General features: G+C 43.3%; 1 protein-coding gene and 1 non-coding gene across 2 annotated transcripts; one reads left to right on the top strand and one right to left on the bottom strand.

Annotated features, from left to right (window-relative positions):
- Positions 1 to 31,554: 31,554 nt before the first annotated feature.
- On the top strand, positions 31,555 to 124,359 carry CLIC4 (chloride intracellular channel 4). Its single transcript, XM_031008375.3, has 6 exons — positions 31,555 to 31,808; positions 82,711 to 82,820; positions 96,602 to 96,727; positions 109,512 to 109,618; positions 119,893 to 120,074; positions 120,806 to 124,359. Exons 1-6 carry the CDS (start codon positions 31,737 to 31,739, stop codon positions 120,968 to 120,970), a joined length of 762 nt encoding a protein of 253 aa, XP_030864235.1. The 5' UTR covers positions 31,555 to 31,736; the 3' UTR covers positions 120,971 to 124,359.
- LOC115932229 (U6 spliceosomal RNA) lies at positions 62,847 to 62,953 on the bottom strand. Its single transcript, XR_004068545.2, has one exon. It is a non-coding gene; the product is annotated as a U6 spliceosomal RNA (small nuclear RNA).
- Positions 124,360 to 144,179: the final 19,820 nt, after the last annotated feature.

Below are 144,179 nucleotides of genomic sequence, written 5' to 3'. Positions count from 1 at the left end.
CACCTGAGGTTCCGTCTGGAAGGCTCTGGAAGGCAGTCTGTGGTGAAATGGCAAGTCCCAAACTCCCCACTTTCTTACCACCAACTCCCAAACCTCATAATCTTTCCTGGATGGCCTCAGTGTCCTGCCTCTCCCTCCAGAGTTCTGTGGGGTTGGCTGGACCACCAGGAACAGAGTTCTGGCATTTTCTATCACATCACAGCTTTCAGTTTGGTAAAAGCCCCCGATATATCAGGGCCCAACTGGCAAGTCCCTCCTGCTCCAAAGTTTTGAAGGTTCCAGGGTCAAGCCCTGGCCCCCAGCCTCCTCCCTCAGACCTGAGGCCGAGCATAGTATATTCAGGGGCCTAGCTGCAGCAGGTCCTGAAACCTGCTACAGCAGTCCAAGCCCCCTCAGGCCTCCTCTTTCATTTCTGAGCAGGCCCAAGCACCCAGCACCAAGAATGGCTGGACTTAGGGACTCTGGGAGAGCCACGTGTGCCAGGCTAGTGCCTGCCAGCTCTTAGGCTGATCTTACAATGGCTCCATTCACCAGGGAGAGGAGCTGGCCTGCCTGGAGCCCACGGGGTGATGTTCCAGGCCCCAGGGGGATGGGGTGGGAGGTTAGAAACTAAGAAAACGGTTGTTAAGGCTGGGAGGGGTGAAGGTGCCCAGCCTCCACCACTACCAGCACCTTATGACAAGGTGACCACCTCACAACTGGGACCATGAGAGATCAGATTCTCTGGGGCCCAGTGGGGGTGAGTAAGTGCGGGGGCAGATGGAGGGAAAGAGTTAGTCATGGGCATTGCGGGGCAGGGAGGCTGGGCCCTTAGCCCACGCTCTTGCTGGCATCTGAAGGCCCGTAGCCAGGGGGTGACGTGGTCTTGGTCCTTGAAGCAGCCCTTCCAGTAACAACTGGGGCATCCCAGCCAGGCAGCCTTTGCCTCTCCCCCTCCTCTCCATGCCTGCTACCCCAGGTCTCCAGGATCTCTCAAAGAGACTTTCATCTACAAACATCTCTGTCTCCATCATCTCTCCCTTCTTCACTCACAAAGCCCAAGTTGAGTCCAAACTGCTCTGTCCTCAAATTAAAGCCCTCACTGACTCCTCACTACCTAAAAGACCATGACCTCAGTGTTCAGGCTGTCATCTTGCCCACTCAGTATCCATTCCTTTTCCATATGAGCTCCAAGTCTATTTCTGGGGAAGCACCTGGGCCCCTACTCTCAGTCCATAAGTTTCGAGTGGAGCTCAGGCCTAGAATTAGACATGTGACCCCAACTTGATCAATCCGATTGTTCCACCTCCACTCCCACCACCTCTATACAGTAATTGGTTTAGACATAGTCACATGACCTAAACCAGTCCAATGAAATTCAAGTTCAGAACCCGTGTATAAATATTTGGAGAAATGGGCCATACGCTGTGGCTCACGCCTGTAATCCCAGCACTTTGGAAGGCCGAGGCAGATGGATTACCTGAGGTCAGGACTTTGAGACCAGCCTGGCCAACATGGTGAAACCCCGTCTGTACTTAAAATACAAAAAATTACCTGGGCGTGGTGGTACGCACCTGTAATCCCAGATACTCCGGAGGCTGAGGCAAGAGAATTGCTTGAACCCGGGAGGCAGAGGTTGCAGTGAACCGAGATCACGCCATTGCACTCCAGACTGAGAGACAAGAGCAAGACTTCATTTCAAAATAAATAAATAAATAAATAAATAAATAAATAAATAAATAAATATCTGGAGAAATGAATCTTTCTTTCCCCTGGGCTTGGAGCCTCCATTTGGAAAGGGCCTGCTTCAGAGTGAAGCCAACGCAAGGAGAAGCAGAGAGGAGCAGAGAAGAAGAGAGAGAGGCCAAGTCTTGAAAGCATTTATTTGAGCTATACCTGAAGCAAATACACTAATATACTCTATTGTTTTTTCTTTTTAACTTTCATTCTCAAAGGAGGTGAATGTTCAGTCTTTTGAGTCAATGGATTTTCTTTTTTCCTAAGCTTCTTGGAATTGCGTTTTCTGTCTCTTGCAACCCAGGAGTTCTGACCAAGAGAAAGGCCCTCCTACTCTAACCTTGAACCACTTCTGCAGTCTCATTGGCCCTGCCTGGGGCATATGGAACTCTCCACTCCCCTGAATGCCCCATGTGCCTTGTGATTCTCTGCACTTGCTCCTGCTAGGCCCTCTGTCTGGGGTGGATTCACTTTTCCTGTTTTGAACTTGCTCAGCTTTTTTTTTTTTTTTGAGACAGAGTCTTGCTCTGTCGCCCAGGTTGGAGTGCAGTGGCGCAATCTCAGCTCACCATAACCTCCGCTTCCTGGGTTCAAGTGATTTTCCTGCCTCAGCCTCCCAAGTAGCTGGGACTACAGGCATGCACCACCATGCCCGGCTAATTTTTGTATTTTTGGTAGAGATGGGGTTTCACCATGCTGGTGAGGCTGGTCTCAAACTTGAATCACTCAGGTGATCCACTCGCCTCGGCCTCCCAAAGCGCTAGGATTACAGGCATGAGCCACCGTGCCAGGCCTTGCTCAGTTCTTAAAGGTCCAGTTCAAATGCCAGTTCCTCCATGGAGCCTTCCTCAACTGCTTCCCAGGGAGAATTTACTATTTGCACCTGTCTTCAGCACTATAGAGCCATTATTTCACTGTATCATAGTGATTCACTTGCCCATCCATCTCCCCCACTGGATTGTTGAGCTTCATGAACTGTGTGTGCTTTCTTTCTCCTTTCTCAATACCTAGTACCTGACCTGGCACAGAGTAGGCGCTCGGAATCCTGTGTCCAGTGACTTGAATGTCCATCAGACTGGATGTTAGAGCTGTGGGGATGTGGCACTCACCCTGGAACTACTACTAGTTGCTATGCAGCCCATTCCCATCTCTGTGAACAACCTGAAATGTCCACCTTCCTTCAATCTAAAAATTCTACTCATCCATCAAGGAGCTCAATGCCCTGAGTATGTGAGGAGAGGGCTGCTTTGGAGTTGGACAGACTTGAGTTCAAGTCCTGGCTCTTCCATGTGGTACTCATGTGACGTAGGCCAAGTCATATAACTTTCTTGAGCTTCAGTTTCCATAAAATGGCAAACACATGGTGCTCATTGTGTGCTGTGCCCATATCCTAATACTTCTAGTTCTTTTATCCTCCCTATGAGGTGTAGGTACCAGTCTCGTCCTCTTCCCAGTGATAAAGAGACTGAGGGCCAGAGAGGTTAAGTAAGCAAGGCCATGACTAGGACACAGCCTTGGACAGACCTAGTGGCCGGGTAGGGGATGGAACCCAGGCAGCCTCTGCTCGAAGTCAATGCTCTTACCCCTCTACTGTCCTGCCTCTTGAAAAATGAGGATAGTACTAGAACCTTCTTCTTGGGGTACTTGTGAAATTTCACCTTCACATAATGTGTGTGGAGGGTACAGTAGAGCTGAAGCCCTTGCTGTTGGCACCGCGGTGTTCTCAGCCTAGTGGAGTCTAGTCTTTCCAAAGAATCCTGGACTTTAGGGTCAAACTGGAGGGAGGGGGGAGGTGGCTAGTCTAGCACAGCGTCCACTTGGCTGTGGCTGCTTGGCAGAAGGACCCTGCTCATAATGCCCATTTGTCCAGACCGTAGTTCAATGACTTCTGCATTCTCTGCACGTACACCCTAGAAGGGATGGGATGGATGGGGGATGGCACTGGCTCAAGCCTGGCCAGGGAAAGCCAGCTGGGAATTAAGAGGTCTTGGGCAGCAGGATAACCCTGTGTCGAGAAACCTCAACTCTGCCACTGCCTAGAAGTGAGACCCTGGGTAAATCACACAACCTCCCTGGGGCTCAGTTCCTTCATCTGTGAAATGCGGACCTTAATGGTACCTCCTTCATCGGGTGGTGTGAGGAAGAAGAAGAGGTATTTTGCAAGTATGTTGTGGATATTCAGTAAAAGACAGTTAATGATCAGCCTCATGCTACTGTTTGGTTAGCCAGGCTGGCTGGGGTTCAATCTTGGCTCTACCATTTCCTAGTCATGTGATCTCAACTAAGTTACTTAACTTCTCGGCTCAGTTCCTCAACTTCTCGGCTCAGTTCCTCCCTGGTAAATTGGGAACAATCAAAAAACAATAATACAATAGCAGCTATGTGCCCCTCACAAAAAAGCGATCCCCAATTTTTAGTGATCCCAAGCAGCTCCCTGCCCCTCCCCAAGGTGTCAGTTTCCCTATTTGTTCAGGGAATTTTTTTTTTTCTTCTTGAGACGGAGTTTCACTCTGTTGCCCAGGCTGGAGTGCAGTGGCACGATCTCAGCTCACTGTAACCTCCGCTTCCCAGGTTCAAGCGATTCTCATGCCTCAGCCTCCCAAGTAGCTGAGATTACAGGTGTGCGCCACCACACCTGGCTACTTTTTGTATTTTTAGCAGAGATGGGGTTTCAGCATGTTGGCCAGGCTGGTCTTGAACTCCTCACCTCAAGTGATCTGCCTACCTCGACTTCCTAAAGTGCTGGGATTACAGGCGTGAGCCACCGTGCCCGGCCGGAACTTTTTTTAAAATAGAGACAGGGTCTGGCTCTGTCACCAGGCTGGAATGCAGTGGTGCAATCATAGCTCCTGGGCTCAAGGAATCTTTCCGCCTCAGTCTCCTGAGTGGCTGGGACTACAGGCATGTACCACCACACCCAGCTGATTTTAATTTTTCTTGGTAGAGATAGGGGTCTCACCATGTTGCCCAGACTGGTCTTGAACTCTTGGCCTCAAGGATATTCCTGCCTCAAGGATACTTCCACCTCAGCCTTCCAAAGCACGAGGATGACAGGCATGAGCCACTGCACCCAGACTTGTTCATGGAAATTTCAGCTTCACCGTAAGCGCCATGCCCTAACAGATTCCCAGGCTCTGCTTCATGTACTGAATTGGTCCCCCTGTGGGAGATGCCCAGTGCCCTTTTTTGGGGGCAACTGCTGTGTCCACCTTGTTCGCTGTGTCCACCTTGTTCACTGTGTCCCCAGCACCTGACCTGGGCCTGCACATGGTGGGCCCTTAGCAAATGTTTATTGAATTTATGTTTTTCATGTAACAAACATGAACTTAGTGCTTGTCATGTGCTAGGCACTCCTTTGCGTGCTTTACAGATATAAATGCATTTATTCTTTGGCAATCTTTTTTTTTGAGACAGAGTTTCGCTCTCGTTGCCCAGGCTGGAGTGCAATGGCACGATCTCAGCTCACTGCAACCTCCTCCTCCTGGCTTCAAGCAATTCTTCTGCCTTAGCCTCCCGAGTAGCTGGGATTACAGGCATGTGCCTCCACGCCTGGCTAATTTTGTATTTTTAGTAGAAACGGGGTTTCTCCATGTTGGTCAGGCTGGTCTCAAACTCCCGACCTCAGGTGATCCGCCCGCCTTGACCTCCCAAAGTGCTGAGATTACAGGCATGAGCCACCACCCCCGGCCTTACTCTTCAGCAATCTTGTAGAGAATGACTATTATTATCCCCATCGTTATTTTACAGATGAGGCAGTTGAGGCAGAGTTAAAGTAACGTGCCTAGGATTCTAACCCAAGACCCCTGGCTTCAGGGTTCATCCTCTGGCCTTCTCTGACCCTGTCCCCTCTATTCAGGAGCTGGGGTACCCTGAGTACCCACACATCCACTGGTATCCATGGCTCATCTCTTGGGATGGGGTTCTCCCATCCTCTGGGCGAGAGCAGGGGCTGGCTGTGGGATGTGGGGAACCGAGTAATGGGCCTGGCCTCCAGGAGACAGTCAGCCAACACCTGCCAGTCCGCCAAGTCCCAAAACAGCCTGGGCGCAGCTCACATCCGGCTGTTGTTCCGGAGCCAGAGAGGAGAACAGGAAAGGCCAAGAGGCCTGGCTCCAAGCTGACTCATTGGGAGGTGGGACCAGGACAGGAAGGGCAAGGGGTCGCCAACTCCATCTTCCCTCCCTTGGACACTCACTGGAATAAGGCCGGGCCCTGGAGCCACAGGCCAGAATCCACCCACCATGGAGCTTCAGGGTCCTCACAGACTCCCAGGGAGGAAACACATGTGAGGTTAAAAACCAAGCCAGGCCAGGTGCGGTGGCTCATGCCTGTAATCCCAGCACTTTGGGAGGCCCAAGGCAGGTGGATCATGAGGTCAGGAGATTGAGACCAGCCTGGCCAACCTGGTGAAACCCCATCTCTACTGAAAATACAAAAATTATCTGGGCGTGGTGGCGCGTGCCTGTAATCCCAGCTACTCGGGAGGCTGAGGTAGGAGAATGGCTTGAACCAGGGAGTCAGAGGTTGCGGTGAGCTGAGATCGCACCACTGTGCTCCAGCCTGGGGGACAGAGCGACACTCCGTCTCAGAAAACAAACAAACACACAAAACCAGGCCATAGCATTCGGCTGGAGAGATGAAGGTTCTGCATGGCCAAATACTTTGATGACTTTCTTGGGTGTGAAAGGCACTGCCCTCTTCCTGGCCATGGCCTGGAGGACAGGAGAGAGGGCTCTGGGTAAGGAAATGGGGTAGGAGGGCAGAAGGCTTGAGACCTGAAAGGCAGTGGGAAGGATGAATGTAGAGAAATCTCAGAGCCTGAAGAAAGAAGCCACCTGCCAAGAGTCCATGGGGAAGGCTGGCCCAAGAGAAGTCTCTGGAAAGGTTTGCTAGACTCTTTTTTTTTGAGACGGAGTTTCGCTCTTGTTGCCCAGGCTGGAGTGCAATGGCGCCATATCAGCTCACCGCAACCTCCGCCTCCCACGTTCAAGCGATTCTCCTGCCTCAGCCTCCCGAGTAGCTGGGATTATAGGCACCGGCCACCATGCCCGGCTAATTTTGTATTTTTAGTAGAGACAGGGTTTCTCCATGTTGATCAGGCTGGTCTTGAACTCCTGACCTCAGGTGATCCACCCGCCTCGGCCTCCCAAAGTGCTGGGATTGAGAGGTGACAGCGTGCTGGCAGCCCTCCCAGCCCTCACTGGCTCTCGGTGCCTCTTCGGCCTTGGCGTCCACTCTGGCCATGCTTGAGGAGCCCTTCAACCCGCCGCTGCACTGTGGGAGCCCCTTTCTGGGCTGGCCAAGGCCGGAGCCAGCTCCCTCAGCTTTCGGGGAGGTGTGGAGGGAGAGGCGCGGGTGGGAACCGGGGCTGCCTGCGGTGCTTGCGGGCGTGGGAGTTCCGGGTGGGCGTGGGCTTGGCGGGCCCCGCACTGGGAGCCTCCGGCCGGCCCCGCCGGCCCTGGGCAGTGAGGGGCTTAGCACCTGGGCCAGCAGCTGCTGTGCTCGACTTCTCGCTGGGCCTTAGCTGCCTCCCCGCGGGGCAGGGCTCGGGACCTGCAGCCCACCATGCCTGAGCCTCCCCACACCCCCGTGGGCTCCTGTGCAGCCCGAGCCTCCCTGACGAGCTCCGCCCCCTGCTCCACGGCGCCCAGTCCCATCGACCACCCGAGGGCTGAGGAGTGCGGGCACACTGCACGGGACCGGCAGGCAGCTCCACCTGTGGCCCGGGTACAGGATCCACTGGGTGAAGCCCGCTGGGTTCCCGAGTCTGGTGGGGACTTGGAGAGCATTTATGTCTAGCTAAGGGATTGTAAATACACCAATGGACACTCTATATCTAGCTCAAGGTTTGTAAACACACCAATCAGCACCCTGTGTCTAGCTCAGGGTTTGTGAATGCACCAATTGACACTCTGTATCTAGCTACTCTGGTGGGGACTTGGAGAACCTTTGTGTTGACAGTCTGTATCTAGCTAATATAGCGGGGACATGGAGAACTTTTGTGTCTAGCTCAGGGATTGTAAATGCACCAATCAGCACCCTGTCAAAACAGACCAATCAGCTCTCTGTAAAATGGACTAATAGGCTCTCTGTAAAATGGACCAATCAGCAGGATGTGGGTGGGGCCAGATAAGAGAATAAATGCAGGCTGCCTGAGGTAGCAGTAGTAACCCGCTGGAGTTCCATTCCACACTGTCGAGGCTTTGTTTTTTCACTCTTTGCAATAAATCTTGCTACTGCTCACTCTTTGGGTCCACACTGCTTTTATGAGTTGTAACACTCACCATGAAGGTCTGCGACTTCACTGCTGAAGCCAGCGAGATCACGAACCCACCGGGAGGAAAGAACAACTCCAGATGCACCACCTGAAGAGCCCTAAGAGCTGTAACACTCACCATGAGGGTCTGCAGCTTCACTCCTGAGCCAGTGAGACCGTGCACCCACCAGAAGGAAGAAACTCCGAACACATCTGAACATCAAAAGGAACAAACTCCAGACACGCTGCCTTTGAGAACTGTAACACTCACCGCGAGGGTCCGTGGTGTTATTCTTGAAGTCAGTGAGACCAAGAACCCACCAATTCCGGACACGGGATTACAGGCGTGAGCCACCGCACCCGGCCCTTTTTTTTTGTTTTTGAGATGGAGTTATGCTTTTGTTGCCCAGGCGGGAGTGCAGTGGCGTGATAGCTCACCACAATCTCCGCCTCCTAGGTTCAAGTAATTCTCCTGCATCATCCTTTCTAGTAGCTGGGATTACAGGCATGTGCCATCACGCCCCGCTGATTTTGTATTTTTAATAGAGATGGGGTTTCTCCATGTGGGTCAGTCTGGTCTTGAACTCCAGACCTCAGGTGATCCGCCCGCCTCAACCTCCCAAAATGCTGGGATTACAGGCATGAGCCACCGCGCCCAGCTATACAGCTTATTTTGAGACAGAGTCTCACTCTGTCACCCAGGCTGCAGTGCAGTGAGTGTTAATCTATGCACATAAAGCTCTCGGAACAGTGCCTGACAGACGTTAAGCACTCAATTTTTTCTTTTTCTTTTCTTTTTTTTTTTTGAGGCCGGGTCTCACTCCCAACACCCAGACTGGAGTGCAGTGGCATGATCTTGGCTCACTACAGCCTCAATCTCCCAGCACAAGCAATCTGCCTACCTCAGCCCCACAAGTAGCTGAGACTATGGATGTGCGCCACCATGCCCAGCTAATTTTTGTATTTTTTGTAGAGATGGGGTTTCACCATGTTGCCCAGGTTGGTCTCGACCTCTTTAGTTCAAGTGATTCACCTGCCTTGGCCTCCCAAAGTGCTGGGATTAGAGGCGTGAGCCACTGCACAGGGCCAAGCGCTCAATAAATTAAATGTGAGTTTGTGCAAGGTGATTACATGTGAACACTCGACTCAATTGGCTTAAACATAAAATTTATTTTTAATTAATTAATTTATTTATGATGGAGTTTCACTCTTGCCGCCCAGGCTGGAGTGCACTGGCATGATCTCAGCTCACTGCAACCTCCGCCTCCTGGGTTCAAGCAATTCTCCTGCCTCAGCCTCCCGAGTAGCTGGGATTACAGGTGTGCACCACCATGCCCGGCTAATAATTGATTTCTTTTTTTAAATGGAGTCTTGTTCCAGCCCAGGCTGGAGTGCAGTGGTGCGATCTCGGCTGACTGCAACCTCTGCCTCCTGGGTTCAAGAGATTCTCCTGCCTCAGCCTCCTGAGTAGTTGGGATTACAGGCGCACACCACCACACCCAGCTAATTTTTGTATTTTTTAGTAGAGACGGGGTTTCATCATGTTGGTCAGGCTGGTCTCGAACTCCTGACCTCGTGATCTGCCCCCTCGGCCTCCCAAAGTGCTGGGTTTACAGGCGTTAAGCCAGTGTGCCCAGCCTATTTATTATTTTTATTATTATTTTTTGAGATGGAGTCTCGCTCTGTTGCCCAGGCTGGAGTACAGAGGTGAATCTTGGCTCACTGCAACCTCCACCTCCCGGGTGCAAGCGATTTTCATGTCTCAGCCTCCCAAATAGTTGGGACTACAGACGTGTGCCACCTCACCCAGCTAATTTTTGTATTTTTGGTAGAGACAGGGTTTTGCCATGTTGGCCAGGCTGATTTCCAACTCCTGACCTCAAGTGATCCGCCCGCCTCGGCCTCTGAAGATGCTGGGATTACAGGCATGAGCCACTGTGCCCCGCGGAAAGAAATCTATTATTTTACCGACAGGAAGTCCCAGGAGATTCTTGGCCTTGGAATGGATTGATTCACTGGTTCAATGATGGCACAGGGACCCAGGAACTTTGTCTCCACTGCTGCCTCCCTTTAGGTTGGCTTCAGCTCAAGGGCAACTGCCCTCTTGGTAACAAGACGGTTGCCAGCAACACCTAACGGACGAGGTGTCCTGGTCTTCCCTAGCAAGAACGCCGGCTCCCTAAGCCAGACATTTAAATCCTTCCCTTCAGTCTGATTGGGTGAGCTGGGTCATGTGGTCACCTCAGTACCAACCACAGCACCAAGACAATGCAAGGAGCTGATTGGCTTACATTCCTCTGGATTCACCCCTGGAGCTGAGACGGGTGGCCACTGGGGGCTGGGGGGAAAGGCAGAGGTGGGTTCTGTTGAGACAGCTTGGGTGGGGGCTATGGGAGCAACTTTAAAGAACTAGTGACCCGTGTTGGCTGGGGGCCTGGGGGGAACCCCTGGGTTACACAAATAATTTCAATACAATGTGGCATCCAGTGTCCAGCAGTGCAGGATCCAGAGGAGGAAGTGGTTTATTTGGACTGAGGGTGGAGGTGTGTTTGTGGGAGATCCCTGGAGCCTTTGCCTCTGAATCCTGAAATATGAGAAATATTTCTCCAGCCGGAAAAGCCTGAGAAGAGGGTCAGAGGTCCCAGCACAAGCAAAGATCTGTGGGCTTCATGGGGCAGAGTAGCTGGGAGTGGAGGAGTGTGGAGACGGCCCCTTTGAAAGCAGAACTCGCTCCTCCCACCTCCATCTCTGGGCTGATAGCATAATCAGAATAGCTAACATTACTGAGTGCACACTTCCCCGGGGTTCAATCCTCAGGACAGGTCTATCAACGGAGGGGAGGTATTGCTATTCCCCATTTTACAGATGGGGAAAGTGAGATATAGAGAGGTTAAATAATTTGCCCAAGGTCACACAGCTGAAAGGGCAGAGCTGGGCTATGACTCCAGGCAGTCTGACCCCAAAGCCAATGCTTTCAACATGCCTCTACCGCCCTCCCCAAGCCCCATCCCTGCAGGAGGAGGGCAGCCGGAAGGAGAGAGAGAAGTCCTGTTAGTCCAGTGCCATGAATCACAGCAGCTGGTGGTGGCCTCAGCAGGGAGACCTGCATCTGACAGACAAAGGCGGGAAGCTGGGTTTTGTCTCCAGCAGGCAGGGCAGGGAGATGGCCATTGTATAAGCCTGACCCCCTCCTTAGGCCTCAGAGACAGAGAAACTGATACGCAAAAGATCAAGAGCCAGAAGATCTTGCTTCATAGGACTTGAGTTGAATCTTGAAAAAGTGAGAAAAAGAAAAATAGGCTGGGGAGAGGTGGCTCATGCCTGTAACTCCAGCACTTTGGGAGGCCGAGGTGGATGGATCACTTGAGCTCAGAAGTTCGAGACCAGCCTGGGCAACATGGCAAAACCTTGTCGTTACAAATAATACAGAAATTAGCCAAGCCTGGTGGCGCACGCCTGTATTCCCAGCTACTCGGGAGGCTGAGGCATGAGAATCACTTGAGCCTGGGAGGCAGAGGTTACAGTGAGCTGAGATGGCGCCATTGCACTCTGGCCTGGGTGACAGAGTGAGACTCTGTCTCAAACAACGACGACGACAACAAGAACAACAGACTCCAGCACTTTGGGAGGCTGAGATGGGTGGATCGCCTGAGGTCAGGAGTTCGAGACTAGCCTGGCCAACACAGTGAAACCTCGTCTGTACTAAAAATACAAAAAATTGGCCAGATGCGGTGGCTCATGCCTATAATCCCAGCACTTTGGGAGGCCAAGGTGGGCAGATCAAGAGGTCAAGAGATCGAGACCATCCTGGTCAACATGGTGGAACCCCGTCTCTACTAAAAATACAAAAATTAGCTGGGCGTGGTGGTGTGTGCCTGTAGTCCCAGCTACTCGGGAGGCTAAGACAGGAGAATTGCTTGAACCTGGGAGGCGGAGGTTGCAGTGAGCCGAGATCACACCACTGCACTCCAGCCTGGTGACAGAGTCAGACTTCGTCTCAAAAAAAAAAAAAAATAGCTGGGCTATTACAGGTGGCGGGTGCCTGTAATCCCAGCTACTAGGGAGGCTGAGGCAGGAGAATCACTTGAACCCGGGAGGCAGAGGTTGCGGTGAGCCGAGATCGCGCCATTGCACTCCAGCCTGGGCAACAAGAGCGAAACTCTGTATCAAAAGAACAAAAAAACAAAACAGACTGTCTCCTGAAATCCGCAGAGTCCCCTCTTGCTGTCCTTGGAATCCATCTGTGGCTCCCACCCCTTCCATTCACTGTTCTGGCTCTTTTAAGAGATTCCCCTTTCGGAGAGACCCTGGCTCCACCTGGAAGGAGCCAAGGCTGACTTGCCCCGGTATGCTGCCAGCCAAGTGGCTGTTTCCGCAGAAATGAGCACCTCCAAGCTCAGGGAACAAAACTTCAAAGATGCCCTCTGCCCATCCTGGTTTGCACTCCCTCCCGCCAAAGTGTCCACATGAATAAGCTCTCCTCTCCCATTCAACCTGCAGGACCCCAGGCCAGGTGAGGCAGGCAGCTGCTCTTCACTCGTTCCTCGCTGCACTTCCACACCAAGAAGAGAGGCCACACTTTTTTTTTTTTTGAAACAGGTGTGTGCCACCAAGCCCAACTAATTAAAAAAACTTTTTATTTATTTATTTGAAGAGACAGGGTCTGACCATGTTGCCCAAGCTGGTCTTGAATCCCTGGACTCAAGCAATCCTCTCACCTCAGCCTCCCAAAGTGCTGGAATTATAGACGTGAGCCACCGCACTCAGTGAGGTCACCTTCCTTCCTTCCTTCTTTCCTTCCTCTCTCTGTCTCTCTCTTTCTTTCTTTCGATGGAGTTTTGCTCTTGTCGCCCAGGCTGGAGTGCAGTGGCGCGATCTCGACCCACTGTAACCTCCGTCCCCCCAGATTCAAGTGATTGTCCTGCCTCAGCCTCCCAAGTAGCTGGGATTATAAGGCATGCACCACCACGCCCAGCTAATTTTTATATTTTTAGTAGAGACAGGGGTTTTGCCAAGTTGGCCTTGAACTCCTGACCTCAGGCGATCCGCCTGTGTTAGCCCCCCCAAAGTGCTGGGAATACAGGTGTGAGCCATGACACCCTATACGTGTAGCTTTTTAGAAAGCATAACAGCACTTTCCCCTCCACTTTCAAAAGTGGGCCCCAGCGGCTCAGACTCCCTTGCCAGTTTCACTTTGGAAAGATGCAGTATGTGAGCAGTGCTGTCTTATTTCCCAGCTGGCTGGCCCGGGAGGCCCAGCCCCAAGGACCAGACACTGTGGGTTGGCCTCGGGGACGATGATCTAAGACAGCTGGAGTGTCTTCCTGGCTGTTAGCAAAAGAGAAACCAACTAATTCACCACAAAGTCCTTAAAAAGAGAAGTAATAGGATGAGTTCTGGCACCTCACTTAAGTCCAACAGGAGTGGGGAAATTCCCCTAAATATCACTTGGGGATCCAGCTTTTCCCTCTCTTTGAACCTCTTTGATGTTTATTTAATGTAATTAATTAATTTATTTAAATTTTTGAGACAGGGTCTCACTCTGTTGCCCAGACTGGAATGCAGTGGCACAATCACGGTTCACTGCAGCCTCGACCTCCTGGACTATAGCAATCCTCCCACCTCAGCCTCCCGAGTAGCTGGCACTACAGGTATGAGCCACCATGCCCGGCTAATTTTTTGTACTTTTAGTAGAGCCAGAGTTTCACCATGTTGCCAGGCTGGTCTCCAACTCCTGGGCTCAGGTGATCCTCTTGCCTGGCCCCCATTTATTTTAATTTGAAGTAATTTCAAACTAACAGGAAACTTGCAAAAATAATGTAAAGAACTCTTAAATACCCTTTACCCAGATTCATCAATTGTTTTGCATTTTGCCACATTTATTTTCTCTTTCTACAGAGTAGATATGAATCCATATCTACATCTATATAGAGAGAAAATAAATGTGGATACATATCTATATGTATATATGGAGATAAACTGATAGACATATCCACATAGATGTGGATATACACATACATATAATTTTTTTTTTTTTAAGAGACAGAGTCTCGCTCTGTCGCCCAGGCTGGAGTGTGGAGTGCAGTGGCCTGATCTCGGCTCACTGCAACCTCTGCCTCCTGGGTTCAAGCAATTCTCCTGTCTCAGCATCCCGAGTAGGTGGGAATACAGGTACATGCTGCCACGCCTGGCTAATTTTTTGTGTTTTAGTAGAGACAGGGTTTCACCGTGTTGCCAAGGCTGGTCTTAAACTCCTGAACTCAGGTAATCCGCCCACCTCAGCCTCCTAACATGCTAGGATTACAGGCGTAAGCCACCGCACCCAACCCTTTTTATTTTCATTTATTTATTTATTTTGTTTTTTTGAGATGGAGTTTCGCTCTTGTTGCCCAGGCTGGAATGCAATGGTGTGATCTCGGCTCACCGCAGTCCCCGCCTCCCGGGTTCAAGCGATTCTCCTGCCTCAGCCTCCTGAGTAGCTGGGATTGCAGGCATGCGCCACCACACCCAGCTAATTTTGTATTTTTAGTAGAGACGGGGTTTCTCCATATTGGTCAGGCTGGTCTTGAACGCCCTGTGTCAGGTGATCTGCCCACCTCGGCCTCCCAAAGTGTTGGGATTACAGGTGTGAGCCACCGTGCCTGGCAAGTTATCTTTCTTACAGAATGTTCTTCAACTCAGGTGAATCTGATGTCTCCTCATGAACACATTCAGCTATGCATTCTCAGCTGGAACATTACGAAAGTGATATAGTGTGTTTTGCAGGGCGTGACTTCGGGAAGCACCTGAGGTCTGTTTGCCTGGAAAGGGTGATGTTAATTTTGATCACCTGGCTAAGGGGTGGTCTAGTTCTGCGTAAGTTACAATTTTCCTTCATGCAAGCTATGAGCAATCTGTGTGGACACTTTTAGGTCCTGTAAATGTACTGTTCCTGCTGATTCTTGTAGTGCTTATTTCTTATCAGCAGGAATTGGTGCTTTGGTCCCCCTCTTACATTCTTCGTCCTTGCCATCCTCACGTGCTGTGGGGACTGGGACGGAGCCTCCCTTAGCCTGATCTATCAGCACTGTGCTATGAGAAGCCATTGATGCTAACAAGAGATGGGTTCGTGGGGCTTGGACATACTCAGCCCTCTCAGGAGCCTTACTGAGTGAATCCAGGGACACTGGTCCCTATACTGTGGGGCGGATCCACCAGTTAAAGGATAAGGGCAGGCTCAGGGGAAGAAAAGACTCCTTCCCTTGGCCAGGCGCAGTGGCTCACACCTGTAATCCCAACGCTTTGGGAGGCTGAGGTGCATGGATTACTTGAAGTCAGGAGTTCGAGACCAGCCTGGCCAACATGGTGAAACCCCGTCTCTACTAAAAATACAAAAATTAGCCTGGCATGGTGGCAGGCACCTGTAATCCCAGTTACTCAGGAGGCTGAGGCAGGAGAATCACTTGAACCCAGGAGGTGGAGGTTGCAGTGAGCCAAGATCACACCACTGCACTCCAGCCTGGTGACAGAACGAGACTCCATCTCAAACAAACAAACAAAAATACTCCTTCCCTTGGCCAGGCATGGTGCCTCACGACTGTAATCCCAGCACTCTGGGAGACCAAAGTGGGCGGATCACCTGAGGTCAGGAGTTTGAGGCCAGCCTGGCCAACACGGTGAAACCCTGTCTCTACTAAAAATACAAAAATTAGCAGGGCATGGTGGCGGGTGCCTGTAATCCCAGTTACTTGGGAGGCTGAGGCAGGAGAATCACTTGAACTCAGGAGGCTGAAGCAGGAGATTGGCTTGAACCTGGTGGCAGGGGGGTGGACGTTGCAGTGAGCTGAGATAGCGCCATTGCACTCCAGCCTGGGCGACAAGAGCCAAACTCCATCTGGGGGGGTAGGGGGGGAAGCGGAGGAGGGGAGGGGGAGGGGGAGGGGGAAGGGGGGAGGAGGGGAGGGGGAAGGGGGGAGGGGGAAGGGGGGAGGAGGGGAGGGGGAAGGGGGAGGAGGGGAGGGGGAAGGGGGGAGGAGGGGAGGGGGAAGGGGGGAGGAGGGGAGGGGGAAGGGGGGAGGAGGGAAGGGGGGAGGAGGGGAGGGGGAAGGGGAGGAGGGGAGGGGGAAGGGGAGGAGGGGAGGGGGAAGGGGGGAGGAGGGGAGGGGGAAGGGGGAGGAGGGGAGGGGGAAGGGGGAGGAGGGGAGGGGGAAGGGGGAGGAGGGGAGGGGGAAGGGGGAGGAGGGGAGGAGGGGAGGGGGAAGGGGGAGGAGGGGAGGAGGGGAGGGGGAAGGGGAGGAGGGGAGGGGAGGGGGAAGGGGAGGAGGGGAGGGGGAGGGGACTCCTTCTCAAGCCTCACCTAAAAATGAAGAGGCAAACAAGGTGGGAAAAAAATAAGTGTTGAGCTGAACCCTCAGGACCCTGGCCATGTCTGCAGTCAGCTCAGGCAAGGCTGTTGTCCTTCTGTAATGGACTGCCTCTGGTGCGCTCTCAGACGCAGCAGGACACGATGCGGCAGGACCCAGTGTTCCACACAAGGACCTGCAGTCCTGGTTCAAATCCAGACACTGCCATAGGAAGCTTAGCTCTACGTGAGGAGATTAGCGACTGTTCCATGCGGGAAACAAACCAACCAAGCCAAAGCCTGCAAGTCTCTCCCAAGCTGCCAGCAAGTGAGCCAGGTGGACCTCCAGGGCGTAGGATGCAGCTGGGAAAACATCAGACCCGCTGCTTTTCCGGGTCCCTGCGCTTGCTGCGTCTCCTCTGGCTGCAGAGACTCAGCCCGGCTCAGAGCTGGGGAACTCGGTTATTCTTTTGAAGCGTCAAGGGCACTTGTCAGCTTTGAAATAATACATTTGCTGGCTTGAATTTCAAATAGCTTAACGCCCCCTGTGCTACCTAGCTGTGATCTAAAGGACTGACTGTTCAGGCCTTCAAGTACCAAATAAATGAACCATGAGCATCCAGCAATGGAGAAGAAATGTCCTTATTCAAACCAAACTTTGCAAATGGAAAGAATTGTTAAGTTTTGCTCTGTTGTGGCAGGGAAGCAGCTGGGAAGTAGACCACCCCTTGCATGCTCTGGGGGCCACAGCTGGCTGTACTTGCACCTTTAGGCAGTAGGAAATGCACCCCAGCTCTGTGGTGTGAGCCACTTCTCCGTGATGAAGGTCATCTTCATATTCTGAGGTCAAAGGGCAAATGGCAGAGTGGGCATCCGTGGGGAGACTGCTGGACACAGGGCACTGCCCACAGAGAGGTGATGGGTGATAGAAGCGGGGCAGGACAGCATAGCAAGGTGCAGCATCTGGAGTCAGAACAGACAGGTTCAAATCCCAGCTCTGCTGCTTACCTACTAAGCTGTTTGATTTGGGCAAGTGATTTAATCCTGCTAAGCCTCAATTTTCTTCTCTGCAAAATGCGAGTAATACTCAACCCAGGTTATAGGTATTAAGTGAGATTGTATATGAAATACACTCAGTCAGGCACATATTAAGTGCTCATTTAGTAATAGCGTAGGCTAGGCCAGGTGCAGTGGCTCATGCCTGTAATCCCAGCACTTTGGGAGGCTGAAGCTGGCAGATCACCTGAGGTCAGGAGTTCAAGGCCAGCCTGGCCAACATGGTGAAACGCAGTCTCTACTAAAAATACAAAAATTAGGCCAGGTGCGGTGGCTCATGCCTGTAATCCCAGCATTCTGGGAGGCCGAGGCGAGTGGATCACCTGAGGTCAGGAGTTCGAGACCAGCCTGACCAATATGGTGAAACCCCGTCTCTACCAAAATTACAAAAATTAGCCGAGTGTGGCGGTATGCGCCTGTAGTCCCAGCTACTTGGGAGGCTGAGGCAGGAGAATCGCTTGAACCCGGGAAAAGGTGGAGGTTGCAGTGAGCTGAGATTGTGCCACTGCACTCCAGCCTGGGTGACAGAGTGAGACTCTGTCTCAAAAAAAAAAAAAAAAAAAAGCAAAAATTATCTGGGCATGGTGGTGGGCACCTGTATTCCCAGCTACTCTGGAGGCTGATGCAGGAGAATTACCTGAACCCAGGAGGTGAAGGTTGCAGTGAGCCAAGATCGCACCACTGCACTCTAGCCTGGGCAACAGAATGAGACTCTGTCTCAAAAATAAATAAATAAATAAGGTAATAGTGTAGGCTATACTGGTAATTATGAGTAATACTAAATAGGCTACACTTAGTGTAGGATAATAATATAATAATGGTGGTGGTAATGATGATGATGATTTCTGACCCTCTAGGCTGCTATGTTAGGCTTAGCTAGGAAACTGAAGCTGGGCTGGGGTTGGGGTTGGGACAGAGGCTAGTGGAGCAGTGGGCAGCAATGAACTGAGGCCACGAGGCACAGAATGTCATCATCCTGGTGACGAACTCCATCAGTGCCTATTCTGTCAGCAGCTCCATTCCAGCAACCTTCAACATAATTGTGTATGTGTGTCTAGGTAGGTGCAAACATAATTTTTGATGACTATGTATAATTCTATTATATAGATGAACTATGTTTTACTTTAAGCAAACTATAATTTTTAACAGCTGCAGAATATTTTAATGACTGGATGGACTTTTTTTTTTTTTTTTTTTTTTTTGAGACAGGGTCACTCACTGTGTTGCCCAGTCTGGCATGCAGTGGCATGATCACAACACACTGCAGCCTCGACCTCCCACACTCAAGTGATCCTCCCATCTCAGTTTCCCAAGCAGCTGGGACTACAGGTGCACAGCACCACGTCTAGCTGATTTTTGTATTTTTTGTAAAGGAAGGGTTTCACCAAGTCACCCAGGCTGGCATATTTTGACAGGAAAGCAAAGTGTTGTATTAGATTTGGAACAGGCTGTGAAGCTAGAGATCTTTAATTATTTAGTCAACATTTTTGACCACCAACTTTAAGCCGGGCTCTGCGTTACATGCTGGCCATATGAAGGTGAATATAGAGATAAGCCTGACTTCACAGAGCTTATGGTCTAGAAGGAGAGACAGGCATATAACTAGACCTGAGTTTAACCCAAGCTATGTGGTCTTAAACAAGTCACTTATCGGTCAGGGTGGTGGCTCACACCTGTAATCCCAGCACTTTGGGAGGCCGAGGCTGGTGGATCACTTGAGGTCAGAAGTTCAAGACCAGCCTGGCCTACATAGTGAAAACCTGTCTCTACTAAAAATACAAAAAAATTATCCGGGCATGGTGGTGAGCGCCTGTAATCTCAGCTACTCAGGAGGCTGAGGCAGGAGAATCACTTAAACCCAGGAGGCAGAGGGTACGGTGAGCCAAGATGGCGCCACTGCACTCCAGCCTGGGCAACAGAAGCGAGACTCTGTCTTAAAAAAAAAAAAAAAAGAAAAAAGAAAGTCACTTATCTTCCCCAAGCCAGTTTCCTCATATGTAGAAGCTCAGCATAGAGTGTTACAAGCACAGTATAATATAAACCCAGCAAACATTACTTCTCCTTTTTTTTTTTTTTCTCTTAAGATGGAGTTTCACTCTTATTGCTCAGGCTGGAGTGCAATGGTGTGATCTTGGCTCACCGCAACCTCCGCCTCTTGGGTTCAAGCGATTCTCTTGCCTCAGCCTCCTGAGTAGCTGGGATTACAGGTATGTGCCACCACGCCCGGCTAATTTTGTATTTTTAGTAGAGATGGGTTTCACCATGTTGGCCAGGCTGGTCTCGAACACCTGACCTCAGGTGATCTGCCCACATTGGCCTCTCAAAGTGCTGGGATTACAGGCGTGAGCCACTGTGCCCAGCCTTCTTCTTTAAAAAAAAAAAAAAAATTTTGAGACAGAGTCTTGCTATGTTGCCTAGGCTGGTCTTGAACTCCTAGACTCAAGTGATCCTCCCACCTTGGCCTCCTCTGTAGCTGGGACTATAGGTGTGAGCCACCACACCCAGCCTGGTTCTACCTTCTAATGATTGGTAGTTTTAAATATTGCTTTTCTTTCTTTCTTTTTTTTTTTTTTTGAGATAGCGTCTCGCTCTGTCACCCAGGCTGGAGTGCAGTGATGCGATCTCGGCTCACTGCAACCTCCGCCTCCTGGGATCAAGCAATTGTCCTGCTTCAGTCTCCTGCGTAGCTGGGACTACAGGTGCGTGCCACCACACTTGGCTAATTTTTGCATTTTTAATAGAGACGAGGTTTCACCATGTTGGCCAGGCTGGTCTTGAACTCCAGACCTCAGGTGATCCATCCACCTCAGCCTCCCAAAGTAGTGGGATTACAGGCATGAGCCACTGTGTCTGGCCTGCTTTTCTTATTCTTTTGTTTTTATAGATAATATAGCCATGGATATCTTCCTAAATGCTATCTTTTTCTTTGGGGGATTGGGTTATTTATTTATCACGGGGTGATCTGGGTTATCCAGTTAAATAAGTTTTTTGTTTGGTTGTTTTATTTTGTTTATTTGTTTTTTTTTTTTGAGACAGAGTCTCGCTCTGTTGCCCAGGCTGGAGTGCAGTGGCATGATCTCGCCTCACTGCAACTTCCACCTCCCAGATTCAAGTGATTCTCCTGCCTTAGCCTCCCAAGTAGCTGGGATTACAGGCGCACGCCACCACACCTGGCTAATTTTTGTATTTTTAGTAGAGATGGGGTTTCGCCATGTTGGCTTGGCTGGTCTCAAACTCCTGGCCTCAAGTGATCTACCTGCCTTGGCCTCCCAAAGTGCTGGGATTCCAGGTATAAGCCACTATGCCAGCCTGTTTTTTGAGAGAGGTTCTCTGTCACTCAGGCTGGAGTGCAGTGACACAGCCACGGCTCACTGCAGTCTTGACTTTCTAGGCTCGAGTATCCTCCCACCACAGCCTCCCAATTATCTGGCACTACAGGTGTGCACCACCATACCCAGCTAATTTTTATTTTATTTTATTTTATTTTTTTTTTTTTTTTTTGAGGCAGGGTCTCACTCTGTCACCCAGGCGGGAGTGCAGTGGCATGATCACAGCTCACTGCAGCCTCAACCTCCTGAACTCAAGTGATTCTCCCACCTCAGCCTGCTGAGTAGCTAGGACTACAGGCATGCACCACCACACCTAATTTTTGTATTTTTTGTAGAGATGGGGTTTCGCCATGTTACCTGGACTGGTCTCAAACTCCTGGGCTCAAGTGATCCACCTGCCTTGGCCTCCCAAAGTGTTGGGATTGCAGGCGTGAGCCACTACATCCAGCCCTAATATTTTATTAGTATTTGTAGAGACGGATCCTTATGTTGCTGGGACTGGTCTTGATGTCCTGGACTCAAGCAATCCTCCTGCCTCAAACCCCCTAAATGCTGGGATTACAGGCTTAAGCCACCACATCCGGCCTCCAGCTGCATAAGTTTTTTTTAACCCTCTGCTATTCTTCAGGTTTCACTAGGCAGAGTGGTGGACAAAAGCCACTGTATTGGTGGCAGGAGGTCTGAGCAAACAAGTCACCCAAACTCTCTGGACCTTGATCTCTCATCTGCATCTTTACTGTTCCCCCAACATACCAAGGAAATTCCTGCCTCAATGCCTTCGGCCTTGCTGTTCCCTTTGCCAGCAAAGAGAACTGTGAGTCCAGATATTATCCCCACAGCCTTCTGGTCTTTACTCAAATGTCATCTAATCAGAGAGACTGTTCCTCCTCCCTGTCCCCGTGTCCTTCCCCAGCCCCTCATTCTGCTTTACTCCTCTTTATAGCTCTTATAATCTCCTGATTAGACATACTTGCCCGGGTATTTGTTTATTGTCTGCCCTCCCAAATAGAATGTAATCTTCACGAGAGCCAAGATGCTGTCTGTCCTGGGCCTGGAAGCGTGCCCAGCACACACAGTAGGTTCTCGCTGAAACCCGAAGAGATCAAATGAGACTCTGCTGACAATACTTAGCATATTTGTTAGTGTCTGCAGACAGCACAAAGCTGTCCTAATGAGAGGGAGAGTAATAGTAATTGGAAACTCTAGACAGTGTCTTATGTGGGTGGTAGAGCTCTGGAAGATCTTGGCCAGGGTGGATGTGGGTGGGGGTTGGGGTGGGGGAGGAAGTATTTCCTCTCTGCCAAGCTGCAGCAAGAGGCTAATGGCCTCCACAGGGATCCAATCCAATTAAGCGCCTGGCTTCAAGTCAACTCGGGTTCCCTTCCTAGCTGGAGCAGCTTCCAAGTGACAAAATGAAACCTGTAGTGTCCCCAGGATGAGATAGTCTCCAGGCGAGCAGGGCAGAAAGGGGCTGATAGTCAGGTTTCTGCTCCCAGGGGAACAGATCTGCGTTGGGCCCAAATAGTTTTAATACAGAGAGAGAGAGAAAGAGAGAGAGTGTGCATGTGTGCGCATGTGTGGTGGGAAGAGCCAGGAACAGCAGCTGGATTCAGTCCCTCATGGGGAAGCAACGGAAAGGGTTCAAATGCCAAATGAGGAGTCCTGGGTTCTAATCTTAGTTCTGTTTCCACCCAACTATGGGACAGGGAAGAAAACCAAGTGAGCCAGGGAACACAAGCCCTGCCTGAGGCTCCAGTTCCCTACACACAGAACTGGAAACTGAACATGCATTCAGGCTTAATTGCACTCAGAAGTCTATTTCAACTGTATTTATTTATTTATTTATTTATTTATTTATTTATTTATAAGAGGGAGTCTCACTCTGTTGTCCAGGCTGGAGTGCAGTGATGTAATCTTGGCTCACTGCAACCTCCGCCTCCCCGGGTTCAAGCAATTCTCCTGCCTCAGCCTCCCGAGTAGCTGGGATTACATGTGCCCACAAGCACGCCCACCTAATTTTTGTATTTTTAGTAGAGATGGGGTTTCACCATATTGGCCAGGTTGGTCTCAAACTCTTGACCTCAAGTGATCCGCCTGCCTCGGCCCCCCAAAGTGTTAGGATTACAGGCGTCAGCCACCATGCCCGGCCCTGTTTTCCCTTTTTTTTTTTTTTTTTTTTCGGACAGTTTCGCTCTTGTTGCCCAGGCCGGAGTACAATGGCGCAATCTCAGCTTACTGCAACCTCCGCCTCCCGGGTTCAAGTGACCCTCCTGCTTCAGCCTCACTAGTAGCTGGGATTACAGGCGCCCGCCACCACGCTTAGCTAACTTTTTGTATTTTTAGTAGAGATGGGGGTCTCACTACGTTGGCCAGGCTGGTTTCGAACTCCTGACCTCAGGCGATCCACCTGCCTCAGCCTCCCAAAGTGCTGGAATTACAGGCCCGGCTCCTGTTTTCCCTTGTTTAAACCAATTTGTTGATAGATAACACATACCCCTAGGACAAAAGTTACAAAATGGGAACCAAAACAGTATATAAGTCAGCAGTGACTCAGTTCCCCAGTTCTCCTCCCTGGAAGTAAACACTTAAAAATTTTTTGTGGGCCAGGCGCGGTGGCTCACTCCTGTAATCCCAGCACTTTGGGAGGCTGAGGCGGGCGGATCACGAGGTCAGGAGATCGAGACCATCTTGGCTAACACGGTGAAACCCCGTCTCTACTAAAAATGCAAAAAATTAGCCGGGCGCGGTGGCGGGCGCCTGTAATCCCAGCTACTTGGGAGGCTGAGGCAGGAATGACGTGAACCCGGGAGGCGGAGCTTGCAGTGAGCCGAGATAGCGCCACTGCAGTCCGGCCTGGGAGAAAGAGTGAGACTCCGTCTCTAAAAAAAAAAAAAAATTTTTTTTTGTGTATTCTTCCAGAAAGAAATGCATATAATAGTAAAATAATAACATTTATTGAACATCTACTCTATGCCAAGCACTGTTATGTGCTTTACATTTATTAACTCATTTACTTTCCATAACAACACCATGAGGTATAATTAGCATCACTTTACATGTGGAAATGAAGTGTAGAGAGCATAACTTGCTCAAACATCACACAGATAGGAAGTGAAATATTCAAGTAAAGATGTATATGGCAGGGTTCCTTGCCTCCAAGAATCTCACAGTATACCAAGGAAGAGGACATTGATATGACTAGTGATACAGGTTAAGTATCCCTTATCTATCTTTCTTTCTTAATTTTTTTTTTTAATTTAACAGAGACTGGGGTCTTGCTGTGTTCCCCAGGCTGGTCTCAAACTCCTGGGCTCGAGCAATCATCCTGCCTTGGCGTCCCAAAGTGCTAGGATTATAAGGGCGAGCCACCCTGCCTGGCCTTATTTTTATTTATTTATTTTTTTTGAGACAGGGTCTCACTCAATCACCCAGAACTGGAGTGCAGTGGTGTGATCACGGCTCACTGCAGCCTTGACCTCCTGGGCTCAAGTGATCCTCCCACCTCAGTCTCCTGAATAGCTGGAACCATAGGTGTGCACCACCATGCCTGGCTAATTTTTGGGGTTTTTTAGAGAGATGAGGTCCCACTATGTTGCCCAGTTGTTGCCCACTATGTTGGTCTCAAACTCAAGACCAAGCCAGGGCAAAATAGTGGGACCTCATCTCCACAAAAAAAGGCTCAAGTGATCCTTCTGCCACAGCCTTCCAAAGTGCTGGGATTATAGGTGTGAGTCACCATAACCAGGCAAGTATCCTTTATCTAAATGCTTGGGACCTCCATAAATATATATATATACACCCACTGTGTCCCCATAAAAATTAAAACTTAAAAATTAAAAAAATAAATGCTTGGGACCAAAAGTGTTTCAGATATCAAATTTTGGATTATTTTGAATTTTGGAATATTTGAATATACATAATGAGATATCTTAGGGATGGGACCCAAGTCTAAACACGAAATTTATTAATGTTTCATATATACCTTATTCACATAGCCTGAAGGTAATTTTATACATTTCAAATAATTTTGTACATGAAACAAAGTTTGTATTCAGTACCTTTTTTTTTTTTTTGAAACGGAGTCTCACTCTGTTGCCCAGGCTGGAGTGCAGTGGCGCCATCTCGGCTCACTGCAAGCTCCGCCTCCCAGGTTCACGCCATTCTCCTGCCTCAGCCTCCTGAGTAGCTGGGACTACAGGCACCCGCCACCACACCCGGCTAATTTTTTGTACTTTAGTAGAGACAGGGTTTCACCGTGTTAGCCAGGATGGTCTTGATCTCCTGACCTCGTGATCCGCCCGCCTTGGCCTCCCAAAGTGCCTGTATTCAGCACTTTTTTGTGGAATTTTTCACTTGTAGTGTCATGTTGGCACTCAAAAAGTTTCAGATTGTGAAGCATTTTGGATTTGGGGTTTTTGGAGTAGGGATGCTCAGCCTGTAATAGCTAACACTTATTAAATGCTGATTATTAAATGTTTTAAATGGATTACCTCATATAATCCTCACAATGAGTTCCTGAATTAGGTTCTGTTATACAGTAGTATCCTCTATATCCACAGTTTTGATTTCTGCAGTTTCAGTTACCCACAATCCAAAGATATTAAATGGAAAATTCTAGAAATAAACCATTTATTAGCTTTTAAAAATTAATTAATTAATTAATTTTTATTTATTTATTTATTTTGAGACAGAGTCTTGCTCTGTCACCCACATTGGAGTGCAGTGGCGCAATCTCAGCTCACTGCAACCTCCACTTCCCAGGTTCAAGCAATTCCTGCCTCAGCCTCCTGAGTAGCTGGGATTATAGGCGTACATCACCACACTTGACTGATTTTTGTATTTTTTTTTTTTTTTTTAGTAATGATGGGTTTCACCATGTTGGCCAGGCTGGTCTTAAATTCCTGACCTCAAGTGATTCGTGCATCTCGGCCTCCCAAAGTTCTGGGATTACAGGCGTGAGCCACCGCACCAGGCCCCATTTATTAGATTTAAGTGGCATGTCAGGGTCTTCATTCTGAAGGCTTCTGTGTATATATATTAAGTAAATTTGTATGCCTTTTCTCCTATTAACCAATCTGCCTCATGTCAGTAACTTTTCAGTGAACTTTTAGGGGACCGGGAGCCTACGGCCTCCACAGTATGGTGCAGTGATCAGGGTGATCAAAGCTACTGTTCTGTTCTGGAAGCCGTAGTGAAGAGAACCCAGGAAACTCACCTGCCTGCAAAGGGGACACAATTGGAAACACCAGTTATTTTATCAAGGTTTTGACCAGAATGGGATATTTTAAAATATGAGCAAACTGCTTTGAGGAATTGAAATAGACTTTATAGAACTGATAAACGTCCCTTAGAAAGACTGGCCTTGTGCCTTGTTTATGCAGGTCCTTTAGAGGGTTCCTGACCTGTGGCCCTGCAAGCTAAAACTTACATCTTGTGATATAGAAAAGAAGACTAAGATGTGACCACACCTGAACAGGTCTTTTTATGAGGATAATGACTGTCTCCAAGGATCATTTAAATTCTAAAGAAAACTATTTACAAGTTAATCCCTGCTCCCCCATCCAGTCATTCTCCTTCCCAACCCCTTATTGCCCCTAAACAGAATTCTTCTCCCCCTTCCCATAGCCTGTTTTACCAGGATGCAAGCTCCCATTCTTTCTGTAACCTCAAGATGATATATAAGTTTCTGTAATTCATGGGGGAGGTGGGTCTTCATTCTGAAGGCTCTTGTGTATGTATGTGAAATCAATTTGTATGCCTTTTCTCCTATTAAAAAAATAAATAAAAAATAAGTTGCATGCCATTCTGGGGAGCATGAGGAAATCTTTTTTTTTTTTTTTGAGACAGAGTTTCGCTGTTGTCGCCCAGGCTGGAGTACACTGGCACGATCTCGGCTCACTGCAACCTCTGCCTCCTGGGTTCAAGCGATTCTCCTGCCTCAGCCTCCCGAGCAGCTGGAATTACAGGTGCCTGCCACCAAGCCCAGCTACTTTTTGTATTTTTAGTAGAAATGGGGTTTCACCACGTTGGCCAGTCTGGTCTCGAGCTCCTGGCCTCAAGTGATCCACCTGCCTCGGCCTCCCTAAGTGCTGGGATTACAGGCTTGAGCCACTGTGCCTGGCCCTCAGTTTCCTTACTTGTAAAATGCGGACAATGAAAATTATGCCTTGCAATGCTGGGGATGGTGGCTCATGCCTGTAATCCCAGCACTTTGGGAGGCCGAGGCGGGTGGATCACTTAATTAAGGTCAGGAGTTTGAGACCAGTCTGGCCAACATGGCAAAACCCTGTCTCTACTAAAAGTACAAAAATTAGCCAGGCGTGGTGGCACATGCCTGTAATCCCAGCTACTTGAGAGGCTGGGACATGAGAATCACTTGAACCTGGGAGGTGGAGGTTGCAGTGAGATGAGATTGTGCCACTACACTTCAACCTGGGCGACAGAGTGAGACTCCGTCTCAAAAAAATTAAAAATAAATAAAAATAAATAAATAAATCAAGCCTTGCAAGACCATGATGAATAAATACGATTGGACATGAAAGCACCGAGCTAGGTGTCTGGCATGCAGTGTGAGAGCTCAGTGACCGGTCAAGAATATGGACAGATGGGAATAATACCAACAGCTAGTGTCTACAGAGCACTTACAATCCAAGCTCTTAACATAGACTAATTTATCAATGATCCTATTAAATATTAATAGGTACTAATTTTAGATCCATGTTTACAGATGAGAAAATGGTACTAATTTAGATCCATTTTTACTGATGAGAAAATGAAGCACAGAGAGGTTAAGTAAGTATCCTGAGTTAGTAAATAACAGAAGCAGGATTGGAATCCAGGCAGTCTGGCCCCAGAGTCCATGTGCATAGCAGCTCATTCTGCTGCTGAAATTGCAGAACTTTGGGCTGAGACAGTCAGCGAGCAGCACCACAGAGTTAGAAGTGGGAGGAGGAAAGTGTGTCATCAAGGGAGGCTTACTGGAGGAAAACCTGACCCCCTGTGAAGGGGCAGTCATAAACACAAACCACCTGGCTTCCCAGACTGGAAGAGCGTGACAATCCAAATGTTATGTCAGGGGTACATGAAACCATAGGATAAACATGGTACAGTCACTCACTCCATAAGCTATTTTTTTTTTTTTTTTTTTTTTGAGACAGAGTTTCGCTCTTGTTGTCCAGGCTGGAGTGCAATGGCGCAATCTCGGCTTACTGCAACCTCCGCCTCCCGGGTTCAAGCGATTCTCCTGCCTCAGCCTCCCAAGTAGCTGGGATTGCAGGCATGCACCACCATGCCTGGCTAATTTTTTGTATTTTTAGTGGAGACGGGGTTTCTCCATGTTGGTCAGGCTGGTCTGGAACTCCCGACCTCAGGTGATCCATCCGCCTTGGCCTCCCAAAATCCTGGGATTATAGGCATGAGGCACTGCGCCCGGCCCACTCCATAAATTTTTATTGTGTACCATGAGCTGTCCTCTGAGCCAGGAATATAGCCATAAACAAAACCAAACAAAAAATCCCTGCCCTTATGGCATTTATGTTCTAGTGGGAGAAGACAGACAATAAGCAGATAAATAGGTAGATATGTATCAGAGGGTTGTAAGTGTTATGAAGAGAGATCAAGTGGAGGGTGGAGTGAAAGATAGCAACTTGCAACGTTGCATAGGGTAGTATTTGGGGAGAGCGCTCTGAGAAGATGACATTTCAGCAAAGAGCCAAAGGAAGTAAGGGAGTGGGAGTTGCAGAAATTCTGGGGGAAGAATGTTCCAGAGAGGGGGAAGAGCAAATGCAAAGGCCCTGAGGCCACAGTGTGCTTCGCATATTCAAGGACTAGAAAGAAGGCCAGTGAGGCTGGGGTGGAGAGCAAAGGGGAGAATCGTAGGAGATGAGGTCAGAGGGGTGTGTGTGGGAGGAGACAACATGTCTCCACCCATCTTCAAGATTTCTGTGTGCTATAAAAACAAGCCTGAGTAAAGAATGTAAAGCAGGCATGAATTTCAAAATTCGAAGAGGAGACTTGACTGCAATGTGCTTAGGGGGCCTCCCCTGCATAAACATCCTCTTTCCCTTTCACCCACTCCCAGGACTGACTGCCCATCCATGGGAGCCATATGAGGGCGGAACTTGGGAAACTGTAGGTGTGACTGTGACTAGGTCTAAGCACAGGCTCTGGGTCTGAGCCTCTTCCTGGGGGGCTTCCTGTTGGGTAGGAGGAGCCCAGGAGATCATCACCACCTCAGGACTCTGTAGAGAATGCCCCTGGCTTCCTCCTAGCTAAGATCTCTGTTTAGTCAATGAAGCCTAAAGGACCCTGGTCTGTTCCTCCTTCCATACTCTGGTGCTGTGAGGCCAGTTGGAGCCTGTGACGGGCAAGTCACCACCGGGAATATTTGCTGCCTCTAACTCAAATTTTTTTTTTTTGAGATGGATTTCGCTCTGTCGCCCAGGCTGGAGTACAGTGGCGTGATCTCGGCTCACAGCCACCTTTGCCTCCCCGGTTCAAGCGATTCTCCTGCCTCAGCCTCCTGAGTAGCTAGGATTACAGGCATGTGCCACCACACCCGGCTAATTTTTGTATTTTTAGTAAAGATGGGGTTTCACCATGCTGGCCAGGCTGGTCTCGAACTCCTGACCTCAGGTGATCCACTCGCCTCGGTCTCCCAACGTGTTGGGATTACAGGCATGAGCCACTGTGCCCGGCCTCAATTTGATCAATTCTCAGGTACATTGAGTTTCTGCTGAATTGTTTTTTGGCTTAGATCTGCTTTGAACTGATTCACCATTTGGTTCCTTTTTGGTAGGGCAGAGAGGGTGGATTCTGGAAGGAAACTTTGCTTCAGTTCATGATTCTATGAAAAATTAACACGGTTCAGTCCAGAGTCCAGTCAGTCACTTCAGGATTTTCATGGTTCAAGCCCCCATCTAAGGGGAGCCTCCTGGAATTTATTTATTTATTTTCAACGAACTAGCCGGGCATAGAGAGAGTAGAATATGATGCCACATTCTAGCCTGCAGGGGTGGTAGGGACAGAATAAGTCTCAATGCAGTTAACAGCCATACTGACGGAGCAGCACATATGGTAAGGCAAGAATCAGTAATTAGCCCCACCCACTTCTAGATAATGAAACTGAGGCTTAGGGGTTTTAAGGACACTGCCTTGTCGGATTTGAACTTAAACAGTCAGACTACAGAGCACGTGTTCCTGACCACTGGGATACACTGGCTCTTTCACAGAGCCTCTGTGAGAAAATTTGAGCAACTTGCTTTGGGCTGGCAGAGGAAGAAACTGCAAGTTTCACTGTATTTTCATGCCTACGTACAATTTGTTCAAACATTCTGGTATGTGCTAGGCACCGAGGATATGGAGACAAACCTCCCATGTCTGGGCCTCCTGGAACTCATTATTTATCCCAACCTGGGAAGTTGGGAGGAGTAGCTGTGAGTCAAGTATTATGGAAAGTCAGAAAAGGGCACAAGTAATTGTTTCCAGAGGAGGTGAAATTTGCCCCAGGCACTCAACAGCAGCAAACTAGGACCAGGTGCCTACAATCTCAAGGCAAGCACAGCTCTTGCCCTCGGGGGCTTAAATCCCAGGGCAGTTTAACTGGTTTGCGGACCACCTACTTCAGAATTGTCCTGGTGCTTGCTAAGATGTGGATTTCTCTTTTTCCCAGAGGATCTGGGAAACACAAAAAGCGGGGCTGCGTGTAGCACCTAGGTGATTCTGATGCACACTCAAATTTGACAGGTGAGCCGGGGGGAAGAAATGGGTGTGGGCAGTGGGGAACAAAATGGACAACGACTTGGAAGTCCTTAGTGGCCTGCAGGCACTGAGATTGCAGTTCAAGATCTTGAGCTTTGGGAGTTGTTACTCTCCAAGGGCTAGCTCAGAGCCTGAAACACAGTAAGGTTTCATAAATATTTGTGAATATGCGCCCGGCGCGGTGGCTCACGCCTGTAATCCCAGCACTTTGGGAGGCCGAGGCGGGCGGATCACGAGGTCAGGAGATCGAGACCATCCTGACTAACACGGTGAAACCCCGTCTCTACTAAAAATACAAAAAATTAGCCGGGCGCGGTGGCGGGCGCCTGTAGTCCCAGCTACTTGGGAGGCTGAGGCAGGAGAATGGCGTGAACCCGGGGCAGAGTTTGCAGTGAGCCGAGATCGCGCCACTGCACTCCAGCCTAGGCGATAGAGCCAGACTCCGTCTCAAAAAAAAAAAAAAAATATATATATATATGTATATATTTGTGAATATGCTGGCTGCCAAGATCGAAACGATCAGGAGCGTCAAAGGGAAAAACGAAGTCAGAGGCAGAAGAAAAAGGTGTTCCCCAGGCGATGAAAACTTTCCAGTAAGTTGTCTTGGAAAAGGCAGCTCCGCGTAATAGAGGGACTTGGGGAGGTGGCCGCTGCGGGAAAGGGCGATGAGTCCTGGGGTGCTGCAGCGGGGGAGTGGGTAGGAGGCGCCTCCTAGCTTCCCCAGGCCGGCCGAGGCATGAGGTCACCTGGCACAGCAACAGCAGCAGCTGCGGAGGACGCGCAGGCGCTGCGGCGGGAGGCAGTGTCAGGCTCGGGCCCCTGGGGAATTCCTCCCCCCCTTTCCCCCCCGCGCCAGTCCCCTAGAGAGGCGTACCCGGGTCCCGCCCGCCAGAGCCTGCGCTTTGTACCGCCCACCAAGGCCACGCCCCCTACCAGCTGTGGGGCGCCGCAGAGGTCCTTTCTTCGGCTCTGGAGCGGTCCCTCCGCCTTCCCCGCTCGAGGCCACGCCCCCGTGCTCCTGCCGCCTTATTTTCCCCGGAGAGTCCCGAGGCGCCGCGCCTTGGCCCTGCCTACAGCCCGAGGCCCCGCCCCCGGCGCCCCTCCCAGCCGTTTGAAGCGGCTCGGGCTGCGGCTGGCTCAGAGTGGCGCGGGGGGCGGGGGGCGGTGCTGAGGAGCTGAAGCCGTGGCCAGCTCGACGCCGGACAGTCCAGCGAGCAGCACGGCGGGAACCGGCAGCCGGAGCAGAAGCAGCAGCAGCAGCAGCAGCCCTCGCCGTTCGCGGAGCGCAGCCGAGCCGGCCATGGCGTTGTCGATGCCGCTGAATGGGCTGAAGGAGGAGGACAAAGAGCCCCTCATCGAGCTCTTCGTCAAGGTGAGCGCTCGCCTCGCGGTCCCGCCCGGCAGATCCCCCGGCTCCCTCCCGGCTGCGGGGAGCGGCGTCCCGGGGCTCTCCTGAGGCGCCCCCGCTCGGCGCCAGCACCCGTCCCGCTGCGGGCTCCCGCGCCCCCGGCCCATTGTCTGGGGGCCGCCCGCGCCTTCCCGCCTCCGAGGGCCCGTCGAGGGGTCCGGGTTGGGGACCCGGGCGGCGGCCACCGTCTCCAGCGCGTAGGCATCGGCGGACGCCACACCGGCGTCCCGCGCCGGGGTGGGTCGGGAAGAGCCCACGGGCGGGACTTGCCTGCCCCGGGGCCCCAGCGCCGGGCGCGCGCGGGTCCTGTCACCACCCCCCGCCCGGGCGCCGGGGCCCGGCCCCACCCGCTCCCCAGCGCTCCGCTCCGCCGCCCGGAGCCCGAACTGCGGCCGGCCGCCCGACGAGCTTTCAAACGAACTTCTTTGAACGCGTTTTTGAAAAAGCATTTGCTCCCCACTGGTCTGAAACGGAGACTTTAATTTTCGATGCAATCTTAAACAAATTTACCAAAGAGCAGGTGCTCTTGGACCTTCGGAAAAGACCGAGATTCCCAACTTGTGTTTTTCTGTCTTGGGCATTTACTGGCTTTCTCGTTTCTCAAGCGCGGAGTGTTCTGTATGATGCAACATTTTGGCTTCTCCCCCCGGCGTTGCTGCTTCGGGAAGGATTGTGTGTGCCCTTTTGTTTTGAAAGAAATTGAGGGAGAGAATTCTTAACTTGCTTGGGCTTTAAAGGGTTGGTTTTCCCTTGTGTCTTCAGCTTTCATGTCGTGGAATTTATTTGCTTACACATACTACCCCTCTTCCTTTGCTTTTCTCTTTAATACTTTTTATTAGCAAAGGAGAGAGTCGAAGTTATAAACATCTGGATCCAGCTCCTTCCCTCAAAACTTAAAAAAAACACTTTGAGCTTCTTCCAGCCACTTAAAAAGCCAGGCTCATTCAGAGCTAGGCAACATACCGGAAAGTAAATGGTCATCTAGAACTGTTGGGTTCTTTTTTTTCCCCGAGTTTTTACTTTAAAGAAAGGACATTTCAGGATGTGTTTAAGAGATAGAGAAGGGCTGGGCGCGGTGGCTCATGCCTGTAATCGCAGCACTTTCGGAGACCGAGGCGAGGTGGGAGGATTACTTGAGTTCAAAAGTTCGAGTCCAGCCTGAACAAGATGGCGAAACCCTGTCTCTACAAAAAAATACAAAAATTAGCTGGGAGCGATGTTACGCGCCTGTACTACTCTGGAGGCTGCGGTGGGAGAACCGCTTGAGCCCGGGAGGTCGAGGCTGCAGTGAGCCACGTCGCACCACTGCATTCCAGCCTGGGCGACAGAGCAAGACCCTGTCTCAAACAAAAGAGATGGAGAGAAGAAATAATCTGCATTTACCTCTGCAGTCTTCAGGAATGACTGGAACAGTGTTTGCCTTAGGATTTTCTTTCAATTGTCAATTTTCGATTTTTTTTTTTTTTTTTTTGGTCCAGGGAACTGAAACAGCAGACAGGTATAGAACCCCCAAAATATCAAAGCGTTTCGGTTACTTCGAGTGGCAGATATAGTACTTTGAGATGCGTAGAATGTAGGAAGGAACCTGAAATACAAGAGGAAGGAGGCCGGGCGCGGTGGCTCACGCCTGTAATCCCAGCACTTTGGGAGGCTGAGGCGGGCAGATCACGAGGTCAGGAGATCGAGACCATCCTGGCCAACATGGTGAAACCCCATCTCTACTAAAAATACAAAAATTAGCTGGGCGTGGTGGCGCGTGCCTGTAGTCCCAGCTAATCGGGAGGCTGAGGCAGGAGAATTGCTTGAACCCGGGAGGCAGAGGTTGTGGTGAGCGGAGATTGCACCACTGTACTCCAGCCTGGGCAACAGAGCAAGACTCCATCTCAAAAAAAAAAAAAAAAAAAGAAAAGAAAGGAAGGGTGGTGGGTGGAAAACAGCATGGAGAAGGGAAACAAGTGGGCCAGAGATGAGTTAAAAAAATTTTTACTGAGTGAGGAATAGGAAGGAATTTCCATAAACTCAAAAAAAGTGCATCCATGAATAATCTGTAAAACATGATACTTAACGGTGAAACTTTAGAACAGTAGTAAACTTAGAATAAGATAAAGCTACTATCGGGCGGGGTGAGGTGACTCACACCTGTAGCATTTTGGGATGCCAAGAGGGGAGATCACTTGAGGCCAGGAGTTCGAGACCAGCCTGGCCAACATGGTGAAACCCTGTCTCTACTAAAAATAGAAAAATTAGCCAGGCATGGTGGTGGGCCCAGCTATTCGGGAGGCTGAGGCATGAAAATCGCTTGAACCAGGGAGGCGAAGGTTGGAGTGAGCCTGGGCGACAGAGTGAGACTTCGTCTCAAAAAAAAAAAAAAAGATAAAGCTATTATCAGTTATGGCTCTATTCAGCATTCTATTATTCTATTGGAGGAGCTAATCAAAGAAGACAAGAAAAATTAAGTATCTGAATTAGGAAGAGATCAGTGCTTAACGCCCTGCTTACTATTAATTTCATCTTTCAGTTAGAATAGCAGAGGGGCGTGGTGCAGTTTTCCAGACTTGAGTCACTTGCATCCCCTTTCTGTTTTTCATATTTGTGTTGAGAACCACTGAAAATCATCCTTCCTATCACTAGTTGTAAGCCTTTCTCACTGGGCTTGGTGGCAGAGAATCAGTGTTCAAGTCACAGTTCTTTACTCCTTGGTTGGGTTACCCTAGGTAGTTTGTTTTCACTCTTTAAGCCTTGTTTGTCTCATTTGTGAAATAAATGTTTTCTGCTACCCAGTGATTCAACATAGGCAAACTTTGCACTGATACAGATCAGTTTTTTTTTTTTTTTTTTGAGATGGTGTTTCGCTCTGTCACCCTGGCTGCTGGAGTGCAGTGGCGTGATCTCGGCTCACTGCACCCTCTGCCTCCCAGGTTCAAGTGATTCTTCTGCCTTTGCCTTCCGAGGAGCGCATGCACCACTACGCCTGGCTGATTTTTGTATTTTAGAAGAGACTGGGTTTACCATGTTGGCCAGGCTGGTCTCAAACTCCTGACCTTAAGTGATCTGCCTGCCTTGGCCTCCCAAAGTGCTGGGATTACAGGCTTGAGCCTCTGTGCTTGGCCCCTAGACCAGTTTGTTTGAAAAGGGAAAAAAGGACAGGTAAAATGTGGTAAAGGGCATTCTTGATCTCTTCTCAAAACCTATGTGTGGGAAATGCAAATGGGGGAAATACCCTTGTAAATATAGTTATTTTGAAAGCAGTGGACCAGGTGTGGTGGCACACTCCTGTAATCCCAGCCTTTTGGGAGGCGGAGGCGGGTGGATCACTTGAGGTTGAGACCAGCCTGGGCAACATGGCGAAACCGCATTTCTACTAAAAATACAGAAATTAGCCACGCATAGTGGTGCATGGCTGTAATCCCAGCTACTCGGGAGACTGAGGCAGGAGAATTGCTTGAACCTGGGAGGCGGTGGTTGCAGTGAGCCGAGATAGTGCCACTGCACCCCAGCCTGGGCGACAGAGCGAGACTCCATCTCAAAAAATAAAAATTAAAAAAAAAAAAAAAAGAAAGTAGAGAGGGTGCAGAGGCTGTGGTTGTCCAGAGTGGTATGTTGAACAGTGTTAACCTGCCAAGAGGTATCTGAGTTTGTAAAAGAAAACTATTTACAGTTGAAGCACATAGCATGTATAGAAATTAGAAATTTGGTGGTGGCGCTAGGGGAAAGGCCAAGAGATGTAATGGGGCTTTGAGCCTACCTGTCTAGCTAGCACTGAGCTTCACATTTAAGAGAGAGAGAGATGAGCACCTTCTCAAATAGTATGACTGAACTCACAGCTGCATTTCCTTCCTTGTGAGTAGTTTTTGGAGTTGTCTGCCTGTGAGCCCATTAACTCCCTGTCATCTATATAACAGCAGGATGGTTTTTTTGGTTTGTTTTTGTTTTGTTTTACCCTCAACATCTGGAGGATAGATAGGATGCCCTCTCAAAAGTAAAAAAGGCAGCTGGGCTGTGGTGGCCCACGCCTGTAATCCTAGCACTGTAGGAGGCCAAGGAGGATGAATCTTTTGAGCGCAGGAGTTCTAGACCAGCCTGGGCAACATGGCGAGACCCTTTCTCTACAAAAACTATTTAAAAAATTGCCAGGCACAGTGGCTCATGCCTGTAATCCCAGTACTTTGGGAGGCTGAGGCAGGCGGATCTCTTGAGCCCAGGAGTTTGAGACCAGCCTGGGCAATGTAGCAAAACCCCATCTCTACAAAAAATATAAAAAATTAGCTGGGTGTGGTGATACATGCCTGTGGTCCCAGCTGAGGTGGGAGGATTCCTTTAGCCTGGGAGGCAGAGGTTGCTGTGAGCCGTGATCGTGCCACTGCACTCCAGCTTGGGTGAGACCCTATCTCTAAATAAATAAATAAGTAAGTAAGCTGGGCCTGGTGGCCCATGCCTGTAGCCCTAGCCCTAGAGGCTGCGGGTGGGAGGATTGTTTGAGCCCAGGAGTTCGAGGCTGCAGTGAGCTTATGATCATGTACCTGCACTCCAATCTGGGTGACAGAGCAAGACCCTGTCTCGAGGGGAAAACAACAAAGGCTTATAATGGCAATCATCCTCAACAGTGGAGATGCTCTCTACCCCACCCAGAGGATCCTGGTAGGTGTATATATTTCCAGCTGGGAACCACCAACAGATACGGTATATTTCAGACCTTTTAGCAAGGGCATAAGGTCCCTTGTAATCTGGGTTTCTTTCTTTCTTTATTTCTTCCTTCCTTCCTTTCTTTCTTTCTTTCTTTTCTCTCTCTTTTAAGACGGAGTTTCGCTCTTGTTATCCCTCAGCCTCCCGAGTGGCTGGGACTACAGGCGCGCACCACCACACCTGGCTAATTTTGTATTTTTAGTAGAGACAGGGTTTCTCCATGTTGGTCAGGCTTGTCTCGAACTCCTGACCTCAGGTGATCAGCCTGCCTTGGCCTCCAAAAGTGCTGGGATTACAGGCGTGAGCCACCGAGCCTGGCCTACTGCCGGAGTTTCTAATCCAGTATGTCCAATTACTAATTGTGTATCGCAGGATACATCACTTAAACCTGTCTGTGCCACATCTGCACAGTTGGGATATTAGTAGAACAGTCCTATGGGATAAATTAATATATGTAGTATGCAACAATCTTAGAACAATGTCTAGTACACAGTAAGCAAATAAATGCTAGTTGTGTATAATTTTGTATGAATATATATTTATATGCAGATCTCCCCTACTAGATAGACAGTAAATTCGTTGAGGATAGGGTGTGCATATGGTTCAGAGTGCCTGCAACTTAAGAGGATGCCAAATGTTTGAAATGAGATTGTGGCCTTCTTTCAGAGAATTCTGTTGTTGAGCATTTTGTTGTCAATGTATGTCTCTACCATGCTTTGGAATTAGAAACCACTTACTGAGGTCCCGATGGTTGGAGCATCAAAGCATGGTTCTTCATCCTGATTTCTCTAGCCTCCAGTCTCCAAACCCAGTGTAATTTTATGTACTCACCTCTTTTTTTCTCCATTTAATACTTCCAGTCTTTTTTTTTTTTTTTTTTTTTGATATGGAGTCTTGCACTGTTACCCGGGCTGGAGTGCAGTGGCACGATCTTGGCTCACTGCAACCTCTGTCTCCCGAGTTCAAGCAATTCTCCTGCCGCAGACTCCCGAGTAGCTGGGGTTACAGGCACCCGCCACCATGGCCAGCTAATTTTTTGTATTTTTAGTAGAGATGAGAAGCTAATTTGTATTTTTAGTAGAGACGGGGTTTCACTATGTTGGCCAGGCTGGTCTTGAACTCCTGACCTAGTGATCCACCCGCCTCGGCCTCCCAAAGTGCTGGGATTACAGGCGTGAGCCACCGTGCCAGTCTTTTATATATTTACTAGTGTTTCTTCTTGGCTATGTCCAGAATTTGGGGAACCAAGATTTTTGTTTGGGTAAAACTAAATATTAACTCTTGAACCACAAATGAGAGCAGTAGAGATGGGGTTTCTCCATCCAGCTTGGCCAACATGGCAAAACCCCGTCTCTACTAAAAATACAAAAATTAGCCGGTCGTGGTGGCGGGCGCCTGTAATCCCGGCTACTCGGGAGTCTGAAGCGGGAGAATCACTTGAACCCGGGAAGCGGAGATTGCAGTGAGCCGAGATTGTGCCATTGCACTCCAGCCTGAGGGTCAAGAGCAAGACTCTGTCTCAAAAACAATCAAATCAAAAAACAGAAAGTAATCCCTTTGCGGAGTTCAGTTTTATGGGCTGGAATTTAAACTTGTTGTTGTGCCACTGTGAACTGGGACCATCACTGTCAGCAAGTAGTCACCAAGCTGCTGGGATTGGGGTGGTGTTTGTAAAAAGTTAATCTGGTGCAGGGTGGCATAACACATAAGAGTCTGTTTCTTTTGAGATATTTGGCAGAGGTTCCTAATGTGCATGGCCTCTGGAGCCAGACTGCTTGACTTGAATCTGGCTTCTAGTATGTCAGGCAAGTTTTTAAGCTCTCAGTGCTTCAGTTTCCTAACTTCTAATATCAGGATAATAATAATAACAATTTTATATGGTTACTGAGGGGATTAAGACTGTTAATCTGTGCATATTAGTTAGGCTAGTTTAAGTTGCTGTAATAAGTTATCCCCCCGCAAACAGTGGTTCAAATATGATGGAAGTTTATTTCTCACCCCTCAGTCCAGGAGAATGTCTTAGATGTTAGCGTGGCTTTCCTCCTCAGAGTCATTAAGGGACCCGGGCTCTTTCTAGCTTATTTGTCCACTAACTCCCAGAGCATTGTCCTCTTCTGAATTGTCAAAGTTGGTGGGTGACAAGTACTGTCTGTTGCCAGTGGGGGGTGGAAAATATGGAGGAAGCATATCTTAAGGGCCCCAGCTCAGAAGTTCTACCTGTTACTTCCGGTCACATTCTACTGGAGAGAACTTAATCACATAGCTTCATCTGCAAGAGAGGCTGGCAAGTGTGGTCTAACCGTATACCATCCTATGTAAAGCTTTAGGAAGAGTGCTTGACACATAGTAAACACTTGCTTTTGTCATCGATAATAGTTTATTATTATTATTATTTTTTTTGAGACGGAGTCTCGCTCTGTCGCCAGACTGGAATGCAGTGGCGCAATCTTGGCTCACTGCAACCTCTGCTTCCCGGGTTCAAGCGATTCTTCTGCCTCAGCCTCTGGAGTAGCTGGGACTACAGGCGCGTGCCACCATGCTCAGCTAATTTTTGTATTTTTAGTAGAGATGGGGTTTCACCGTGTTGGTCAGGATGGTCTCGATCTCCTGACCTCATGATCTGCCCACCTTGGCCTCCCAAAGTGCTGGGATTACAGGCGTGAGCCACCACGCCCAGCCTAATAGTATATTATTTTTAAATGTGGGCTCTATTAGTAGGATCAGGGAGTTCTGTAAATCATTGAAATTACAGTAAAAAATTCTAATGTGAAGCTTTTTTTCTGGAAATTCCTAAACCAAGGCTAAGAACCACTGTTCTAAAAGAAGTAAATAGTGGAATTCTTAGAGTCAAGAATAGTTTATATAAGCAAGGTATAAAAGAAGGTCTTGGGCTAGATGATCACAAAGGTCTCTTCTAGTTATTATTAACTATGACTTAAAGAATATACCGGCATGAACTAAGTGCTAATACTGAGTTAAGTACTATGGAAGATATAAGAAAATTAAACAGTTAATTTCTTTAGGTTTACAAATTTTATTGGAAAGAAAACAATACAAGATGGTCCATGCTTAAAGAGTCAAGTGGGGCTCACATTAAGTAGGGCTAGGAGACATGGGGAAAGATGGAAGGAGGCTTAAACTTGACCTTGAAAAAGGAGGTGAATAGGTGGGTTCGGAATAGCCAAGAATGGGAATGTGAGTTTTGACATCATGTGGAAACTCCTTATGCAGGAAACAATTGGTAGATTGATACCTAGGAAGGAACCAGGAGTGATTCAGATCTATAGTGCCAGGGAGACAAGTTATTTAAAAGTTGAGGATGAGACTTTTAAAACCTAACTTGGGTTTTTGTTAATGTATACATTTTCCTAACCTTTTTCATTCTCCCCACACTTTCCTGTGTTTTTGGATTGCTGTCTGTTCAATAACTTTTCAGTGGCACTTGGGAAGGTGCAAATGGATTGTACAGATGGACTGTTTTGACAGTTTAAAGTGGGAATTCTTTATATTGTTTCAAGGGCAGGCTTCAAACTTCCCGCCCATCTTTGTTTTTTCAAACAGAAAAAAAATGAAATAAATTTTGTGTAGGAAATGATGCTGAAAACTGTTCTGGTAATTAACAAAAGCTAACTCAATATTCAGACAATATTACCTTGAATCTAATTGATTTGCCATTCATTTGAGGTTTCCGGGGGGGAAAATTCAGGAGACAGAAATGAATGTAAAGTATAAAGTTAATGAAAACCTATTATTTTAACTTTTTGCCTGAGCTGTTCCTGAAGACCTAACAATGCTACTTTTGGCAAAGGCCAAATTTGATGATTTTGGTTTAATGTAAAAACCTGTGAGAAAGGAGCCTAGAATGGGGAAGAGGCAGGAGGCTTTGAGCCTAGGAGACTGAGCACACGAAAAGCTTAACAGAGTATTAATAATGATAGGAAAGAGGCAATTGGGAGAAGAACCTGGCTGTCACGAAAAGTGACAGTTGGTTTGGGAAGATGCCTGCAGAGGTGCCTAGAAGCCAGTAAGTAAGGATGGTGAGCCATCCTTTCCCGCTTCCTGTTTCGTTAGAGCTGTGGAGCCTCCGTGTTCTGATGTCCCCTGAGTAGGGAATTGTGAGTCCATAAAAGGAAAATGTGTTAGGCAGGATGGGAAGTGTGATTAAGGCATGAGTTAAGATTTTGGTCAAGTAGAGGAGTAAGCTAGGATGGGTTTGCCCATTTTAGACACTTGTATAGAGAATGGAGAGGGACTTTCTGAAGGAAAATAACATTAGGTCATGGTTACCTATTGTCCAAGGATGATTTAAGACATGTAAATGTAATTTAGGGCATCAGCTGGTGAATTTTCTCGTGGCTTTTAATTATATTGTCTATTTCGAGACTTGCCTCTTATCTCTCAGTGGTCAGTTCCAGATATTGGTATAAGAAATAAGAAATAACAATGATAGGCCCGCTGCCGTGGCTCACACCTGTAATCCCAGCACTTTGGGAGACCGAGGTGGGTGGATCGCCTGAGGTCAGGAGTTCAAGGCCAGCCTGGCCAACATGGTGAATCCCTGTCTCTACTAAAAATACAAAAATTAGCTGGGCGTGGTGGTGGGTGCCTGTAATCCCAGCTACTCAGGAGGCTGAGGCAGGAGAAATGCTTGAACTCGGGAGGCAGAGGTTGCAGTGAGCTGAGATTGTGTTACTGCACTCCAGCCTGGGCGACAGAGTAAGACTCTGTCTCAAAAAAAAAAAAAAAAAAAAAAAATTGTAGGCTGGGCAAAATAGTGAGACCTCATCTCTATAAAAACTAAATTTTTGTATTTTTAGTAGAGATGGGGTTTCACCATGTTGGTCAGGCTTGTCTTGAACTCCTGACCTCATGATCTGCCCGCCTCGGCCTCCCAAAGTACTGGGATTACAGGCTTAAGCTACCACTCCTGGCCCCATCTCTACTAAAAATACAAAAATGAGCTAGGCATGATGGTGCACGCCTGTAATCCCAGCTACTCAGGAGGCTGAGGCAGGAGAATCTCTTGAACCCGGGAGGCGGAGGTTGCAGTGAGCTAAGATCACACCACTGCACTCCAGCCTGGGCGACAGTGAGACTCTGTCTCAAAAAAAAAAAAAAAAAAAAAAAAATTAGTCTGGTGTGGTGGTGGTGAGTGCCTCTAGACCTAGCTTTGGCAGGCTGAGGCCGGAGGATCACTTGAGCCTGGAAGTTCAAGGCTGCAATGAACTATGATTGTGCCACTGCACTCTGGCCTGGGTGACCTATGGAGATCCTATCTCTTAAAAAAAAAAAAAAAGAAAAGAACTATCATATAATTAGCCTTATATGGTTTCTATTTTTTCCTTTATTTAAAATAAAACCAAAAAACAAAATTAAAAAAATAATAATAAAACCAGGATAATGTGTTAGTCTAATTTATGAAAGTGACAACTTAGTGCAGATAAATAAGACTGTATTTGAAAATTGTATCAAATGTAGACTAGGAGTATCTTAAATTTTAACTTTCTTTTTGAGAGGGAGTTTTGCTCTTGTTGCCTAGGCTGGAGTGCAGTGGTGCGATCTCGGCTCACTGCAACCTCCCCCTCCTGGTTTCAAGCGATTCTCCTGCCTCAGCCTCCCGAGTAGCTGGGACTACAGGCACGCGCCACCATGCCCAGCCAATTTTTTGGTTTTTTTTTTTTTTTTTTTTTTTTTTGAGACGGAGTCTTGCTCTGTCGCCTAGGCTGAGTGCAGTGGCGCGATATCAGCTCACTGCAAGCTCCGCCTCCCGGGTTCACGCCATTCTCCTGCCTCAGCCTCCCGAGTAGCTGGGACTACAGGCGCGCGCCACCACGCCCGGCTAATTTTTTCTATTTCTAGTAGAGACGGGGTTTCACCGTGTTAGCTAGGATGGTCTCGATCTCCTGACCTCGTGATCCGCCCGCCTTGGCCTCCCAAAGTGCTGGGATTACAGGCGTGAGCCACCGTGCCCTGCTAACATTAATGTTTTGAAAAAGTAACTATTAGAACCAGGGCCAGGAACGGACCTGAGTTCAACATGCATATATTTTGTACCTTTAAGCATCCTTTCATAGGTTTCTTTGCTTTTCTTGAAGTTGAAATACAAGCTGTTTCTTGAAGCTGAAATAAACTAGGAGTATGACAGGTTTTCTTTCTCTTTTTTTTGGTAACAAAATTATTACTTCCAACTTACATGTGAATAACTCATTCTTATGAAAAGATTTAGTTCTCATTATAATATAGTTGTAAAAATGTCAATCGCCTGTAATAACTTAAGTATTGAATTTTACCACTGTGTAGCATAGCTATTTATTTGTGTATGTGGGAGAAGAAAAAAGAGAATCTGAACAAATGTTGGAGAATACAAAACCAAACAATCAGATGAAAGCTGAGGTAATTAAGAACTTTTTTTTTTTTGAAATGTAGTCTCACTCTGTCGCCTAGGCTGGAGTGCAGTGGCGTGATCATGGCTCACTGCAACCTCCGCCTCCCGGGTTCAAGCGATTCTCCTGCCTCAGCCTCCTGAGTAGCTGGGATTACAGACACCCACCACCATGCCTGGCTAGTTTTTTTTTTTTATTTTTTTTTTTGAGACGGAGTTTCACTCTTGTTTCCCAGGCTGGAGTGCAATGGCACGATCTCTGCTCACTGCAACCTCCGCCTCCTAGGTTCACGCAATTCTCCCGCCTCAGCCTCCCAAGTAGCTGAGATTACAGGCATGCACCACCACACCCAGCTAATTTTGTATTTTTAGTAGAGACGGGGTTTCTCCATGTTGGTCAGGCTGGTCTGTACCTCCAGACCTCAGGTGATCCGCCTGCCTCGGCCTCCCAAAGTGCTGGGATTACAGGCGTGAGCCACCATGCCTGGCCTAGTTTTTGTCTTTTTAGTAGAGACGGGGTTTCACCATGTTGGGTAGGCTGATCTTGAACTCTTGACCTTAGGTGATCTGTCTGCCTTGTCCTCACAAAGTGTTGGGATTACAGGCATGAGCCACTGCACGTGGCCTTAAGAACTTTTAAGGATTTGTGAATTCTCTGCATGTTTTCTTCTGCTAACAATCAGTTACTTTATTTTGGAAGTAGAGAACAGGTGGTGGATTACAAGAGTGAATATTCATTAAAAACTAAAGATGGACCAGGCGTGGTGGCACATGCCTGTAACCCCAGCACTTTGGGAGGCTGGGGCAGGAGGATCATTTGAGCCCAGGAGTTCGAGACCAGCCTGAGCAACATAGTGAGACCCTGTCTCTACAAAAAAACTAAAGGTGAACCAAACTAGATTATTGTGCTACCTAGGAAAACAGAAAAAGTGGTAGCTGTGAAAACAGACTAATCAGGAAAAAAAAGAAGGTGATTACACTTAAGAAATTAAATTTAAGCCTTGATCATAACACACACCCAAGACTGAAATGAAATTTTTTCTTTTTCTTCCTTTCTTTTTTCTTTTCTTTCTTTTATTTTGAGACACAGTCTTCCTCTGTGGCCCAGGCTGGAGTGCGCTGGTGCAATCACGGCTCACTGCAACCCCAACCTCCTGGGCTCAAGTGATCCTCTCACCTCAGCCTTCTAAGTAGCTGGGACCACAGGCGCATGCCACCATCCTTGGCTGCTTTTTGTAGAGATGGGGTTTCTCAGTGTTGCCCAGGCTGGTCTCAAACTCCAGGGCTCAAGCAATTCTCCCACCTCAGCCTCTCAAAGTGCTGTGATTACAGGCGTGAGCCACCGTGCCCAGCCCTATTTAGCCTTTCTCTGTTTTAGTTTAAATATTGGTCCTAAGTTTGAAAAGGTAATGTCATTTCCTTCTGCTTTCTAGTATATTCATTGTGTGTATTATGCTCTTTTTAAAAAAGTGTCTTTTTTCCAGTTATAAAAGCTATATATATTTACTCTAGACAACTTAGAAAACAATAGAAAAGCATAAATGAAGTAAAAATTACTTATAACCCCTTGACTAGAGATAGTTGTTGCAATTGTATGTCCTAGTCTTTTTTTTTTTTTTCCTCGTTCTTTCTCCCTGGCTGGATGCAGTGGTTCAATCTCAGCTCACTGCAACCTCTGCCTCCTGGGTTTGAGTGATTCTCCTACTTCAGCCTCCCAAGTAGCTGGGATTATAGGCACCTGCCACCACACCCAGATAATTTTTTTTTTTTGAGGCAGTCTCACTCTGTCGCCCAGGCTGGGGTGCACTGGTGCGATCTCGGCTCACTGCAACCTCCACCTCCTGGTTCAAGTGATCTCTTGCCTCAGCCTCCCGACTGGCTGGGACTAGAGACACGTACCACCATGCCTGGCTTATTTTTGTGTTTTTAGTAGAGACAGGGTTTCGCCGTTGTTCACCAGGGTGATCTCGAACTCCTGACCTCTGGTGATCTGCCCGCCTTGGCCTCCCAAGAGTTCTGGGATTACAGGCGTGAGCCATCATGCCCGGCCCTTAGTCTTTTTTTTTTATAAGTTTGCATGAATTATTATTTATTTATTTTTATTTTTTTATTTTTGCTTGCATGAATTATTGAGAATTTATATATAATATTTTATATTATAAAAAGAAATATAAAATAATATATAAAAGATCTATATATAGATCCTGCTTTCCCTAGTTGTTTATTGAATTAGATACAAAGTCTTTGATCTGGCATTGATCTAACTTGTATTTCCACTCTTAACCCCCACCGCAGCTGCAGATATGCCTCATATTCTATTTAGATTGGTCTTAAACATGCTCTGCACTTCTCTGCCTTCATGGAAGACTTTTGCTGATATTTCCTTCACTTGGTACACTTTTGGCTTTTCCACCCTCTCTCTGCCCCCAATTTCTGCTTGCCAGAATAATATCTGTTCTTCTTTCATTCATTTATTTAACAACTATTGAGACACTGTTGTAGGTGCTTGGATAAACCTAGTGAACAAAGTTTCCGTCATTATGGCAGTCATATTCAGTTGAGGGAGGCAAGCGATAAATGCTGGTGATTAAATGCTATGAAGAAAATGAAGTAGGTTAAGGAAATTTTTTGAAGTAGGTTAAGGAGTATTGACAATGATAGGGGGTGCTATTTTCAGTTTAACGGGGCATTCCGTTATCCCTGTGGAGAATGACAATTAGGAAGGCAAGGTCAGAAGCAGGGAGACTAATTAGAGGTGACTTTTCCAGTAATCCAGGCATGAGATGATGGTGGCTTGGAATAAGGTGGGAAGTTGCTGGATTCTGGATATATTCTAAGATGGAGACAACAGAATTTCCTGAGGGACTGGATGTGGAATGTGAGAGAAAGAGGAGTTAAAGATGATTCTGAGATTTTTGTTCTGAACAGCCAGAATGATGGAGTTGTCATTAACTGAGGTGGAAAAGGCCGTGGGAAGGGCTAGTTCTAATGGGGAGGAGATTAGGAGTTTAGTTTTTTGACATGTTAAATTCAAATTTATTAATACCTCATAGAACCTATCGTCTACTTGGAGAGGCATATGTTAAAGAAACATATAAATAAGGACAGTAGGTTATTATATCAAAGAAAAGAACAGGGCAACTTGAGAAAGAATGACAGGAAACCCAATTTAGATGGAGGCTCAGTGAGAGCTTTTCTGAGAAAATGACATGTAGGATGAGTAGTAATTAGAATGAGGGGAAAAGCCTTCTAGGTTGAAGGAATCAGCATGTGTAAAGGCTGGAAATAATCAGTTAAGGGTGTGACTGGAAAACAGAGAACAAAAAGTGAGCAGTAGAGTGAGGGATTGACAGGGGCCACATCATGGAGGGCCTTGTATGTCATGTGAATTTTGTCCTTAGTAGAAATGGCAGTTCTCAGATGGGTTTAAGTGAGGGAGCTTCAGGATTAGAGTTGCATCTTAATATGAGTAGCCTGGCTCTGTGGAAAATGAATTTAAGGGAGGCAAGAGTGGCAATAAGGACAACTATTTGGAGGCCATTGCAATCAAGAAAGGTGATGGTGGCTTGGATTAGGGAGGTGATGGAGAGAAGAGAATGGATTTGAGGTAGATTTTGGAAGTGGTGTCAATAGGAGGATGTTAAGGAGGTATGTGAGAGAGAAAAGCGTGAGAAATGACTTGGGTTTGTAATTAGAGCCACTGGTCAAGAGTTGCCGTTCATGGAGAGGGAGGAGGAGCAGACAGAGTTCAAGTTTTGACTTGTTGAGTATAAGATGGCTGAGATGTCAAGTGGAGATGTTGGTAGAAAGTTGGACATACAGATCTGTTCAGAAAGAAGTCTAGGCAGGGTAGAGACATCTGGGACTTGATGACATACATATATGTATATATGACATACACACACACACATAATATTTGGTATTTAAAGTGTATGAGGCTGGATATGGTAGCTCACACCTATAATCCCAGCACTATGGAAGGCTGAGGTGGAAGATTTGCTTGAGGCCAGGAGTTTTTGACCAGTCTGGGCAACATAGCAAGACCCCATCCCTGCAAAAATAAAAATAAAAAATCAGCTGAGCATGATATCACATGCCTATAGTTCTAGCTACTTCAGGAGGCTGAGGCAGGAAGGATCACTTGAACCCAGGAGTTAGAGGCTACAGTGAGATATGATCAAGCCACTGCATTGCCAGATGACGAGTGAGACTCTCTCTAAAGAAAAAAATAAGTGTATGAGATCATTGTGTGGATGAGTAAAGAGTAAGGAAAATGCCTAGAAGCAAGTTCTGAGGAACTCTAAACACTTAGGGGTTGGGTAATGGAGGAGAAGCTAGACAAGGAGAACAAAGAGGAACTGTGGGAGAACAGTAGTGAGTGGTGAGAGGAAAACTACTAGAGTGAGGTAGGAAGAAGCTAGGAGAGGTTTGTAAGGAGGGAGTGACCAGTTGTATCAAGCTGAGTGTTTGTTGGATTTAACACCCTGGAAGTTACTGGCAACCTTAGTAGTAACAGCTTTGGTGGAGTAGTGGTGGTGGGAAGTCATAATACAGCGGGTAGAAGAATGAAATAGGAAGTAAGAGACTGGAGTCAGTGTGTAAAGCCAACTCTAACAAGAAACTTGGCTATGTAGAAGACACAGGTTGATAGCTGTAAAGGGGGATACATATGAAGGTAAGGCTTTAAAAAGTATGAGCTGTAAGAGCTGGGTTGAATGCTGATTTATTAGAGAAAGAGGTGGAAAATTAAACAGAGACATGGTTTAATGGATGTCCTTCAAGGAATCTCCCAAATGGCCACCTATTCCACTAGGTCCCCCTCAGTGGTATGTATTGCTTCTTCGTATGAGTTTTCATACAACCTTCCCTCCTACTTCTTTACTTGAGGCCAAGTAAACTCTGTGAGGAAGAAATTTTGTTCTTCATCTTTGTATAAGCCAGACTGTCCAACACTATGTTTTTTTGAAGAACCAGCTAAGACAGGTTCTTCCTTTTCCTGACCCCCACACTCTGCAAGTACAAAAACCATTTAGTTGGTCTCTACTAAAGAAAGAATTGGCTGGGCATGCTGGCTCACTCCTGTAATCCCAGCACTTTGGGAGGCTGTGGTGGGCAGATCATCTGAAGTCGGGAGTTCGAGACCAGCCTGACTAATATGGAGAAACCCCGTCTCTACTAAAAATACAAAAATTAGCCGGGCGTTGTGGCGCATGCTTGTAGTCCCAGCTACTTGGGAGGCTGAGGCAGGAGAATCACCTGAACCTGGGAGGCGGAGGTTGCAGTGAATCGAAATCATGCCACTGCACTCCACGACAGAGTGAGACTCCGTCTCCAAAAAAAAAAAAAAAAAAAAAGAATTAAGTTCAAATCTATAGTCTGGCATTCAAGTCTATGACCTTCATAGTCTAGCTCCAATTAATTGGACAAATTTATCTCCTACTTCTCCTGGGTCTTACAGTCCAGCTAAATTGAACTCTTCTTTGTTTCCATATGAGCTATCTTGTTTCCCTGAAGCAACCTTTCCCATCTCTTCCATTCCCATTTGTTTAAACTCCATAATCCTGTAAATCTCCATTTAAATGTGTCTGCCTTTGTTAATCCTTCAAGATTCATATTTCATGCCTCTTATATGACTCTTCGGTTATCTATTTTGTTGATAGTTTTGCATGTATGTCTTATCTTTGCTATAATAAAGTAAGCTCCAGGAGAGTAGATTCCTTGTCTTATTCATCTCTGAGTCCACCACGATATTTAATAGATTGTCTGCCTCATAATAGGCGTTCAGTGAGTCTTATTGAATGAGTAAATGCACTTAAGTATAGTTGATAGACCTTAACTTACTGCTAGTAAATTATAGTTGGCTAAAAATATTCTTTATAAGTGCTGTGCTTTGGAAAAGGATCATCTGTTTAGTAGCACTGTTTGGTGGGTAGTTGTTGCCCAGGCTGGAGTGCAATGGCACAATCTCTGGCTCACCGCAACCTCCACCTCCTGGGTTCAAGCGATTCTCCTGCCTCAGCCTCTCGAGTAGCTGGGATTACAGGCATGTGCCACCACACCCGGCTAATTTTGTATTTTTAGTAGAGACGGGGTTTCTCCATGTTGGTCAGGGTGGTCTCGAACTCCCAACCTCAGGTGATCCACCTGCCTTGGCCTCCCGAAGTGCTGGGATTACAGGTGTGAGCCACCACGTCCGGCCGAGGCTCACACTTATAATCCCAGCACTTTGGGAGGCGACGCAGGTGGATTGCGTGACCAGCTGGACAACATGGTGAAACCCTGTCTCCACAAAAAATGCAAAAATTAGCTGTGTATTGAGGCACACGCCTATGGTCCCAGCTACTTGGGAGGCTGAGGTGGGAGGATTGCTTGAGCCCAGGAGGCGAAGTTTGCAGTGAGCCAAGATGGCGCTACTGTACTCCACCCTGGGCGACAGAGCAAGACCCTATCTCAAGGGAAAAAAAAAAAAAATTCATACTCTGGTATCTTCTGGCATTTCACAGAAGGGCATCTGGATTCCTGCCAAAATTGATTATTTTGTCTTTTATTAAAAATAATCTTTCAGGCAAATTTGAGATTCACCACTAAAGCCCTAAATTCCTTTTTATTTACTTTGTGTTTTAACTCTCTCTCACTGCAGGTTTGTTGTTGTTGTTGTTGTTGGTTTTTTGGTAAGTACAGAGACTCCAAATTTAAAAAACTTTTCATTAAACATGTCTTTACTAAGTGCCTACTAGGAACTGCTCTAAGCTCTGGGAAGCAAGAAAATGTACCCTCAGATGTCAGTAATGAATGAGCTATAAGGAAGGCGTACTATATACAATTATCTTAGATGGGATAATATTTTCCACTAGAGTTATTGTAACTCACTGCCTGGGAGGCCTTTTCACTTCTAGGAAGATCTGGTTTTCCTATATTTAGAATAGATACTGTTCCCATTGACTTCGTTTTCTGTTGGATTTCTTAAATGCATGAGATAGAAGAAGTATATATGGAAAAGCATTTCATATTTAATTGAAATAATATATACATTTATGGAGTGCTTTCTATGTGTCAGGCACTGTGTTGACTACATCTATGAAATATTAACTCATTTGATTGTTACTCAATAAAATGTTTGCTGAAGGAATATATAGAAGCTTTTATTTTTTTCCGTGCACAGGCTTAATTTCAGAGGAGGTTGGGAGGAAAAGAAGAAATAAAAGATCACATGGTTGGGAAAAAGCAAATGCCTAACAAGAAGCCAGAGAAATAGGTCGAGAGGGTGATGCAAATGACTGGGCTCAGTTCATATTTTAGATTGAAATAAACAGATTTACTTGTTTTTCCTTGCAAAGTAAAAAAGTTTTAAGGGAGAGTCTGCAACTGTGTTTTGACCCTGAGCATGTGGCTTGATAGCCATTAAGATTAGGAGTGTTGAGAGCAGCTATTGTCCTGATGACTCAGCAGGAACCCCTGTGTTAGATTATACCGTTGCCTCCGTATTGCATGTAAAAAGTTCTTTATATCTTTTGAAATATTTGAGATCATAGATCCCAAAATCAGAGCCAGGGATGATTGTTTACTTGAAGTATCATTTGTATTTTTCTTTCCTTCTTTTTCTTCTTTCTTTCTTTTTTTTTTTTTGAGACAGAGTCTCGCTCTGTGACCTAGGCTGGAGAGCAGTGACGCCATCTTGGCTTACTGCAACCTCCACCTTCTGGGTTCAAGCAATTCTCCTGCCTCAGCCTCCCAACTAGCTGGGATTACAGGCGCCCACCATCATGCCCGGCTAATTTTTAAAATTTTTTTAAATTTTAATTTTAGTTTTTTTTCTTTTGAGATGGAGTCTCGCTCTGTTGCCAGGATGGAGTGCAGTGGCGCGATCTCAGCTCACTGCAGCAGCCTCCACCTCCCGAGTTCAAGCTATTCTCCTGACTCAGCTTCCTGAGTAGTTGGGACTATAGGCGCGCCACCACGCCCAGCTAATTTTTGTATTTTTAGTGGAGACAGGGTTACACCATTTTGGCCAGGATGGTCTCGATCTCTTGACCTCCTGTTCCACCCACCTTGGCCTCCCAAAGTGCTGGGATTACAGGTGTGAGCCACCACGCCCGGCCTATATTTTTAGTAGAGACAGGGTTTCACCATGTTGGCGAGGCTGATTTTGAAATCCTGACCTCAAATGATCCACCTATCTTGGCCTCCCAAAGTGCTAGGAATATAGGCATGAGCCACTGCACCTTTTTTCTTTTTTTTAGATATCAGGTCTTGCTATGTTGCCCAGACGGTTTTTTTTTTTGTTTTGTTTTGTTTTTTTGAGACGGGGTCTCACTCTGTCACCCAGGCTGGAGTGCAGTGGCACAGTGTCAGCTCACTGCAACCTCCGTCTCCTGGGCTCAAGTGATTCTTGTGCCTCAGCTTCCCTAGTAGCTGGGACTACAGACATGTGCCACTGCAACTGGCTAATTTTTTTGTATTTTTAGTAGAGACAGTTTCGCTATGTTGGCCAGGCTAGTCTTGAACTCCTGGCGTGAAGTGATCCGCCCACCCTGCCCTCCTGAAGTGCTGGGATTATAGGTGTGAGCCACCACGCCTAGCCAGTATTTCTGTCTAGGTGCTGAAATAGTTTCTTTTGGAATTGAAGACCATTCGAATTAATATTTCAAGTAGGCAATTGAGTCATCATAATGGAAGACTGGATCTTTAGTATTATGCTGTTAGAGTATGCAGTGTCCAATCTTTTGGCTTCCCTGGGCCACACTGGAAGAAGAATTATCTTGGGCCACACAAAAAATACACTAACAATAGCTGATGAGCTAAAAAAAAAAAAAAAAAAAAAAAAAGAAAAAGCAAAAAAACCTTATAATGTTTTAAGAAAGTTTATGGATTTGCGTTGGGCTTCATTCAAAGCGGTCCTGGGCCACATGTGGCCCACGGACCTCAGGTTGGACAAGCTTGATATAGTGGCTAAGAGTGTGGACTCCCGAGCCATGTGGCCTGTGTTTGAATCCTAGTTCTACCCTTCACTAGTTGCCTTGGTGTCCCCACTGGGGTAATCTTGGGCTTTTGTAAAGATTATAAGAGTTAATATAAGAAAAGCCCTTAGAGTCTAACTCATAGTAAGCCTTGTTTGCTTACTATTTTGCCTTTAGGAATGCAGAATTAAGACCATGTTGGCTTGGCCTATGGTTAGTTTGTATATTCAATATACCATATGTGGTTTCAACCTCCAGGATTAGAAGCATCTGCCAGACTGCCACTACCACCAGGTGGGAACTTTTCATTCTTTATCAAAAGAGCAGGGTTAGTACAAAAAAGGTTCAAGGTTAAGCTTGAGTTTGCTCTTGAATTAACTTCAGTGAACCCTGATCCTGTTGACACTTACTAGGTAACTAAAGGACAGTCAGATTGGACTCTGCCATCTTAGTCCATCGGCCTCAGCAGCTCTTTCTGGACTTGTAGCTAAAGCTTGAGAGTTCATTAGTAGTGAGAATGTTTTTCTTTTTTTCCTCTCTCTCTTTTTTTTTAATGTGAAAGCACAAAAGCAAAGAGGAATCATCTATGACATAGGATCTTATTGGTTCTGTACAAATACTCTTAATTAAAATTTTTTAATTAAAATTATATATATATATATATATATATATATTTTTTTTTTTTTTTGGCGTGGAGTTCCGCTCTGTCGCCCAGGCTGGAGTGCAGTGGCATGATCTCGGCTAACTACAACCTCTGCCTCCCAGGTTCAAGCAGTTCTCCTGCCTCAGCCTCCCAAGTAGCTGGGATTACAGGTGCTTGCCACCACGCTTGGCTAATTTTTGTATTTTTAGTAGAGACGGGGTTTCTCCATGTTGGTCAGGCTGATCTTGGACTCCTGACATGAGGTGATCCGCCCTCCTTGGCCTCCCAAAGTGTTGGGATTACAGGTATGAGCCACCACGCCCAGCCAAAATTTTCATTTTTTTAAGATATGGAGATCTTGCCATGTTGCCCAGGCTGGTCCCAAATTCCTGAACTCAAGTAATCCCCTTGTGGTGGCGTCCCAAAAGTGCTGGGTAAAAGTACTTTTGAATTATGGATTTTGGCTTCCTGTGCTACCAAATTTCACTATTTCTTGATTTTTGTGGTATTCACCTTTACAACTGAACAGGTCATATATTAACTAGCCTTTATCTAATGCTTTCTTTAAAGGAAATGTAGACGTGCTTATATTTTTAACACATCTACATTTCTCTTAAAGAGAAGAAGAGATTAAGCTCTTTTTATTTAATTTGTCTGGAAGAAGTTGAGATAGTGTAGATCTATAAGTTTTATATTTAGTAATTTTTAAGGAGTAAAAATGAAGTCTCCTAATTTTTCTAGACTCTATCTAAGATTATTGTTTTTAGACTTTTTCATCTTATACCACAATGGGATGATAAAGCTTAAAACATTAACATGTCGGCCGGGTGCGGTGGCTCACGCCTGTAATCCCTGTACTTTGGGAGGCTGAGGCGGTCAGTCAGGAGTTCGAGACCAGCCTGGCCAAGATGGTGAAACCCCATCTCTACTCATAATACAAAAATTAGGAGGCATGGTGGCATGTGCCTGTAGTCCCAGCTACTTGGGAGGCTAAGGCAGAAGAATCACTTGAACCCAGGAGGTGGAGGTTGCAGTGAGCCGAAATTGTGCCACTGCACTCCAGCCTGGGCGACAAAGTGAGACTCTGCCTCACAAAAAAAAAAAAAAAAAAAAAGAAAACTTTAGCATGTCTGTAATTGGTAGATATAATCTCTATCATTTATTTAATGATAATTAAAAATAGCGGGGCATGGTGGCACATGCCTGTGGTCTCAGCTACTACTAGTGGGGCTGAAGCAGGAGATTGAGGCTGTAGTGAGCCACTGTGATTGCACCACTCCACTCCAGCCTGGGTGGCAGAGTGAGACCCTGTCTCAAAACGAAAGAAAACAAACAAAAAAACATAATGTAAGAATCATGAAGTGACTTTAAAATCTTCATTTTATAATAATGTTATAAGTTTTCTGAAGCTACTTAATTTATCACTATACAGAATAAACAGATATATAAAAAATGATCAGTAAGTTTTTGTTTCCCTACTAAAGCCAGAATAATGGTCATGAGGTAATAGATAGCATTGGGTGCTTACTATGGGCCAGGCACAGTGTGCCAGCCGTTTGCATGTGTTAGCTAATTTAATCCTCATATAAACTTTGAAATAGGTGCTATCAATACTGTTTAACACATGAGAATTAGAGAGATCATTGTTTGGGTATGGTTGCTGGGCCAGTAAGTAGCAGTACCGTGATTTGTACTAACGTCTTTGGGATTTCAGAACCTGAATCAATAACTTTGTTTATGTTATTTTTCTCTATTTATTTGAAACTTGAATGCTTTCCTAACAGAATTTCTTATGTTCTGTTTTCAGTCACCCTGAAAAAGAAATTCTGAGAATATTTAAGGATATTTCTAAAACATACTAACAACTAGTGAGCCTAGATGGTTCATTAGATGACTTTGGTTGCTTTCAGTTCTCTTGGTAAAATTTGAAAGGCAACTAAAATTTCCATTACCTCACCTCGTTGCATTTTGGGGGCCTGGTTAATTAGTATTTTATAAAGCACTTTAGAGGGTTTATTTATAAACTTGTTAAGGAACCTGACTTGAATGTCTTTTTTTTTTTTAAGGCAGAGTTTCACTGTTGCCCAGGATGGAGTGCAGTGGTGTCATCACAGGTCACTGCCACCTTGACCTCCTGGGCTCAAGTGATCCTCCTCCTTTAGCCCCCTGAGTAGCTGGGACTTGCAGTGCCACCATGCCCAGCTAATTTTTTTTAAATTAATTTTTTGTGGAGATGAGGTCTCACTGTGTTGCCTAAGATGGTCTTGAACTCCTGGACTCAAGTTATCCTCCCACTTTGGCCTCCCATTACAGGCATGAGCCATTGTGCTTGGCCTCACATATTTTGATTTTAGGATTGTTTTCCAATTGAGAAATGTCTAAATGGTTCAAGTTTAACAAAAATCATATACTAATTTGTTAGTTATTTTTCTGTGAGTTCTTTTCTTTCTGCCCTCTCCCTTTCTCCCTTCCTCCCTCTTCAGAGGTTGGTAGAAAAAAAAAAAAAGGCAAGGAAGTTTCTTTTTGTGGAGAGAGGAAATGACTGTTGGTTCAAGACTTTATCCATATTAGGTATAAACTAAATATAGACGTGTAATCCAGGAGTGAAGTCACATCTATAAAGTTTCTTAAGCAAAGCTAATGAGATCAGCCAGTGCTTTTGGATCTGTTTTTTCCCCCCTTGCTTTTGGCTCACTTACCAAACTGATTAGTCTTATAGTCTGCCTGCCTTTGCTTCTTTAAAAAAAAAGAATAAAAAAATTATAAGGAATCTTTCTGTAAAACAAGCACACAAATTTTTAAAAAGTTGCTTTGTATATGAAGCATAGTTACTTATGCCTCCCTTTGAGGGGAGGTTATAAATAAATTAGCTTCTTTAATTTCTTGACCGTGTCATTTTCCTCACACCAATTCTTCTTCTTTTTTTTTGTTTTTTGAGTTGGTTTTATCCTTGAGTCTTTGTCACATATTTTTACTGTGAGGCTGGACTCATCTTTGTAAGTTGTAAGAAACATGTGTTTTACTTACTATTTTCTTGGTTTATTCCATTTTTAACCATTAAAGCAGATCTCAATATGGCTAAATGGTAATAGGATTTCTTCTGATTGGCTGGTTAGAGAGATTGTAGTAGAACGGAATGATGGAATAAATCTGCTTCTGGTCACAGCACATGTCCTTCTCAAATAAGGACTTTGAAAAGTCCCCCAAAGCATTCTTACAATAATTATTTCCAACTCTTGTGCTCCTTCTTTTTTTTTTTTTTCTCTGAGACGGAGTCTCGCTGTGTCACCCAGCCTGGAGTGCAGTGGCGCGATCTCTGCTCACTGCAAGCTCCGCCTCCCGGGTTCACGCCATTCTCCTGCCTCAGCCTCCCGAGTAGCTGGGACTACAGGCGCCCGCCACCGCGCCCGGCTAATTTTTTTGTATTTTTAGTAGAGACGGGTGTGCTCCTTCTTAGAGCCCTTTGCAAGCATTCCTAAACACTCAAGCCCTTACGAACGTGCTATGCTTCTGAAGAGAAGAACTATATACACACATCTGTGGCGCATCTTACTATAAATACTTTGGAATACAACTAATTGTGTAAAAAGTTTAGCTTAACATATTTCGGGGTTTTAGGGATCAGTTCATGAAACTAAATGTTCTCCAAGCCTAAGTTGAAATCTGTTCTGAATCCTTCTCTGACCATGTTGTTCCTTTAGCAGAACTACTCTTTCCTACTGTTTGGGGCAGTTTGTGCATTTTTATATTCTGCCACTCATCTGAATCACCTTTAATTACATTTTTGTTCCAGGCTAGAATGTAAATTCCAGGAGATCAAGGATAAGGGATTATTTTCTTTTTTCTTCTTTTTATATTTTAAATTTAAAAAATTATTATGTTCTTCTAAAGACTAAGGGACTATTTTCTTCATCTTTTATATCTACCCCCTACCACAAACCTTTATATATAGGAGATAATTCATTAATTCAGTAAGCATTTATTAGTGTTTTTTGGCAAATTGGTGTGCATAGTATAGGAATATAAGCATGTAAGAGAGAATATATTAAATATTTTCTGTTATTGTGTTCTATATTACCTCATAGTAAAATACCAGAGATAAAAGTAGTATACAGTTATTGAACTTGAGACATGTAATTGGGGTTTTGTAACTAGCTGCTCACTATATAGCTATTGGTCTAAACCTAACAGATTGGTTTAGAGAACTAGAATATTATGTAACTGGAAGGCCAGGTTCAAGTCCTATGTGTATCCTAATTGATCTGCTATCTCATGTATGTGTATCCTAATTGATCTGCTACCTCATCTGTCAAGTGGGTGTATTTCTTGGAGGTGATGTTCAGTCCAGTTTGTATTATTTTATATGCCAGGGTAGCCTTAGGCTTGGCTTAAGCTTAGGCTTAGGCAGAAAGTTGAGCCCTGAGATTCCAACGTCAGATCCAGAGAATTAAATTCTCATAATTAGAAGCAATCTATTAGATAACAAAAATAGAGCCAATACAAATTCTTCATGATAATGGAGGCAGTTTGCCAAAGAAAGAAAAAATATTTCAGGAGTGAATTCTTTGACCTGAAAGAATATATTTTATTTCCCAGGTGAACTCCTGAAAGAAAGTTTAAGGAAAGATTTTGTTTGTTGTATCTAAAATAAAGCAGACACAGAACCATTCTTCTTCTTCTTTTTTTTTTTAAAGCCAGTCAAATTTATAGAATTTTCCTTCATCATATTTGAGTAACCTGTGCATTGAAATCCGAAGTAAAATATTTCAGTAAGAAACATCCTGCTATGTTATACTCTTCAGCTATTTGAAGTTTTAGGTCAGCAAAGAAGATAGGCAAGAATTCTGAATATTAACTTTGACAGCTGAAATACAGTGTTGAATATATAATTTTTGCAGAAACTAATTTTGTAATGTATATATAGAGAGAGACGGAGTCTTGCTCTCTCGCCCAGGCTAGAGTGCAGTGGCACGATCTCAGCTCACTGCAGTCTCCGCCTCCCAGATTCAAGCGATTCTCCTGCCTCAGCCTCCTGAGTAGCTGGAATTACAGGTGCCCGCCACCGTGTCCAGCTAATTTTTGTATTATTAGTAGAGACGGGGTTTCACCATCTTGGCCAGGCTGGTCTTGAACCCCTGACCTCATGATCCACCCACCTTGGCCTCCCAAAGTGCTGGGATTACAGGTGTGAGCCACAGCGCCTGGCTGATTTTGTAATATATTTTAATGAACATTTAAAAATACATAATCCAAAATTAAAACAAATGAGGAAGATTCATTAATTTATTCATGTTTGTTGAGAGCTAATATTTTATACTATTAATAAAATATTGTATAGCATTTTCATGATTGCAGTTTTTCATTGTTTATTGTCATCTTCATTAATCCATTGTTCTTAGTCATTTAGAGGTCTGAAATATGGCTTTAAGCAATATTGTGATATATATCCTTACAGCCAATTTTCTGTGCATGTCAAGCAATTGTGTTTTAAAAGTCCCCCACATATCTCATTTACCCTCTGAATTCTTTATTTTCCTTTTGTTTACTTAAACTGTAATCTCTCTTTTTTCACACTTCACCTGGAATGTAATCTCTTAAAAAGAAAAAACTTTCTGCAGAATTTAGGTTTTTTACAAAGGGAAAATTGGATTTTTGACTCTACTACTGAACTCTTGGTGGAGTGTCTAGTTAAAATTGGTCTGAGAACTTGATGAACAGAAATAGCTGCCTTAAGCATAGATGGGGAAGAATAATATTAATTTCTTGAACATTTCATTGTTTTCTTGTACTCTTGGGATTCTTTGTGAATCTAGTTTATACTACAGTATAATGTGTATACCCTTAAGAAAAGTGGGTTGCTGCATTTTGACTTGCAGAAGCATTTCACCTATCTCCCAACATAGTTGTCTTTAGTTGATAAACAAGGGAAGACCCTGGCAGTTAGTGAATTTATCTTTGGTTAGCAGATATTTTTTAAAAATGAGGGCTAGACAATGAAAAAGTTTGAGATGCACCTTTTTTTTTTTTTTTTTTTTTGACAGGGCCTCACTTTGTCATCCAGGCTAGAGTGCAGTGGTAAGATCATAGCTCACTACATCCTTGACCTCCTGGGCTCAAGTGATCCTCCTGCTTAAGCCTTCTGAGTAGCTAGGACTAAAGGTGTGTACTACCATATCTGGCTAATGTTCTTATTTTTCATAGAGATGGGGGTCTCACTGTGTTGTCCAGGCTGGTCTCAAAACTCCCAGCTTCAAGTGATCCTCCCACCTTGGCTTCCCAGAGTGTTGGGATTACAGGTGTGAGCCATTGCACCCAGCCAGAGATGCACTTTTTTTTGATGTAACCAAAGTGAGAATAATTATAAAGGAGCATGTTTTTTATTTTAATTTTAATTTTTTTTGTTGTATAAATGGAGTCTCCCTCTGTGGCCCTGGCTGGAGTGCAGTGGTGCGATCTTGGCTCACTGCAACCTCTGCCTCTTGGAGTCAAACAGTTCTCCTGCCTCAGCCTCCCGAGTAGCTGGGACTACAGGTGCACACTGCGACACCTGGCTAATTTCTTTTGTATTTTTAGTAGAGACGGGGTTTCACCGTGTTGCCCAGGCTGGTCTTAAACTCCTGAGCTCAGGCAGTCCTCCTGCCTTGGCCTCCCAAAGTGTTGGGATTACAGGCGTGAGCCACCACGCCCAGCTAAGTAACTTCTTTTTTAAATAAAATAATCATGGATTAATATAATAAAAACAAATTAGTGTTCTGTGTTTCTGAAATTAAGTCATTTAGTGCCAAACTTTCACATTCTAAATAGTTGTATCTGAAAATATCTTGACTTCTCTTCCATTCTTTAAAGATGGTTTTGTTGGAAATAGAATTTTGAGTTGATTTTTATTGTTGTTATTGTTATTCTTTCAGCATTTTAAAAAATGTTCTTGACTGGGCATGGTGGCTCATGCCTGTAATCTCAGCACTTTGGGAGGCTGAAGTGGAAGATCTCTTGAGCCCAGGAGTTCGAGACCATCTTGGGCAACCTAGTGAGACCCTGTCTCTACAAAAAATTGAAAAAATAGCTGGACATGGTGGCAGGTGCCTAGTCCCAGCTACTTGGGAGGCTGAGGTGGGAGGATGGCTTGATCCCTGGAGATCGAGGCTGCAGTGAGAGCTGCGCTTCAGCTTAGGTGACAGAGCGAGACCTTGTCTAAAAAAAAAAAGAACCGAGGGCAGTGGCTCATGCCTATAATCACAGCACTTTGAGAGGCCAAGGTGGGTGGATCACCTGAGGTCAGGAATTCAAGACCAGCCTGGCCAACATGGTGAAACCCTGACTCTACTGAAAATACAAAAATTAGCTGGATGTGGTGGCGCATGCCTGTAATCCCAGCTACTGGGGCAGCTGAGGTGGGAGAATCGCTTGAACCCAGGACGCACAGGTTGCAGTGAGCCGAGATCACACCACTGTATTCCAGCCTGGGTGACAGAGTGAGACTCCATCTCAAAAAAAAAAAAAAAAAAAAAAAAAAAAAAAAGAAAGTGATTCCATGTTTTCTGGCCTCCATTACTCCAAATGATAATTCAGCAGTCATTCAAATTATTATTTCCTTGTATGCAGTGTGTTGTTTTTTTCTAGCTACCGTGAAGATTTTCTTTTTCTTCCTTTCTTTTTTTTTTTTTTTTTTTTTGCTTTTCATTATTTCAATTATGATATACTTAGGTATGGCATTTTTTGTATTGAATCTGCTTGATGTTCATGAAACTTGAATCTGTAAATTTATCTTTATTTGGGAAAATTTTGGCCGTTATTTCTTGAAATATTTTTTTCCTCATTGTCTCCTTCTGGAACTCTAAAATATAAATGTTTTAGTATTTTCCCGTAGGTCTTTGAGGCTCTTTTTTTTCTGTTCTTCAAATTGAATAATTTCTTGGTTCTGTCTTTATGTTCACAGACCTTTCTTTCTTCTCTCTCTGTTTTCTTTCTTTCTCTTTCTTTCTTTCTTTTCTCTTTCTTTCTTTCCCTCTCTTTTCTTTTCTTTTTTTTCTTTTCCTTCTTTATTCTACTGTTAAGCCGATCTAGTAATATGAAAAAATAATTTAGATATTGTAGTTTTTAGTTCTAGAATTTACATTTTTGTGTGTGATTTCTTTCCCTACTGAGATTTCCTATCTTCCTTTATTTTGAGCATATTTTTCTTTCGTTATTTGAACATAGTTACCATAACTGCTTTAAAATCCTTGACTGCAAACTGTAGAATCTGGGTCATCTTAGGGTAGTCTCCTTGATTACTTTTTTTTTTTTTTTCTTGAGAATGGGTCAGGTTTTTCCATTTCTCTTATAGGGAGTAATTTTGGATTATATTCTGGATATTACAAATGATAAATGATAATTTATATATATAAATTTTGTTATGCCCGTCTTAAAAGCATTGATTTTCTTTTCTAAAGCAGGCAATTGATTAACTTACCTGAATTCAAGCTGCAAAACTGTCCCCCCATAGTAGGTGGCAGTGTACATTTCAGTTCAGTTCTCTTAGCTGGCCTACTTGGAGCCTGCTCTGTGCATGTGTGTTTCACGGATCAGCGAGAGATTTAGACAGATTTATGCAGATTTTAGGGCTCCCCTGTGCTGGTTCTCTCTCTCTCTCTTTTTAATGGTGTCTTACTTTATTTTCTTTGCAGTGGTGATGGTTGCTCTAGACTGTTTTTTGGCTTTTAAAGTCAGCAGAACTGTGAATTTTCCATTGGAGTTTTAGCTGCCCTGCATGGTGCAAGGCTAAAAGATAAAACTTGGGGAAACTTGTCCAGTGCAGTTCCCTTCCTCCAAGTGCCAACTCCCCTCCAATATTTGCCTGCTTTTGTCACTCTCCAGTGCCTTCAGGTGGTTGTTTTTGTCTGGAAGTTATAGCTGTTATGATAGGCAGAGTTGATCCTATAGGAGGAACTGCCTGGTCTTACTAGAAGACTCAAATTTATTTTTTTAAAAACAGAAACCTTTAAATTTTAGAATAGTTTTAGATTTATAGAAAAATTGCAAAAATAATACAGAGTTCTGAAATTTATTTTAAATGAAAGTATTTCTAAAATATATTAATGCTTCCTTGACTTTTGAAAATGCTGAGTTTGGCCAGGTGTGTTGGCTCACACCTGTAATCCCAGCACTTTGGGAGGCTGAGGCAGGTGGATCACCAGAGGTCAGGAAACCCTGTCTCTACCAAAAATACAAAAATTAGCTGGGCATGGTGGTAGGGGCCTGTAGTCCCAGCTACTCGGGAGGCTGAGGCAGGAGAATCCCTTGAACCCAGGAGGCGGAGGTTGCAGTGAGCGAAGATCATGCCATTGCACTCCAGCCTGGGCGACAAGAGCAAAACTCCGTCTCAAAAAAAAACCCGAAAATGCTGGGTTTAACTGCCAATTAATGTCAACATTCTGAATATAAATTCAGTAATGCAGCAATGGCCTCGGGAGCCATTGAGGCATGTAAGACTATTTTTGTCTTTCTGCTAAATGGCCTCAGCTATTGTGCTTTTCGAACCTAAATCTCCTTTGTGTGTGTGCATGTGTGGATGGGTGCATGCGTGCATGTGTGTGTGTATTTTGTATTTCTTCCTTTGCCAACTTAGCTCTATTGATGCAGCCCATTTCCTTTAATTTTCTATTGTAATTTGTTGTGGCTCAGTACACCAGATAAACTGTTAAAATTTGTTTGAAATAAGAATAAATCGTTTCAGGCCGGGCACGGTGGCTCACGCCTATAATGCTAGCACTTTGGGAGGCCAGGGCGGGCGGATCAAGAGGTCAGGAGTTCAAGACCAGTCTGACCAACATGGTGAAACCCTGTCTCTACTAAAAATACAAGAATTAGTCAGGCGTGGTGGCATGTGCCTGTAATCCCAGCTACTCGGGAGGCTGAGGCAGGAGAATCGCTTGAACCTGGGAGGTGGAGGTTGCAGTGAGCCGAGATCACGCCGCTGCACTCTAGCCTGGGTGATAGAGCGAAAAAAAAAAAAAAAAAAAAAAGAACAAATAGTTTCTGAGAGCTTGAATGTTGAGTTAATGAGTCAGGTACATCATCTTTAGTATCTGGTCTTGGTGACATTGGTGCCCAGAGGCCTTTTCTCTAGATGCCTGCTGTCGATACAATCGTCGCTACCTATACATGGCTATTCAGTGTTTGAAATATGTCTAGTTTGAGTTGAGATGTACTATAATTATGAAATATACACCAGATTTTAAAGATGTAGTACAAAGGAAAGAATGTAATAACTTTTTATGTTGATCATGTGTTGAATGATGTTAGATATATTGGGTTAAATAAAAAAATTTAATCACACTTGTTTCTTTTACTTTTAAGAAAATGTGGAATGCTTCACAAATTTGTGCATCATTCTTGAACAGGGGCCATGCTAATCTGTTTTGAATTGTCCCAATTTTAGTATTCATGCTGTCAAAGTAAGTACTCTTTTTAAGTCTTCAATATGGCTGCTAGAAAATTTAATATAACATTTGTGGCCTACATTATATTGGTCGTAGCTCTGGTAATTTATTTTACTTGATAGTAGTGTCTATGAGTGAGATGGTGGTGGTTCTGTAAGAATCTTGAGATCAAGCAGGTGAGATTCTAGCATCTCCTTCTTTGCTCTGGTGTAAGAAACTATCATAGTGGTTGGTAGATAGTATGGACCTTGGAGTTTAAACCTCAGTTTTGACACTCCTCAGTTGTATGACCTATGACAAATTACTGAGCTTCTCTGAACCTCAGTTTCCTCATCTGAAACTCATATGAAACAAGGAAAACAACCCCTAATTTCATATGGTTATTGTGAAATACATAAAACTAGTTTTATATAGTGCATGTCAACTGCAAAATACACTACTCAATAAATAGTAGCTTTTAACTTGTTTCTGGACCATTTTGGTAACATTTTGATTTATTGTAGTTGATACTTATAGGGAATATAATCAAGGTAGATCCAGACTAGGAAAAAAGGACTGTAGCTTTCGTCATTGTTTTTCTTTCTTTCATTTGTTGTCATTCAGTTTTTTTCCACCACTAAAGAATATGTCTTTGATGAAGAATTTGTAAGAAAAAAGGATGGACCCTCTGTAAAAAGAAGAGATATTGCCTCCGGACAGTCAATATTTTAAATTATATGATTTATTAGTTATTCTGAAGAGATAATAGACTTTGTTCCTCCTTTTAGGCTTTTGATGAGTAAATGTGGACAAGCAGAACTCGTTTTCATCATGGGTCTGTTGTGCCTAGATGGAAAGTCTGGTCATTGTACATCTGACAGTTTGTTTTAAAAAGTGGTTCTGGCTGAGATATTTCAGATTTGATTTTCCTACAGATTAAAACCTTTCTTTCCATCTTCAGCATATACTTCAAGCAAGTAACAAAAGTACTCAAAAGAAACTCACGACATTAATTCCATTTGTTATTTCATCTAGTAGTTTTTGAATGACTACTTTGCATTTAGCATTTATTTAAAAGAAGTTCTATTATATTTAAGCAGTTTAACATTTTGGCACTGATTAGAGACAGTAATGAGATTATCATGTATAAACATTAAAAAATAATTTTCTTAAATCTACAAAGAATAGAAAAGAAAAACATGCTTGTTATAAAAAGACAAATAGGACACAAGTATATAAAATTAATACCCCCAGGCTGGGCATGGTAGCTTACGCCTGTACTCCCAGCACGTTGGGAGGCCAAAGTGGGCAGATCGCTTGAGCCCAGGGGTTCAAGACCAGCCTGGGCAACATAGTGAAACTCTGATTCTACAAAAAATAGAAAAATTAGCCAGGCATGGTGGTACGTGCCTATAGTCCCAGCTACTTGGGAAGCTGAGGTGGGAGGATCGCTTGAACCCAGGAGGTCAAGGCTGCAGTGAGCCGTGATTGCGCCACTGTACTCCAGCCTGGGTGGCTGAGCGAGTGTTTGTCTCAAAAAATAAAATAAAAATAATCTCCTGTCCCTGCCTCTCCCCAGATCTGTCCCGAAGTAAACAATGTTAATTTTGGTTTATAGCCCTCCATACTCGAGAAGTATTTCCAAGATGTAAATGCCAGGGTTACAGATCTGTGGTATCTCTTAAAGGGATTTATTTCCCTTTCCATCCTCCAGCAAAGTATAGGCCTACCCTTACTCCCATCTTGAGGTTTCCTTGACCCAGTTGCTCAAAGCAGATATGTAGGAATTACTTGATTTCTTTCTCCCGCTTTCCACATCCAAACCATCCACACGTCTTTAGGATTATGCTACCCCAATTCAATTTAATCTACAATTTTCTTTCCATGTCCATTGCTTTTACCTAATCCAAAGCACATTTCACCACAAGAGGACACCCAGCTTCAATTCTTCATCATTTGATGCCTCTGACCTGTTTTCCATATGGCAGAGTGTTATTTATTGTCTTAAATGGAAATCAGATTTTGCCCTTATCTTGCACCCATCAAAACCCTTCAGTGGTATCCTGTTACCCTGTTCTGGCATTCCTTACCCCCTTTCCCCTCCCACCAGTGGAAGCTCCATGAAGTCAGGAATATGTTCTCTGGCACATACTGTTTTATTGAGCACTTAACCACATGCTGGACAATATTTTAAGAGCTTTTAATCTATTAACTCATTTATATTCATGATAACCCTGTGAAGTAGGTATTCTTCCCAACCATTATATGTACAAAGCAACTAAGGCCCAGAGAGGTTTAAGTAACTTACCCAATATCACATTCATGCTTAAGTAGAAGAATCAATATCTCAAACCAGGCACTCTGCCTTCAGTCCTTGCTGTTAAATGTTGTATTAAATGCTTTTTTTCGACATAGTAGGTATTTGGTAAACATTTGTTAAGTTAATGAATAAATTGTTCCCTCTTTGCATAAAATTCAAACACTTAATTTGGTCTAGAAAATCTTTCACGATCTGGCCCCTGCCAACACCACTTTCTCATGTACTCATGGCAGTCTTGTCACACTGGCTCTTTGCATGGCTGTTTCCTTCTCATTTTTTATGTCTAAGAGGTCTTCCATGGTCATCTAAAGTAGGTGCTTCTTGTCCTCTGTCTGAGTACTTTGTTTTACTTTAGGCAAATCATGATTAATTGTTAAATACATGGTATAGGCTTGCTATTCTCTGGGAATTTGTAAGAGATGCAGAATCTTGGTTGTCACCCCAGATTTACTGAATCGGAATCTGCATTTTTACAAGATCGCCTAATAAGTTGTGATGACATCAGAGTTTGAGAAGCTGGGATAGAAACTGAAAGGACAGCTGGGCACGGTGGCTCATGCCTGTAATCCCAGTGCTTTGGGAGGCAGAGGCGGGTGGATCACCTGAGGTCAAGAGTTTGAGAACAACCTGACCAACATGGAGAAGCCCTGTCTCTACTAAAAATACAAAACTAGCTGGGCACGGTGGCGCAAGCCTGTAATCCCAGCTACTCGGGAGGCTAAGGCAGGAGAATCGCTTGAACCTGGGAAGTGGAGGTTGTGGTGAGCTGAGATCGCACCATCGCACTCCAGCCTTGGCAACAAGAGTGAAACTCCATCTCAAAAAAAAAAAAAAAAAAAAAAAAAGAAAGAAATTGAAAGGACAGGTAACTGAATTTTTTTTTTTTTTTTTTTTTTTGAGACAGAGTCTCACTCTGTCACCCAGGCTGGAGTGCAGTGGCACAATCTCAGCTCACTGCAACCTCTGTCTCCCTGGTTCAAGCAATTATCCTGCCTCAGCCTCCCAAGTTGCTGGGACTACAGGCACACGCCACCATGCCCGGCAGATTTTTGTATTTTTTTTTTTTTTTAGTAGAGATGGGGTTTCACCATATTGCCCAGGCTGATCTTGAACTCCTGACCTCGTGATCCATCCTCTTTGGCCTCCCACAATGCTGGGATTACAGGTGTGAGCCACCGCGTCCGGCAAGGTAACTGAATTCTTACAGTGAGACTTGAGCTTGACCTGAAGCACGGGTGTGGCAGTGATCATTTCAGGGAGGTTAATGTGATTGTAGTCACATAAGGGTCCAGATTTATGTGGCCTTATTGTACAGGATGAACGGGAGTGGGGGTGGAGCAGTGCTGTGGGTTCTCAAGGACATCAGTGGGGAAGTCATTCTAGGAAAAGAAGATGGAGAACTTTGTGAGACCTATTTTTTTTTTTTTTTTAAAAGACGGAGTCTCGCACTGTTGCACAGGCTGGAGTGCAGTGGCGCGATCTCGGCTCACCACTTTAAGGGAATCTCCTGCCTCAGCTTCCCAAGTAGCTGGGATTACAGGTGCCCGCCACCACGCCCAACTAATTTTTTGTATTTTTAGTAGAGACGGGGTTTCACTATGTTGACGAGGCTGGTCTCAAACTCCTGACCTCGTGTTCCACCTGCCTTGGCCTCCCAAAGTGCTGGGATTACAGGCGTGAGCCACTGCGCCGGGCCTTGTAGGACCTAATTTTTAAAGACTATTGTACGCTTTATGGTTTTTATTTTTAATGAAACTATTATGTTAGGTAATTGATCATAATTTGGTCATTTACTGAAAGAAACAGCAACAGATAACCTTTGAAAACTACTGGAAGGTGAATCATCTCTCCCATTCAACATTTGAATGACTTCAATTCACAGTGACTTAGACTAAAGCAAGAGAACATCAAATGTACTGTTATAAGCTGAACTACTAACCCAGAGGAGGAACCACTGGCAAGCCCATAAAACTGAAACTCACAAAACCATGATTTATCGGGAGATGTTTATGTCACTTTTGAGAAAATATTAAACAGGTGCTTTTTTATTTGTAGTAAGGTCATGGAGTATATTTTGAGTTTCATTGTATTCTAAATTGAAATTTTGTACTTTTAGGGTATTCTGAAATTCTTAAGTGATTCAGATTAGACTTTGGATGCTATAGGTAATGCAAAGGCAGAAACCATTTCTTCTCTTATTCATCACCAGATCTCTGGTGTTTAGTATAGGTCCTCACATGGCTGGTGAATGAATAAAAAAAAAAAGTTTTAATTTTAAAAGATTGATATCTATCTGCTCTTGAAGATAATATATAAATGATGGACAATAAAAGTGAACTGTAATGTATTTAGAAACTATTAGGACTGAAGTGGAAACTAGATTAATAATTTAAAAAACACTTTATTTGGAAATAATTTCATACTTACAGACAAGTTACAAGCATAAGAGGTAGGACACAGTGGCTCTGTAATCCCACCGCTTTCGGAGGCTGAGGCAGGAGGATTGCTTGAGGCCAGGAGTTCAAGACTAACCTGGACAACAGAGCAAAACTGTCTCTACAAAAAAAGTAAAAAAATTAGCCAGGCATAGTGATGTTTGCCTGTATTCCTAGCTACTGCAGAGGCTGTGGTGGGAGGATCACTACGGCCTGGAGAGTTCAAGGCTGCAGTGAGCTATGATGGCACCACTACATTCCAGCCTGGGCAGCAGAGCAAGACCCTGTCTCAAAAAAAAAACCCAACAAAACAAAAACAAAAAAACAGTTCAAAGAATACTGTTTACCTAGGTTTACCTATTGTTAACATTTTACTCTATTTGCTTTATTATTTGCTCTTTCTCTCATAAGTTGCATACATTGTGGCATTTTATCCCCAAATACTTCAGTGTGGATTCCCTAAGAGTAGGGATATATCTTGTGTATGTAATGTTGTTACGTTACAGTTATAATTTCAATAAATTAATCTATCTCCCCACCTGCCTTTTCCAGAAAACTAAGACCCAAAGAGGTTAAGTGACTTGCCCTGTGGTTAGATAGGTTCCAAATGGAAAATCCAGCCTACTCTGCTAGTCAGGTATTAGCCCTGGTCCCTAACATCACAACAGAATCTTTTTTTTTCCCCCTGACACGCCAAATTATTTAGTAGTATAATACAGTAATAAAAATTTGTGGTCGGTCGTGGTGGCTCACGCCTGTAATCCTAGCACTTGGGGAGGCTGAGGCAGATGGATCGCCTGAGGTCAGGATTTCGAGACCAGCCTGGGCAACATAGCAAAACCTCGTCTCTACTAAAAATACAAGAAATTAGCCGGGTGTGGTGGTGCATGCCTGTAGTCCCAGCTACTTGGGAGGCTGAGGCAAGAGACTCACTTGAACCCAGTGGGTGGAGGTTGCAGTGAGTTGAGATTGTGCCACTGCACTCTAGCCTGGGCGACAGAGCAAGAGTCTGTCTCAAAAAAATAAAAAAAAAAATTTGTAATTGTCTTCTGAACCAGATATAACCATCTAATAGCACTTGATCTGTAAAGGACTTTGGATCACCAAAATTGTCCTTGACATTCTATTTGGCTTAGTTTAAGTTTGAGTTTGTCCAAATTTAAGACATGATAGCGTGAAGGGAATAGACTGTTATTTACCAAATTTGACCCTAACAAACAGTGACCAGTTACTGGCCTACAGAGAGCTGAGTCCAAAAGGCATCATGAGGAATTCAAAGTTTAACCATGGGGCAAACTTCTTCATTCCAGTTTTGATTTTTTTTTCTTTTTTTGAGATGGAGTCTTGCTCTGTCACCCAGATTTTGTTTATCTTCAGAGTTTTTCCACATTCATTCTTTAACTTGTGTTTCACTCTATTTTCATATGTTTTTGATGGGAGGGTTTTTGTTTGCTTGGTTTTTTAAAATGAAAGATTCATGTCCATATTACAAATATCAAAAAGTGTGAAAGGTACACAACAAACAACTCCCCTAACCCCGTCCCTTGAGTGTTGTGCTGTTCTAAGTCCTTTATATGTATGAACTCATTCAGTTCTCCCAACTATCCAATGAGGTTATTATTCCCATTTTATAGAAAAGGAAAACAGGCCCAGTTTTTCAGTCACTTAGGTAGGAAGTAGTGGAGTTGTCTGAGAGTCTGGCTCTAAATTAGTGGTCTTAACCACCATTCTCTGCTGAGCAAGAGGATATCAGGATTAACTAGATTAATACATGTGAAGAGCTTGTTTTGGACGAGCAGAGAGATTTGTCTTCAATAAGGTAAATGTGAGTGAAGTCTTAATAGTCTGTCCTGGAGTTTCATCTAGCCCTGGTAATTGGGCATCCTGATGTAATTTCAAGCTAATCATTTCCTCTCTAAATGGCAAAAGCTTTTACCTGAAGAGCAGATTTCATGAATTGGTGATGCTGAGTAAGGAAATGGTAGCAACTGAAGTCTTTGCGGTATCCTCTGCTTAGCTGTTTTATTTATATAGACAGAGCTGGACACATAGTAATTCTGTAATCCCAGCACTTTGGGAGGCCGAGGCAGGCGGATCACGAGGTCAGGAGATCAAGACCATCCTGGCTAACCTGGTGAAACCCCGTCTCTATTAAAAATACAAAAAGTAGCCGGGTATGGTGGCAGGCATCTGTAGTCCCAGCTACTCAGGAGGCTGAGGCTGGAGAATGGCGTGAACCCGGGAGGCGGAGCTTGCAGTGAGCCGAGATCGCGCCACTGCACTCCAGCCTGGGCGACAGCGCGAGACTCTGTCTCAAAAAAAAAAAAAAAAAAAAAAAAAAAGAAAAAGAATATCTTTGCTTTTTTCTATTTAGTGAACATTTAAACTTTATGTAGACCTTTTTTTTTTTTTTTTAAAACATCGGGTCGTAATCTATGTCAGTTGGAATAATTTAATGTGGAAGATATTTAGATTTTTTTCCCTTCTCTCCTTGTTTTCCAAAAGAATAAAGCAATCTAGGGATTCTAACCACTAAGTGCTGGAACTGAAGAATCTGTTGTTAGGCCTTGAGTTCTTTGCATGGAATGTCTTTAAGTCAAGTAACATTTTAAAAACTCTTAACCATGTGCCAGGAACTGTGTGTATCCTAACTTATTTGATCCCCACAATAACATGGTATATAGTAAGTCAAGTTTCACAGATGTTAAGTAACTTACTGAAGATTACACAGCTAATGAACTAGGGAAGTCAGGATTCAAACCTAGGTATGTGTGATTCTAAACTGTGGTTTCTCACATGCTCTGCAGACCCTGTAGAAGAACAGCTTATAAAACAGCTAGACTCCAAACTTGGTTCCAGCATGTGTTTAGCAAAAATTCTGAAGAAATAGGCTGGGCGCGGCGGCTCACGCCTGTAGTCCCAGCACTTTGGGAGGCCAAGGTGGGCGGATCATGAGGTCAGGAGTTTGAGACCAGCCTGGCCAATATGGTGAAACCCCGTCTCTACTAAAAATACAAAAATTAGCCAGACATGGTGGCAGGTGCCTATAATCCCAGCTACTTGGGAGGCTGAGGCAGGAGAATTGCTTGAACCTGGGAGTCAGAGGTTGCACTGAGCTGAGATCGTGCCATTTCACTCCAGCCTGGGTGACAGAGTGAGACTACAACTCAAAAAAAAAAAAAAGAAAAAGAAAAAAAGAAAAACTGAAGAAATAGGTAATAGAAGCCAGATGACTTTGCCCATTTATCACATTGTTTTCGGACTTTTAAGTTAGTCTAAATCAAAGCAACCATTTTGTGTATTTAGACAGCTAATTTAGATGAATTCATACTAAAGGTAAATGAGGTATTAAAGTTTTAAAGTTCATTCTTTAACAACACATTACTCTATACGCTCCCCAGAAAATATGTCGAGGAAAATAATTTAATGGTCAGGAGCCTGTCCTTACTTTCAGATCCTAACTTCTCTCTTCCCCTAGTCATCACCACCCCTTACCCTCAGTTCCATAAACATAAATAAAGAGAAGAATGAAGTTAAAGCTTTTCTTCTTAGGTGTTTAAAAATCTGACTATTCTAAAGACTGATTAAACTAGGTTTTCTAAGTGAGCAGTTCCTTAATCTTGACTTAGTAAAACATTAAAATATTTGGCATCTGCCATTGACCCCTATTCTGCAATATTGGAGTTAATCCAGCAGTTTCTGATTAAATACCAGTATTATGCAATTCAAGAATTACCACAGAGGTGTGAAGGGAAGAGGGTGAGGCTAGTGAGGAACACCCAGACAGCAAAGTAAAGAAAATACTCCTTTTATAAGAATAAAACCCAAATGAATGCTAAGACTCTATCTAGAGATTCATTGTTATTTCTGTCAGTGGGATTATTTAAGTTTTCTCTTTAATCATTCGAGTTTAAAAAAATTATTATTATTTTTTTATTTTTGAGACAGAGTCTTGCTCTGTCGCCCAGGCTGGAGTGCAGTGGTGCTATCTCTGCTCACTGCAAGCTCTGCCTCCCAGGTTCACGCCATTCTCCTGCCTCAGCCTCCCGAGTAGCTGGGACTACAGGCACCCACCACCACACCCGGCTAATTTTTTTGTATTTTTAGTAGAGACGGGGTTTCACCATGTTAGCCAGGATGGTCTCGATCTCCTGACCTCGTGATCCGCCCGCCTTGGCCTCCCAAAGTGCTGGGATTACAGGTGTGAGCCACCGTGCCAGGCCAATTTTTATTTTTATTTTCTGGAGATGGGGTCTCACTCTGTCACCCAGGCTAGAGTGCAGTGGTGTGATCATGGTTCACTGCAGCCTCGACCTGCCAGGCTCAAGTGATCCTCCTGCTTCAGCATCCTGAGTAGCCTGGGACCACAGGCATGAGCCACCACACCTGGCTAATTTTTAAAAATTTTTTGTGGTGATGGGATCTCACTATGTGTTTCTCAGACTGGTTTTCTAATTTTTAAGAAAACAGTAGACATGTATGTTTTTGTAACATGAAATCATAACTTTATGTAATCCAGGCCGGGTGCGGTGGCTCACACCTGTAATCCCAGCACTTTGGGAGGCTGAGGCGGGCGGATCACAAGGTCAGGAGTTTGAGACCAACCTGGCCAACGTGGTGAAACCCTGTCTCTACTAAAGATACCAAAACAAAACAAACCTATGTAATCCAAATTAAAATCTTCTTCAGCATGTATATATTTATATTTATAATCTATATGTATATATTTAAAAAACAACTTATTGGATGTAATTCATATACAATATAATTCACCCATTTAAAATATACAGTTCAGTGGTTTTTAGTATATTCACAGAGTTGTGCAACCATTACCAGGGTCTAATTTTTTTCTTTTTTTTTGATACGGAGTCTCACTTTGTCACCCAGGCTGGAGTGCAGTGGCGCGATCTCTGCTCACTGCAAGCTCCGCCTCCCGCGTTCACGCATTCTCCTGCCTCAGCCTCCCAAGTAGCTGGGACTACAGGCGTCTGCCACCACACCAGGCTAATTTTTTTTTTTTTTTTTGTATATTTAGTAGAGATGGGGTTTCACCGTGTTAGCCAGGATGGTCTTGATCTCCTGACCTCGTGATCCACCTGTTTCGGCCTCCCAAAGTGCTGGGATTACAGGCGTGAGTCACCGTGCCTGGCCAGTTTTTTTTTTTTTTTTTTTTTGGGAGAGACAGAGTCTTGCTCTGTTGCCCAGGCTGGAGTGCAGTGGCATGATCTTGGCTCACTGCAACCTCCGCCTCCCAAGTTCAAGTGATTCTCCTCCCTCAGCTTCCCAAGTAGCTGGGATTACAGGCATGTACCAGCACGCCCAGCTAATTTTTGTATTTTTAGTAGAGACGGTTTCACCATGTTGGTCAGGCTGGTCTCAAACTCCTGACCTCGTGATCTGCCTGCCTCGGCCTCCCAAAGTGCTGGGATTACAGGCATGAGCCACTGCGCCTGGCCAATTTTTGTATTTTTTAGTAGAAATGGGGTTTCGCTATATGTTGGCCAGGCTGATCTCGAACTCCTGACCTCAAGTGATCCACCTGCCTTGGCCTCCCAAAGTGCTGGGATTATAGATGTTAGCCACCACGTCTGGCCACCAGGGTCTAATTTTAAAACATTTTCATCACCTCAAAAAGAAACCATGTACCCATTAGCAGTCACTCCTCTTCCCCATCCTCAGTTCTTGGCAACAGATAGTCTACTATCTGTATGAATTTGCCTATTTTGGACATTTCATATAAATGGTATCATATTCAGTTGTCCCCTGGAATCCACGGGGGATTGGTTCCAGGACTCCTCTGTGGATGTGGAAGTCCGTTATAGTTGTCCCTGTATCTGCGGGTTCTGCATCTGTGGATACGGAAGGCCAGCTGTGATATGTGGTGTTTTGTTCCTTTCACTTATTCAAGTTACAGCATGTATCCATACTTCATTGCTTTTAATTGTCAAATAATATTCCACTGTATGGATATGTCACATATTATGCATTTTTAATTTTGCTTTTAAATCTAATACTTCTGAGAGACTTCTCCTTCTGGGAATATAGAATTTCCTGCTTTTTTGCCTCCTATATTCCTGACTTGGAGCTAAAGAAGCCAGCAACCTGGACACACTAGCAGGCACTGAGAAAAAAAACTCCAACCAAATCCTGCTGCCTCTTGCCTGAGAACCAGGGAAGGGGCAGCCTAAACAAGACCACAAACTTTTAGATAATTACTGCTGTACTGTAAACACCACAGAAAAAGCTGTGGCTCCATCCTCACCATGCCAGCAAAGGCTGAATTGGGTGGCCTAGACTTCCGTCCTCTGTTGGTGGTCTATAAATTTAACCAATCTTTTACTGATGGGCTTCGGTGGTCTTTAGTGTTTTGCTGTTACAAACAATAAGGCCTCAGTATTCCTCTCTCTTGTATCTTTGGACATCTGTATGACTGTTTCTATAGAATAAATTTCTAGATATAAAATTATTGGGACAATAGATGGCATCCAGTGAAGCCTTCAGGAATGGCAGTTAGATGGATGATCTCAAAATACAGAAACAGGCTGGGCGAGGAGGCTCACGCCTGTAATCCCAGCACTTTGGGAGACCGAGGTGGGCGAATCACCTGAGGTCAGGAGTTCAAGACCAGCCTGACCAACATGGTGAAACCCTGTCTCTACTAAAAATACAAAAATTAGCTGGGTATGGTGATGTGTGCCTATAATCCCAGCTATTCGGGAGGTTGAGACAGGAGAATCTCTTGAACTCAGGAGGCAGAGGTTGCAGTGAGCCGTGATCGTGCCATTGCATTCCAGCCTGAGTGACAGAGCAAGACTCTGTCTCAAAACAAACAAACAAAAAAACATGGAAATATATAAGAAGTATTACGTTTTCAGTGTAGTTTTTCTCTGTTGTTTAGACTAGGTAATTTTTATACCTTCATTTTACTGATTCTTCTGTCCCCTTCGTTTAGCTTTTGAACCCATCTACTGAGTTTTTAAATTTCAGTTACTGTATTTTTCAGTTCTAAAATTTCCATCTGGGACTTCTTTATATCTTTTTTTTTTTAACTTTAATTATCGTGTTTATCTTCTGACATATATCTTCTATTTTTTTTGCTGAGGCTTTCTGTTTTTTCATTTGCTTCAAGCAGATCATTCCGTTTGATATGATTCTTGGTATGACACGTTCAGTTGAAACATGGACATTTTCATATTATGTTAAGAGACTCTGGATCTTGTTTAATCCTTCTCTTTAAACTTCTGACACTCAAGTAAGACTCCTTTGACATTTCTGTGGAGGGAAAAGGAGAAGGGAGATGGCACTGCTTTGTTATAACCAGGTAGAGACAGAAGTCCAAGTGCCCCACTGGGTTATCTCACTTTTATTTTTTTATTTTTATTTTTATTTGTTTTGAGACAGTCTGCTCTGTCGCCCAGGCTGGAGCGCAGTGGCGCGATCTCAGCTCACTACAACCTCTGCCTGCCAGGTTCAAGCAATTCTCCTGCCCCAGCCTCCCGAGTGGCTGGGATTATAGGCGTGCGCCACCACACTCGGCTAATTTTTGTATTTTTAGTAGAGACGGGGTTTCACCATGTTGGCCAGGCTGGTCTTAAACGCCTGACCTCAGGTGATCTGCCTGCCTTGGCCTCCCAAAGTGCTGGGATTACAGGTGTGAGCCACCGTGCCTAGCCCCATTTTTTAGATGTAATACTTCTTGCTTCCAGAATGTGATTTTAAGGAAAAGAAAAATAAATAAATAAATTTAATACTTCTGAGAGACTTCTGCTTCTGGAAAAACAGAATTAGATGGTAGTGAGTTTCTTAGTTTTTTGCCTTATACATCTCAGACTTGGAACCAAACAAGCCAGCAACCATGGTGAGGAGGCTCCCTATTACTGCTGGGGTGGGGGATTGGGAGTTGCAGCTCCCTGTGTGACCTCCCTGGTACACTAGTGGAGGTGGCCTCATTACCACTGGTTAATGTTCAAAGTCCTGACTCTGTTAGGCCTCCTCTGACCCCATCCCAGGGGCAGGGGCTTGGCAGGGTTTGGAGGCCCTGGTTTCCTCCCTGGCCATCTCTGACAGTATTCTGGCAGAGACATTACAGCCTGCAGAGGATTGGTTACATTAAGTTGGAAATAAAATATATAAACTAAAAAAAAGTTATATATATGTGATCATATTTTTCAAGGAATAAAGTGGTATGGGCCAGGCGTGGTGGCTCACACCTGTAATCCCAGCACTTTGGGAGGCCAAGGTGGGAGGATAACTTGAGGCCAGGAGTTTGAAACCAGCCTGGGCAACATAGTTAGAACCCCATCTCTATTAAAAGAAAAATAGTAGTATGTAGATAGAAAATAAAAATGTAGAAGAATAAGTAGCAAATTAATGGTTCAAGGGTAAGGGAACGCTGACTTTCTTTAGTGTTTCAGTTTTTATTTATTTTAAAAATAATGAATATAACTGTTAGAAGCAGTGAAGAGTAAAGTATTTTTTAAAGGCATACTTTTCTCAGATGCTATAGTTAGATAACTATATGTTAATTTTTATGGTTACTAATACAAAACTGGGTATAGAATAAACGTATCCTGGCTCCCAGTGTAGGATGCTTTCCATTGTATCACAATGCCCTCAGTCAGCTGTAGCAATAGACTGTATTCAGTGTAGTTCATACTAAACAGGGTAATTTTGATTCTATAATTTTGTTGAAATTGAATTTTATATTTAACTTGGATTAAAGGAGAAGGTTTTTGACTTGTGAATTCTAGAAATTTGAATTTTTTGCCAGGCCCAGTGGCTCACACCTGTAATCTCAGGACTTTGGGAGGCTGAGGTGGGTGGATCACTTGAGTTCAGGAGTTTGAGATCAGCCTGGCCAACATGGTGAAACCCTGTCTCTAATAAAAATACAAAAATTGGGCCGGGCAGCGTGGCTCATGCCTGTAATCTGGGCATTTTGGGAGGCCGAGGCGGGTGGATCACTTGAGGTCAGGAATTCGAGACCAGCCTGACCGACATGGTGAAACACTGTCTCTTATAAAAATACAAAAATCAGCTGGGCATGGTTGTGGGCACCTGTAATCCGAGTTACTCGGGAGGTTGAGGCAGGAGAATCACTTGAACCTCGGAGGTGGAGGTTGCAGTGAGCCGAGATCACACCATTGCACTCCAGCCTGGGTGACAAGAGTGAAACTCCATCTCAAAATAAATAAATAAATAAATAAATAAGCCAGCCATGGTGGTGGGCGCCTGTACTCCCAGCTGCTCGGGAGGCTGAGGCAGGAGAATGGCTTGAACCTGGGAGGTAGAGGTTGCAATGAGCCGAGATGACACCACTGTACTCCAGCCTGGGCAACAGAGCGAGACTCCACCTAATTAAAAAAAAAAAAAAAGAAATTTGAATTTTTCCACAGTTTTACTGTATATACATAAATTGTACATATATATGTGCATGTGTGTATATATATGTATTTATATGTATGTGTATATGTGTATGTGTGTGTATATATATAATATATATATTTTAAATAGTGACAGAGTCTTGCTCTGTTACCCAGGCTGGAATGTAGTGCTATAATCATGGCTCGCTGCAGTCTTGAACTCCTGGGCTCCAGTGGTCCTCCTACCTCAGTCTCCTGAATAACTGGGACTATAGGAGAGTGCCACCACGCTGGCTAATTTTCTAATTTTTTTAGTAGAGATGGGGTATTGCTTGGTTGCCCAGGCTGATCTCAAACTCCTGGTGTCAAGTGATGCTCCTGCTTTGGACTTCCAAAGTATTGGGATTACGGGCATGAACTATTGTGCGTGGCCTTTTCTATACTTTAAAAATTTTCAAAAATAAAAATAAATATTTCATCTGACTAGTAGCTCCCAATTTTCTGATGCTATTAAGACTTTGGAAAAAGTTGTTCATGGTGACGATGGCTTTTCTTATTTGACTTGTCATTAGTGGTTAGTAAAAAAGGGACTTTTTTCAGGTCCGTCTTGAAGAATATGCATCCTTTTATTTATGTGTGCATGAAGGAAAGTGCTTATTAGGTGTATGAGATGTGTAACGAGCTTCTGATATACCTGAAACAAAAGTAAATTGGGAAAATTTGCTAGAAAATTTTAGAGAAAGGAGGCAGTCACCTGTGAAAGGAAAGAGGCATTTGTGTCCTGACCAGGTCTTCATGAACTGTTCCGTATTCTGAGATTCTTTTGCCCACGCTCAAGGACTGGCTCTGCAGACCACTGTAGGAGATTATGTATGGTGACTGATCTGTAGCCAGTCCCCATTCATCTTTAGCCTGCTTTTAGTTTAACGTGTTTCTAAGTTCCTACATGTAATATCTTTATTATGTCTCGTTTACCAACTTAATGATTTTAACACTGCTTTGACAGGCAGCTTGGGAAATTTTAGTTAATTTTATAGGTTAAGTGGAGGAGGATAAAGGCCTTGAGTCAGACTAGTTCTTTGTGTACCAAATTACTGTTGTTTTTTTTTTTCAGTAAATCTCAAATTTGGATTATCAGGCTAATTGGAAAGGTAGTGTATTAACATTTTCTTGTCTGTAGTAAATCCACTTGTGTGTTATCAGTGTTCCATGCTATTAATGGTCAGTATCTTCAAAAAGGCAACTTTGGGCACCAGTTTGTTATATAGTAGGATGAGTTAGTGCTGTAAATTGACTTGGGTTCTGAGAATCAAATATCATCCTAACCTTCCCACACCAGTGTTTCTTAATGTATCCAGCAGGCAGGTGCCTTACTTCAGAATCTCCTTGAGTGCCTATAACAAAATAAGGATTCCTGGGCCCCAACCCGGGAGTTCTGCTGAATCAGAATCTCTAGATATGAGGCCCTGGGGTCTTCATTTTAAATGTTTTCCTTAGGTTATTTGTAATCACAGTAAAATTTAAGAACTAGGCCTTTTTTAGGAAGTACATTTTTGTACAAGTTATATGTAGTATTAGGAATTAATATGATTCATTCTGCCCTCAAATTCTGTGTATGTTTTGTTACTGATAAAGAATGATCGGATTTTTTTTTTTTTCTTAAACCAAGCTCTGTTGTAACTGTTCCATGCTGTCTGATTAGGGTTCTAGAATCTTCACTATAAGCCCACTTTTTTTGTTTTTGTTTTTTAAACTCCCTTTACCTCTCCATTAGTTTAGGAATTAATGACTTTTTACTGATGTGGCATTTTACTGAAATGCTTCTGAATTTTTTGAGAGTTACTTTAGGATAATAAACAGTACTTTTACCAGCATTTTTGAATGACTTATTGGAGAGTTATTTCTGGCACTTTCCATGGACGTCATAGTCAACAGGCTGTGTTGATCTCTAGCAATGTCAGAACGTTCTCTTCCAGCATTCCAGCTCTCTTTCCTTCCCATCTCTCCTTTTCCTTCAGTCCATCTTTCCTTTTTAAACTTGGGGCTGATTCCATGTCTTTGCTATCATGAATAGTACTGCAGTGAACATACATATGCATGTGTCTTTATGGTAGAATGATTTATATTCCTTTGGGTATATACCCAGTAATGGGATTGCTGAGTTGAATGGTAGTTCTGTTTTTAGCTCTTTGAGGAATTGCCACACTGCTTTCCACAATAGTTTAACTAATTTACACTCCCACCAGCAGCGTATAGTGTTCCCTTTTCTCTACAACTTTGCCAGCATCTGTTTTTTTTTTTTTTTACTTTTTGAAAATAGCCATTCTGGTGTGAAATGGTATCTCATTGTGCTTTTGATTTGTTTTTCTCTAATGATCAGTGATATTGAACTTTTTTTCATATGCTTGTTGGGCCACATGTATGTCTTCTTTTGAAAAGTGTCTTCATGTCGGTTGCCCACATTTTAATGGGGTTGTTTTATATTTGTAATTTTGTTTAAGTTCCTTATGGATGCTGGATATTAGACCTTTGTCAGATGCATATTTTGCAAATATTTTCTCCCATTCAACCTGCATTCTGTAGGTTGTCTGTTTACTCTGTTGATAGTTTCTTCTGCTGTGCGGAAACTCTTAAGTTTAATTAGATCCTGTTTGTCAACTTTCGTTGCAATTGTTTTTGGCATCTTCGTCATGAAATCTTTGCCAGTTCCTATGTCCAGAATGGCACTGACTAGGTTGTGTTCCAGGGTTTTTATAGTTTTGGGTTTTACATTTAAGTCTTTAATCCATCTTGAGTTGATTTTTGTGTATGGTGTAAGGAAGGAATCCAGTTTTAATCTTCTGCATATGGTTAGCCAGTTATCCCAGCACCATTGATTGAATATGGAGTCTTTGACGTTGCTTGTTTTTGTCAGCTTTGTCGAAAATCAGATGGTTATAGGTGTGTGGCCTTATTTCTGGGCTGTACTTGAGGGTGGAGGATGGAAGGAGGAAGAGGATCAGAAAAAATAACTATTGGGCTCTAGGCTTTGTACCTGGGTGATGAAATAATCTGTACAACAAACCCCTGTGACATGAGTTTACCTATATAACAAACCTACACATAATACCCCTGAACCTAAAATAAAAGTTAAAAACAATAGCAACAACCACCTTGGGGCATACATGATGGGACTATAAAAGATTTGTACCACTCTGATTTTAGGAAAATCTACCTCGTCATTGCCATTCATTAAGTAGGATTAGAAATAGGTTATTATAAATATATCTTTTGTTATTTTCTTGCTCTCTGAAGGAATGTGTACAACAGGATATGGGCTGGGTATGGTGGTGCATGCCTGTAGTTTCAGCTACTGGGGAGGCTGAGGCAGGAGTATTTCTTAAGTCCACGAATTTGAAACTGCAGTATGCTGTGATTGTGCCTGTGAGTAACCACTGCACACCAGCCTGGGAAACATAGTAAGATCCTATCTCTAATTGAAAAAAAAAATAAAAAAAAAAAACAGGATATAGGATATTTATTTTTATTCTTGAAATGGAGTCTCACTTTGTCGCCCAGGCTGGAGTGCAGTGGCACGATCTCGGCTCACCGCAACCTCCACCTCCCGGGTTCAAGCAATTCTCCTGTCTCAGCCCCCCGGGTAGCTGGGATTATAGGCATGCGCCACAATGCCTGGCTAATTTTTGTACTTTTCGTAGAGACGGAGTTTCACTATGTTGGTCAGGCTGGTCTCAAACTCCCGACCTTGTGATCTGCCCGCCTTGGCCTCCCAAAGTGCTGGTATTACAGGAGTGAGCCACTGCGCCCAGCCAGGATATGGGATGTTTATAATGAATTTTTTTTGGAGGCGGGTACACCTACAAGTTTCCCTTTTTACTTTGCCTTACGAAGAATACTGTCTGATAGAATGAAAAATGATTTTTACATTTCAGAAAACCCATAACAGACTTTGCCTTTGCCCTGAGGCAAGGGTTTATGTACCCCCTTAGGAATTACTGTTCTGTCCAACATAGTAGCCATTAGTCATATGTGGCTATTTAAATTATGAAAACATATTGTTTATGTTTTAAATTATAAATTGTAGTCATGTGCTGCATATGCCAGGGGTCTCAAAAGATTGTAATTCGCTTTTATTTTTTATTTTTATTTTTTGAGACGGAGTCTTGCTCCTTCGCCAGGCTGGAGTGCAGTGGCACGATGTCGGCTCAGTAAAATCTCTGTCTCCCGGGTTCAAGCGATTCTCCTGCCTCAGCCTCCCAAGTAGCTGGGACTGCAGGCGCATACCACCACGTCCAGCTAATTTTTTGTATTTTAGTAGAGGTGGGGTTTCACCATGTTGGCCAGGCTGGTCTCAAACTCCTGACCTCGTGATCTGCCCTCCTCGGCCTCCCAAAGTGCTGGGATTACAGGCGTGAGCCACTGCACCCAGCTTATAATTCACATTTTTATTCTACCTTTTCTATGTTTAGATATGTCTTGATGTACAGATACTTACCATTATATTCCACTTGCCTACAGTATTCAGTACAGTAACATGCTGTACAGGTTTGTAGCCTAGGAGCGATAGGCTATACCATGTAGACTAGGTGTGTAGTAGGCTATCTCATCTAGGTTTGTGTCAGCATACCCTGTGATGCTTGTAAAATGCTAGAATCGCCTAACAGCACATTTTTTTCAGAATGTGTCCCTGTCAGTAAGTGATTCATGACTGTAATTTAAAATAAATGAAACAAAAAAATTCAGTTCACTTGAACTAGCCCCATTAAATACTCCCTAGCCACATATTGCTAGTGGCTACCATATTGGACATTGGCAATATGGATCATCGCCATCATGCATTAAATTCTCTTGGGCAGTGCTATACTAGACTGGTCATTTTTATTTTTTATTTTATTTATTTATTTATTTATTTATTTTGAGACAGAGTCTCGCTCTGTTGCCCAGGCTGGAGTGCATGGCACGATCTCGGCACACTGCAACCTCTGTGTCCCGGGTTCAAGTGATTCTCCTGCCTCAGCCTTTTGAGTAGCTGGGACTACAGGCACCCACCACCACACCTGGCTAATTTTTTTATTTTTAGTAGAGATGGGGTTTCACCATATTGGCCAGGCTGGTCTCAAACTCCTGACCGTGTGATCCACCCGCCTCGGCCTCCCAAAGTGCTGGGATTACAGGTGTGTGCCACCACGCCTGGCCCTAGACTGATCATTTTTAAGAAAAGAAAGAGGCTAGCGCTAGCTGGGTGCAGTGGCTCATGCCTGTAATCCCAGCACTTTAGGAGGCTGAGGCAGGTGGATCACTTGAGCCCAGGAGTTCAAGACCAACCTGGATAACATGGTGAAACCCTGTCTCTACTAAAACTATTAAAAATTAGCCAGGATGGTGGTACGTGCCTGTAGCTCCAGCTGCTTGGGAGGCTAAGATGGGAGGTGAAGGTTGCAGTGAGCTGAGATCGCACCACTGCACTCCAGCCTGGGTGACAGAAGGAGACCCTGTCTCAAAAAAAGAAAAAAAAAAAAAGGCTAATGAAAGAACAAAATAATAAAGACCCAAATTTCTACTCTTCCTTCCACAATGTAACTTTTCCTGGCTTCTTGTACTCTTGATTAAAGTTCAGAAAAAGATATGTCATGTTGAGTATCATCACTTTGACCTTGTTTTTAATGTTTAATTCTGTTTTCCAGGCTGGCAGTGATGGTGAAAGCATAGGAAACTGCCCCTTTTCCCAGAGGCTCTTCATGATTCTTTGGCTCAAAGGAGTTGTATTTAGTGTGACGACTGTTGACCTGAAAAGGTAAGACATGGTCGCAGTTTGCAATCAACTTAAGCTGAACTATCTTTTCAGTTTGATCCTATTTTCACCTTGATGGCACGTATTCTCTAAAGGAAATATATTGTATTAAAGTTCTGCTGGTTTATGGACAAACTTAACTTGTATATAACTATTTTGGACAAGTCACGCTGTCAGTATACTGCGTGGCTACTCAGTCTTTTTTAGGAACTTTTGTATGTTTACCTTAAATTTCATGAGCAGCACTAGGAGCTAAGTGTTAGTGTGGATGCAGTGAAATCCTTGACTTCTTTTTTCCAGTGTAAACATGGAGTCATGAAGAGCTTTCTAAGCAGACATCATCTTGGCCCCAAATGTGTTAAGCATGTGACCTTTATAATCTGGATCTTCAAAGACACGGATTTTTAGGAGGTTGAATACCGTTGTTGTCAATTTCATTTAATTTATTTTTCAGAGAATAACAGTAATTTTCTATAGCATTTTAGCTATAATGCAAGTATTTTAATCATATTTGTTTAAATGTATTGTAAAATAAGAGCAATTATCTGTGGCCCGGTGTCTGTTCTTGCTAAGTGAAGAGTTGTTTGCAGGTTTCTCTCCTGGATGACTTTATGGCTTATTTTCCATAGTGGAGAGGGCTGAGAAGAGCTGTGATGAGTAGAAAGCTCTGTTTTATTCAGGAATGTCTATTCGCCTTTAGCAAACAGGTCTGAGGTGAAGAACATTCATACATCCCCTTCCCCAAAAGATTTAAATCAAGGGTTAAGAATAGTTGTATTAATGGGAAAATCTAGGGTTTGGCAGTGGATTCCTCTTGATGCAAGTGTCACAACATGATTTGCTATTATACTTATTTTTAAAACTATTAGTCTGTTCTCACATTGCTATAAAGAACTACCTGAGACTGGGTAATTCATAAAGAAAAGAGGTTTAATTGACTGGCAGTTCTGCGGGTTGTACAGGAAACTTGTCTGGGGAGGCCTCAGGAGACTTACAATTATGATAGAAGTCAAAGGGAAGCAGACATGTCTTTCATGGCCGGAGAAGGAAGAAGAGAGAAGGGGGAGGTGTTACATATTTTTAAACAACCAGATCTTGTGAGAACTCACTCTCTGTCACAGGAACAGCAAGGGAAGTCTGCCCTTGTGATCCAGTCACCTCCCACAAGGCCCCTCTTCCAACATTGAAAATTACAATTTGATATGAGATTTGGGCAAGGACAGAAATTTAAACCATATTATATATCAAGTCATGAACAGTGTCCAGGAAAAGATATTGACAGCCTATCACTTGATAAAGTGGCAGAATTCATGTATGTTATCCCTCTGAGCATCACATGCTGATGCTGAGAGCTATAATTCCATTCCCAGTTCTAGGTTAGTGTACTCAGATTTCTGTCATTCCCTTAAAATACATTTTTACTTACTGCTAGTGCATATATTTGAAATTTTACAGACTTTAAAATGTATTGAACATAAGCCATAAAGTCATCTAGGAACCCCTTTAGTTATGTATATAAATGTAGAAATAAGCCTTTGGGAATAGTGAGTTAAAACTACAAGCTCTTGGGAAGACATTACCTTATTCATGTTGGACAGAGATGTTGTAAGAATGAAATAAGTCATGTAGTTACCCTTCTATTACTGTTTTTTTTTTATACATGTGTACACAAAGCAAGTTTCCCAATATAACTCCTAAAAATAGACTGTGCCACCGGCACACACCCTTACTGTGTCCTAAAATACATGAATTTCTCCTATTCCATTTTTGGCTTGGAGCAAGTGAGCTGACTGCCATTCTTTGAAAAAGCTGTCATTGAATAGTTTAATACAGTGCTTTAATTGTGATACATACCAGTAATAGTGCCATAAACACGGGAATCTGGGTCAGAAAAGGAAGTAAACCCATTATAGCTATTTCAGAGTTGTCTGTTTCTTTTCATTTGCAGATTTTTTAAAGGCATTATTCCTATAGGTTGATTGATATTTGCAGATTTGTATATATATGTTAAAGTGTGTATGTGGAAATATGTGTAAGTGTATATGTTAAGTGTTTATATATATAAAAAGTGGCGCATGGGAGGTAGGCATTCAGGGCCTTATAATTAGAAAATATCAAAGAAGATATATGTTTATTACCTAGGGCTTTATGTAAAATCAATGGTAGAGAGCACTTAAAATTGAAGTGTGTATTTTTTGGTCTTTAGCAATCATAGGTCTCCAGTAAATATAAAAAATGCTTCTTAGGGCAACTAAAACTAAGCAAGTAGTACGTGATAATGAGTCTGTACCATCCCTACCCCCTAGTCATCAACTTGCCCTTCAGAGAGATAATTTATTTTAGGTTTGGTCTTTATTCTTCCAAATCTTTTCCTTTTTTCTTCTTTTTCTTTTTTTTTTTTTGAGACAGGGTCTGCCTCTGTCACCGAGGCTGGAGTGCAGTGGCACGATCACGGCTTACTCTGTAGCCTTGAGCTCCTGGGCTCAAGTAATCCTCCAGCCTCAGCCTCCCAAGTAGCTAGGACTACAGGCATTTACTGCCATACCTGGCTAATTTTTTATTTTTAAGAGACAGGGTCTCCCTGTGTTGCCCAGGCTGGTCTTGAACTCCTGGGCTCAAGCAGTCCTCTGGCCTTGGTCTCCCAAAGTGCTGGGATTACAGACTTTAGCCACTGTGCCTGGCCTCGTCCAGATCTTTTCTATGAGTTTACACACTTGAAGTCTTGAACAAAATTTTAAAGAGAAAGTACCTCAAGAAAGTGAGCATTGGTTCAAAAAACAAAAACAAACAACCCACCAGTATATATGAAAGTTATCACAGAGGAATAAAACATCCCTGTAGTACTTTTCATAATATATTCTTAATCTTAAAACATTAAATGTGACTCTTTTTAGAAATCTTGGGGGAGAAAATATGCCTACAGTGCTTATTTTCCTGCTTTTCCTGGTAATTGCCTAATATCTTGGTGAGAAGTACTGACTCCAGAACAAACCAGTGGAGAACAATAGAACTCCTCTGAGAGTTACTTAGCAGCTCACTCTATGATTTGAAAAAAATGATTGTTACATGACATTTCATCCATAAGAACAAGCCCATTTCTAGTTCTGGCACTGTATGACATGTTCTCTTTGAATCTCAGTTGGCATTAATGACTATGCTGGTAGTATTCATGTGTCCCTTGTGAGGCTGTGAACAATCTCCCATTACTTGCCTGCCAGAGCAGCCTTCGTGCTTTGGTGGGAGTCATTTCCAAATCTAATTTTCTGTTCATATTGCAATTTAAAGAACGTTTAGATAGAAAAAAAGGGCCCAGGCTTCACAAAGAATTTCAATTTACATCAACGATTTGAACAAAAGCTTCAGATAATATAAGTGAAAATACTAAAATTGGGGCAGAGTTAAAGATGTTCGGGCATGTCATCAGTTGGGAAACAACCATGGCATAGTATAGAAAATTTCAGGAGTGAGGCCTAGCTGTGTATGGAGAGAGCTCTATCACTGATTTCACTGGGACCTGGGGCGAGCTGCCTCATCTTCCTTGGAGTTAGTTACCTTATATTTAAATTCAGGAGAAAAGGGAAAAAAACTTCACTTTTGTAATAGTTTAAAATGTTACAATGGAACTATGAAACTGATAGTTCTGCATATCTTAAAAGGCAGTTAGAAACTCAGAAAAATATCTGATTCCCAAATAGACTCTTCAGATAGTTTTATCTTCATGATCATGTCTCTGTGGTTCCACCTTTCTGAAAACAGTCTTCAGTAACTTAAGAAATCATTTCAACTTCCATGATCTTCAGTAGCAGCAGCATGAATGACACATGCCAAGAGACTAAATGGAATGAGATAGGCCTGTCTTTCAGAGACATCATCTATTTCCTGCTGCTGTCCAGACAGGAAAGTCAGACTCCATTTTTCCCCTTTGTAAAGTTGACTTGAGCTACACGAAGCACTTGTTAGAACAGTCCAGTTCAAGATAATTGTGCTTTATGACTGCATTCAGAATCACATGTGTACCCACTGTGTGTGTAGGGGGTGTGTGTATGTGTGTGCATGTGTGTGGGTGGGTGGGTGGAGGGGGTGTGTGTGGGTAGGTGGGTGGTGGGAGTGTGTGTGTATGTGTGGGTGGGTGGTGGGGTGTGTGTAGGTGGGTTGGAGTGTGTGGGTTGAGGGTGTGTGTGTATGTGGGTGGGTGGGGGGATGTGTGTATGTGGGTGGGTGGGGGGATGTGTGCATGTGGGTGGGTGGGGATGTGTGTGTGTGTGTGATTGAGAGGGGAGGGAGATAAAGACACACAGAGAGGGAGTATTTTGTTGCTATGTCTTTATGTTCTTTTTTAAGACGATTTCAAAGATGATACATCCTGTTGAGGCTGCTAAGAGCTGAATTAATAGAATTATTAGTGAATGTTTTTCTAAACCTGTTATCAGTATACACTTTACTCCTAAACTGTTATCAAGATGGTAAAAATTATAGACTATATTTGGGCCAGGCAAAGTGGCTCACTCTTGTAATCCCAGCGCTTTGAGAGGCCGGGGCAGGTGATCACTTGAGGTCAGGAGTTCAAGACCACCCTGGCCAACGTGGTGAAATCCTGTCTCTACTAAAAATACAAAAATTAGTCGGGCGTGGTGGTGAGTGCCTTAGTCCCAGCTACTCAGGAGGCTGAGGCAGGAGAATTGCTTGAATCCAGGAGGTGGAGGCTGCAGTGAGCTGAAATCACGCCACTGCACTCTAGCCTGGGCAACAGAGTGAGACTCCATGTCAAAAAAAAAAAAAAAAAAACCAAAAAACAAACGAATTATGGAATCCATATTTGAAATCTTTTCATGGGTACTATTTTTTTTGAAGTATTCCTCCACAGATTGACAATAAAATTGACATTAAAAGTAGACAGATTAACAATATTTAATCCAAATCAGTAAAATTCTTTAACTGGTTGAACTGGGACAAAGACAAATTCTTAGTGACAAGGGGTCTTGGTGTGTGTGTTTTGTTGAGTCCATGATTAATTTGTTCAATTAGTAACTTGACTATCAGTCAAACCAGAATATAGCAAATCTAGTAAAGAATAATTAATAGTAGTAAAGCGTTCTGAAACAAATAATTCCGGTTCTCTGGTGTTAACTTTTGTGAGGTTTTTTGTTGTTGTTGTTATATGTTTATATAGTGTCCAGTAGTCTCTTTGATATGTGTGAATTAATTTTATGCCCTGAAAATCAGCACCTTCAAAAAGGAACTCAATTTTTTTTTTGTTATTGTTCTGTTTCTGGAGAAAAAAGGAGCTCCATTTAAAAGATAAGGCCTACATACCTAGTACTTTTTTCTTCGTTGGGCAAGTCAACTTGTTACAGATGGGTCATCTTCAAGAGCCAGCTCCGGTGTCCTCTAGCTATGCTGCACTCATTTCATACCAAGCAGCTGGAACTGAGTCACCAGCCCAGCTTCCTCCAATTGTTGCAATTGTACTGAACTACATTCTAATAGAAATTAAGCCACTCAAGTCTCTTAAAATATTAGCTCCTATAGGATTCCTCCTTTTCATTCGTTTCTTTTCCTTTTGGTTTTTGTTTTTATTTCCTTTTCTTCATCTAGAAAAAAACCGGGAAACAACAGAATAATTTATTTCATCTGAAAGACTACCGTGATACATGAGGTTAAAAATAATACACCCCAAAACACTGGAGAATATTTGCACCCTGTTGCAAGGCATGAGTTCTGTGCACTTTGCTCTTGATGTCACGTAAGGGAAATATTTGAATGAGTTTTAAGCAACTGTTGAGTATTTACTGAAGGCCTTTTTGGAAGTAAACCAAAGATGTCTTGAAATTTTTTGCCATTGCCTATTGGCTCAGTTTCATTTATCTCAAACTGCAATTCTTACAGTGTTACATTTCTGTGAAACATCTGTAAAATGAGCCTTTGTGGGTCAAACAGAACACCTGAGGCCTGAGAGGGCAGGTGAGAACTGCAAGTTGAAGAATCTTAGATTCTGTTTGGTTGATACATAGCTTGTGAGTGAATCAGATTACTGTTCAGAACTTGTCCATTTATTTGAAGTCTACTAATACGTTTGAAGGCACTAAAGTTTCTTCTCAGATTCTTCATTTGGAATCAGGACCTGCCATGGTTGTCTGTCATCTCAACAGTTAATCCTTGGAAACAGTTTTATCGCTTTATTTATTTAAAAAAATATATATATAGCCTTTCAACCAAAACAAGATAGACTATTCACTAATCACAAATATTAATGGAAAATTGGTAATCATATGCCCTTTAAACTTTCCTTGGCTGTATATATGACTCTAAATTAATCAGATTTTGTTTATTACCAATCAGTTAATGCTAGGTAACCATTTATGAACCATCAGCTCTATTAAAGTTAAAACTGCCAATCTTATTTCCTGCATAATGCTTTGTTAATGTGATACTAAAAGTGGTAATGGCTTTCATTTGCATACTTTTAGTTCACTTTCACGTGCCTTATTTGATTTAATCTTTACAGACAAAGCAGATCTTATAAAGAGGAAATCCAGACCCAAAGAGGTTGTAATTTACTTAGTCATGTAGCTGGTAAATGGTAGAGCTTTTCCATTTGGGACTTCAAGCCAGTCCCTTTTATTCAGCCTTGGTTCTTTTTTCTCTGATATGCTAGCTTTCTCCCTCTCCCAATAAATATTTTTATTTGGGAGCCGGGTGCAGTGGCGTGCTCTCTAGTCCCAGCTACTTGCAGCTGAGGATCATTTGAGACCAGGAGTTTGAGGACAGCCTGGGCAACATAGCAAGAGAGAGAGACCCCTATCTCTAAAAAAAAAAGAAAATTGAATAAAAATTTAAAAAATTAAGAATCTTTCTGTTTAGAGAGCTTAAAAACTTTCATAATTAATTATAGAAGTAATAGGTGTTATTTATTTTGTCCCACATGCCCTACCCGACCTACCCTTTTGGGTTTTTTTTTTTTTTTTAAAGCATTGAGACTGTTATAAATAAATTTTCGGTGCTGCAAAAGAAATAACACTTGAATATAAAATTTTCTTTTTAATTCTCAGCAAGGCAAGTTACTTCTATAGAAGGGTGCGCTCTTACACATGGAGCAATGGTGAGCACACACTTGGATAAGGTAGGGGAAGGGGTTTTTATCCCTGACTCACGTGGCCCCTGCTGCTGTGTCTTTCCCCTATTGGCTAGGGTTAGACCACACAGACTAAAGTAATTCTGATTGGCTAATTTAAAGAGAGTCACCGGGTGAGTGGTTTGGCCAGAAAAATGGTTATGACAGAGCAGGTAATTGGAATGAGTCAGGGTGGAGCAGGTAATCGAAAATGGTCACTTTATGAGGAAGTTAAGTTTAAAAGCAGAAGGTGAAGAATTGAACATACTGACATATGGATTATTTGAAAAGAAATTTAGAACTCATATCTAACAAGACCTTCTTCCCCTTTATCTAATCTACCGTGTTCTTAAAAAAAAACTGTTTGTGAAAAACAGACTTATATTATTAACTTACAGTTAGGCATTTAATTGACTGTTCATTATAAAAATGTTAATGGATATGTTTTATGAATTTGGAGTGAGAAAATTGTTTTCCAGGTAATCACAATTTATATATGACAAGATTAAAAAACATTCCTTTTTTTTTTTTTTTTGAGATGGAATTTTGCTCTTGTTGCCCAGGCTGGAATGCAATGGCATAATCTCAGCTCACTGCAACCTTCACCTCCCGGATTCAAGCAATTCTCCTTCCTCAGCCTCCTAACTGGGATTACAGGCGTGCGCCACCATGCCCGGCTAATTTTGTATTTTTAGTAGAGATGGTGTTTCACCATGTTGGCCAGGCTGGGCTGGAACTCCTGACCTCAGCTGATCCGCCCGCCTTGGCCTGCCAAGGTGCTGAGATTATAGACATGAGCCACTGTGCCCGGTCTACAGTCATCTCTTGGTACCCATGGGGGATTGGTTCAAGGACCCCTGGTGGATACCAAAATCCACAGATGCTCAAGTTTCTTATATAAAATGGAATAGTATTTGCATATTAACCTACAAATAGCCTGCCATATACTTTAAATCATCTCTAGGTTATAATACCTAATACAGTGTAAATGCTATGTAAGTTGTCATTACACTGTGTTTAGGGAATAATGACAAGAAAAAGTCTGTACATGTTCAGTACAACTGCAACCGCCCCCGCCCCCGCCCTGCCGCCCTTTTTTTTGAGACAGGGTCTCATTCTGTCGTCCAGGCTGGAGTACAGTGTGTGATCATGGCTCGCCTCAGCCTTCCAAGTAGTATGTGCAACACGCCTGGCTAATTTTTGTATTTTTTGTAGAGACAGGAGATCTATCTATCTATCTATAAAAAAATTTTTTTTTTTTTTTTGAGATGGAGTCTCACTCTGTCACCCAGGCTGGAGTGCAGTGGCTCGATCTCGGCTCACTGCAACCTCCGCCTCTTGGGTTCAAGTGATTCTCCTGCCTTAGCCTCCCAAGTAGCTAGGACTACAGGCACCCACGACCACGCCTGACTAATTTTTTTTATTTTTAGTAGAGACAGGGTTTCACAATGTCGGCCAGGCTGGTCTCAAACTCCCGACCTCAAGTGATCTGCATGCCTCGGCCTCCCAAAGTGTTGGGATTACAGACGTGAGCCACCGCACATGGCCTTTTAAAAAATATTTTTGATCCTCAGTTGGTTGAATCCACAGATGCTGAATCCATGAATAAGGAGGGCTGACTTATTTCATTTTGTGAAAAACTTGAGCTTGTCAGACTAAAGAATGTTCAGTGAAAGCATCAGAGTTGAAAATCAAATCAGATTTTGACTTTTAAAAGTCCTCTTTTGGAGGTTAGGTTCTTACAGAAGTTGACAGGAAATATGTCTTATTTTTCTTTGTTTAGGAAGCAAGATCTTGGCTCTAGAACTTGGACTTTGAGTTAATAATTTTTGAATTAATGAGATAATTAAATAAATCTTTGTATCTTTGGTTGGAATGTAGTCATAGAAACCTGAGGCTTTCTAACCTAAATTGAAAGATGGAGCCAGAGAGAGAATATGAATAAGACCAAGGGAAATTGATAGATTATAAACTGGTTATAGATTTTTGATTCCCCTCTATCTTGAAAATTCTGATGACGAAGTATTTCACTTTCATGATATATTTAAAAATATTATTTTTGGAGACAGAGTCTCACTCTGTCGCCCAGGCTAAAGTGCAGTGGTGCAATCTCAGCTCACTGTAACCTCCGCCTTCCAGCAATTCTGCCTCAGCCTCCCGAGTAGCTGGGACTATAGGCATGCACTACTACACCCAGCTAATTTTTATATTTTTAGTAGAGATGGAGTTTCATCATGTTGCCCAGGTTGGTCTCAAACTCCTGACCTCAGGTGATCCACCCGCTTCAGCCTCACAAAGTGCTGGGATTACAAGCATGAGCCACCATGCCCAGCCAATATTCTTTATTTTATTCAAATTCTGTGCATTTAAGGTCAGGAAGGAAGGAAGAAGGAAGGCAGGCAGGCTAACTTAATAACAAGATAAACAGCTCTGGGCTATAATAGGAGGCAGAAACATTCTTTGAAACTATATGTTGTTGTATTACTTTTCTTGAAGTACACATTTTTATGTTTGCTTTTTTAATTATGAAAGTTTTCAAACATGCATAAGAATAGAACAAACTTCTCCGTAAACCCAATTCAGTTATCAAGATCTTGCCACATTTGCTTTGCCCCTTTTTTCTTATTTTCTTTGCTGAAATGTTTTAAAGTAAATGCTAGACATCATGTCATTTCATCCCTACTTAATTCAGTGTATGTCTTCAAACAATGTGGACATTTTCTTCCCTAACCACAATGCTCTGATCTCCTGAAGTTCCTAGTATACAATTTGGGATTTCCCTGGTTATCTCTAAAATATCTTTTTATTTTTGGTTGGTTTGTTCAAATCAGTATCCAAGTAATTTCTACTTTTTATGTTTGATTGTTATATCTCTTAAGTTTTTCTTAATCTATAACAGTCCCCCACCCTGTGTCTGGTAAAAATACCATTCAGCTGAAAGGTAGATTGTCCCAAATCCAGAATTTAGCAATTGCTTCCTTGTGGTAGCATTTAACTTTGTCCTCTCCTTTTCCCCCTCCCTGCATTTCCTGTAACTAATCTCAGGACCCCTTTGTACTCTTAAATTATTGAAGGCCTCAAACAGCTTTCAGTTATGTGGGTTATATCTACCTATTTTACTATATTAGAAATTAAAGTTGAGAAATTAGCCTAGGCAATATGGTGAGATCCTCATCTCTACAAAAAATTTTTAAAAAATTAGCTGGGCTTGATGGAGTGTGCCTCTGGTCCCAGCTGCTTGGGAGGCTGAGGTAGGAGAATTGCTTGAGCCCAGGAAATCAAGGCTGCAGGGAACCATGATTGTGACACTGCACTCCTGCTTTGGTGACTGGTCTCAAAAAAAAAAAAAAAAAATCCTGAGAAATTTTAAAAATGTTTATTTACGGCCGGGTGCGGTGGCTCACACCTGTAATCCCAGCACTTTGGGAGGCCGAGGTGGGCGGATCATGAGGTCAGGAGACCATCCTGACTAACATGGTGAAACCCTGTCTCTACTAAAAAATACATCAAAAATTAGCTGGGCTTGGTGTGCGTCTGTAGTCCCAGCTACTTGGGAGGCTGAGGCAGGAGAATGGCGTGAACCTGGGAGATGGAGCTTGTAGTGAGCTGAGATCGCGCCACTGCACTTCAGCCTGGGCGACAGAGTGAGACTCTGTCTCAGGAAAAAAAAAAAAAAAATTATTTACTAATTCATTAAATATAGAACAGTAATGAACCCACTGCTTATTACCATAAAACATTTTTAATGTAAAACAACTATATTTCCCAAAACAAAAAATAGTGAGAAGAGTGGCATTCTTTTACATTTTTGCACATCTTAGAAGAGGTTTCTCGTGTCTGCTTCTGCATTCATTACCTTGTGATATCTTGTACCAAGTAGCCAAGTAAATTTGGAAAATTTTACTATATGTGCACGAGAGGAGAATGAGAGTGAAAAAGGCAAATGATGCCTTAGTATTATAATAGTTCTGACCTAATGGATCACCTGGTGAAAGGGTCTCCTGGCTTTCAATTTGAGAAACAGCTGCCCCAGAGGCTGCTTTGTTTTGGTTTGTTGTTGTTGTTGTTTTGAGACAGGGTCTCACTCTGTTGCCCAGGCTGAAATGCAGTGATATGATCACTGTTCACTGCAGCCTCGACCACCTGGGCTCAACCAATCCTCCCATCTCAGCCTCCCAAGTAGCTGGGACTACAGGCACATGCCACCACACCCAGCTAATTAAAAAAATTTTTTTTATAGAGATGGGATCTCACTATGTTGCCCAGGCTGGTCTCGCTTGAACTCCTGGACTCAAGCAATCCTCCTGCCTTGGCCTCTCAAAGTGCTAATGTTACAGGTATGAGCCACTGCACCCAGCCTGCCCCAGAGGCTTGATTAGATTCAGGGTCAACTTCTTTGGTAAGAATACTTCATGGTGCCATAGGAAACACACCATATCTGGTCATCTCATTTTTTGATCCTAAAATTCATTGGTGGGTTTGGGTGAGCCGTTCTGCTTTTTTAACAAGATAGTACAAACATTTCTTGCTGTTAGTAGTTGTCAGCATAACAGTTTCACCATCTTTATCAGTGTTTTGTGGTATTTTCAATTTTTCCTAATCAACAGGAGGAAGACATCTTATTGTTTACTTTTAAATTCCCTTTATAGTTGTGCTATTTTACATTTTTCTGTGTGTTCACTTGTTTTATCTGTCTCTCATCAATTTCTTTTGACCCATACCTATTTGATTTTTTTGATGACCTTTGGAATGAATTTGGACAAAATCCTTAGGTAATGTAGATTTTAAGCTTTTCTCACTCAGTACTTTGTCCATTCTTTTGCTTTTTACCCTTCATTATGCCATCTTTTATGTATTGAAGTAATTTTGATATTAGATAGTCTAATCTGGTGATCCTTTTCCTTGTCAAGCCTGGACTTCTAGAATAATGGGAAAGAAATAGCACCAGAATTTGGAATCTTATGAAGTTGAAGATGACTGCAGGATTCAGCTGCTTTTCTCTTTTATTTTGCCAAAAAGAAAAAAAAAAGGCCTAGGGAAGTTATGACTTACCCATCTTTACACAATTAGCTGGGGCCAGAGTTGAAACCAGACACTAACTCTCCAAAATCTTTTTTCCCTCCTCATTCTATTACTATCTCTAATGAGTGACTTAGTTAATTTGGAATGAGAATGATGGATTTTGTATTTTGGTTAAAAAAAAAAATCAAAGAATTTTCTTACCATAAATTATGTATTTTGTGGAGGCTTGCTTCTTATTAGAATACTATTACAGCTATTATATCTAGTGGAAAAGTACTATTTCTTTCTTTTTTTTTGAGACAGAGTATTGCTCTGTCACCAGGCTGGAGTGCAGTGGCGCGATCTTGGCTCACTGTAACCTCCGCCTCCCGGGTTCAAGTGATTCTCCTTCCTCAGCCTCCCAAGTAGCTGGAACTACAGGTGCATGCCGCCATGCCCAGCTAATTTTTATATTTTTAGCAGAGACGGAGTTTCACCATGTTGGCCAGGAGGGTCTCAATCCCTTGACCTCATGATCTGCCCACCTTGGCCTCCCAAAATGCTGGGATTACAGGCGTGAGCCACCACACCTGGTCGAAAAATACCTTTCTTTCTTTCTTTTGTTTTTTTTTTTTTTTAAGATGGAGTCTTGCTGTGTCGCCCAGGCTGGAGTGCTGTGGTGAGATCTCTGCTGACTGCAGCCTCTGCTTCCGGGATTCAAGCGATTCTCCTGCCTCAGCCTCCTGAGTAGCTGGGATTACAGGCGCATGCCACCACGCCCAATTAACTTTTGTATTTTTAGTAGAGATGGGGTTTCACCATGTTGGTCAGGCTGGTCTCAAACTTCTGACCTCGTGATCCTCCTGCCTTGGCCTCCCAAAGTGCTGGGATTACAGGCGTGAGCCACCGTGCCCGGCTGAAAAATACCATTTCTTATTCAGTTTTATATACTTTAAAATTTAAAACCACTTTGATCTCTTTTCTTTTTCTTTTTCTCTTTTTCTTTTTCTTTTCTGACAGGGTTTTACTCTGTCACCTAGGCTGGAGTGCAGTGGTACATTCTCAGCTCACTGCAACCTCCGCCTCCCAGGTTCAAGTGATCCTCCTTCCTCAGCCTCCCAAGTAGCTGGAACTACAGGTGCGCGCCACCATGCCCAGCTAATTTTTATATTTTTAGCAGAGATGGGGTTTCACCATGCTGGCCAAGCTGGTCTCAAACTCCTGACCTCAGGTGATCCACCCGCCTCGGCCTCCCAAAGGGCTGGGATTACAGACATGAGCCACCATGCCCAGACAATTTATTTATTTTCTTTTTGAGACAGGGTCTCTCTGTCGCCCAGGCTGGAGTGCAGTGGTGCGATCATGGCTCACTCCAGCCTCAACTTCCCAGGCTCAAGTGATCCTTCCACCTCAGCCTCCCTGGTAGCTGGTACTATAGGCACGCACCACCATGCCTGGCTGATTTTTTATGTTTTGTGGAGACAGGATCTTACCTAATGTTGCCCAGGCTGGGTCTCAAACTCCTGGGCTAAGCAGTCTCCCACCTCAGCCTCCTGTAGTGCTACGACTACAGACGCAAGCCACCGTGCCTGGCCAACTTTGAGAATTTAAAGTATTATTGTTGTTTCACAGTAAAAAATGATCTGATTTTGACCAATATTTTGCCCAACAGGAAGCCAGCAGACCTGCAGAACTTGGCTCCCGGGACCCACCCACCATTTATAACTTTCAACAGTGAAGTCAAAACGGATGTAAATAAGATTGAGGAATTTCTTGAAGAAGTCTTATGCCCTCCCAAGTGAGTATCAAGGAAAATACGTATGAAAATGTTGTCACTTCTTTGAAGCTTGTGTTATTTGTCAGTAGAGATCTTTCTCGCAGCATTAATTTGGAATGACTAGGACTCTCTTCTATGTTTCTTATAATTAATGCTACACAGATATAAGAATTGGCTTCCAGCTAGGCCAGTCAGCCATACTAAGAAAGGTGGGGATTTGTCTAAGCTGTAGAGTATGTGGTAGAAACAGATTTGGGATGTGTCTGATAGGTCAGGAAAGACTGGTTATTTGTGGACTGTAGGTCTCAAACTGAGAGAGAAGTTTAAAGAGGAGAAGGGGTGGGGAAAGACACATTCCAACTGAACCCAGTAAGAATGTCTTAGCAGGAGTGTGGCACAGGACTGCAATGAGATTTGATTTCAGTTCATTTTAAAGGTAACTTTCTAAAGCTATAATCCAAGGACATTGACTTTTCAGACTGTGTCCCTAGGATTCAGAGTTTTTATTTACTTACTTCTTTGAGGTGTTCCAGATCTCTAGGTCCTGGATGTACTGTAATGATAGTTACCTAAATTGCAGATATGCAGCTTTGCATCATACTGTAATATTGGCATAGATTCAAAGCATTATTTGTTTCTTTTAGGCTTTTCCAGTTTCATTATCCTGAAAATTGACATGTTTTGTTTCTACTGACCAAAACCTTTCTTACTGGTTAACTTGACTGTTGCCCTCCATGTCCAGATATATTTTCCAGGAATGGGATTATTGAGATGGAGGGTTCTAAAATAATTATAGGCATACCCTGAAGGGTATGGTTCCAGACCATTGCGAGTTAGGTTCCAGACCACTGTGATAAAATGAATATTGGAATAAAATGAGTCACATGAAATTTTTGGTTTCCCAGTGCATGTAAAAGTTATATTTACAGTAGTATACTGTAGTGTTTTAAGTGTGCAATAATAGCATTATGTCTGAAAATATTGCATGTACCTTAATTTAAAAATACTTCATTGCTAGGCTGGGTGTGGTGGCTCATGCCTGTAATCCCAGCACTTTGGGAGGCTGAGGCGGATGGATCACCTGAGGTTGGGAGTTCGAGACCAGCCTGACCAACATGAAGAAACCCCGTCTCTACTAAAAAATACAAAAAAAATTAGCTGGGCGTGGTGGCAGGCACCTGTAATCCCAGCTACTCGGGAGGCTGAGGCAGGAGAATTGCTTGAACCAGGGAGGCAGAGGTTGTAGTGAGCCAAGATCGTGCCACTGCACTCCAGCCTGGGTGACAAAAGCAAAACTCCGTCTCAAAAAAAAATCATTGCTAAAAAATGCTAATGGTTATCTGAGCCTTCAGCGAGTCAATCTTTTTGCCGATGGAGGGTCTTGCCTTGATGTTGCTGGCTACTGACTGATCAGAATGGTGATTGCTGGTTGGGGTGGCTGTGGCAATTTCTTGAAGTAAGATAACAATGAATTCTTCTACATTGATGGACTCTTCCTTTCATGAAAGATTTCTCTGTAACATGCAATAGTGTTTGATAGCATTTAAAAATTTTAAAGTAAATATTCTTTGCCTGAGGCTAATCTCAAGAGGTCCTGAGAACATGCACCCCTGTTTGATAGTGTTTTTACCCACAGTAGAACCTTTTTCAAAATTAGAATCCATCTTCTGAAACCCTCCTGCTGTTTTAACAACTAAGTCGATGTAATATTCTAAATTCCTTGTTGTCATTTCAACAATGTTTCTTAGCATCTTCACTAGGTATACATTCTATCTCAAGAAACCATTTTCTTTGCTCATCATAAGAAGCAACTCCTCATCCATTCAAATTTTATTATGAAGGTAGAACAATTTGATTACATTTTCAGGCTCCACTTCTAATTCTAGTTCTCTTGCTATTTTCAACACATATGTAGTTCCTCCCTCCACTGATGTCTTGAACCTGTGAATGTCGTCCATGAGGGTTAGAATCCACTTCCTCCAAACTCCTGTTAATGTTGCTATTTTGACCTCCTCCCATGAATCATGAATGTTCGTGTTTTTTTTTTTTTTTTTTTTTTGGACAGAGTTTTCGTTCTTATCGCCCAGGCTGGAGTGCAGTGATGCGATCTCGGCTCACTGCAACCTCCGCCTCCCAGGTTCAAGCAATTCTCCTGCTTCAGCCTCCCGAGTAGCTGGGATTACAGGTGCCTGCCGCCACGCCCAGCTAATTTTTTTGTATTTTTTAGTAGAGTTGGGGTTTTGCCATTCTGGCCAGGCTGGTCTTGAACTCCTGACCTCAGATGATCTGCCCGTCTCGGCCTCCCAAAGTGCTGGGATTACAGGTGTGGTGTGAGCCACCAGACCTGGCTGAATGTTCTTAATTGCATCTAGAAAGGTAAATCTTTTCCAGGTCACTTTGCTTTGCTCAGATCCATCAGAGGAATCACTTTCTATGGCCTTATGAAATGTGTTTATTAAATAATAAGACTTGAAAGTCAAAATTTATGGACTGCAGAATGGATGTTGTGTTAGCAGGCATGAAAACAACCATGATCTCCCTGTATATCTCTATCAGAGTTCTGGGGGGACTAGTGCATTGTCAATGAGCAGTAATATTTAGAAAGGAATCTTTTTTTCCTGGGCAGTGGGTCTCAACAGTGGGCTTAAAATATTTAGTAAACCATACTGTGAACAGATGGATGTGCCATTATCCAGGCTTTATTGTTCCATTTATAGAGCATGTGCAGAGTAGCTTCAGTATAATTCTTAAGGGTTCTTCAAATTTTGGAATGGAAGATGAGCATGGGTTTCAACCTAATGTCAACAGCTGGATTAGACTCTTAACAGAGTCAGCCTGTCCTTTGAAGATTTGAAACCAGACGTTGACTTTTTCTCTGTAGCTATGAAAATCATAGATGACATCTTTCAATAGAAGGTTTTGTCTGCATTAAAAATCTGTTTAGTGTAGCCACCTTCATCAATGATCTATCTAGAAGATCAATTCTAGATAGATCATTGTTGAAGGTAGATCATATTTTCTAGATAGATCATCAGATGAAGGTGATGAAGGAAGATCTAGATAGATCAGCTAGATCTTCTAGATAGATCAGCTAGATCTTCTAGATAACTGGCTGCATGCAGCTTCTGCATAAGCATTTGCTGCTTCATGTTTTACTTTTATGTTACAAAGATGGCCTCTTTCCTTAAACCTCACGAACCAACCTCTGCTACCTTCAAACTTTTCTTCTGTAGATTTGTCACCTCTCTCTGCCTTGATAGAACTGAAGTGAGTTAGGGCCTTGATCTGGATTAGGTTTTGGCTTAAGGGAATGCTGTGGCTGGTTTGATTATCTGGACCACTCAAACTTTCTCCCTATTGGCAATAAAGCTGTTTTTCCCTATCATTTGTGTGTTCACTGGAATAGCACTATTAAATTTCCTTCAAGAACTTTTCTTCTGTATATGCTGTTTGGCTGTTTGGTGGAAGAAGTCTAGCTTTCAGCCTATCTCAGCTTTTGGCCTGTCTCGGCTTTCGACATGCTTTCCTCACTAAGCATGATCATTTCTAGCTTTTGATTTAAAGTGAGAGATATGTGACTCTTCCCTTCACCTGAACACTGAGAGGTCATTGTAGGGTCATCAACTGTGGGCTAATTTCAATATTATTTTGTCTCAGGGAGCAGGAAGGCCTGAGGAGAGGGAAAGACAGGGAAACAGCAATCACTGGAGCAGTCAGAACACACGTGATATTAATCAGTTAAGTGTGCTGTCTTATATGGGTGTGGTTTGTGGTGCTCCCAAAACAATTACAAGAGTAACATCAGAGATCACTGATCACAGATCATCATAACAGATACAATAATAATGAAAAGTTTTGAAATATTGCGAAAAATACCACAGTGTGACAGAGACATGAAGTGAGCACATGCTGCTGGGAAAAATGGCGCCATCTTGCTTGACTCAGGGTGCCATAAACCTTCAATTTGTAAAAAACGTAATATCTGCAAAGCACAATGAAGCAAAGCTCAATAAAGCAAAGCACAATAAGACAAGTTATACCTGAAGTTACTCAATTTGGTTTTTTTTTGTTTGTTTTGTTTTGTTTTGAGACAGAGGCTCACTCTGTCGCCCAGGCTGGAGTGCAGTGGCACAATCTTGGCTCACTACAACCTCTGCCTCCTGGGTTCAAGTGATTCTCGTGCTTCAGCCTCCCAAGTAGCTGGGATTACAGGCACCTGCCACCATGCCTGGCTAATTTTTGTATTTTTAGTGGAGATGGGGTTCCACCATGTTGGCCAGGCTTGTCTCGAAATCCTGACCTCAAGGTATCCGCCCACCTCGGCCTCTCAAAGTGCCGGGATTACAGGTGTGAGCCACTGTACCTGGCCCAGTTACTCAGTATTCATCCATTCATTTATTTATTGATTTATTCATTCTGCAAAGCATTAATGGACTACAAAGCACTGTGAATATATTAGTAAATAAAACACAGTTCTTGCCCTCAACAAGTACAGTCATGTATGGGTGGAGAGGTGTTTATGGTGGTGGGACGGGGAAGTGAACGGAATCAGGAAAGGCTTTAGAGAAGAGAGAACACTTGAACTGTCTTAATTTAAAAAAAAAAGAAAAAAGATGTTCAGCAGTTGAACAAAGGAGTGACAGATATTCCAGAGCAGAAGAGTCATTTTAACTCAATAGTATAAACATATATGTTATACACATACTATACAGAAATAGTATGTAATGTATATTATAATTAATATAATATTAATATTACACGTATATTTGGGGGAGACTTGGAGTGGCTGGACTGTGATGTGCATGGTTGGGATGGTAGGCAGGAAGGCTGATGAGCAACAACGCCTCTGTCTATAACTAGCTTCTCATCTGTTGTGAGCAGAATTGCCCTCTGGTTAACAATCTTGTGCTAAGCCTAAGATTTTATTTTCTTAATTCTTTTTTTCTACTAAAATTCTAAAAGCCTATCCTCTACTATCCTTCCTGCCCTTCTAAGAGCCTGGAGCTTCTTTTTTTCTCTACCTTCCCAGGAGTCCTAACCTTCCTTTCGTCCCCAGTAAAGTATCTCCAGACCAACATTAAGAAAACCATGTCTTGATTTTTCCTTCAGGCCATGCATATAATTAGAATGCCAATAAATCAAAGCTAGGATATTTGTGAATATAAATTGAAGCTTTATATGTCTCAGTAGGGTACTATTGTGAACATGAATTCAACTTAGTGGAAATAACTTTTTTTTTTTTTTTGAGACGGAGTTTCACTTTTGTTGCCCAGGCTGGAGTGCAGTGGCGTGATCTTGGCTCACTGCAACCTCTGCCTGTCAGGTTCAGGAGATTCTCCTGCCTTAGCCTCCCAAGTAGCTGGAATTACAGGCGTCCACCACCATGCCCAGCTAATTTTTTCTGTTTTTAGTAGAGATGGGATTTCACCATGTTGGCCAGGCTGGTCTCGAACTCTGGACCTCAGGTGATCCACCCACCTCAGCCTCCCAGAGTGCTGGGATTACAGGCATGAGCCACCGCGCCTGACCATAACTTTTTTTTTCTTTTTTTTTTTGACAGAGTCTCTCTGTCGCCCAGGCTGGAGTGCAGTGGCACGATCTCGACTCACTGCAACCTCCGCCTCCTGGGTTCAAGCGATTCTCCTGCCTCAGTCTCTTGAATAGCTGGGATTACAGGTGCCCGCCACCATGCCCTGCTAATTTTTTTTGTATTTTTAGTAGAGACAGGGTTTTACCATATTGGCCAAGCTTCTCTTGAACTCCTGACCTTGTGACCTGCCCACCTCAGCCTCCCAAAGTGCTGGGATTACAGGCATGAGCTACCGTGCCCAGCCATACTTAAAAAAAAAAAAAATATATATATATATATATGTATATATATATATATATATATATAGACAGTATCTTGTACTGTCGCCCAGGCTGGAGTGCAGTGTTGCTGTCCTGGCTCACTGCAACCTTGAACTCCTAGCCTCCTGCCTAGGACGATCCTCCTGCCTCAGCCTTCCAAATAAGTGAGACCACAGGCATGCACCCTATGTCCCACTTCTAGGTCCCTTTTTGGTCTTTTTTTTTTTTTTTTTTTGAGACATGGTCTTGCTCTGTTGCCCAGTCTGGAGTGCAGTGGTGTGATTATGGCTCACCACAGCCTCGACCTCCTGGGCTCAAGCAATTCCCCTGAGGCACTGGGAGTACAGGTGTGTGCCACCATGCCCAGCTAAGTTTTTAAAAATTTTTTCAGAGATGGGGTCTTGCTATGTTGCCCAGGTTGGTCTCAAACTCATGGGCGCAATCAGTCCTCCTGCCTCAGCCTCCCAAATTGCTGGGATTACACATGTAAGCTGTCATGCCTGGTCCCTTTTTAGTCTTAAAAGTGTCAGCTCAGAGGTAAGTTCCATATTTGCCAACTTGCTCTCAGACACTAACTGAAAATGATCTTCCTCTCATGTCACTGTAGATCATTGTATCAACATTAAATTATAAATGGAGAAGTAGTTTGAATTATTATTCTCTATGAAGGAAACTATTTTGTTTTAAAGTATTGTCTGAAGTGCTTATTATATAAATTCTTCCAAGTATATATAAGTTTTTAAAATTAGTGTGCTGAAAACATACATATGACTTTAGTTAAATGGACATTTCCTCATATTCTCTTACATCCTTCAGCAACAACAACAATGAAGACTTTTGGGCTGGGCGTGGTGGCTCATGCCTGTAATCCCAGCACTTTGGGAGACTGAGGCGGGTGGATGACTTGAGCTCAGGAGTTCAAGACCAGCCTGGGCAACATGGTGAAACCCTGTCTCTACAAAAAAATACAAAAATTAGCTGGATATGGTGGCACGTGCCTGTAATCCCAGCTACTGGGGAGCCTGAGGTGGGAGGATCGCTTGGGCCTGGGAGGCAGAGGTTGCAGTGAGCTGAGATCATGCCACTGCATTCCAGCCTGCGCGATACAGCAAGACCCTGTCTCAAAAAAGAAGAAGGAAAAAAAAAAGAATTTTCATTATTCTTGCTCATTTCTCTCTGAGGGAAAGTGACATTAAGAGAAATAGTAAAGTTAATATGGAATATTCTGGATTCTTAGCATCTAATGCTCTGTAAGACATCATAGCTTTAAATTGGACCTTGAAAACAAACATTTTCATATTGCTTTTTTATATAAAAATTCTAGCCCCATTATATTTGAGCATATTCATAGAAACATTGTAATCAGAGATGGTCTTTTTCATTCAGTTTAAATACATAGGAATCTTTGTGTTATAAATGTTCATAGTGTGCCAAATCCCCTGTAGGGGTAAAAATTTTTACTTCTTCTTTGTTTTTTTTTGTTTTGTTCTGTTTTTGTTTAGAGACAGGGTCTCACTCCTTGCTCTGTCACCCAGGCTGGAATGCGGTGGTGCAATCTTACCTCACTGCAGCCTCAACCTCCCAGGCTCATAATCCTCCTGCCTCAGCCTCTTGAGTAGCTGGGACTACAGGTGCACACCACCACGCCTGGCTAATTTTTGTATTTTTTTTGTTGAGAGTAAGATCACTTTCAATTGGTGTCTGAGAACAGGGTCTCGCCATGTTACCCAAGCTGTGGCCTTGAACTCCTGGGCTCAAGCCATCTGCCCACCTCAGCCTCCCAAAGTGCTGGGATTACAGGCATGAGCCACCGTGCCTGGCCAGGGATTGTTTTTGATGCTGCTTATCCCTCTGCTGTTATTAATAACACTCAAGTACTAATTATGCACCATGCATTGTGCTTTGTGGGTTATTTTGTGGATTATCTCTGTTAATCCTCACAAAGACTTTGTGAAGAAACTGAAGATGTAATCCAAATAATTTGTCCAAGGTTTCACAGTTAATGGTGGCAGAGCAGGGATACTTTTGAAGCCACATCAATATGACTTCAAAAATCTGTGTTTCATCTGTTCTCTGCTTTCTGCTTCTTATTTTATTGGGTTTGGCTTTTGTAAAAGAGGGAAAATGTTAAGTGTTTAATTGGGATTGTGCTTTAATGAGTACAAAATTGAAAGCTAGCTCAAGTTTAGAGGAAAGGTAGGAGAGAAATCAAAGATAGTTTACTTGACTGTGAACAAGTGGGACCAAAGGTGGTTATTAAACTTAATTCAGTGAATTCTTTTTTTTTTTTTTTTTTTTTTGAGACAGAGCCTTGCTGTGTCACCCAGGCTGGAGTGCAGTGGCAGCATCTTGGCTCATTGCAACCTCCACTTGCCAGGTTGAAGCAATTCTCCTGCCTCAGCCTCCTGAGTAGCTGGGATTACAGATGTGCACCACCATGCCTGGCTAATTTTTGTATTTTTAGTAGAGACGGGGTTTCACCATGTTGGCCAGGCTGGTTTGGAACTCCTGACTTCAAGTGATCCGACCTCCTTGGCCTCCCAAAGTGCTGGGATTACAGGTGTGAACCACAGTGCCTGCCCTTACTTAATTCAGTGAATGCTTTGAAAAAGCAGGTGAATCTTAACTCTTCTGATGAATTTTTATTTATTTGTATGCATTGAAACAGCATGTTTGAAGTGGGAATGCCGCCTTCTTAGTGGGCTCTATGGACCCAGAATGTGAAATGCTAATTAATTAGCATAATTTTCATCATGCAGAATTGTTTCTAGGGGATGAGTGGGAGGAGGAAGAGTTTCTGGGATCACAAGCTGCATTTATTTTCCTTCCCTCTATTGTGCTATATTGTTCTAGGGCACCCAGGGACCATTCTGTCTCACTGCCTTTTCCTTCCAGAACAAGCAGGTCTCAGGTCTTTATTGCTGGTCTTCTTCAGGCTCTGCTTGTAAGACTGTTTCTAAATAGGATAAGGAGAAAAAGGAGAAGAATTGTGCAAGCTTGTAGACTGGAATCTAGCATTTCTAATAACATGTTTTTGTCATTTGATGTACTGAGAACTGAGTGGTTTTTAGTGAACACTTCCTGATTTAATCATGACAAATATAAATACAGGCAATTGTCTATTCTAGAGTTGCTTAACATTGAGAGGCTAATGAAAAGCTCAAATCAGATAACTTTTACTGTTATGTGTAACTATAGGTTTTAAAGTGAACTTTTTCTTCTTCTCTGGGGAAAGTATTTTTGTGTATGTTTTATAGTTCTTGCTTGAATGAAGAAACCACTTTGCTAAAAAACTTTGAGACTTGGATTTTTAACTGAAACAGCCTAGATATACTTAGCTAACTTACTGATAAAAGGATAAAATAGAAGGAAGCGAGATAAATTTGGAGGGGCATGCTATAAAATGTTATTAAACCTTTTTTAAAAATGAGACATACAGGCTGGGTGTGGTAGCTCACGCCTATAATCCCAGCACTTTGGGAGGCCAAGGCGGGTGGATCATGAGGTCAGCAGTTTGAGACCAGCCTGACCAACATGGTGAAACCCTGTTTCTAATAAAAATACAAAAAATTAGCTGGGCGTGGTGACGGGCGCCTGTAATCCCAGCGACTTGGGAGGCTGAGGCAGGAGAATCGCTTGAAACCGGAAGGCGGAGGTTGCAGTGAGCGGAGATTGCGCCACTGTACTCTAGCCTGGACAATAAGAGCAAAACTCTGTCTCAAAAAAAAAAAAAAAAAAAGAGACATACAAAAAAGGAATTTACAAGGCTAATCAGCCTTCATTTTTATATTTACACCAGAAAGGAGAAAATGCCTGAGATCTTTCCTAAAAGCATGGAAACATTCTTAGCTAGTCTAAAATGTTAAGAGTCTGTGATGTAAGCAGAATTAAGGACTTATCTGAAAGTCTAAATACCCTGGGTGCTCATGTCTATTCTGTCATTGACACTTAGCCTTTTATTATTTGCCTCCCTTTTGCTAAGTGTTAAAATGAGTTCTCACAATAACTGAAAACCATTGCTTGATCAAGCTATTTGCTAAAGCCAATAATAATGCATAAATTACAATGTAATGTTTGGGGAAGATGCAAAAAAGTTGATTTTGAACCTACTGGTTTAGAATTTGATTTATCTTTTAGAGATAATCTAATCTGTAATAGAAACAAACAAAAACACTAGACCTGGGGACAGGAGATTTCAGTTTTAGTTTGTCAATACTTTTTTTTTTTGAGACGCAGTCTCGCTCTGTCACCCGGGCTGAGTGCAGTGGCATGATCTCTGCTCACTGCAACCTCTGCTTCCTGGTCTCAAGCAATTCTCCTGCCTCAGACTCCTGAGAAGCTGGGATTACAGGCACCCGCTACCATGCCTGGCTGATTTTTGTATTTTTAGTGGAGACAGAGTTTTGCCATGTTGGCCAGGCTAGTCTCGAACTCCTGACCTCAATTGATGCGCCCACCTTGGCATCCCAAAGTGCTGGGATTACAGGCATGAGCCACTGTGCTTGGTCTCGTTTGTCAATACTTTTAATTAGCTGAGTGATTTGGGGGCCAAGTGTGTAAGCTTTCTGGAACATAATTTCCTTTTAGGTAAAATGAGAGATCTGAGGTGAACATTCTCTTATAGCTATACTATTCTGTGCATTAAATTAACAGTACAGGCTGGGTGCAGTGGCTCAGGCCTGTAATCCCAGCACTTTGGGAGGCTGAGGCAGGAGGATCACTTGAGCCCAGGAGTTCAACACTAGCCTGAGCAACATGGGGAAACCTCGTCTCTACAAAAAATACAAAAAGCTAGCCAAGTGTGGTGGCACATGCCTGTAGTCCCAGCTACTCAGGAGGCTGAGGTGGGAGGATCGCTTGAGCCCAGGAGGTTGAGGCTGCAGTGAGCAAGATCCTGCCACTACACTCCACCCTGGGTGACAGAGGGAGACGCTGTCACACACACACACACACACACACACACACACACACACACACACACATAAAAGTACAAAATTAGTAATTCATCTCAGAGGGACAACAGGGCATATTACAAGAATTACACTGTATATGTGAATGATGAATATATAAATGATCTGTAATTCAAGCCTGCCTTCCCGAAAATTATTTTAAGAACTATGAGGCTTACTTCATTAGTACAATTAGGTACAGCTAAATAGTGGTTGGGGAAAAGGAGAATTTGGGAAACTTGGCTATAGGAAGACATAGATGTATTGAAAAGGCACTATGTTCACTACGCTATTTTTTGTTTGAAATGAGTCAATGATGGTCCTGTATCACAAGCAGTACAAACATTTAAACTGGAGGCTTGTTTGTATAGTCAAGGAAAATCCAGGGATGGTGGATCTGTGATTAACTGTTTCAGCCCAGGCAAAAACAAAGAAAATGGAGAGGGTAAAGGGTCCTATAGTTGGCGATGTGTGGTTAATGTATGGCTAGATAGATATAGATATCTCAATTCAGGTGAAACTCACTGTAATTTTTACAGAAAAGCTCTTTATGTAAATAATTGTGTTTATAAGATAAATCTTTAAGCTTAAAAAATGAGAGCTATCTAGAGACTAGGTACACTTATTAAAAAAGATGTCTTGAGCATATAGGTGTTCAATAGACATTTTATATCTTCCTTACCAATATAGTACTCTGCCCAATATTTAGAAGATATATCTCTTCCTGAATTCAAAATAGTAAACAGAAGATACATGAATATAAAAGCTGAAACACAACTTGCAACTGAACTGAATTTTGAAAACTACTTCCCCTTCGTTTTTAAAGAAAGCTGGCAAGACAATGTCTTCAAATAAATGAGTTGAAATAATTAGTACACTGTAAGGTTTTTTCTAAAGTCTTATTGCTCCCAAGTCCATTTTCTAGTGACGTTTTGCAGGACCTTCAAGCTGATTAATCTTCCCTAAAATGGGGCTAAGAATCTGAATTCTTCTAGCCCTGACTCCTGGGGCTGACATGAGTCCTCCTAAAGGGAAGATGAATAATTGAGCTTTTTCATATATTTTCCAGTTTGAAGAAGAAATATACACAGAGTATGTGTGTTTTAAATCTAAACATGTGAAATATACATTTTTGTGTGTGTTTTAAGAAAGCTGGTGTATTACGTCTGTTCTAAAAGTAGAAAAATTTGACAACACAATAGAACACTTGTCAGTGTGCTTTCTGACATCTCATTTTGTTGTTGTTCGGTGCTACCCTCATAAATATTCTAGGGAATGTGTAATATAAGGGAGGTTTTGGGAAATCCCAGGTGTAGGTTTCAAGCGATTGATCTGCCTCCTTCTGTTTTTGTCCTTAACCTGCTATGGGTGATCATGATGCTTGACCAGCCTAGGCGCTTTTCCTGCCGTTGGGGTTCTCTGGCTGGTTTAGTGCAGGACATACTAAGGATCTGGTTGGCACTGCTGTTTGAGAAGGCGCGTGAGCTGTGCTGTCTGGTGACTACTGAGCACTTGAAATGTGACTAGTGCAACTGAGGAAGTGAATTTTTAATTTTGTTTGTGATTAATTTAAATTCATATTCAAATAGGTACATGGCACTAGTGGCTACTGTACTGGACAATGAAGATAGAGAACATTTCCATCATCACAGAAAGTTCTCTTGGACAGCACTGCTCTAGCAATCTCATTCCAAGACTCCCATTGGCCTGGCAGAAATCTCTGAACAAGTCAACTGTTTCCCCAGCATTCTAATTTATCAGATGGAGGTGGAGTGCATATGCCCTGTGGTTGCCAAGAATATTAATATGTGAACAAAAACACAGTGCAGAGCTTTGTCTCGTAAGGAAAAAACAGTTTTTAAAAATACCATAGAAAACAAATAATGGTATTTCTTATAGTAATAACTATTAAAAGACGTCTAGTAACTGCTAGCATGGTGGTTTGAGAGAACTTATGCTAATTCATCTTTGAAGGATCTATAATCCATATCACTTTTTCTATTTAGGTACTTAAAGCTTTCACCAAAACACCCAGAATCAAATACTGCTGGAATGGACATCTTTGCCAAATTCTCTGCATATATCAAGAATTCAAGGCCAGAGGCTAATGAAGGTAAAAAACAAAAACTTGAATTAACATTGCAACAAAAAACCCCAAACAACAACAGGCTGTTATTATGACAGTGATTATAAATGAATACTTTAGAGTCCAGCCATTCCCATAAGTAATAAAAACTGTCTTTCAGAGTTGGTCAGAAATTGGACAGTAAACTGGAATAAGTCCCTATGTTGCTATTTTTCCATGTTTCTAGCTAGTAGCACAGTATATAGTAAGTGTGTGATAAAATCCTTCTTGAATGAAGTTTATTTCATCTTATTTTGAGAAGTTACTGTGAAGGGAGCTAGGCAAAGAATTAATGGTGCATCAGAAACAGTGGATTGTGTGGTTGTGGTGGTTTAGCATAGATTGGTTGAGCTTAATTTAAACTGTAACTAAATGTTTATTGTTGAGTGCCTGCAGCCTAGAGTCAGTCTGAGGTTTTTTTTTTTTTTTTTTGCTTTGTTTTGTTTTTGTTGTTGTTGTTTTTGCTAATTACCCTTGAGCAATGTTTGGAGTTGCTTTAAGAGGGTAATTAGACATACTATCCTTCCAAATTTCTCTGCATCTTCAAGCTGGAATTTCATTTTCAAGTCATGTTTTCGCGGTAAGAATTGTTTAGGTAGTACAGATGCAATTTTCTTTTATTTATTAAAGGACACTATTTTTATTATTTTATTCACCAAATGAATGTATAGTGTAGGGAGGTCTCTTTGGAAGAGGTTCCATTCAGTGAACCTTGTCTTAACTATACAGCATTTAGTAATTTCCTTTTCTCTTCGGGATGTTAAGCAGAGTTCTCTCTGGGGAAAACTGTGTAGCACACATTAGTGTTTATTTGAAAGTAACCCAATAACCAAAAATGCTAGCTTCTAAAAGTATTTATCATAGTTTCAGATAGTTTCCTAGCTTGAGTGGGATTCTTTTGAGAAGAAGTTTATGTCAGCAAATGAACAAGAATACCAAAGGGGAAAATATCAGTGCTGGTTAAACAAGAATGAATATCTTTTTAAAAAGTGAAATACTTGCTAATTTCCTTATGTTATTTCAGTACTATTATTATAAAATGCTGAAATTTTAAAATTCAGTATTGGATTACAATGTCTTTTGCTCTTGATTTTTGGAATGATAATTAACTACATGAAATATTTTTCTACAGTGAAGGGAAAAAAGGGAAAAATGTTAGTGCTCAGGTCTGGCTTGTATCTGTTAATAATGTATTCCAGTAGCTGCCATGGTTTGGAAGCAATTTTCTTTAGTAATTGGCTTTTTTTTTTTCCTGACTAATGTTTCTGTCTAAGCAATTTATACATTAAGCAAGTGGTTATGTTGGAGCCCCTCCTTTCCACAGACAGTGTCTTTTCTGTTCTGCGCTTCATGCGAGCTAACTGTTCTTTTCATAAAACTACCCTTTTATACTTAGATGCCCCTGCTGCATACTTCTTTGAACAATCTTAGTTACAGTTATGTTTTTATTTTTCCGTGTGGTTTTTTGGGAGTTGGAGGGTGGTTAAATTTCTTCTGACACTTAGTGGGGAGGAGAAAGGAATAAAATGTGTTTGCTTCCCCTTTGAGGGATGAGGATGGGGTGGGGTGGGGGTGGGGCGGGAATAAAAAGGTTAGAAAGTGACTCATTTAAGTATAACTTTGTATTCTATTTTTTCCCTATCAATTTGTTACTATCTTAAGTAGCCACCTACTCCTCCTGTCCTCAGAATGCTGTAACCAATAAGAACAAACAACATAATATAATACATGGTACATAATCTAGAAGGCTTTATATTAAATTACCCACTGGTAAATAAAAGTTCCAGTTGCCAAGCAACTTCCCTCCACAGGGACCTGTTGAGGCCATGAGACTTTAGAAAACAATATTTCAAATCACTTTGGAGCTTAATGGGCCCTCCTTATGTATGTTTGCCGCAGGCCTCAGATCCATTTAGTGCAATCAAATGCCTTTAGTAATCCTAGGAAATTAGTGATTCTCCTTTTTATTTCCCCCAACCCCCACCCAGATGCTGACAATTTACACAGAGATGAATTTGTCGTTTTACATGGTAAATCAGAGTAGACAAGTCTGATTAGTTTTACCACCTATTAAATATTTTCAAAATCCCATATGTTTGGACAATTTTAAGACCTTTTAGGACTTAATTCTAAGTAAGGGATTCGATGCCTGAATGCTACAGTTTTGGGCTAATGAAACTGAAATAGAAGGGCTAGTGGTTAGGTTGGGGTACGAAGTAAACAAGTAAAATGTGAAGAATAAAGGGAGAGACACTGATGATAGATAGATAACACATATATAATTCTTTTGATAACACGTTCAAGTTGATTGAGAGTAAAAGTTTATGTAACCATTTAGGCAGTCAAAGAGAAGCTCATGGGTAATTTCTTTTGTGGGGATGTATTAAGTATGACCTGTCCCCAGATCTCCTACTTTTTTTAAGTTCTGTGATGGCATTAATTTATGTAATTTGCTAAGGTCCCAACTGTGACTAGTCATTGATATTTATAATACTCAGTCATTGATATTTATAATACTCATAAAAGAGATGTGAACTTAGCATTGTTGAATGTACTCTGAGGCATATTTCATGATGTCCAAATTCCTATTTTTTAGATGGAGGCAAGGACTCTAGAGGTTCTGATTAGTTCCTTTTTATTCAGGATCCTCTCCTTTCTCCTCTCCCTACTACTCCTGCCTTTCTCTCTGGAAAAGTGTTGGAAGTCAGAGGATGGTTGTGCATTATTGTAGCAGTAAGCCTGCATTGTATATTGAATTATCTTTTAATACCCATTACCTCTTTCTATTTTCCACTGATGTGTAACTTAGCCTTAAAACTTGTTTGTATAAGGTTACCCTTTATTAAGACTGCGGTAGGTAGCTTGAAAATATGGTTTTATCCATGTCAGTGCTTACAATTTTTAGTCTTTGTTTTAGTCATTGTAAATTATCTTGTTTTTCAATAACAGAAGTGCTCTTATTACATTTAATGTTTTCTGCCTTGAATTTTACTCATTCAAATCATACAAATAACAGAGAATACATGATTGTTGAAAAAGTTAAAATAGTATAGAAATAAATAATAAAACTTAATTGCCCCTGTTTAATCACATTACATGACCTCTTCAACAATTTAGTGTTCTTCTTTTTTCTATGTAATTTTGCAAACATTTCTGTAAGTACGTATTATGTACATACATTATGCAGTTATACTTTTCACTTATATGGTAGAATTGCTTCTATATCAAAATATAGATCTACCTCAATTTTTAGAAATTCTGCTTTGTATTTTATAATATGGATTTTCATTTAACCATTTCCATGTTGATAGACATCTAGATTGTCTCAAGTTTTTTTTTTTTTCTTCACTATAATAAACAATGCTGCTGGTGAATGTCCTTGAGCGAGATTCCAAATAGTTCAAAAAGTTTGTGCATTTTAAATTTTGCTCTATTTTGCTAAATTGTTCTCCAAAAGTCTATACCAGTTTATATTCCCACAAACATGAAAGTATTCATTACCCCACACTTCGGACCCTGGTGTGTGTTAATCTTTGTAATTTTGCTGTGTTCTCTTAGACAAGAAAGGGTGTTTTGACTTTCATAATTACTTTTAAACTGATTTTGTTGCTCTGTTGCACTTAAAAATTTTTTGAGAGCTTTATGAAATAGCTTCTTAGGGATACCAGCATTACTACATCGGGGTATTGGAGAACAATGGTGCTACTTATTAGCTATAAGACAGGGAGCTACTTTGTGATGGCTTGCTACTGCCTTCTAGTGGTTAATTTTGACATTTTCTTTATATTTGCATACTCCTTTGTGATGATTGGTCTTGAAAACTGTATTGTGTTTATTGAATGGTGCTGTTTAGTACTTTTTGATATCTCTGTGTTTGTTTTATTGGCCATACCTTATGTTGATACATATAATTGTATCAAACTAATTCATCATTCTTTGTTTTCATTAATATACCCTTGTTATGACATTCTTAACTATGAAAAATTACTAACACCGTAGTCAGGTATAGCAATTCGACTTCATCAGAAGTGCTTTGCTAAGTCCAAAATTATAGAAAAGACAGTCATTGTAATGTTATGCTAGACTCTTAATTTTCTTTTGAAAAAAATTTATTTAAATGAGACAAGGTCTCACCACATTGCCCAGGCTGGTCTTGACCTCCTGGACTCAAGCAATCCACCCAGCTTGGCCTCCCAAAGTGCTGAGATTACAGGCGTGAACCACTGTGTCTTGCACTGACGAATACTATGTTATAAACCTTGTAAATTTAGGATATTTGATTTTTATATATATAATTCAGGAAAAACATTAATTTAGAGCAGGTCTAAGGTTAAACATTTGCTCAAAAACTTGTCAAAACTCAAATAGCATTTGAGACAATAATTCAATGTTTGAATTCAGGCAACATTATCTTCCCCACAGACTGATTGCATTCATTGTAATCTGATCAAAGAACAAGTCCTTGTACTCTAATATGTTCTTGTTCTGCATTCACTACTTTTATTTATTTATTTATTTATTTATTTATTTATTTATTTATTTTTTTTGAGACGGAGTCTCGCTCTGTCGCCCAGGCTGGAGTGCAGTGGCGCGATCTCGGCTCACTGCAAGCTCCGCCTCCTGGGTTCACGCCATTCTCCTGCCTCAGCCTCCCGAGTAGCTGGGACTACAGGCGCCCGCCACCACGCCCGGCTAATTTTTTTAGTATTTTTTAGTAGAGACGGGGTTTCACCGTGTTAGCCAGGATGGTCTCGATCTCCTGACCTCGTGATCCACCCGCCTCGGCCTCCCAAAGTGCTGGGATTACAGGCGTGAGCCACCGCGCCCGGCCTACTTTTATTTTTTTTTGTTTTTTGTTTGTTTTGTTTAAGAGTCTTGCTCTGTCGCCCAGGCTGGAGTGCAGTGGCACGATCTCGGCTCACTGCAACCTCCACCTCCCGGGTTCAAGTGATTCTCCTACCTCAGCCTCCTGAGTAGCTGGGACTACAGGCGTGCACCACCATGCCTGGCTAAGTTTTGTATTTTTAGTAGATACGAGGTCTCATCATGTTGGCCAGGCTGGTCTTGAACTGCTGACCTCAGGTGATCTACCTGCCTTGGCTTCCCAAAGTACTGAGATGACAGGTGTGAAGCACCATGCCCGGCCATGCATTCACTGCCTTTAATAAGAAGCATATTAACTCTTGTTTTACAACCTTGAGGTTCTGCTCTCTCCTTTTCTCTTTTTTCCTCTTAAATATACCCATAGAAAGTGTTTCATCGTTTCCTGGAATTCTTACTGACCTAGCTGTTTCTCACATTGTATTCTCCTGTTAATTTATAAACTTTACATTTCAGCTAACTATATGCATTATTGCTGGCCTGAATATAATTAATAAAAATTTATGTTTATTGTTTTATGTTTTTGATTTTTTATTTTTAAGTGGCTTGTTTCTCTTGTCACTTCTGTAGCTGAGCTCTGCTAATGTCTCAACTTTATTTTACTGGGTTCCAGTGCCCTCTGCTGGTTATGTTTCATCCAAGAAATAAGCTAACTTGATCATTGGCTATGGCTAGCATGATCCTTTAATAATAAAATGGGTAGATCTTTGACCTTGCCACTTATCACTTAGGTAGGTAACACATTCTAATTTGTTTGATATTTTCCTAAGTAAAAAATATTACCGAGTCAGGTACGGTGGCTCACGCCTGTAATCCCAGCACTTGGGGAGGCCAAGGCAGGTGGATCACTTGAAGCCAGGAGTTCGAGACCAGCCTGACCAACATGGCATAACCCCATCTCTACTAAAAATACAAAAATCAGCCGGGCGTGGTTGCTCATGCCTATAATCCCAGCTACTCGGGAGGCTGAGGCAGGAGAGTCACTTGAAACTGGGAGGCGGAGGTTGCAGCGAGCTGAGATTGCACCACTGCACTCCAGCCTGGGCGACAGAGTGTGAGACTCTGTCTATAAATAAATAAATTAATTAATTTTAAAAATGTAGAATTAAATACATAACAATAATAGCATATAGGACAGAAAGGAGGTTAATGGGGTTCTAAGGTCTTTGCATTATCCTGGAAGTGGCAACAGTTATAATTAAACTTTAATGAGTCAAGGAAACAAAGACTAGAAAAGGATGTATATTAAGCTAATAGAGGTGGAAATAGAGGAATAATTTTTAAAAATGTAATCCATAGGAAGGTAGGAGAGAAGAAAAGAACACAGAACAGGTGGACAAATAAGAAGTATATAGCAGATTTGAACCAGAGTTTTTAGTAATGACATTGAATATACATTATTTAAATATTCCAAATGAAAAAACAAAGTTTACCAACTGGATTAAAAACAATGTTGCTTATGTACAAGACTGTATCTATCTGTCTATCTATCTATGAAACACACACATACATACATGAAATGTGGATCCAGGAGAGCTAAAAATGAAATAGTATAAATACTAACCTAAAGAAAGTTGACAAAGCCACACTGACATTGGATGAAGTAGACTTTAAGGAAAGAAGCATTATGAGATAATGAAGCGTGTTCCAGACTGATTTAAAAAGGTTAATCTACCAGGAAGATAAAATAATTCTAAACTTATCTTACCAAGTAACTAACCTGAAAATATAAGCCAAACTGACAGAACTAAAAGAGACAGATCAATCCACAGTCATAGTGGGGGATCTTAACTTACCCCCTTAGTAACTGTTAGAATCAACCGCAAAAGGAAAAAAATGAGAAGATAAAATTGAACAATACAGTGAACAAATTTAATCTCATATATGTATATACATATCTCACTGTACTTCAGAATATACTTTTGTTTTTCAAATGCACATGGAACAAAATTGATGGTAAAGCTGGGCCATAAAGCTAAAAATTTTTCCAAAAAAATTGAAAACGTGGAATGTTTCTCAATCAAAGAAAATATGATAGATATCAATAACAAAAGTACAGCTAGAACGGGGCACAGTGGCTCATGCCTGTAATCCCAGCACTTTGGGAGGCTGAGGTGGGCAGATCACTTGAGCTCAGTAGTTCAAGACCAACTTTGGCAACATAGCTAAACCCTCTGTCTACAAAAAATACAAAAATTTGACAGGTGCAGTGGCATGTGCCTATAGTCCCAGCTACTCAGGAGGCTGAGGTGGGAGGATCTCATGAGCCCAGGAGTTCGAGGTTGCAGTGAGCCGAGATCGTGCCATTGCACCCCAGCCTGGGTGATAGGAGTGAAACCTTGTCTCAAAAATGAAAAAAACAAAAGCTACAGCTAGAAAGTTTCTACATGTTTGAAAATTAATTAGTATATTTCTAAATAATCCACAGATTGAAAAAGAATAAAGTGATGAAAATACAGAATGTCTACATTTGTGAGATATGGCTAAAACTGTGCTTAGAGGGAATTTTATAGTTCCAAAAGCCTATATTAGAAAAGAAGAGAGCTAAATATTGGTGAAGTAAAAGTTTAGAAATACTAAAGAGCAGAATATAAGGAAGTAGAAAACAAACATGACATTGAGCAAGGAAGCTAAAAGCTGGTTCTTTGCAAAGTCTAACAAATAAAAAAAATTGATAAATCCTTGAAAAGAAAAATCAAGAAAAGTGAGAGTAGACAGCAAAAACCAATATTAGAAATAAAAAGGAGGATTGCTACAGATCTTACATTAAAATGATTTTTGGAGGATATTATGAAAAAATTTATGCTTATGATTTTGAAACTATTGGAGAAATTTACAGAAAGTACAGTGTAACAAAATTGACACAAGGAGGAATTAAAAATGTGAATATTCTTATATCATTTAAATTTCTTATAATTAAAAAGAAAACTCCAGATCCAGATGGCTTCACTGTTGAACTCTTCCAAGCATTTGAGGAAGAAGTAAGGTCATACTTTCATATACCTTTCCAGGGAACAGAAAAGAGGGAATGCTTTCTAACTTGCTTTTTGAGGGCAGGGAGCCTTGATACCAGAACCATACAAGAACATCAAAAGAAAGGACAATTTCAAGCCAATCTTTCTTTAATATAGATACAAAAGTCTGAAATAAAATATACCAAATCCAGCAACATAACAAAAGGTAGTACAACCAAGTTGGGTTTCTCAGGAATGGAAGATTGTTTAAAAATTCAGAAATCTGGCCGGTTGCAGTGACTCACGCCTGCAATCCCAGCACTTTGGGAGGACCAGGCAGGCGGATCACTTGAGGTCAGGAGTTCGAGATTAGCCTGGCTAACATGGTGAAACCCGGTCTTCTCCGCAGACTATTCCTCCTACCTATCCTTTAAATGATGTTCCTTAGGGCTTTCTCTAGGCCCTCTGCTTCTCCTTTACTCCATGGTTTCAGTGTTCATTTATGTTCTCATAACTTCTAAACACGTTGCTCCAGCTCAGTTTGTGACACTTGAAACCATATTTGTCTGTCTATTGGACATCTCTACTCACATGTCTTACAGGCACCTCAAACTCAGCATGTTAACTGAACTCATCTCCGTAGCCCCTAAATCGGTTTCTCCTTGGGAAGGTAAATGGCTCAGTAAATGACACCAGCATTCACCCTGGGAGTCTTTAGTTTGTTGACCAGCTTCTCTATACTACCCTCTGTCCCCAAGATCTAAACTCTCTGATGATAGGAATGTATTAGGTTTTATTCAACAGTGAATTTAACAATCCTTAGAATAAGACTTGGCGTGTAGGAGGGGCTCAATTATATTTTGTTGAATACATCTTCCCCCCTTTCTCCATATTCACTTTGGTTTCTGAACTCTGTTAGTTTTTATTTCCTAAAATCCATTCATTCCTTTTTATGCCTATAGCCCCTTACCTAACTAAGACTACCATCTATTATCTGGACTACCATGAAGGGACCAAGGGCTGAGTGGGTGGCTGCAATTTGGAAGAAGAGGTTTGGGGTTAGGACATATGTACATTGCTGGTAAAATATCTAAGATGCAGCATGTAAGCCTTTACCTTTTTCCTTAAAGGACACAACTGAATTCAGACTTAAAACTACATGGTTTGCCACCTCATGATATTTAAGTTTCTTTTATGGCCAGTTACCACAATCATCTGTGTAAGTTCATCTATTCTGAGAGTGAGGGGGAAGGTGGATTTGGAAGGAAAGGATAAGAAAGGATAATAGAAGATCTGTCTGTTGTTATTCCATATTTTTAATGACATTCCCACCCCCTTTCTGCTGAGGGCCACTAACCTTGACTTTCCAGATATACAGTGGTGCTCTGTCCCACTTTAATGAATGCCATCAAAATATGGAATAACAACAGACAGATCTTCTATTATCCTTTCTTCTGAATCATGACAATCAGAATCATGACAATCTGAATCATGACAATCAGAGCATCTTAATCTATTTGGTTAAAGAGGCTCCCAGTTCAGTATTGTAAATTGAACTCCTTAATCTGACCTTTGTGTTTTTTGTATAAGATAGTGCTATTCTTGGCTTCCTGTGAATTATAAGACAGTTTTGAAAATCTCAGGTTTTCTGTTTGGATTGTTTGAATTGGTATTTCTTAACACATTTCTTGCTGATAAATCAAAATATTCCTGGGGGAACAGGAATTAAAAATGAGGGCAAAAATCTGTCTCTAAGATTTTTTTAATCCCTAGATTTGAATTAATATGCTTGCCTTTTCTCATCCATTTTTCCAGTTTAAATGTCAAATGTGTTGGACCATTTGTGTTCATGTGTGGGACATTTAGTTGTTAGCAAGTTTTTTTTGAGACAGAGTCTCGCTCTTTCGCCCAGGCTGGAGTGCAGTGGTGCTATCTCGGCTCACTGCAAGCTCCGCCTCCCGGGTTCACGCCATTCTCCTGCCTCAGCCTCCCGAGTAGCTGGGACTACAGGCGCCCGCCACCATGCCCGGCTAATTTTTTGTATTTTTAGTAGAGACGAGGTTTCACCGTGTTAGCCAGGTTGGTCTCGATCTCCTGACCTCGTGATCTGCCTGCCTCGGCCTCCCAAAGTGCTGGGATTACAGGCGTGAGCCACCGCGCCCGGCCATTTGTTAGCAAGTTTTTACAAATACCACTGCCTGACATTATTATGCTTATTTATACTTTTACCTGAACAAACTTGTTTCATCCCCTGCCCCACCTAATTGAGCTCTAGGAGAGCAGGAGCCTTGTCTGTTTTGTTCTACAGTACCTTGTTTCAGAGTAAACATTTTTAAACAGTTATTGACTCAAAGAGTCTGCTTCTCCTTGGGGACTTGAGTGGTTTTCCTTCTTACAGCATTCTCATCTTTTTTTTTCCCCCCCAAGCACTGGAGAGGGGTCTCCTGAAAACCCTGCAGAAACTGGATGAATATCTGAATTCTCCTCTCCCTGATGAAATTGATGAAAATAGTATGGAGGACATAAAGTTTTCTACACGTAAATTTCTGGATGGCAATGAAATGACATTAGCTGATTGCAACCTGCTGCCCAAACTGCATATTGTCAAGGTAGGTCTGTAGGGGGTGATGTCGCATTGCCATTACCTTGTATTGTATTTACTAAAGTGGCATTTCCTTTGTGCTCAAAACATTTCTGATTTTATATGACTAGTTGTTTAACTCAATGCTGTTTAGGCAATAGTTGAAGCACCCTAGAGTTAGTTAAATGGAAAATTATGTCTTAAAATTGAGGAATATAAGAAAGATGAATATTTTTTTTTCTGTGACTGCATACAAATTCAAAGATATAATGCGTGACTTTGAATTGGAGTTTGCCACACTGACTTATGTTATCAAATTCTGTTCTGTGATCACACCTTGCTTTCTCTATTGAAGGCAAAAAGTATTGAGCATTTATTATATGAGACACTGGGCTGGTCACATTGTTAAATAGAATAATAATAAGCGCTAGTTGTAAATAAAGACCTAAGATAACAAAAACAGATCTAAAATAGCATATGTGTGTTGTGAAGTATTTTCCAGTGATTATACTTGGCTGTCTTTCTGGATGTCCAAGGCAGTTATTTGCAGTCACTGTCACACTTCTAAATCCCTGGTGTAGCTTGCAGTCTTGGTCATTATTTAAAACTCTGGTTAGAATGGTGGTGATGGACTTTTTTTCATATAGAAGCAGTTCTCAAAGATTTAGAGCCTTAATTATTTGCTCCAAAATCAGAGATATGTCTAGTTTACAAGACGTGGAAATAAGTCTGTTAACTTTTGATCTCTTTGTATTTCAGGTGGTGGCCAAAAAATATCGCAACTTTGATATTCCAAAAGAAATGACTGGCATCTGGAGATACCTAACTAATGCATACAGTAGGGACGAGTTCACCAATACCTGTCCCAGTGATAAGGAGGTTGAAATAGCATATAGTGATGTAGCCAAAAGACTCACCAAGTAAAATCGCGTTTGTAAAAGAGATGTCTTCATGTCTTCCCCTAAGAATATGCTTTTCCTAACAGGCTACTCCTTCCTGTAGAGCAGAAATTGTATTTTGCACGAACATGCAGTTATTGAAGATTAGGATCAAGGATAGACAAGGTATAGTAGTTATCTTAAAATATACACTCCTAAGCAGTATTATTTTAAAATCCTTTTACCCTGGCTACCTCCCCTACCCGGGTTCCCCTCTCTTTAATTTGGAGACACTCCACCACAAACTTTTCATTTTAGAGGTAGCTTGCCATCTCTCAGGAGCCCTCACCATTGTGTCCATTCACTGTGTATAGATGGCAGAACTTTTGAGGTGCAATGTTTAATTGTTAAAAATGGTAGCCACGACTTTATCAGGCAGCCCCAAACTGGTGCATAATGCATGGTACAAGAAATATTTATGTATTTTTTGGAATTTTGTAATATTTAGTAAGAGTATATGAAAGGATTGCTACTGTATCAGAAATATTGTTTCAATTTAGTCTATCCTGGATATGTACTAATGAATATTACCACCAGAGAAGAGAGCTTTCTACAAAAGTCACTACAGATTTTGCTATATTGCTTTGTAGATAGATTTTTACTTTTGCCTAAAAGCATTTATCCTTCATACCAATTGTAACATCTGACACCATGTAGAAGCTAAAAGTTTAGAGGGAGTAAGGGTTTTCTCAAGACCTTCCTCAAGCATTTTATCTTTATAAGAGAAACTGATGGGCACCTGATACTCGGTCTAAATACGTTTGTTATATGTGTTTTGCCCTGTGCCATTCATTTGGAACTTTATTGCTTTCTTTATTTTAAAAAGCTTGTTTTTACATAATCATAGAGCTTGCTATTTGTACATCTTTTGAGCAACACTACATAACTGATTTTTAGTTGACTTAGCTATAGCAGTACAATGATTAGTAATGTAAAAATTAACACAGAAATTAACCTAAGGAATGAAGGGTGGGTTTGTCAAAATATCAAGTAAATTTTTGTTTCTAAAGTACATTTAATGTAGATGACCTAAAGAATGCATTATCCATCCTATATAAAAAAAAGATAAAACACAGGTCACCAATTTTCTCATTTCACCCCATTTACCTTGTATAGAGGATTGTTCATTCCTTTGGGACTAAGTTATAGTTATGGTGAGTGTGTATTTACTGTAGTTTTGCCTGATCTCACTCATTGCACTTCCTGGAGTTAAACTTTCCAACAGCCATGTTGAGGAATAGCACTCTGCATGTTTTTGTTTTGTTTTTCGGGGTTTTTTTTTTAATTGAAGCCCTAAACCAGGAATTATTTGTGCTCTAACAAGGGAGGATGAACTTGCTGAAAATAAAACTTTGCTATGTATTTACTCTTTTTTAAAAGACAAAAGCAAAACCAGACTTTCTACGTACTACTCCAAAGACTGTGATTGTGACTATAATACATTTTTGGTAATTTTTTTATACCTAATTTGTATAGGAAGTGCTATTTCTCATAGGCTGTTTCTTGAAATTTTAAGTTTATTGCTTTAAAATGGCAGTGTTTCTCCCACTTTGATATGCTAACATTTAGTAAGCACTGGCTTTATGAAAGCAGCTTTTTATAAGTATACTGCATTTTTTGAACCTATCGTTAATTAGCTTAGTATGAAAGATAAGAAAATCTCCATGTTGTATCCATTTGGCTCAGGAAGATTCTTTGCCTTACCTTTCTTAGAACTCTTTATTACTTATCAAAAGTTTGAGTACCCGCTTGGTTTTTTTTTTGGTAATTAAATATTGTATGACTTATCTGGTTCAAGGAAGATGCACTATTCAGTTATCTATTGAGAAATTATTTTGCAGTGGTTTTAGTGGGTGAAAATGTCCCATCTGCACCAGTACACAGGCAGGCATTATCACTCTTCACCTACTTTTTAAATAGTGGCAACTTGGGATTCATTCTGGTGATTCTGAACCTTGCCTCATAGCTTAAAGTATAAAAAAGATTCAAGAGAAGTGAGGTTTGTTCTTTCCAGTGAATGGTGGACTGAGTGGTGCAAGGTGGAGGGCTAGCAGAGGAAAGAACTCCATTCTTCAGAATACAGTGATGAAAATTCATTTTGAAACTCAAGTATTTTCATTTTGGATATTCTCCTGTTTTTATTAAACCAGTGATTACACCTGGCCATCCCTCTAAATGTTCTAGGAAGGCATGTCTATTGTGATTTTGATGAAGACAGAATTATTTTTCTCTGTAGAAAGACAGATACCACTTTATCAGGGAAGTTAGTCAGATGAAATGGAAATTGGTAAATGGACAAAAGCTAGCTAGTAAGAAGGACGACCCAGCAACATGCTTTAACCCCATTGTATGTTTGTGGAAAGAGCATAGTTTAACATCTTGAGAAATTTGGGACATAAAGTTTTCATGGTAGACAGTTCATGCAGTATATGAATTGACATAATGGAAATAATCTGATTTTATTTTTACAACTAACATCCATTCCCCTTCATTTAAACGCCTTTTGTGTTTTACTTCAGTGAGGAGATTGGAGTCTGAATGGATCTGTTTTCCAAGAGATTCTGAGAAATTTTTGTATTCAACTGTTGGAAAGCTCTCTATTCTAGTTGATAAAGCTTCCCTTTTTTGATGTAGATGCAGATATTCTATACAGTTCTGTTGTCTTTTACTAGGACTGTTAACTTTTGTGATAAAATTCAAATAAGATTTTATTTCTTGGTAATTTTGGCTTTCACAATTTATCTTTAAATCCTTGAGCAATCTGTATACAATTAAGAGATTTCTGACATTTATTCTTACACTAAGTGGATCAACTCTAGGATTTAGGCATGTTAACTTCTATTGTGTTCTGAATCTCTCCAGAGTTGCGTGTAGATAGCATTTATTTCTGTGCACTTAAACCCATTTAGAAAATAACTACAAAGTAAAAATGTAGAGGAAATAGAAATGTATTTTTTCATGAACATTTTGATACAAATTTCGTCATTTAATGATTCACCAATTTCTTGCATTAATTTGAATTTAAGCATTTAATTCAAAGAGAGGGGAGCATTCATTATTGATACATGTGGGCTTTTAAAAACTCCATCCTTTATAAATAGTCAAGGTTTGGGCCACACAAAGTATATTTTTATCATGGAAAAATTTCAACTCCTCAAGCCGTAATGTTGAACAGAATTGGAGTATTTTCTTTATAATTTCTTGAACACGCAAATGAAAGCTTATTATAGAATGCATGTATTTTCTTTTCTCTTTGGAACATCAGCACCAGTATATTGCTGGCAGCTATTGTATTAAAAAATAAAGTATATTTTCACTATCATAAAGGATTCTTTTTTCCCCCCTCATGAAAATAAACAACAACTTGGGGTAAAAGTGTTTGAGACTACTATTTTTTTTTTTCTATGAGTGATTCAGCACATTTAATAGGTTAAAGGAGAAAAACCATAGGATCATTTCAATAGGTACAGAAAATAACTTGATTAAAATATTCATGTTACTCATTCTTAGAAAATAGGTAACTTTTTTTTTAACCTAATAAAGACTTTTATTGAGAACTTATAGCAAATGAAACAGAAGCGATCTCGTTAAAGTCAAGAATAAGACAAGGTTGCCCTCTATCACAGCTACTATCCAGCTACTTTAACAGCTACTTTATTTAGAGATATCCTAGCCAATGCAGTAACATCAGTGAAAGGAATAAAGAATGGAAAAGAAGCAACAAAATGACTGCCCTTTGCAGGTAATGATGTTGATGGTGTGTATGTGTATAAAATCTAAAATAACTTACAAATACTAAAAATAATTCAGCTGGATTTCTAGTTGCAAGATCGAGGAACAAAATTTAATATAACTACTATATACAAATAGTAAGCACATTGAAAGCCAATAGAGAAATTGGTAACATTGGTTTTTTTCTGGAGGAGAATTGGGTGCCTGAGGTAAAGGGGTGGGAAATTATCAATGTATACTTTTAAGTTTTTAGAAATTGGTAAATATATTACCTATTCTAATAAACAAAAAGTGCTTTAAAAAACGAATAAAGATCCTAAGTGATTGAGGATCAAATCAAACAATGTGCAATTCCTAGCCAAGCATGGTGGCTCATACCTGTAATCCCAGCACTTAGGGAGGCCAAGGTGGGAGGATTACATGAGGCCAGGAGTTCAAAACCAGTCTGGGCAATACAGCAAGACCCTGTCTCTACAGGGAAAAAAAAAAAAAAAAAGCCAAGTGTGGTAGCGTGAGTCTGTAGTCCTAGCTACTCGGGAGGCTGGGGAAGGAGGATCTCTTGAGCCCAGGAGTTTGAGGCTATAGTGAACTATGGTTGTGCCACTGTACTCCAGCCTGGGTGACAGAGCAAGACCCTGTATCTTTTTTTTTTTAAGTGCAATTCTTTATGGAGAAAAGTACAAGACATTATTGAAAGGCCTATGGATAGGCATACCATATTTATGGATGGAGAGCCCAAAAGCATGAAAATTTAAATTCTGACTACTTATAAATATATTTGCCAACAAGATCCTAACAGGTGTTTTTGGAAACTAGATAAATGGATTCAAAAATTCATGTGGAAGAGTTATGCCCCCAAATAGCCAACATATATTTGAAGATGGGGAAAGAGAACTTGTCTGACAAGATATCAAGACTTAATAAAAACTTAGAGTAATCGATGGGTAGGATATAGGTCACAGCAACGCAATACTACTGCTGCAACAACCATAAAAAACTATTAAAACACCAAAATAGGCCAGGTGCAGTGGCTCAAATCCCAGCACTTTGGGAGGCCAAGGCAGGTGGAATCACCTGAGGTCAGGAGTTTGAGAGCAGCCTGGTCAACATGATGAAACCCTGACTCTACTAAAAATACAAAAAATATATAACAATAGTGATGGAAGGAAGGTAAGTGGAGTTAAGTACTTGCGAGATTCTTACGTTATTTGGGAAGTGGTGAAAGTACCAATTTAAGAAAATGATGATAAATCATGGATAAATATCACAATTTCTAGGATAACTACTAAAAGAACTACAAGAATAAATAACTTAAAAATCTAAGACTTAAGGAGGAAATGGAAGTTTAAAAAAGTTCAATTCAAAAGAAAGGACAAGGGGATCAAATGAACAAAACATAGGACAAATTGGAAAAATAGCAAAAGGTTAACTGTAAATCCAACACTTAGTAAATTTATGAAATGTAAATGGGCTGAACAATGTTAAGTGTCAAACTGGATAAAAAATCAAAACCCAATATATGCTATTTACAAGAGACAAATATATGGGCCCAGAAGGGTGAAATTAAAGAATGGAATAGTTAATTCATTGACACAGTAAATAAAAAGAAAGAAGATGTGACTATCATACAAAGTAGGTTTTGAGGCAAGAAGTGTTACTGGAGATGAAAAAGGATGTTTTACAATATAGGACATTGATAATCATGAACATTCACTATGAAAATGTTAACAGTCCTAAATTTCTGTGTATGTAATAACACCTTTAAATAAAAATTGACTAAACTAAAAGGAGAGAAATGTCTGCAATTATGAGGTCAAATTCATCCTCATAATTGGAGATTCTTAACATAGCTCTCAGTAACTGATAGAACAAGGAGGAAAACACATGCGTGTGCACATACGTACACACACAGGAATAGCAGAAGAGAGAATAACACAACCACTTGACCTAATGGATGCATATGGCATGCTATATCCAACACTGCAGAATGTACATTCTTTTCAGGTATATGTGGAACTTTTAGTGAAACAGACCCTATACCGACCCATAAAACAAGCCTCAACAAATTTCAAAGGAATGAAATACAAAATACGTTTTCTGACCACAGTGGAATTAAACTAGAAATCAATAGTTGAAAGATACCAAGAAAATCCCCAGAATAAGGAACTACAGTAGCCTACAACCCATGCTGATTTTTTTTTTTTTTTTTTTTTTGGCAGAGTCTCACTCTACTGCCCAAGCTGGAGTGCAATGGCATGATCTTGGCTCACTGCAGCCTCTGCCTCCCAGGTCCAAGTGATTTTCCTGCCTCAGCCTCCTTAGTTGCTGGGATTACAGGCGCCCTCCACCATGCCTGGCTAATTTTTGTATTTTTACAAATACAAAAATTGTAACCTGTTGGCCAGGTTGGTGTCGAACTCTTGACCTCAAGTGATCCACCTGCCTTGGCCTCCCACAGTGCTGGGATTACAGGCGTGAGCCACCACATCCTGCCTGAAAATCTAAATTTTTAAATTTAACACACATATTTATTATATACCAGGAACTATTCTAAACACTTTACATATATTAACTTAGTCTCTTTAACAATCCTATGAGATAGAGACTATTATTCCCATTTTACGTGTGAGGAAACTGAGGCATGTGGAGGTTAAGAAACTTGCTCAAGAGCCTGGGAAACATAGCAGGACCCTGTCTCTACAAAAAAAAAAAAAAAATTAAGGTTGTGAGAGCCTCTGGTCCTAGCTACATGGGTGGCTGGGGCAGGAAGATCGCTTGAGCCCAGGAGTTCGAGGTTGCAGTGAATTATGATCGTGCCATTGCACTCCAGCCTGGGCAACAGAGCAAGATCCTGTCTCTAAATAAGAAAAGAAACTTGCTCAAAATCCCACAGCTAGTAAATGACAGTCAAAGCTAGGCGATATAGCAATATGCAGATAGTGCTCAGCAATCTTTAAAAGTGTGTCTGTTTTCCGCCTTAAAAGAGTGGACTTGGCTCCCTGGCCCCTGACAACTAAGGTAGTTGGTTGCCAGGTAAGCAGAGGTCCAGCTGGAACATATAGATTCTTTAAAAAAATAAATAAATAAAAATAGAGACGGGATTCTAGCTCTGTTGCCCAGGCTGGTGTCAAGCCCCTGGCCTCAAGCAATCCTCCTGTCGTAGCCTCCGAAAGTGTTGGGATTTCAGGCGTGAGCCACCGCGCCCGGCCAAGAGCACGTTTGGCTGGTTTGTCCTGAGGGGCAGGTCTCTCGCACCAAGCAGGAGGTAGAGGTCCCGGGCCCAGAGGGGCCCTGCGTCCCCCACCTCCTGCTGCGAGAGGCATCAGCCGGCGTTGTCCCTAAAGCCCCTGCTCGCTTTCCTGTCACCACTCGGGTGCGGTTCCGAAGTGGCCAGCAGGGGCCGCGGTTCCCCTCCTTTCGGCGCCACTTCTGCAAGCGGGCTGGGACAGCTGCAGGACCTCGTCAGTTTGGGGAGCTGCCAGACCCGATCAGCAGCGTTGTCGGCTTCCTTCCTCTTTATCAGATCTGTCAGGGCTGCTGCGCGCTGCGAAGGCGCCTCCGGCCTCCTTCCCTCCTTCCTGTGTCGAACGGACGCTCCCCGGCGCCGCTGCGAACCGACACCTCCGCGCCCCGACACCTCCGCGCCTCCCCCGGCGGGGCAGGGCAGGGACCCGCTCACACCCTAGGTGGGGAGGGGTGGGAAGTGCCAGCGGTCTGGGTGTGACGGAGCCAGCCAATGTCCACGCGAGGTCAGGTCGCACGTGGGCCTCGACGCTGGCACTTCTGCATGTCCCTGGTTCTCGGCCGGCCACCGGCAGCTAGAGGAAGCGCTTCGCCCGCGGAACCACAGGGCTGGGCGGCGGTTGGGTCGCGGCAGGGCGAGGGCTCCGCTGCGGTTGGCCCCGAGCGGCGTCCCTCCCCCGGGGGCCCCCGATCACTGCCTGGGGACTCGAGAGCGTCCCCGCCGCCGCGCCAGGCGCCAGTTCCCTGCTTCTGAAAGCGCGCACGGGAGCCCGAGCGAGCCCTCCTGGACGCCCGGCACAGGCCGGAGCGCCGACTGCGGGAGGGGCCGCCTGGGCACTAGGAAAAGGGGCCACGGTTCCAGGCGGGGCGGTCCCCGCTCTGCTGACTCGGACGGGCCTCACTTCCCCGCCAGAAGAAGCGGCACCCATCCACGGGGAGGGACGGCCTCGGGACATGCTTTGGGGAAGCCAGTGACACATTTCTGATCCAATTTCTTATAAGAAATATATAAACCTCAGTTTCTTCCTGTGCTTCCTTTCTCTAATTTCCTCAGTCAGATAATAATTTTCATTAAACTCGATGTACCAGTTATTCTGCTAAAGTTTTTAAAATGTTTCAAGTCTTTTCATATTCTCAAGTCTATTAGAGGAGGGACTATTCTTGTCCCCATTGTTTTACATAAAGAAACTTAAACCTAGAGAGGTTAAATAATTTGTCCAAGATCACACCAGGAACCTATAGAGGTCATCTGGCTCCAGAGCTTAACATCGCACTGGGTTGGTTGCTGTCACCTCCCCTGTGCAGGGTTTAAGGAGACTCGAGGAGGCTGATTTCTTTTTTCCTCTTCTCTTCTCTCTTCTCTTCTCCCCTCTTCCCCCCTCTTCTCCCCTCCCCCCTCCCTCCCTCCTTCCCTCCTTTCTCTCTCTCTTTCTTTTCTCTTTTATTTTTTATTTTCTTTTCATAGGCTTTCACTCCCATTGCCCAGACTGGACTGCAGTGGTGCAATCTTGGCTCACTGTGACCTTCAGGGAAGCTGATTTCTTAGCCCAGCTGTGGAACTGTCCAGAGCTCCCCAGCTACCCAAGTGTATTCCTCCTCTCCGCCTCCTCCTCTTCTCCGCCTCCTCCTCCTCCTCCTCCTTCTCCGCCTCCTCCTCCTCCTCCTTCTCCGCCTCCTCCTCCTCCTCCTCCTTCTCCTTCTCTCTCTAATTTTTTTAGAAACAGTGTCAAGCAATCCTCCTGCCTCAGCCTCCTGAGTAGCTGGCACTACAGGCACATGCCACCCCAAGTGGCCTTTTCCAGCAGGAAGTTTAGGAGCCTAATGAGCGCAATGCGAGCAGAACCAAATGGTTCCAATACCACGCACCAAGTGCACTGGCACCACATTTCTGGGTAAAAGGGTCCTGCTTGGCAGGGGGGACTTTGAGGGGTCAGGGAGGGCAAAAGGGGCCTCTCCCCCTCCTTGGCTCAGAGATGTTCACGCAACTCCCTGCCGTCTGCAGAGGTCACTGTAAGCCAGCAGACTCATTCTCACGTGGCTGAATGGAGGTTTTCCAATCAAGGAAGGGGCAAGAGAAGAAAAGCCCAGGGCCCTCTCCATTCCCTTCCTTCATAGACATGCTTTTAAAAAATGATTTAAAGGCTGGGCACGGAGGCTCGTGACTGTAGTCTCAGCTGCTTGGGAGGCTGAAGTGGGAGGATCGCTTGAGCTCAAGAGGTCAAGGCTGGAGTGAACTAGGTTCACTGTGCTTCAGCCTGGACCACAGAGTGAGACTCTGTCTCCAAAAAAAAAAAAAAAGAAAAAAGATTTAATCTCATCTCTTAAATAATTTACTGCGGAACTGCTGCTAATCTTTACAGATCCTCCAAGAATTCTATGGTTTATGCCAGCATCATGAGTTTGCCCCCTACTATCTATTGCTTTTTGGTCAGAAAATGTAAATAAATTTAAAAAATGTACATAAAGTGAAGCCCAAATCACTGGTGCACAGTATTGATTTGATTATCAATAGAGATTTTTTGTTGTTCAATCTGCAGTGTTCTAAAGTTACCTTTCAACTTGAAATTCTAAGCCAGCTTGCATTATCAGATTTTTTAGAAACCTTGATGACATCAAGCTGGAAATATTCCAGGACCCTCGTCTCATTGAAGAAAGAGCTGAGGATGAGTGACTCACCCAAGGCTCTGTTGGTTGCAGAATGGGGGCTCCTTGGACCAGACAGTGTGTTTAGCAAAAACATATGATGGCAACTAGGCTGGGCCAGAGTTGCTACTAGAGTGACATCTTTATCCCCTCTTGTCGGCTTTCAGGGAGTTCCCTGACTTCCTAAGGAATGGGCTTAACAAATAATCCTTGGCAACCAGAATGTTGATCTCATGTTTAAAAATATATTTATCTAATGTTAAAACACACGCACTTAACTATATGGCATGCTCTATTCATTAAAAAATAATACTGTTGAATGCCTCCCGGGTGCAAGGCCCTGGCTGGATGTGAATTAATGAAGACACATGATTTCTGCCTTTAAGAGGCTTTCAGGATCACAAGGGAGAAAAGACATGAACACAAATAACTGGGCCATAAAAGCAGAAGGTGAGAAACGATTCTCAAGAGACTAAAAGTACTATTTATTCATCCATTCACAAAAATTTATTGAACCTACTTTATGAAGATTAATAAAGGGAACTTTTCACTAGGAAAATCAAAAGGGTATCAGGGAGGAATTTTTTTTTTTTTTTTTTTTGCACAGGTTTTGAATTGTTTAAGTGATTATCAAAGCAATTCTGCTCATTGTACAAGTTTTGGAAAGTACAGAAAAGAGTAAAGAAACACATACGCAAATTTCCCCCAAATTTACCACCCAGAGACGACTATTTATAGTGTGTTTTCCAGCCCATTTGGCGAGGATTTTTTTTTTCCTTTAAGAATTTTAGAGCTTAATTTCTATTACAAATCTGTTATACCATAAGCATTTTCCCATATCATCTGGAGATCTTGATTTTTTTTTTTTTTTTGAGACAGGGTCTTGCTCTATTGCCCAGGCTGGAGTGCAGTAGTGAAATCTTGGCTCACTGCAGCCTCAACCTCCTGGGCTCCGTCAGTCCTCCCCCTTCACCCTCCCGAGTAGCTGGGACTACAAGCATGCACCACCATGCCCAGATAATTTTTGTATTTTTTTGTAGAAACAAGGTTTCTCTATGTTGCCCAGGCTGGCCTCAAACCCCTGAGCTCAAACGATATGCCCACCTTGGCCTCCCAAAATGCTGGGATTACAGGTATAAGCCACCGCACCTGGCCTCTCTTGATTATTTTAAGGCTATTTTAAGGCTATTTTAAGGCTGTTTGCCCAATGTTTTCAATCACAAGGACCCATCATAATCACCTCACTCATTCCTGACTGTAGGACTTCGAGGTTGTTTCCGGCTTTTAATCACCACACATTTATGTTGCAGTGGACATCTCTGTACATACCGCTTTGACTGTACTTCAACTTCTAAGTTTCAGAGGAAATAATTGGAAATATGAACATTTTTAAGGAGAATGATAAATATCACCAAAGTATTTGCCAGAGTTTCTAAGGAAATGTTAACAAAAAAAAAAGTGGATGAAAGGTAGGGACATGTTCAGGCTTTTGATAAATCTCACCAAGTGGCTTGCAGAAATACTTCATTAGTTTACACACCCCCAGTGCCTGTGCAAATGCCATCTTCTTACACTTCGGCTAACAGAGAGCAGTATCTTTGCTGACTTAATGTTATTTCATTGCTATTTTGCATTTTTTTTGGCCCTTAGAGAGATTAAACATTCTCCCCCACGCCACCCCCTTCCAATATTTATTGGCCATTTGTATTTGTGTTATCGTTTACGTCCTTTACCCTTTTATTCATGGACACTTTTGTCTTTTTTAATCCATTTATGTAAGCACTGTATAAATTAAGTATTCTAACCATCTGTTTGTGGCATTTCTGCAAGCTTTTTCCCGGTTGTTTGTGTTTTAATTTTGCTTGTATTTTTTCATCATACTGGAAGTTTTTATTTTTATGTGACACAGATCTGTCAAACATTTCCCTTGTGGTTTCTTCCACGGCTTTGAAGCTTAGAAAGCCCTTCACCCTGTAAAGACCAATTGGTGAAGGGAGTTCCCAGATGAAGGGTACAGTGGGGGCTTGGCCTGGAAGCTGAAGGAGACACTGTCTCGGGTGCATGGTGAGTTGAACCTGCACTTTCAGGCCCAGTCAGAGACACCTTTTAAGACTGTGCTGGCCGGGCGCGTTGGCTCACACCTGTAATCTCAGCACTTTGGGAGGCTGAGGCAGGCAGATCATGAGGTCAGGAGTTTGAGACCAGCCTGGCCAAAATAATGAAACCTCATCTCTACTAAATATGCAAAAATTAGCCAAGCATGGTAGCACACACCTCTAGTCCCAGCTACTTGGGAGGCTGAGGCAGGAGAATTGTTTGAAAGAGGGAGGCGGGGGTTGCAGTGAGCCGAGATCATGCTGCTGCACTCCAGCCTGGGCAACAGAGCGAGACTCCATCTCAAAAAAAAGAAAAAAAAAAAAAGACTGTGCTGTGCGGTCACAAGCTGGGGGAGCCATTGAAGATTTTCAAGCAAGATGATGACATATTGGAGGGGCTGCTAAACACAGATTCTACATCTTCACAATGATACATGAATATTGGAATGTTTTATTTCTCATGAGAACTACAAGAGACTTCTTCCGGATAGCTATTATGGGAAATCCATAGTTCGTTGCTCAGTGAAACTGAAGAATTCTCCCATATTTCTTGAGTCTGCAGCTGTTTGGGGATTTTATTTTTTTAATAGAGACTGGGTCTTGCTATGTTGACTAGGTTGATCTTGAACTCCTGGGCTCAAGTGATTCTCCTCCCAAAGTGCTGGAATTACTGGCATGAGCCACCACTCCTGGCCTGTTTGGGGATTTGAGTGTGGTGTTTCTGCTTTGATTCTATTAGCACCGGGAAGGATCCTCCAGACCCACACATTTCCTTCTTACTTTGCAGCAAATTGATACTTGCTGCTTATTTGCCCAGCATGTCGCCGACACCTTCTCTCCCTGCTTGGCGTGGCTTCCCTCCAAGCCTGGCTGACCCGCGAACGTGGCGAGTAGACCTCCACTTTTCTGCCTTAAGGAAAATGGTAGTTTCAATAACTGATTCTGCTAGAGAAACCACACTTGAACGATTCGTAAAATCTCTGGGAAGGAGTTATTCTGGGTGGCCAATTTTTTGGTGAATAAAAAGCGTATTCCTTCGAGGACTGTATTTTACTTTTTAGTTAGACACTATGTGGAAATGTAGGATACCTCTAGGCCCTTTTTTCATTCTCTTTGACAAGAATACATTCTTCAATGAAATACTTAAAAGCCACCCAGAATCCTCGCCTCCCAACACAAACATTCGGTTTGTTTCCGTCCTGCCTTTCATGTGCGTGTACATTTCACGGGGCCACAAATCATTGTACGGACTCTCCTGTGGTTCTGCCGGTTTCACTGACCAAGGCCTGATTATGTGTGTCTAGATTTTATACAGTGAGCATAAAATGATAATTTAAGAACATTTTTATTGAAATACACAATATGTAAATATTTAAAACTTTTTTATTGGGATACACAATAGTCTGTACACAGCACACACAGAATAGTGCACAAATCCTAAATGTACAGCTCTGTTAGAATTTTTTTTTTTTTGAGACCGAGTCTCACTCTGTCACCTAGGCTGGAGTGCACTGGCACGATCTTACCTCACCTCAACCTCCACCTCCTGGGTTCAAGCAATTCTCCTGCCTCAGCCTCCCGAGTAGCTGGGATTACAGGCGCCCACCACTACGCCCAGCTAATTTTTGTATTTTTAGTAGAGACGGGGTTTCACCATGTTGGCCAGGCTGGTCTCAAACTCCTGGCTTCAGGTGATCCTCCCAACTCGGCCGTCCAAAATCCTGGGGGCCTCTGCGCCCAGCCTTAGTTTGAATTTTTGAAAACTAAGCACACACATGTAACCAGTCCCCAGATCAAGAAAGAGGACATTACCAGCACCTGGAGGTCCTCTCCTTACCTGTCCCAGTCACCAACCTCCCCCTTCCAAAGGTAACAACTACCCTGATTTCTAACAGCATAGATTAATTTGGACTGTTTTTGACCTTTGATTAATAAAATCATAAAGTATATTGCTATGGTTTGAATGTGTCCCTCAAATTTCCTGCATTAGAAACAATCCCCAAATTCATATGTTGATGGCATTTGGAGGGGAGGAAGGGGCTTTGGGAGGTAATTAGGATTAGATAAGGTCATCAGAGTGGGACCCCCCCATGGTTGGGACTGGTGGCCCATAAGAAGTGGAAGAGAGACCTGAACTGCCATGCTCTTGCCCTCTCACCATGTGATACCCTCTGCCATGTTATAACGTAGCAAGAAGGTCCTCACCAGATACAGCTCCTCAGCCTTGGACTTCCCTAACTATAAGATATAAAATTTTTTTCTTTTTCTTTCTTTACTTTTTTTTTTTTTTCTTTGAGACAGAGTCTGGTTCTGTCACCCAGGCTGGAGTGTGTGCAGTCCTGCAATCTCAGCTCACTGCAACTCTGCCTCCTGGGCTCAAACCATCCTCCCAACTCAGCCTTCTGAGTAGCTGGGACTACAGGCATACACCATCACACCTGGCTAATTTTTAAATTTTTGGTAGAGATGGGGTTTCACCATGTTGCCCAGGCTGGTCTCAAATTCCTGAGCTCAAGCAATCCACCCATCTTGGCCTCCCAAAGTTCTGGGATTACAGGTGTGAGCCACCATGCCCAGCACATTTCTTTTTATAATTACCCAATCCGTGGTATTCTGTTACAGCAACAGAAAATGAACCAAGACATATGTTCTCTTTGGTATCTGCTGCTTTTATTCAACATTAGGTTTATAAAATTCATCAACATTGATGTGCATAGCAATAGTTCATTCACTCTCGTTGCCTTATGGGACCCCGCTGTATGAGCCATCTATCTATTGTATCTATGGCTGTGGAAAAAACTACCCCAAAACCTAGTGACTTAAAACAATAACATTTATCTTGCATAGTTTCTATGCGTTAGGAATTTCAAGAGCAGCCTAGCTGGGCAGTTCTGGCTCAGGGCCTCTCATGTGGTTGCAGCTGAGATGTCCTTCAGGGCTGCAGACATCTGACTGGGGCTTGACCATTGCTCGAGGGTCTCCATCTCCAACTTGATCACTCACATGGCGATTGGCAGGAGGCCTTCCTTCCTCTCTGCAGGGGACTCTCCACAGTGTGGCTTGAGTTTTTTCATGATTTGACATGACACCGGCTTTCCCCAGAGTGAGTGATCAAGAGACCAAGGCAGAAGCTGCAACATCGTTCGTGAGCTCTCATTGGAAGTCACTCATGGTTGCTTCCATCATATCCTGTTGGTTGCCATGTCAGCCCTATTCAGTGTGAGAGGGGACTTCACAAGGATGTGATTACCAGGAGGCAAGGATTTTGGGGGGCCTTTAGAGGCTGGTGACCACCATCTATTGTAAAAGATCATGTTTTATAGCATCTCCCCTCACAGTGTTGTATTGTAAATTTTTTGCAAATTTAATGAGTTGATTTTGTAGTAAATGAGTAAATTTTGTAGTTAATACTGATACAAACATACTTGTGTACACAGCTTCTTGTTTCTGAAGTAGTTCTTAGAAATCTGTTCCTGGGAGTGGAACTCCTGAGTCAAAAGATCTCAACCCATTTGTGGCTATTTCTTCGGTTTGTACCAATTTTCAGTGCTACTAGCAAGCCGATGGTAGACCAAGTCTACTTTAGCTCCATCTACATTAGACCTTAATGCCGCCAGACAGAGCAGGGTGCCAGAACATGAAAATGACACTCTGTCATCAAAATAATGGCAAATAATAAGCACCAGGCACTGTTCTGGGCTTCAATACCATGCTGCCTGGAGGAGACCTTCCATAGTGAAGACTGGACGCTCTTTTCTGGGAGGCCCTGGATAACAGGTCCTCTGCTGGATGGTTTTAAACCAAACTGTTTTTTTGTTTGATTGTTTGTTTGTTTGTTTGCTTTCTGAGATGGAGTCTTGCTCTGTCACCCAGGCTGGAGTGCAGTGGTGTGACCTTAGCTCGCTGCAACCTCTGCCTCCCATGTTCAAGCGATTCTCCTGCCTCAGTCTCCTGAGTAGCTGGGATTACAGGCACCTGCCACCACGCCTGGCTAATTTTTATATTTTCAGTAGAGATGGGGTTTCACCATGTTGGCCAGGCTGGTCTCAAACTCCTGACCTCAAGTGATCCTCCTGCCTCGGCCTCCCAGATGGCTGGGATTATAGGCATGAGCCACCGTGCCCTGGCCCAAACTGGTTTTGAAATTGCGTTTTCTACCACCTCTTGGAAAGGCAGCATGGGGAGGTGGAGAGGACAGGGGCCTTGTAAGAAGACAGTCTGGTTCAAATTTTAGCTCTACCATGTGCTGGCTGGGTGAACTTGGGCAAGCTGCTTTCCTTCTTGTGCCTCAGTATCCCCATTGGTAAACAGAGATCACAGCACCAACCTCCCAGGGTAGCTGGGAGGATTGAAGAGACTGCCATGCCGCCTTCCCGGCACCACAGTTCCTGCAGTGCAGGCACCCAGCAAATGCTGGTTTTCCACCTCTCTGCCTCTCCCATTTCCCCTTCTTGGTTCACACATTTGACACTTACTGGCTGAAATACTTCCTGTGATATGTCCTTGGTTTCTCCTGAAGAAAAAAAAGTCCAATCTGTTTTTTTTTTTCTAATTATAATAGCGATGCATGTTCACCACTGAAAAATTTGGAAAGTACAAAGAAGGAAATAAAAATCACCCGCAATTTCACACCCCAGATCTGTGACTGTGAACATTTGGGTGTGTCTTCTCCTGGGTGTCGGACCACTTCTTATTCTCAGAATTCTATGGGGTGGCTCTGGGGCAGTGTGACACCTCTGTCCAGGCCCCAGCGAGGGGTGGAGTGAGTGCTGGACAGGGGTCCCCAAACGGGCCACTTTTGCTGCATGTGTGGAGACAGGACTTGAAGACTCAGTCCTCGCCACCTGCAGAAGGTAAGACCAGGAGCCTTGAGGGGAACAGTTCTGCCCTGCATTTGCCCCCTTTCCCCGGCAAGGCCCTGGCCTTAGGGAGTGGCCATCCCAAACTCATCCAGACTTTGGCCATTTCTTGTTTCTGGGCTTCAGTTTCCTCATCTGTTAAGTGAGCAGCTGGGCCCCTTGACTTCCAGGTCTAACACTGTGTGTCATGAGAGGCGTCCGTGGAAGAGAAGGTGCTTTGCTGCTGGTGGGACCTCATGCATGTGTAGGTGTTTATTTCTCTGGGGTCCTCTCCTTCTGCTAAGAAGAGAAGAGGACAAACCTCACGCCAGCCTTCAATTGCCTTCGCACCTGAACTGTGTCTTGTCAGCCTCCTCAGCTGCTCTTTGAGTACTTGAGTGAGGCAAGGACCTGCTGGGGGAGCTGTTGTGAGGATCCAATGAAACAAGGCCTCTGAGGCAACAGAATAGAGTTGTAATGGCACTATCAGTAGAGAGGGACTGTCCAGGTTTAAATCCCTGGCTGTGTGACCTTGAGCAAGTTACTCAACTACTCTGTGCCTCAATTTTTTCTTTTTTTTCTTTCCTTTCCTTTTTTCTTTCTTTCTTTTTTCTTTTTTCTTTTTTTTTTGAGACAAGATCTTGCTCTATTGCCCAGGCTGGAGTGCAGTGGCCCCATCATGGCTCACAGCAGCCTTGACCTCCTGGGCTCAATTGATCCTCCCACCTCAGCCTCCCAAGTAGCTGGGACTACAGGTGAGTGCTACCACAACTGGCTAATTTTCATATATTTTGTAGATACGGGATCTCAATATATTGTCCAAGTTGGTCTCCAACTCCTGGTCTCAAATGATCCTCCCAAAGCAATGGGATTACAGGAGTGAGCCAGCATGCCCGGCCATCCCTTATCTTTAACCTGGGAAAGATGATCATAACATCAAATAAATTGTGTGCAGATCCAATGAGTTAATATGTGTGAAGCCCTTAGAACAGTGCTTGGCACATAGTAGCTGCTATGTGAGTACTAGATATCATTACAGTGCCTGAAATGTAATAAGTGCTCTGAGATGTGTGCTATTAGAATTGCAAAGAGATTCCAAAAATGGAGGCATGTTTGACATGAAAAGTGAAAGTTTCTCCTGCCCTACTTAATCTCACTCTCCAGAAGAAACCACTGTGAACAGTTCCTTCCCTAGGCCACCTTCCAGATCATTCTTTAGAAATACATCATGATTATGCATATAGTGTTTTCTTTTTACTTTTCTTTAGGTTTTTGTTTGTTTGTTTGTTTGTTTTTTGAGACAGGATCTTGCTCTGTCACCCAGGTTGGAGCACAGTGGCGCGATCATGGCTCACTGCAACCTCCACCTCCTAGGCTCAGGTGATCCTCCCACCTTGGCCTCCCAAAGTGCTGGGATTACAGGCACGAGCCACCACACCTCGCCCATGTTTTCTTTTTTTTTTTTTTTTTTTTTTTTTTTTTGAGACGGAGTCTCGCTCTGTCGCCCAGGCTGGAGTGCAGTGGCGCGATCTCGGCTCACTGCAAGCTCCGCCTCCCGGGTTCACACTATTCTCCTGCCTCAGCCTCCATGTTTTCTTTTTAAACCATCACATCATACAGAGTGTTTGCAAGTTGCTATTTTCTTCACAGTATCATGGACATACCTGCATGTCGGGATGTACTAACACATAGCTGTGAAATTTTGCCACCAATTTACTATTGATGGACAGTTGGACTTGTCTACTTTTTCTCCTTTTTTTAATTATACAAAATAAGCTAGGAACATCTTTCTGTAGAGCTTCACACTCCAAAAGGAGTATCCCTGAGGTTGAGGAGATGAGGGGGACATGAGCAGGACAACGTCACCTGCTCCAGGAGGCACAATCAGAGACGGTGAATGGCCCACCCTTCTGAGTGGCTCTAATGTGTCACCCTGCGAGGACCCCTGCCCCCACACCCAAAGGAGACAGGGGTCTGCCCAGGGGCATTCCTCTTGGAGGTAAATACAGAAGTGCAGGGTGGGGAGGGAACAAGAGAACTGAGGTGACCCTGGAGGCTATTTCTCACCTGAAATTATGTGGACATTTTCATTATGAAAATTTTCAAACATACAGAAAAGGTGCGGGAGTCATCTAACAAATCTCCATACAAGTATCCACGCAGCCACCGACCAGATGTGATAGCTGCTGACACTTGCTGTATTTGTTTTATCTGTCTATTCCAAAACATTTCAAAGTGAGCTGTAAACATTTCGACATTTCACTAATTCAACATTGTGTCACCCAGGCTGGGGTGAAGTGGCACAATCTCGGCTCACTGCAGCCTTGACTTCCTGGGATTAGGTGATTCTCCCACTTCAGCCTCCCAACTTGATGGGACCTCAGGTGCATGCCATAATGCCGGCTGCCCAGCTAATTTTAATCAATATATATACACAAACACATACACACACACACATACATATATATATATAATTTATTTATTTATTTATTTATTTATTTATAGAGATGAGGTTTCACCATGTTGCCCAGGCTGGCCTTGAACTCCGGGGCTCAAGCAATCCTCCTGCCTCAGCCTCCCAAAGTGCTGAGATTACAGACGTGAACCAATGTGCCTGGCCCATAATATTTTTTTAGTTTTGCTCTGACACCCAGGCTGGAGCGCAGTGGCATGATCTTGGCTTACTGCAACCTCTACCTTCCGGGTTCAAGTGATTTTTGAGCCTCAGCCTCCCTAGATGGGACCAAAGATACATGCCACCATGCCCGGCTAATTTTTTGTATTTTTAGTAGAAACGGGGTTTTGTCATGTTGACCAGGCTGGTCTCAAACTCCTGGCCTCAAGCAATCCTCCTGCCTCGACCTCCCAAAGTGCTGGGATTACAGGCATGAGTCACTGTAACCGGCCCCATAATCTAGTATCTAAAAAAACTACCAATCATTTCCTAATGTCATCTAATAATAAATAGATTTTCAAGCTTCTCAAGTTGTCCTCCTTCTCTCCCTCACATGCACAGTCTCTCTATATATAATTATATTGTAAAAATAAAAAATATATTTATATATGTGCATTTCTTTTTTTTTTTTTTGGATGGAGATTCATTCTTGTTGCCTAGGCTGGAGTGCAGCGGTGTGATCTCGGCTCACTGCAACCTCTGCCTCCTGGGTTCAAGCGATTCTCCTGCCTCAGCCTCCCAAGTAGCTGGGATTACAGGCGCCTACCACCACACCCAGCAAATTTTTGTATTTTTAGTAGATAAGGGGTTTTGTCATGTTGGCCAGGCTGGTCGTGAACTCCTGAGCTCAAGTGATCTACCCGCCTCGGCCTCCCAAAGTGCTGGGATTACAGGCGTAAGAGACTGCACCCAGCTTATATATGCATTTCTATATATGCAAATTAAAAACCAGCTTCTAGTAGAATGCCATTCTCTTCTCTTCCACCCACCTGAAACTTCTTCCTCTCCCACCTAGGCCTGGGCCTGTAAACCCCATCAGGGACAGTGGCGATGTTGGGCAGAGACATAAAGAATCTGCAGCCTTCGAGGACCAGGTGGAGGCATGGGGCGGGGTTGGGCAGTTTCCTGTCGGGGAGGTACTGAGAGCCAGATGCTGGCCACCACCTTCTCAGGGTGGCTGAGGTGGGGCTCGAGACAGAACTTGGCAAACACTGACCCTGGTTCCGGGACCAGCGGAGGCTGGGGCAAGCCCAGCCCGGGCTTCACAGCAGCCGTCACTGCCTGCGAGGTGCTCCTGGGCAGACGAGAAAACGTGCTCCTTGCAGAGCTCCTCTTATGCCAACATACATGGCTCAGCGGTGGAGTCACGTTGGATTTTGGCCCCAATTCCGGTGCTAGCACTTTGTGCAGTGCACAAGCTATACACCCATATGTGGCAACCCTGACCGGCAGGGGTGACTTGGCTAGCAAGGCGGAGCAGACAGACTCCAGCCTGAAAGCAGGCAAGGTGGTCGTTCACAGCGGACTCTCTCTGTCCCCTCAGCAACAGCACGATAAGAGCTGCCATTTATTAGGCATTTAGTCTGTGTGAAGCCCTGGGTTGAGTTAGCTCATGTTTTCTTCGTGACCGAGTAGGTGCCAGTGTTATCTTTACTTTAGGGACGAGCGCACAGGCTCTGAGAGGTTCAGTCATTTGCTCAAGGCTGTACACATCATAAGGCTTAATCCTGGGTCTGTTGGCTCTTGGGGCTGTGTCAGAAGAAGGGTGTCTCACATGGCTATTGTTAGGGGGCGTCCCGGAGTCCTGTTCGGGCCCAGGGCATTGAGGATTCTGTTTGTTAGGTCTGCGGTGGGATCTCAGCAGCCAGATATGCCCCATACCCTGTTCAGAACCACTGGGCGTCCAGAGCACGTGGAAATTCAGGCACATGGAAACCCAGCCCTCTCTGGGACACTGTAGGTGACATTGCTGACCTTTAGGTCCCCAAGAGCAGAAATCATGACACCTGGAAGTGCAAAAGGAGATCAGGAAGGTGCCAGAACTTCTGTGGTATCGCTCCCCCTCCCATACGCAGAGTATGGTCGGCGGGGAAGGACGTGAGGTTGGCATGACCCACATGGGCACCCGGCCATCCTGGCTACCCCGGCCAGACAAGCGACCTTGCATAGGCTAGAGAATATGACTTGTCCTGGACTCCCCCAGAAAATGGTGGGGGGATGCTGCTGGCTCCTCCTACCCTGGCCACGGCCATCAGTTTGGTCCTGGGAAGGCTGGTGGCAGCTTCAAAGCTGGTGGCCAACATCTGGGGCTCTTGAAGCCTGCAGCTCACATTCCTTAAAGGAGAGGGTGGAAGTGGACCGGGGGCAGATTCTGGGGCTACCAGGCCCGTCACTCTCCCCACAGGCCCCTCCTTCAGACAACAGAGAGTTTACCGCATCCCTGTCCTAGACGGTGGCCGCGGGCTCTCAGACGGGCACTCCCTTCTGGCAGAAGCTGCTGTTGGCTTTGCCACACTCCCCACAGAGTCACCGCAGTTTGGAGAGGTGCTTAGGAGGGGCGAGCTACGGCCTTGAATCGTTTCAAGGCTGCGTTCGCCAGTCTTCTTTGCTGTATTATTCTCCAGAACGAGCTCCTCCCTGTGGCCTGCATGAAAACTCGGTGGCTGTTTCTCCACTGTCAGAAAAGGTGACATTTTTGTACACCTGGACCTAGAAGAAATCAGGCTGGGCTTAAAGAAGATCAGGCAGCAGACCAAAAGACACTTAAACTGTGACTCCTTTTGGTTTGTTTGTTTTGCAGGGAGAGGCAATTAGTGGAAATTCTTGGCCGCTTCTGAGCTGCTGATGGCAGTGTCTTGAGGGAGAGGCGCTGGGAGGAGAGGCAGCCGCGGGGAGGGGCCGTGTGGGTAGGGACAGTCAGTAGCATTCGAATGAGCCTTAAATCTATGGGAGATGGGACCCCCCAGTGTCTCAGAGACTGCGAGAAACTGAGCCCTGGAGTAGTCAGTGGTGTGCTGAGGGCTGACAGCTGGGGGCAAAGCTTCCCTGCATGACTGAGTGGACACCAGACATCTTTCTGGGCCAACTCTGTCTCCTCCTGGCTCCCAAACCCGCATTTCCCTTCCCCACGCTCAGTGGTAGGTGTGCTTACCCCATCCTCGTGGGACCCAGGGGGTCCACATCCAGTTTTCCTTCCTGACTGCCAGTCTCGGTGACCTGTAGTGACTCCAGGCCCCACGCCAGGGGCACAGGCTGCCCACCAGCTCCTGCCTCACCCTACAGTGGCCCCACTTCCAGTCCCTCGAGGTGGGCCTGGGTGTCTGATGAGCTGGCTGACCTGGACACTGTTCCCTGGGCTCTCCCTCCCTGGCCACCCTCCTCCTGCATCTTCTATCCTTCTTTTCTTCTCTCCACCCTTCCCACAGGCCCTCCCAAGGTCCCTACCTAGGATGAGCACAGTGATGCTGAAAAGAAAACCTTCCATTCCTGGAGGCGCTGAACCAGGCCCTGCACTAGGAGCTTGGCGGACGTCCGGACCCAGGCGCCCAACATCACCCCGTGTGCCAGAAACCGCCTCCTGCTGCCACTCAAGGGGCAGGGGCTGGCAATTGTGGAAAACACAGGAGTGACAGTCCACCTTTCGGAGGTTGGCCAAGATGTGCCCTCCAGAGGAAAAGACATTAAAGAGGTGTGCGTGTGCATGTGAGTGTGTATGTGAGACCACACTTGTACCAGGCCTAACTTCTAGGCCCCATGTGAGGGGATGGTGGGGTACAAGGCAGTGAGGCCCAGGTGCTCCCTGAGGGTGACCATGATGCTGGGGAGCCCGCAGGAGGGGAGCTGAGCACCTGCCAGTGGCAGTGTCTCCTTGCTGCCCCTGGCCTCGGCCGTGAAGGTTCTCCACACAGGGCTCTTCTTGGGACAGCTGGGGTTGTTGTTATTGTTGTTATTTTATTTATTTTTATTTATTTATTTTTTTCAAGGCAGAGTCCCGCTCTGTCACCCAGGCTGGAGTGCAGTGGCGCAATCTCAGCTCACTGCAACCTCTGCCTCTTCAATTCAAGCGATTCTCTTGCCTCAGCTTCCTGAGTAGCTGGGATTAGAGGCACACACCACCCCGCCCAGCTAATTTTTTTGTATTTTTAGTAGAGATGGGGTTTCGCCATGTTGGTCAAGCTGGTCTCGAAA

This window comes from Gorilla gorilla, chromosome 1, assembly GCF_029281585.2.
Source record: "Gorilla gorilla gorilla isolate KB3781 chromosome 1, NHGRI_mGorGor1-v2.1_pri, whole genome shotgun sequence".
In the NCBI taxonomy this organism is placed as follows: Eukaryota; Metazoa; Chordata; class Mammalia; order Primates; family Hominidae; genus Gorilla; species Gorilla gorilla.
Note: the sequence above shows the minus strand (reverse complement) of the source record. Positions and strands in the feature narration are given on the sequence as shown.

Excerpts from the sequence above, each read along its gene's own strand:
- CLIC4 (XM_031008375.3), top strand. The coding sequence starts at position 31,737 with ATGGCGTTGTCGATGCCGCTGAATGGGCTGAAGGAGGAGGACAAAGAG. Across the intron at positions 31,809-82,710 it reads TCATCGAGCTCTTCGTCAAG|GCTGGCAGTGATGGTGAAAG; the intron begins GTGAGCGCTCGC and ends TCTGTTTTCCAG. Across the intron at positions 109,619-119,892 it reads AAGGCCAGAGGCTAATGAAG|CACTGGAGAGGGGTCTCCTG; the intron begins GTAAAAAACAAA and ends TTCCCCCCCAAG.